General features: G+C 50.2%; 5 protein-coding genes and 2 pseudogenes across 6 annotated transcripts; 3 read left to right on the top strand and 4 right to left on the bottom strand.

The window, feature by feature from the left end:
• Positions 1-12,820: 12,820 nt before the first annotated feature.
• On the top strand, positions 12,821-13,273 carry LOC127031303 (ribonuclease-like). Its single transcript, XM_050918053.1, has one exon. The coding sequence runs from the start codon at positions 12,821-12,823 to the stop codon at positions 13,271-13,273; it is 453 nt and encodes a 150-aa protein (XP_050774010.1).
• A 4,115-nt stretch (positions 13,274-17,388) lies between these two features.
• Positions 17,389-22,436, top strand: LOC127031307 (ribonuclease-like). Its single transcript, XM_050918057.1, has 2 exons — positions 17,389-17,434; positions 21,543-22,436. Exon 2 carries the CDS (start codon positions 21,567-21,569, stop codon positions 22,002-22,004), a length of 438 nt encoding a protein of 145 aa, XP_050774014.1. The 5' UTR covers positions 17,389-17,434; positions 21,543-21,566; the 3' UTR covers positions 22,005-22,436.
• A 9,416-nt stretch (positions 22,437-31,852) lies between these two features.
• On the bottom strand, positions 31,853-116,459 carry LOC127031308 (ribonuclease-like). 2 transcript variants are annotated; one of them, XM_050918058.1, is made up of 2 exons: positions 116,438-116,459; positions 31,853-32,314 (listed from the first exon to the last, which is right to left on the bottom strand). In XM_050918058.1, exon 2 carries the CDS (start codon positions 32,288-32,290, stop codon positions 31,853-31,855), a length of 438 nt encoding a protein of 145 aa, XP_050774015.1. In that variant the 5' UTR covers positions 32,291-32,314; positions 116,438-116,459. The 2 variants fall into 2 exon arrangements, with proteins under 2 accessions (XP_050774015.1, XP_050774016.1); XM_050918059.1 differs by lacking the exon at positions 116,438-116,459 and adding an exon at positions 36,423-36,459.
• On the bottom strand, positions 40,296-40,747 carry LOC127031304 (ribonuclease-like; annotated as a pseudogene).
• On the bottom strand, positions 92,733-93,279 carry LOC127030901 (ribonuclease-like; annotated as a pseudogene).
• LOC127030900 (ribonuclease-like) lies at positions 106,451-108,014 on the bottom strand. The gene is made up of 2 exons (XM_050917595.1): positions 107,549-108,014; positions 106,451-106,533 (listed from the first exon to the last, which is right to left on the bottom strand). Exons 1-2 carry the CDS (start codon positions 107,994-107,996, stop codon positions 106,451-106,453), a joined length of 531 nt encoding a protein of 176 aa, XP_050773552.1. The 5' UTR covers positions 107,997-108,014.
• A 3,285-nt stretch (positions 116,460-119,744) lies between the features above and the next one.
• LOC127031121 (uncharacterized) lies at positions 119,745-129,866 on the top strand. Its single transcript, XM_050917888.1, has 2 exons — positions 119,745-119,822; positions 126,747-129,866. Exon 2 carries the CDS (start codon positions 126,758-126,760, stop codon positions 127,787-127,789), a length of 1,032 nt encoding a protein of 343 aa, XP_050773845.1. The 5' UTR covers positions 119,745-119,822; positions 126,747-126,757; the 3' UTR covers positions 127,790-129,866.
• The last annotated feature ends 12,852 nt before the right edge of the window (positions 129,867-142,718 follow it).

The raw sequence follows: 142,718 nt of genomic DNA, 5'->3' as shown, positions 1-142,718 counted from the left end.
AGGCCTCTCAAACATCCCGAGATCAGCTTACAAATCATGAGGTTTTTGCAATAATTCCTGCCGGGTCATTTTATTTACCTCCTGAAGTTAGAGCCATCACGGCATCAATGTGTCCTCCACCACCTCAAACCAGTGCTGGGGGACTGGAGGGGAGAAAAAGTGACTGTCTGTGGAAAAAATGATTCCCCTGCCCCAGCTTTTCAGCAACTGGAAATGGGGAAGAGTTTGTCCAAAAGGCTAAAGTTTGGGGGTTCTGATGAAAAATCATCACTCTGCCTGGAAGGCCCATTTTCCTGTCAGAAAAAAAATATTCCACCTACAACCACACCCTGCAGCCTGGAATAGCACAAAACAGCGCTGGGCCTCAGCGCAGGCAGCTTATTACCAGTGCTGTGTGGTTGTAGTTAAGAGTTAGCATCTATGTAGGTATCCTGCAGAGAGTAGCTGTGTGGCTAAAAGTGTGGTCTGGGCTATGGGACAGCCAGGTTCAGTCCCCAGAATTGACTCCTTAAGCACATCACTTGAGCTGGGATGTTCCTTTTGACAGTACAGATACAAGAGGCTATTCAGTAATCCACTTTGACTTCCTATACAGCAAAAGCCAGAGAATTTCATCCAGTTACTTTTCTGTTGAGCAATAATTGTGGTAAGCTAAAGCATTTTCCACAAAGGTCTCCAATCTTGATAAGAGATTGCAAATCTACCATTATTAACTTCTCTGTGAAAAACGCATGTCTCATTTCTAACTTGAATGTGTCTAGCTCTAATGTCCAATCACTGCTTCTTGTTGTGGCTTTCTCTGTTACATTAAAGTGCCCTTTACTACCTGGTGTTTTTCCCCCCGTGAAGGTACTAACAAGGATTGGGTTAAACCCCACTGAAAGTCGTGGGTGAAACAGCCATCCTTCATTACTGGTAAATGTAACAATTAAGCTCATTTATAGAACCAGATAGCTAGCAGCCTCCACCCAAAACACAGGTATATATAAGACACATGTGAGTAGAGGGGTTTCCCTGAAGGTTGTCCGAAGGACGGGTGTGCGCGTGTCTCAGAGAGATACACATGAGGAACAGCAATGAAGCTGAGCGAGAAGCTACAGAAAGCCAAAAATGAAGCTGAAACGAATACTGGGAATGTGGCCCTAACAAAAGCCTAGAGAGAGAGAGCTTTGGGGCAGAGTGCTGGCTAGAAAGGGGCATGGAACTATGAGCAAAGAAACTGCCTCCTGCTGTTTGATTCCTCCTCTGTTCAGGGGAACAAGCCCTTATACATGAACAGGATTGCACGAGAGAAACACCAGAATCCAACATCAGTTTCTCTTCCTGATGGAAACAACCTGCTAGACCCTGAATTTTGGCTAACCACTTGGGTCAAAAGGGGGTGAACACTGCTGTCAGGAGTGGGATCCAGTGTCCAAGGAGAGAGACTGTGAGCTGCTACTCCTACTGAAGCCAGATGGAACCAGTAATGGAGGTGCTCGCAGATGCCCAAAAGGAGGTAAAACAATCTCTTTAAACAAGATCTAGAGGCTCCCGAATGGGAATTAAAACAGCAGCTGGAGCTTTTGCAGAAAGGGCTGAAGTTTAACATCGTGGCCCAATGAATGACTCGGAAGCGGGACAGAAAAAGGGGGCTTTCATATCAGCCAATGTAAGTGGCCCAGCTCTGGCAGTTGGGCTGAACTTACCCACAGAAAAGAGACTGACTTTATCTACATCTGGCAGAAACTCTTGATATGTGGTTTGGAGCCAGCCATCAATCTGAGCTGGCCAATGCAGAACGAAGAGCTAGAAGGAGAGCGGAAGACGTGATTTCACTGAAATGGGCAGAGGAGGACTTCTCGGAGAAACCAGTAATGGGGCAGTTTGCAGACATTTGGCTGGACTTGCAGAGGAGTGAAAGTCAGCCCAGGACACCCAGAGAGGCTATACAACTTGCCACAGAATTTGAATCTTGCCTTTTAGCCGTGAATGAGAAGAGGAAGTATCTGCTGGCGAGCAAGATGGATGCTGATCACCATGAGGCCTGCAAGTGTGGATCTGTGTCTACAGCGTATGATGGAGAAGGGGATTCTAGTCAGGTTCATGGCATTTGTGCACTATTAGGAAAAAGGATACATTTGGTTTGTTAAAAAAAGGGGAAATTGGCAATAATGCAAGAATGAAGGGAAGGGGTTCTGTTAAATGCTGGCACTGTGACAAAACTGGCCACAAAAAAAACTGTTGGCATCAAAAATTTCTCGTGAAATCCCCCAAAATAGGGGGCACACCAAGCTGAAGGGGCACAACTTGGGGGGACAAGGATCAGCTCCACGGCTAGACGTGAGGTGTTACACAGCGATGATAGGGGTTTTGGCTATTGAATGTGTAATAGGATCTGTGTGTAATAGGACATCTGCTCAAACGTTAATACGTTTTAGACCAGACAAAAGCGCTAACAAGGGGAGGTATTCGGGGATCCAAACCTGGCCCACCTTGCTGGGGAATGTGCCCCCATCCAAACACCGGGACAGCTGGATTTAAAAATGGCTGAATCTGAGCAAGACTGGGTAGCCAAGAATATGAGCTAGTAACTGGATGTCTCATAACTGTGCAATAAATCATTAGATCATAGAATCGCGTGCCAGGGAAGGTGTCCTACACATTTATCTGGTGGAAATTCCCTTACAAGCTGCAGCTCGGGTGAAGCAAAGAGTTTGGGGTGAACAAAGTGTCCTAAACCAGAATAGCAGCTACATGGGATGGTGGCTTGCCAGCAAAGTAAAGATGGGGGAGTGGTTGTTTTGAGACCCAAGTTCTCGGGGAATCTTAGCTCCAGCGCAGAGCTGTGCAGTTAAATAGGGAACAGCAGAACAGTCTGACAGAATTGCTGATTAGAATCAGGAGCTGGTCTTCCAGTCCAAGGAGGACAGAGGTTGCAGTGCACTGGTCCAGGCCCTCATACTGGGAGAAACTGGCCCATTGAACAACCCTTCAATGGTCACCAGTAGCTAATAGGAACGAGGCATTACAGGCCCTCGAGGGAATATATCAGGAAGGTATAAGTGAACCTGACATGCTTCTCTAAGTCGGTCTGTTATACCTAGATATCTTGGTGCATGTTAAGATCATAAGAACAGCCATACTGGGTCAGACCAAAGGTCCATCTAGCCCAGTATCCTTTCTACCAACAGTGGCCAGTGGCAGGTGCCCCAGAGGGAATGAACAGAACAGGTAATCATGAAGTGATCCATCTCCTGTCGCCCATCCCCAACTTCTGGCAAACAGAGGATAGGGACACTATCCCTGCTCATCCTGGCTAATATCCTCCATCAATTTATCTAGTTCTTTTTTGAGCCATGTTATAGCCTTGACCTTCACAACATCATCCTGAATTCCCTCAGTGTGGAGGGAATTTCCACTGACGAAAAGAAAAACTGAGGCTGGGCAGATCTAGCCAACTGGCCGCTGTGGTGAACTCTGCAGAGCTCTGCTCTGACTGCAGAAGGTTCATTTGTGGGGCAGCCAACATTGCAAACTGCTGCATCTGCTGGGAGAGAAAAGGGAACCAAGTGGTCAGCAGAGAATGAGGTAGCATTTGCAGAGCTGAACAGAGCCGTTGGGAGTTGTTCTCTTTGGGTATCCATGTTTCAAAATCCCTTTTGCATTGCACACCGAGGCTGGCACCTACAGTTTGAGGGCAGAAATGACACAACGGCACGAAGGACTAGAGAGGATGGTGGCTTATTACAGCCCAAGCCTGAGTTCTTCTGAGAGAAATTATTGCGTCACCTGAAAGGAGCTAGCAGCAACGTTTACGTTTTCATCATGATTTACATGGGAGGAAGTTGGCAGCCACGACAGACCATGATTCCCTGTAATGCCTTTTTCCAGTTCCAGACATCTGAGAGGCAGCTTGCCAGGTGGGAAGAGGAACGGCAGTGATACAAATTCACAATCCCACCCAGGCCTGGGAATGTCAACACCTTGTCCAGATGCCCTTGTTCATAGATAGGGCCCTACCAAATTCACAGCCATGAAAAATGCGTCACGGACCATGAAATCTGGTCTCCTCCCATGAAATTTGGTCTTCTGTGTGCTTTTACTCTACATTATGCAGATTTCATGGGAGACAACAGCTTTTCTCAAATTGGGGGTCCTGACTCAAAAGGGAGTTGCAGGGGGGTGCAAGGTTATTTTAGGGGGGTCACAGTATTGTCACCCTGATTTCTGCACTGCCTTCAGAACTGGGTGGCTGGAGAGCGATGGCTGTTGGCCAGGCACCCAGCTCTGAAGGGGATGCCCTGCCAGCAGCAGCGCAGAAGTCAGGGTGGCAATACCATACCAGGCCATCCTTACTTCTATGCTGCTGCCTTCAGAGCTGAGCAGCCCGAGAGCATTGGCTGCTGACTGAGGGCCCAGCTCTGTAGGAGGATCACAGAAGTAAGGGTGGCAATACCATACCAGGTCATCTTTATTTCTGCACAGCTGCTGCTGGTGGTGACAGCTCTGCCTTCAGAGCTGGGCTCCCAGACAGCAGCTGTTGCTCTACAGTTATCCAGCTCTGAAGGCAATGCCGCCGCCAGCAGCAGCGCAAAAGTAAGAGTAGAGGTACCACAACCCCCCGCTACAAGAACATTGCGACCTCACACACACACAGCCCCTTTTTGGGTCAGTGCCCCTACAATTGCAACTGCATGCAATCTCAGTTTTAAATAGCTGAAATCACGAAATACACAATTTTAAAAATTCTATGACCGTGAAATTGACCACAATGCACCATGAATTTGGTAGGGCCCTATTCATAGATTCTAAGGCCAGAAGGCACCACTGTGATCATCTGCTCTGACCTCTTGTATAGCACAGGCCAGAGTCCTGCCTCAAAAATATTCCTACAGCTGATCTTTTAGAAAAATACCCACTCCTGATTTAATTGATGATGGAGACTCCACCATGGCAAATTGTTCCAATGGTTCGTTACTCTCGCAGTTAACAAATGTTCACATTATTTCCAGTCTGAATTTGTTCATCTTCAGCTTCCAGCCATTGGATCATGTTAGACCTTTCTCTGTTGGATTGAAGAGTCCATTATTAAATATTTGTTCCCCATGGAGATACTTACAACCTGTGGTTGAGTCACCCCTTCACCTTCTCTTTGTTTGTTCTATTAGATTGGTCTCATTGAGTCTATCTCTATAAGGCAGGTTTTCTAATCCTTTATTCATTTTCGTGGCTCTTCTCTGAACCCTCTGCAACGTATCAACATCCTTCTTCAATTGTGGGCACCAGAAGTGGACACAGTATTTTAGCAGCAGTCACACCAAGGCCAAATACAGAGGTTAAATAATCTCTCTGCTCCTACTTAATATTCTCCTGTTTATGCATCCCAGGACGGCAGTAGCTCTTTTGGCCACAGAGTCACATTGGGAGCTGATGTTCGGCTGATTATCCCTCATGACTCCAAATCTATTTCAGAGTCACGGCTTCCCAGGATAGAGTCCCCCGTCCCATAAGTGCTCCCGACATTCTGTGATCCTAGATGTATCTAGTTACACTTCGCTGTATTAAAAAACACTGTTGCAGGGGCAGCTAATTGTAAACACGCTCTAGGCAAGAGAGCAAGGTGTTGGCTTCTCCAGGGGATGGGGGTACTGAGGGAGTGACGTCTGACTCCTCTCGTCCCATAATCTGCACAAGTGCGAATGTCACTGTTCATCAACTGGAACGCTGGACGTGAGTTTGCAGGAATTGTCACTGGGTAATTAAAAGCTTCCACAGGGTAGATTTGGATACAGCACAGTGCATGGCTGCAAAATCATTTGGCGAATGCCATCACTGGGGAAGCTGGTATCCCCTAAGAATCCCGCGGTCAAAGCTTTCCGGGGAAATGCAGACCTAGAAAATGGCCTATTGTCTAGGAGATGGGAGAAACCAGCAGGTGATGGTTACAGGGACCAACTGGTTGCACCAGATATATTGAAAAAGGAAGTTCTGAGGCTATGTTGTGATCTTAAAAGTGCTGGACATTTGGGGATTGCAAAAACCTTACCCAAGCTGAGAGAGAATTTGTAGCGGGTGAAATGCAGGCAGGATGTGGAAGGGTGGTATAAAAAATGGGACGCATGAATTGCAAAGATGGTTCCCCCTGAAACTGGGAGAACCGCTTTGCAGCACTGTCTCGTGGGGGCACCAATGGAGAGCACTGCCTTTGATGTTCTCAGGCCCTTGTCTAAGACAGATGCCAGCTGTCAATATCTGCTGGGAGCTATGGACTGCTTTGCAGACTGACCTGAGGTTTACACAATCAGAAATCAAAGGGCTGCGACAGGAGCCGCGATCCTAATGAATGAATTCTTCACCAGCTTTGGGGTACTTTTCGAATTACATACAGATCAAGTGAGAAACTTGGAATCCCAAGGATCACAGCTGGGGAAATGGAGGCTGGAAACATTGTGACAGAGATGAGTTTTCCCTTAGACCCCCAATAGGTGGGATCTCCCTCAGCCAGCAGATTTCACAGAAACAATAGACATTTGTTCCTCAGGGACTTGCAGAAAGAAGCCCCTGCAAGATGGACGAGAAGCTGGATATGAGACAACAGTGTGCCCTTGTTGCCAAGAAAGGCTAATGGCATTTTGGGCTGTATAAATAGGGGCATTGCCAGTAGATCGAAGGACGCGATCATTCCCCTGTATTTGACATTGGTGAGGCCTCAACTGGAATACTGTGTCCAGTTTTGGGCTCCACACTACATGAAGGATGAGGAAAAATTGGAAAGAGTCCAGCGGAGGGCAACAAAAATGATTAGGAGGCTGGAGCACATGATTTATGAGGAGAGGCTGAGGGAACTGGGATAGTCTAGACTGCAGAAGAGAAGAATGAGGGGAGATTTGATACTACCTGCTTTCAACTACCTGCAAGGGGGTTCCAATGAGAATGGATCTAGACTGTTCTCAGTGGTAGCAGATGACAGAACAAGGAGCAATAGTCTCAAGTTGCAGTACGGGAGGTTTAGGCTGGATATTAGGAAAAACATTTTCATTAGGAGGATGGTGAAGCACTGGAATAGGTTCCCTAGGGAGGTGGTGGACTCTCCTTCCTTAGAGGTTTTTAAGGTCAGGCTTGACAAAGCCCTGGCTGGGATGATTTAGTTGGAGACTGGGTGGGACCAGATGGCCTCCTGAGGTCCCTTCCAACCCTGATATTCTATGATTCTATGGATAAAAGGAAATCAGGCAGTAATTTTTTTTTTTTTGCTGGGGTAGGGGGTGAAAATATCTTGACAGAAGGATACTAGGGGGCAGGTTTTTAAAGGTATTTAGTGGCCTAGTAGGATTTTCAAAACCCTTAGGCATCTGAGTGCCTAAATACCTTTAAAAGTTTGGCCACATGTAACTATGCAAATAGTGAAGTTTGTAATTTGTTACATTATGTCTCTTCTGTCTCTGTCTGGGGTGGGTTGTTTAGGAGGTCCTCATTTTAGGCTCCACTGAGACGATGAGCAAAGCTAAGATGGGGCCGAGGGGCATTGTTGTGGATTAGGTTAAATCTTGGAAGTGATCAGTGTATCAGACATGCTTCATCATTTATTAAATGTAAGAAATAGCTAAGCTCTTATATTGAAGCAGCTAGCTGAAACAATAGCAGCCTCCACCCAAAATGCAAGCACATGTGAGGTATATGTGGGAGCAGTGGTTTTGCTGGGGATTGTTTGGTGGAGGGGAAGTACATCTGTAAAAGAAGTAGAAGAAACAGCAGAGAAGCTGACAGAGAAGCATCAGAAAGCCAAAGACACAGCTAGAATAAGCTCTGGGAACGTGGCCCAGTGAAAAACCTAGAGAGAGAGAGATTTTGAGCAGAGTGTTGTCTGGAAAGGGGCCTGGAACTGTGAGCAAAGAAACTGTCTTCTGTTCTTTGCTTCCTCCTGTATGCAGGGAAATAGGACTTTGTACAGCATTTCTAAATAAACAGGACTGAAACAAAGAAATGCATAACTCCATCCAATTCCTCCTTCCAGCAGAAACAACCCGCTAGACCCCAAATTTAGACTAACCGTTGTTGTGATAACTAGAGCTACAAATGTAACCTAATTGTGACCTCAACAGTGCAAAGTGAATGAAAAATTCATAAAGTAACACAATAAAAGGAAATGCTGTTGGGAAAGGACACAAAAGGAAGACAGAGAGTGAATTAGTTTAAACAAAAGGGTCTCCCCGTATAACTCGAGGCCTGCGTTAAGAGCCTGCCTGGTACACAGGAGAAGTGTGGGACTGGGAATCGGTGAATTGATATTTGTGTGTTGGAAATTAGGCCTAACTGGTGAATTAAATAAGGAGGGGATGGGCTGTGCCATGCATAACTCGCTTTGGGGTCCTCACAAAGAGACCCTGGCTAGCACAACACTGACTGACTGAAAGAAGGGGATGCAACAAGCTCCACCATCATGTCTGCCACCCCCAACATCTCCTGATCATCTTCACCCTCATCCTAGGAGATGTTCTGACCAAACCAGACCTGCCCGTGTGAGTCAACATCAGAGACAGAAGCTGCATTTCTCCCTTTGCTGTTCTTCTCTCTCCCCTTTTGTGTGTTTGTCTTGTTTTGTCTTAAAGGAAGTTGGATAGGACTTTAACAATAGCAGCCGCGACAGCTCCAACCAATCTCAGTTAATGGCTCTTCTCTCCAAAGAAGACACCGATTATCATCTTTAATGCCATCTCAAAGCCTGCCACATGGAGACCAGGGGTTCCTTATAAAACCTCTCTGCAGCTACAGAGAAGGGGAATAAAGGATTGTCACGGAGTGTGAGGGAGTCAGGGCCCTGCACCCCCCACTTCCTGCGCTTCACCGTGACTCTCAGCCAGCCAGTAAAACAGAAGGTTTATTAGACAGCAGGAACACAGTCCCAAGCAGGGCTTGTAGGTACAACCAGGACCCCTCAGCCAGATCCCTCTGGGGGCAAGGATGTTAGACTCCAGATTTGGGGTTCCCTGCCTCTTCCCAGTCAGCCCAAAACTGAAACCAAAGCCCCTCCAGCAGGCTCTTTCCCCCTCCCTCCCTCCCTCCCCCTCTCCCTTTGTCCAGTTTCCCGGGGAAAGGTGTCAACTCGTCCCATCCCCCTTCCTGGCTCAGGTTACAGGCTCAGGTACCATCCCTCACCTAAAGTCATCCCCTGCTCTCCCTTCCCCCATGCAGATAGTCCCAGTAAAACTAAAGGACATTCCCAGGTCAATCCACCCCACTCACTACTGTGTCACAAAGATGGTGCTTGAAATGAATGCCAGGCTTGATACTTTACATGTCGCATGCTTCAACTGTTTGTCCTCCTTTTCCTGAGCCTGAACAAAAGGTTTACAAATATCCATAGCGGTGTGTTTGCAATGGGACGGAGCAGGCCAAGAGCTCTGGGTCCCCAAACCTTCATTACAAATGTTGAACTGTTTCAGGGTCATGCTTAGGCTACTTGGGTCCATGCATTGCAGCGCTACATCCCTGTTTATCCCCTCAAGGATTGAATTCCACCTTCTAGCCACAGCAATCTGCGATGGCAGAGGTGTGACCTCACATCTGGTTGCACTGAAACACAAGCTGTTTGATGGAGCAGAGCTCACTGAACAATCCACATGGCTTTGTCTGGCAGTAATGTGGCCTCAATTGGGGTATTTTTCCTTCTGATCCACCATCTCTTCAGGGCCTTCAATGGAATCTTTTTTCCTCCTAAAGTCACACACCCCTCAACCCCGTCCATTTGCTGATTTCCCCAGCCTCAGCCCATTGCCCCAGAGTTGGGAAACTTCCCCTGTGTTTGGAGGATCTTCCCAACCATCGTGGTGACAGCAGCCTGCCACAGACCACAAGGGCGAGAGGGGATCGTATCTGACACCTGCAACATCCCAACCACCAACTGACATCCCTGGAGCCAGCGGGCTGGGCAGCACGGGACAGGCCCTGGGCCTTGCTCACTGCCTGGGATGGGCTGGGGTTGGTCCAAGTTGAGGGGGTCATGGGCAGCCCCATTAGGACCAGATCTGGGCCTGCCCTGGGACTGTGGGGGTGTCAAAGCCCCACACCCATGAGCACCGGAAAACACTACAGGGTGAAGGGCACAGAACCAGCACAGAGGAGCCTGGCAGGGCCCCCATGGCTGGTGCCAGTGGAAAGGGATGGCTGGGAACCAGTCTTGGAGACAGCCAGCCCAGCCCATCAGGATTCCCCTGGGCCCAGCCCAGTCTGCCCCAGATCTCCCTGGTCCAGACAGCCCAACCTGCCCTGGATCCCCCTTGGGACCAGACGGCCCAGCCACCCTGGAACCCCCTGGGCACAGCCACCCCGGCCTGTCCCGGATCCCCCTGGGCCCAGCCATCCCGGCCTGCCCTGGATCCCCCTGGCCCAGTCAGTCAGGCCTGCCCCGGATCCCCCTGGGACCAGCCAGCCTGTCTTCCCCTGGATCCCACTGGCCCAGCCAACCCGGCCTCCCCTGGATCCCTCTAGCCCACCCAGCCCAGCCTGTCCTGGATCCCCCTGGGCCCAGCCACCCCAGTGTGCCCCAGATCCCCCTGGCCAAGGTTAAGCCTGGCCTCCCCCGGATCCCCCTTGGAACCAGCCAGCCTGGCCTCCCCAGATCCCCCTGGCCCAGCCAGCCCGGCCTCTCCTACTTCAACAGGATATATCAGAGGATCAGATAGCGACAAAGTCAGCTGGTGAGAAAGCCTCAGATCAGCCAGACACAGGGACAAATGCGACCTGGGCCCAGAGTGACACAAACACACTGACAACACAACCACACACATACACACTTTGAACACACACACAATATATTTCAGTTCAATGACCCTGCACAGACCTGGCAGGTTGGGCAGAGGATACCCCGGCCTGGAGGAGAACCAGTCCCGAGTGGGGTGTTAGTGGCAGCCAGTGGCCATCCAGGACAGGGCTACAGACTGTGCTGGGGGGTTGTGTGTGTTCAGCTGTGTAACACTCCCCTGGCACCACAAACTCTCCAGGGCGTGTGTTACACATCCAGAGACACACACACATACTGCACAGACACAAACGCTCAGATAAATATGCACACCCGTATTCACTTCTCACACACGTACACACTCACACCCCCATTCATAGCCGTTGGTTAGACACCACCCTCACACACTGGTAGACACACACTCCTGCACACTGCTCACATGCACACTCACCTGCGCTGTTCAGATACACACACACCCACTCTCGCAGGGCTCAGACACAAACACTCTTGGACGCTGCTCTCTCTCTCACACACACACACACTGCAGGGGGAAGGGGGCAGCCCCAGGAAAGATGACACCAAGCCCCAGCCAGTCCCTCCCCCCCATGTCCCACCCAGCCCTCACCCTTCCCCCTGGCCCTGAGGCTCAGGTGCAACCGGGAGGAGGGGCAGGATTGTGATCCAAGAATCTGTTGGGTACAGGCCAGGCCTGCCCCTCCCCCGGATGGGTCACTGCTCCTCTTGATGCTCAGGGATCTGTTCAGGGACCCTGGGCAGGGTCTAGTTTGGGGTTGTTGTTATGGGGTATCCAGGGCACCCAGGTTAAATCTGTAATGGGGTGGCTTCACTGGGGCACCTGGGTTTGAACTCCTGGATTTGAACCTGGCTCTGGGAGGTGAGTGGGATCTCATGGATTAGAGCTCAGGGAGGCTGAAAGTCAGGACTCCTGGGTTCCATTTCCATTCTTGGGGAAACACTGGGTTGAGGATCACAGAGGCAGGTGCACCAAACACTGGGGCTGTGAGGTTCACATTGTCTCAGGACCCTGCCCTGTGCCCGCTTCCCCCCCAAAATCACTGTCTCATTCTGCATCTCTGGTCTCCATAGTAGGAGGGGCTGCTGCACCCCAACTGCCTGATTGGGCTGTATATAATGACACCCAAAGGGGAAGGAGACAGAGATACTCAGCTCTGCTGGCAGCTGGATCCATCTCTGACGGGAACCCCAGGACTCTGGGAAGCTGAGAACAGACCCAGCCGGAGGCAAACGCAGAGGGTGGGGCACTGCAGATTGACTCTGGGGGACTGGGAGCAGAATCCGGCCCTGACCACATTGCACTTAGGCAGTGACTCCGCAGTAGCCCTGGGGAATGAGATCAGAAATTTGGCAAGAGAGTGAGATGAACACGGGGGGACATGTGGAGTCAGGACTCCTGGGTTCCCACCCCAGCTCTGGAAGGGGAGAGGGGTCTAGTGGTCACAGGAAAGGTGGCTGGGACTGGGAGTCAGGACACTGGACACATTGTAGACAAAGCAGTAATGAGGACAGTTCACTTCCTGGCCAGCTGTTCTGCTCGCCCTGTGTCTCCACTGGGTCTAGGAGCCTGGGGTTCATTCCCTGTTTCTTAGGATGTGGATTTCCAAGGCCCCCCAGAGTCTCCAGGCCAAACCCTGGGGTGTGTCCATCGGACTTGGGCTCCCCAGAGGGAGCTGAAGACCCGAACTGGAACTTCTCCCTGCTCAGTTTCCCACCTGTAACAGGGGGGAGAAGAACCCTTTCCTTCCCTGCTCCCTGCGCAGCGTGAGCTCTGTCTGCATTTCACTCTGTGTCTGGGACTCTCTGAGCAGAAAGGGGCCCTGATCTTTGTCAGGGTCTGTCCAGCACCCCGCACAACGGGGCCCTGATCTTGGCTGAGGTCTCTGCACAGCTCAGCGCAAATAGGTCCTCATCTCGATAGGGTTATTCAGGCTTTAGAAAGAGAATCTGTTGGCAGGGGAGGGTTTGGGGTTCCATGGAGAAGGCAAATCCCCACTCCACGCTGTCTCCATCTATTTCACACCCCACACCCCACCTCAGGTTGATCTAGTGACAGACACAGCCATGGCCCCAAGGGGATCCTGCCCCTTGCTCTTCCTGACCCTCGTCCTGCTAGCCATCTGTCTAGCCCAGAACATTGTACTACCCAACAGCTATGAGCGGTTTGTGAGTGAACACGTTGATTTCCCCAAGACCAGACCCCCCCAAGGGCAGAGCTACTGCAACGTCATGATGCGTTGCCTCTGCCTGACCCACCCTGGCTGCAGACCCAGTAACACCTTCATCCATGCCCCCACCAGACAGGTCAGAGCCATTTGCAGCCGCCCACGGATATGCGTCTACCCCAGCCTCAACCAGTGCGACAGCCTCACAGCCTTCTGCCTCACCACGTGCCAGCTGGTGTTCAACCCCCGCCTCCCACCACGCTATATCTACAGGGAAATACCCCAGACCCGCAGGATCCGCGTGACCTGTAACCAGCAGCAGCGGCCCGTGCACTTCCTCAGAATCCTGTAGATCTCAGACGCCAGCAATGGGCTGGGAGCAGGGGGTTCCCTACTTCCTCTTTCACTTCTGGGTAGCCCCATCACTGGGGGCTCTCCTGTCCCATCCCTGCCCCTGCTGCACAACACCCGCCATAAGTCTCCACAGAGACATTCAGTGTCTCCCCCTTATCCTGCAGGCTGGCAGCTTTGGGACTGTGGGAGGATTTACCACACTGGGCATTCGGTTCCCATCCGCACGAGTGAAAATCTGGGTACCCAGCCCCGTACCCTCGCCCCCCAGCTGGCACTGAGACCCTCAGCCTGAGCCCAGCACCCCCTTTGCTGAGTGGCCATCATTCACTACAGCCAGACCCCCTTCCCCCATTGGATATCAGGGGCAAGTTGTGGGGAGAAGATTGTCCCAGGCCGGACCCTGGAATCTGTCACTGAGTTTTCTTTCCTTGCTGCTTCTTGCAATAAAATACTTTCCTGTCAGTGCAGAACCAGTCGGTGTGTTTGGGGGGATGGGGGCATTTTAGGGCTCTCATTGGGGCCTGTTTGCCCTGCTGAGTCTGACACTGAGCTGTGGGGTATGAAGTGAAGGAAAAGCTCCAGGAAGAAACGAAACCTGCAGAGGCAGGGATGTCCTGTTCTGGGTATGGACAAAGGGGCCAGGGGGTGACACAGAGGGACTGAGACGCACCCTGATCCTTCCCCGAGGAGACTCATAGTCTCACAGACTCATAGACTTTAAGGTCAGAAGCTCAGCTTGGTCTGCCTCCGGAAGGAGGGTCCCAGCCAGCCTGGCTGGACATCATTGCAAAGGCTGTGGGTGAGAAACTTCCTTAGCCAGGAACATATCCTCTTTACTCGCTCTCAGCTCTACCAGGTGGGCTCTGCGTCAGTGGGTATCTTGCCATGACATTTCCCATTGCCTCCCCCAGCTCTTACTACCTAAATTCCACACCCCCCAGCCTCACCGATTTCCCCAGCCTCAGCCCACGGGCCTCCGGGTTGTGAAACTTCGCCTGCGTGTGCAGCGTGTCCCCTCCCTCCGTCCCAGGGAGATCAACCTGCCCCAGACCATGGGGAGGGATCCAGTAATGGCCCAATCACCAACTGACACCCAGGGAGCTAGTGGGGTTGGGCAGTGCGGGACGGGCCTTTGGGTCTCACTCCCTTCCCAGGATGTGCTGGGGCCAGTCCAGGCTGACGGGGTCATGGGCAGCCCCAGTAGGACCAGCTCTGGGCCTTCCCCAGGACTGTGGGGGTGTCAAAGCCCCGAGTCCATGAGCACAGAGGACACTGCAGGGGAATAGGACAGGAGCCGGTGCAGAGAGGACCTGGCAGAGCTCCAAAGTTGGGGCCAGTGGAGAGGGGTGGCTGGGAACTGGCCCCTGGAGCCAGCCCCTCCCCGGTCTTTATCTGCAGAGTCCGAGCAGGTCAGGAGGCAAAGACAGAGAAGAAATCCACAATCAGACTGGACAGTGTATACAGCCACTCTAGTCTGCCCCGGATCCCCCTGGGCCAAGCCAGCCTGGCCTACCCTGGATCTCCCTGCTCCCAGCCTGGCCTCCCCTACTATAACAGGGGATCAGATGGTGACAAGATCGCTGGTGAGAAAGCCCGAGATCAGCCAGACACAGGCACAAATGCACCCCAGGTACAGAGTGACATAAACACACTGACAAAACAGCCATACACACACATGTACTTTGCACACACGCAAACATACAATTTATTTCAATTCAGTGACACTGCACAGGGTTGGCAGGTTGGGCAGAGGATATCCCGGGCTGGAGGAGAGCCAGTGTCGCAGGCAACCAGAGGCCATCCAGGATGAGATTTCACAATGTGCTGGGGTGTTGTGTCTAGTCAGCTCCGTAACACTCCCCTGGCACCACAAACTCTACCAGGATTGTGTTACACACCCAGAGACACTCTCCTGCACATCTCTCACACACACAGACACACAGACACACACACTACTAGCAGCCTTTCTCTCCAGTGGAGACAGCCACGGCCATATTTTATACCATCGCAAAGCCTGCTAAACGGAGGGCAGGGGTCTTTCTAAAATCTCTGTGAAGGGGAATAAAGGATGCCATTGAAATGAAAGCTGTGTTACATTCTTTGACTGTTTGTCCTTCTTTTTCTGAGCTTTAACAACATGTTAAACAATATCCAGAGCGGTGGTTTGCCATGAGATAGAGCAGGCTGAGATCTCTGGATACCAAACCCCGAACCCTCATTAATACTATTGACTGTTGGACTCTTTCAGGGTCATGTTAACACCTTTGGCTCTTTGGGTCCATGCATTGCAGTGCTGCACCCCTATTTCTCACCCGAAGGATTGCATTCGCCCTTCTAGCTGCAGCAATCCATGGACACAGAGGTCTGACCTCGCATCTGGCTGCCTGGGATGGAGCTAGGGCCGGTTCAGGCTTCCGGGGTCTCGGGCAGCCCCCGTCAGGGCCAGATGGGGGGATGTCAAAGCCCCGAGGCTGTGAGCACCAGGACACTGCAGGGTGAATGGGACAGGCACCGGCGCAGAGGGGCCTGGCTGCCGCACCCCGTGGCATGAATCGGTTTCCATTATACACAGGTGTGATGGAGTAGGGGCTGTCTGTGTGGGGAATGAGAGAGCAGGGGAGGACTTTAGGGGATGGACGATACCGGAGCTTGTAACCTGAGCTAGGTAAGGGAGGGGAAAGGTCAACATCTTTGCCTGGGAAGGGGGACAAAGGAAGGGAGTGGCAGAAGGGAAGCAGTTTGAGTTTGGGCTTGTGGCTGTGTGGGCGGAATTCAGGGTATCCTAGCGAGGATCCAAGCACCCTGAAAGCCCAGAAGGACTCAGTGGAGGGGTCTGCTGTAACCTGTGTTCCTGTTGTCCAATAAACCTTCTGTTTTACTGTCTGGGTAAGAGTCACTGTGGGTCCCAGGAAGAGGGGTGCAGGGCCAGACTCCGCACACTCTGTGACAGCAGGGCTTACAGTTTGAGTCAATGGTTCTCAACACCACACCGGACTCATCCATCCCAGCCCCCTGTTCCTACAGGACTTATCAGGGGATCCGATGTTGACAAGGTCCACTGGTGAGAAGCCCCGGATCAATCAGACACAGGGACAAATGTACCTCCAGGCCAAGCGTGACACAAACACACTGAGAGAGAACACACACACACACGGACACAGACACTGTATTTATTTCAGTTCAGCTCACTGCACAGGCCTGGCAGTCGGGCAGAGAATACCCTGGCCCAGAGGAGAGCCAGCCCTGGGTGGGGCGTCACAGGCAGCCAGGGGCCATCCAGTATGCGGCTACTCACTGTGCTGGGGGGGGCTGTGTCCAGTCAGCTCTGTAACACTCCCCTGGCACCACAAACTCTCCAGCGGTTGTGTTACACACCCAGAGACACTCTCAGCACAGACACACACACTCATGCACACTCTTACATACTGCCCACATACACACTGCTCACACACATACTCCTGCACGCTGTTCACTCACTCACACACAAACACACACTCTGCAGAGGGCAGGACACAGACCCAGGAGACAGGATACCAAGCCCCAGCCAGTTCTCATCCCGCCCATGTCCCCTCCAGCCCTCACCCTTCCCCCTGGCCCTGGGGTTCAGGTGCAGCTAGGATGTGGGGGGAGGACTGTGATCCAAGAATCTGCTGGGCACAGGCCAGGCCTGCCCCACCCCTGAATGGGTTGCTGCCCTTCTTTTGATGACCTGCTCAGGAAACCTGGGGAGGGTCGGGATGGGGGTTGTGGTTATGGGGTACCCATGGCACCCAGGCTATACCTGTTACAGGGTAGGTTCACTGGGGCAGCTGGGTAAGGACACCTGGGTTCCAACCAGGCTCTGGGAGGGGAGTGGGGTCTCGTGGATTAGAGCTCAGGCAGACTGGAAGCCAGAACTCCAGGGTTCCATTTCCAGGGGAAGTGCACCAGATACAGGGGATGTGAGGTTCTCAGTGTCTCAGGACCCTGCCCTGTGCCTGCTTCCCCCTGAACTCCCTGCAACACCCAGCGCTTCTGGGCCCCTCAGTGGGAGGAGCTGCCCCACTCCTTCCCAACTGGTCAGGCTTTATATAAGGGGCCTGGAGGAGGGAAGGAGAATTAGAAACTTTCAGCTCAGCCGGCAACAGGATCCATCTCTGACAGGAGCCCCAGGACTCGGGTGAGCTGAGAACAGACTCCAGCCAGAGGGGAAATGCAGAGGGAGGGTCACTGTGGATTGACCCAGGGAGCTGGGAACGGAGTCGAGCCCTGACCACATTGCACTCAGGGGTTGACTCTGCATTGACCCTGGGGACTGAGATCAGAAACTTGGCAAGAGAGTGAGATAAACACGGGGGGACATGTGGAGTCAGGACTCCTGGGTTCTCACCCTGGCTCTGGAAGGAGAGTGGTGTCTAGTGGTCACAGGAACGGTGGCTGGGACTGGAAGTCAGGGCACTGGACACATTGCAGACAAAGCAGTAACGCTGAGTTCAGTTCCTGGCCAGCTGCTCTGCTCGTCATGTGCCCCCACTGGGTCTAGGAGTCCTGGGGTTCATTCCCTGTTTCTTAGGATGCAGATTTCCAAGGATCTTCCAGATGCAGGCCAAACCCAGGGGTGTGTCCATGGGAGTTGGGCACCCAGAGGGAGCTGAAAACCCCCAGCCTTAACTTATCTCTGCTCAGTTTCCACACCTGTAATGAGTGGATAAGAACCCTTCTCTTCAACGCTCCCTGCGCAGCGTGAGCTCTGCCTGCATTTCACTCTGTGTCTGGGACACTCCGAGCAGAACGGGGCCTTGATCTCAGTAGGGGTCTCTGCAGCACCTGCCAGAATGTGGCCCATTCCCAGCTTCTGGCAAACAGAGGCTAGGGATACCACCCTGCCCATCCTGGCTAATAACCATTGATGGACGCATCCTTCATGAATTTTAGTTATTTTCCGAACTCTGTTCTAGTCTTGGGCTTCACAACATCATCTGGCAAGGAGTTCCACAGGTTGACTGTGTGGTGTGTGAAGAAATACTTCCTTTTGTTTGTTTTAAGCCTGATGCTTATTAATTTCATTTGGTGGCCCCAGTGCCTGTGTTATGAGAAGGAGTAAATAACACTTCCCTATTTACTTTCTCCACACCAGTCATGATTTTATAGACCTCTGTCATATCCCCCGTTATTCATCTCTTTTCCATGCTAAAAAGTCTCAGTCTTATTAATCAATCCTCATACAGCAGCCATTTCATACCCCTAATCGTTTTTGTTGCCTTTTTCTGAACCTTTTCCAAATACAATATATCTTTTGTGAGATAAGGTTGCCGCATCTGCACGCAGTATTTAAGATGTGGGCATACCTTGGATTTATATAGAGGCAATATGATATGTTCTGTCTTATTATCTATCCCTTTCATAATGATTTCTAACATTCTATTAGCTTTTTTGACTGCTGCTGCCCATTGAGTGGACGTTTGTAGGGAACTATCCACGATGACTCCAAGGTTCTTTCTTGAGTTATAACAGCTAATTTAGACCCCATCATTGTATATGTATAGTTAGGATATGTTTTCCAATGTGCATTACTTTGCATTTATCAGCATTGAATTTCATCTACCATTTTCATGCCTAGTCACCCAGTTTTGTGAGATCCATTTGCAATTCCTCACAGTCTGTTTTAGACTTAACTTCCCTTGTAATTTTGTATCATCTTAACACTTTGCCACCTCACTGTTTACCCCCTTTCCCAGATCATGTATGAATATGTTGAATAGGACTGGTCCCGGTACAGACCCCTGGTGGACACCACTAATTACCTCTCTCCATTCTGAGAACTAATAGTTTATTCCTACCCTTTCTTTCCTATCTTTGAACCAATTACTAATCCATGAGAGGACCTTCCCTCTTATCCCATGACTGCTTACTTTGCTTGAGAACCTTTGGTGAGGGACCTTGTCAAAGGTTTTCTGAAGTCTTAATACACTACGACCACTGGATCCTCATTGTCCACATGCTTTTTGACCCCCTCAAAGATTTCTAGGAGATTGGTGAGGAATGATTTCCCTTTACAAAAACCATGTTGACTATTCCCCCAAAATTATGTTCATCTAGGTGTCTGACACTTCTGTTCTTTACTATACTTTCAAACAGTTTGCCCAGTACGGAAGTCAGGCTTACCAGCCTGTAATTGTGGGGGGTCACCTCTGGAGTCCTTTTTAAAATTGGCATTACATTAGCTCTCCTCTAGTCATTTGGTACAGATGCTAATTTAAATGATAGGTTACAGACTACAGTTAGTAGTTCTGCAGTTTCACATTTGAGTTCCTTCAGAACTCTTGGGTGAATCCCATCTGGTCTTGGTGACTTATTACTGTTTAATTTATCAATTTGTTCCAAAACCTCCTCTAATGACATCTCAATCTGGGACAGTTCCTCAGATTTGTCACCTAAAGAGAATGGCTCAGGTTTGGGAACCTCCCTCACATCCTCAACCGTGAAGACCCATGCAAAGAATTCATTTAGTTTCTCCACAATAGCCTCATCCCCCTTGAGTGCTCCTTTATCATCTTGATCATCAAGTGACCTCTCTAGTTGTTTAGCAGGCTTCCTGCTTCTATGTACTTAAAAAAAATGTTGCTATTACTTTTTGAGTCTTTGGTTAGCTGTTCTTCAAGTTCTTTTTTGGCCTTCCTAATTATATTTTTGCACTTCATTTGCCAGAGTTTATGCTCCTTTCTATTTTCCTCACTAGCATTTAACTTCCACTTTTTAAAGGATGCCTTTCTGCCTCTCACTGCTTCTTTTACTTTGTTGTTTAGCCACGGTGGCTCATTTTTGCTTCTCTTACTATGTTGTTTAATTTGGGGTTTACATTTAAGTTGAGGCTCTATTATGGTGTCTTTAAAAAGTTTCCGTGTGGCTTGCAAGGATTTCTCTTTTGGCCCTGTACCTTTTAATTTCCGTTTAACTAACCTCCTCCTTTTTGTATAGCTCCTCTTTCTGAAATTAAATGCTACAGTGTTCGGCCACTGTGGTGTTTTCCCTGCCAAGCAAATGTTAATTTTAATTACATTATGGTCACTATTACCAAGGGATTCAGCTATATTCACCTCTTGGATCTGATGCTGTGCTCCACTTAGGACTAAATCAGGAATTGCCTCTCCTCTTATGGGTTCCAGGACAAGCTGATCCACGAAGCGGTCATTTAAGGTGTCAGGAAACTACATCTCTACATTCCATCCTGTAGCAACATGCACAGGGGAGAGATAGCTCAGTCATTAAACCCAGAATTGTGAGTTCAATTTTGGAGGGGCATTCAGAGATATGGGGCAAAAATCTGTCTGGGGATTGGTCCTGCTTTGAGCAGGGGGTTGGACTAGATGACCTCCTGAGGTCGCTTCCAACCCTCAGATTCTATGATTCTACCCAGTCAATACAGGGATATTTGAAATCTTCCTCTGTTATTGAGTTTTTTATTTTAGTAGCCTCTCTTATCTCCCTGAGCATTTCACAGTCACTATCACCAGCCTCGTCAGGTGATCAGCAATATATCTCTACTGCTGTGTTCTTATTGTTCAAGAATGGAATTACTATCCATAGAGAGTCGATGGTACAGTTTGGTTCATTTAAGATTTTTACTTCATTTGATTCTACATTTTCTTTCACATATAGTGCCACTCCCCCACCAGCACCACCTGCTCTGTCCTTCCAATATATTTTGTACCCTGGTATTACTGTGTCCCATCGATTATCCCCATTCCACCAAGTTTCTGTGATGCCTATTATATCAATCTCCTCATTTAGTACAAGGCACTCTAGTTCACCCATCTTGTTATTTAGACTTCTAGCATTTCTATAAGCACTTTAAAATCTTGTCACTAGTTAGCTGTCTGCCATTACAGGATGTAACTGAATGAGACTTTTTTTCATTTGATTGTTTCTCATCAGATCCTACCTGTATTTTATCATCTTCCATCCTCTCCTCCTTACTAGGACATAGTGAATCTCCATTAGTAGATCCTCCCCTAAGGGATGTCTCTCTGCGAATCATGTGCTCTTCCACACGTGTCAGCTTTCCCCCAACCCTTAGTTTAGAAACTGCTCTACGACCTTTTTAATGTTAAGTGCCAGAAATCTGCTTCCATCTGACACAACAAGGACCCTGATCTCGGTAGGGGCCATGAAGCTTAAGGGGTGGAATGGGCTGGCAGGGGGAGGGGTTCAGGCCCAGGAGGTTCCATGGAGAAGGCAGATTCCCACCCCACGCTGTCTTCATCCGTCACCCCCTCTCCCCACTGCAGGTTGATCCAGTGACAGACACGGCGATGGCCCCAAAGGGACCCCGCCCCTTGCTCTTCCTGACCCTGGTCCTGCTGGCCGCCTGCCTGGCCCAGCTCAGCGAAGGCGCCAGCTACCGGCAGTTCCTGAACCGACATGTTGACTTCCCCAAGAGCGGCGGTGGCAACAACCGGCTCTACTGCAACCGCATAATGCAGCGCCGAGGGCTGACCCACCCTGTCTGCAAACCCACCAACACCTTCATCCACGCCCCCACCAGCCAGGTCCAGGCCATCTGCAGGGGGGCAGGGAGATGCCACGGACGCAACTTCTGCGACAGTAACTCATCCTTCCACCTCACCACCTGCCGGGTGGCACCCGGCTCCCGCCCAGGGCGCTGTGTTTACAGGGGCAGAGTCCAGACCCGCAGGATTCGTGTGGCCTGTAACCAGAGGCTGCCCGTGCACTTCTCCAGAATCCTGTAGACTCCGGGCTCTGGCCATGGGCTGGGAGCAGGGGTGCCCCTGTTCCCCCGCTTTCGCTGCTGGGGGCTTTCCTGCCCCATCCCTGTCCCTGCGCCTCCTGGGACAATGTTTGCCACAAATACATTGAGCGTCTCCCCTTATCCCACAGGCCAGCAGCTTCAGGCCTGTGGGGGTGTTTCCCATGCTGGGTGCCCAGTTCCCATCAGCACAAGTGAAAATCTAGGTGCCCAGCCCCCACTGCAGACACTGAGATCATCAGCCTGAGCCCAGCACCTGCCTCACTGGGTGCCCATTATATAGTACAGCCACATCCTCCCACCTAGCATAAATTGGGTATTGGGGGACAGGTTGTGGGCAGAAGATTGTCCCACGCGAGGCCCTGGAAGCTGTCACTGAGTTTTGTTTCCTTGCTGCTTCTTGCAATAAAACACTTTCCTGCCAATGCAAAACGAATTGGTGTGTTTTGGGTGCTGGAGGCATTTTAGGGCTCTCAAGGGGACCCTCTATAGCCCCTCTTCTGGCCGCCCTGCCGCAGTCCCTGGGAGGCTCGGGTGGCTTCGCTCAGCCCTGGCTGAGCCTGATGCTGAGCCATGAGGTCACAAGGAAATCTCCAGGGAAAAACAAATCCCTCAGGGGATGGATGCCCTGTTTAGGGTACAGAGAATGGCATCAGGGGGTGTCACTGGGGGACTGAGACACACCCTGATCCTTCCCTGAGGAGACAAACCTCAGCATGGCCTGTCTCTGAAAGGATGGTCCCAGCCAGCCTGGCTGGACAGCTTTGCAAAGGCTGCGGGTGAGCAAACTTCATCAGCCAGGAACGTGTCCTCTTAGCTCTCTTGGCTCTTCCAGGCGGGCTCTGGGCTTAATTCCCATGTAGCCATTTGTTTCCACTACTTTTCCTTGCGACACCACCAAGCGCTGATAAATAAAATTTCCCCTGGATTTCAGTGTAGCCTATGCCGGCGCTGTGCATCCGGAGGGTGGAGGTGGCGGTGACCAGCAGACCAGCCAAAGTTGCACAGTCATGTTGTAAACCCCTACTCTGAACCTTAGCGTCCAAAAGATGGGGTACCAGCATGAATTCCTCTAAGCTTAATTACCAGTTTAGAACCTGTACTCCTGCCACCAACCAGGAATTCCAGTGCCTGGTATACTCTGGTCCCCCCAAAACCTTGCCCGGGGACCCCCAAGACCCAGACTCTATGGATCTTAACACAAGGAAAGTAAACCCTTTCCCTCACCGTTGCCTCTCCCAGCCTTCCCCTCCCTGGGTTACCCTGGAAGATCACTGTGATTCAAACTCCTTGAATCTCTAAACAGAGAAGAAAATCCACCTTCCCACTCTCCTTTTCTCTCCCCCTTCCAGACTCTCCCTGAGAGAGAAAGTAATCCTAACACAGAGAGAAATTAACCTTTTTCTCCCCCTTCCCTCCTTTCTCCCCACCAATTCCCTGGTGAATCCAGACCCGGTCCCCTGGGGTCTTACCAGAATAAAAAAGCAATCAGGTTCTTAAACAAGAAAAGCTTTTAATTAAAGAAAGAAAAAAAAACAGTAAAAATTATCTTTGTAAATTTAAGATGGAATATGTTACAGGGTCTTTCAGCTATAGACACTGGGAATACCCTCCCAGCCTAAGTATACAAGTACAAATTAAAATCCTTTCAGCAAAATACACATTTGAACTCCTCCCAGCCAAATACACATTTGCAAATAAAGAAAACAAACATTAACCTAACTCGCCTTATCTACCTGGTACTCACTATTCTGATCTTATAAGAGCCTGTATCAGAGAGATTGGAGAGAAACCTGATTGCACATTTGGTCCCTCTGAGCCTCCAGAGTGAACAACCAAAAACTAATAGCACACACACAAACCTCCCTCCCTCAAGATTTGAAAGCATCCTGTCCCCTGATTGGTCCTCTGGTCAGGTGACAGCCAGGCTCACTGATCTTGTTAACCCTTTAAGGCAAAAGAGATATGAAGTGCTTCTGTTCTATTAAACCCTACTATCTCCTTATGACAGGCACAAAGGGGGCAATTGCCCGGGCAGGCAGCAGGGCTCCTAGGTGCACGTGGAGTGGTACCAGCAGCAATGAAGGCAGCCAGGCGGGCATGTAGAAGCCCTGGTCATGCCGGAAGAGGGTACCCAACCGCACACCCTATGGCCATGATGCATCTTTGGCTATGATGTTTTCAGGCAGTTCAATATTTCACTGTCAATAGGATTGGTCTCTGGCCAAAGAGACAAAGCCCCACATTCAGCACATGTGTACAAATGATTTTTCCTCTCAATATAAGATAAAGTCCAATATTTTTCCTAGCAATGAAAATTTGTATTCTATGTTTTATTTCAACTTCCTCTTTCATAGCATATGTACTGTTTGCGACCCTTCATATCTTATAAAGAATTAATTTCATACTAGGTAGTTGAAGATTTCTATCAACTCCCCCGTCATTCTTCTCTTCTGTAGCCCAAATAATCCAGTTCCCGCAGGCCCACCTCATAAATCATGAACCCCAGTCCCCTAATAATTTTCGTTGCCCTCCACTGGACTCTCTCCAATTTCATTCCATGATATATTTCATAGAATCATAGACTATCAGGGTTGGAAGAGACGTCAGGCGATAATCTAGTCCAACCCCCTGCTCAAAGCAGGACCAATCCCCAACTAAATCATCCCAGCCAAGGTTTTGTCAAGCCTGACCTTAAAAACCTGTAAGGAAGGAGATTCCACCACCTCCCGAGGGAACCCATTCCAGTGCTTCACCACCCTCCTAGTGAAAAAGTTTTTCCTAATATCCAGCCTAAACCTCCCTCACTGCAACTTGAGACCATTACTCCTCATTCTGTCATCTGCTACCACTGAGAACAGTCTAGATCAGTGGTTCCCAAATTGGGGTTTGTGAAGGGCACACTGTTGACTCATATCCGACTTCTCGTCCACTGTAACCCCTAGGTCCTTTTCTGCAGGACTCCTGCCTAGCCACTCTGTCCCTAGTCTGTAGCAGTGCATGAGATTCTTCCGTCCTAAGTGCAGGATTCTGCACTTGTCCTTGTTGAACCTCATCAGATTTCTTTTGGCCCAGTACTCTAATTTGTCTAAGTCCCTCTGTATCCTATCCCTACCCTCCAGCATATCTACCACTCCTCCAAGTTTAGTGTCATTTGCAAACTTGCTGAGAGTGCAGTCCATGCCATCCTCCAGATCATTAATTAAGATATTGAACAAAACGGGACCCAGAACCGACCCTTGGGGCACTCTGCTTGATACCAGCTGCCAACTAGACATGGAGCCATTGATCACTATGCCTATATTAATATATATATTAATTTAAATATATAATTCAAATAACAAATTCTACATCTTATATTTAGGCTTACAATTTGTATAATACTGGTGCTGTAACTGGCAAAAAAGTTAACTACATCAAGCAATACCACAACTTACTTATAGTGGGTTCTAACTTGTTATCAATAAGATAAAAAGTAGTGTCATAAACCTCAGCCATCCCTTTCTGGGGGGAAAGGGGGCATTGAATGTTCTACCCTGGGGCTCGGAATTGCTGTTGGTGGACCTGGTGACCAGAGAGGGACCTGGGCTAGGCAACGCAGGGGGACACTCGGGGGCTGGCGTGTGTCTGTTGCTCCAGAAGAATAGCCATCCCTGGTCAGACCAACGAGCTAGCGGCCTGTCTCTGACAACGGCCAGTGCCAGATGGCTCAGGGGAAATGGACAGAGCAGGGCAATTATAGATTGAGCCATCCCCTGCCAGCCAGGCCCATCTTCTGGCTTCTGCCCACCTAGAGAGGGACAGCGTACGTCGAGAGGGGAGGGTTTGTGTCACTCTTGGCCAGCGGAATCAGGGAGCTGCCCCCAGCTGGCATAGACCCTCCTGATAAGGGTAGAGGGTAGCTCACAGCCCTGGGCACCCCGGGAAGGAGTCACCCTGTGGCGTGGGGCAAAGTGGGAACAGAGGTGCACGCAGCCCCTGGCAGGAGGAGGGAATGGGGAACCCTGGTCTGGGGAGGGCACAATGGGGGGTATATGGAGATCCTGGCCGGGAAGAGATTGGGGGGAGAGTTGCAGGGGACCCTGAAGTGGGGGGGCACCCAAGGAGTTTGGGGGTGGAAAGGGGAGATGCGAGGAGGCCCTGGCAGGTATGGGCCCTTGGGTTATGGAAGCTTCCCCTGTGTGTGCAGGGTTTTCCAAGCCGTCATGGTGGCAGCTGCCTGTCCCAGTCCACAGGGAGCAAGAGGGGATCGTGTCTGATGCCTGCGACATCCCAACCACCAACTGACACTGCCCAGGCCACATTGCTGGGCTCATGGGCAGCCCTGGTAGGGCCAGATCTAGGCCAGCCCTGGGACTGTAGGGGTATCAAAGCCCCGAGCCTGTGAGCACCGGGCGACACTGCAGGGCCCCACAGCTAGTGCCAGTGGAGAATGGTGGCTGGAAACTGGTTCTGGGGCCTGTCTCTCCTCAGTCGTTATCTGTGAGGTCTGGGCTGGACAGGGGGAAAGACAGAGAAGAAACTAAGCATCCGACTGGGCAGTGTATCCAGCCAGCCTGATCTGTCCCAGATCCCCCTGGGCCCAGCCTGGCCTCCCCTACTCCAACAGGACACATCAGGGGATCAGTTAGTGACAAGGAGACACAGAGAGTTTGGTCAGAAAGTTGGCCACCTGAACACTAAAAACACACACACCTGGACACACACACAGACAGACACACATACACGAACACAATCCGCACCCAGATGCATTCACATACACTCTGCTCACACACATACTCATACACACTGCTCAGACATACACACACATACATCCATTGCTCGTATAATCATACACACTGCACACAAACACACATACTCATACACACTATACAGACATATTCCCATGCAAACTCTGGCTCTGGCGCTCTCTCTCTCTCTCACACACACACACACACACTGCAGGGGCAGGACACACACCCAGCAGAGACGACTGCACCCCACATCCTCTCCAGCCCTTGCCCTTCCTCCAGGCCCTGGAGCTCAGGTGGTGCTGAGGGGTCAGGACCTGGCTTCCACTAGCTTTGCTGGGCACGGGTGTCTCCAGTAGCCAGGCCTGCCCCTCCCTTGACTTGGTCGCTGCCCCTCTCCATGCCCAGGGACTTGGGCAGGGAACCTGGGCAGGGACTGAATGGGGCAGGAGGTTGCGCTGGTTATGGGGACCCAGGGCACCAGTATGGGGGTAGAGTCACTCGGGCACCAGGGCCATGTGGTTAGAGGAGTGGGGAGTCAGGACTTCTGCATTCTTTCCCTGGCTCTGGAGGGGGAGTGGGGTCTGTTGGTTAGAGCAGCTGGGCTGGAAGCCAGGACTTCTGGATTCTATCCCTGGCTCTGGAAGGGGAATGGGGTCTCATGGCTTAGAGCAGGGTGGGGCTGGGAACCAGGACTCCTGGGTTCCATTTCCATTCTTGAGGAAACTGGGTTGAGGATTGCAGGTGCACAAAGCATTCCGGCTGTGGGGGTTTCACTGTTTCAGGATCCTGCCCTGGGCCTGCTTATCCCCTAGCACACCCAGAAACTCCTTGTTTTTGCTCCTGGATAGCCCTCTGTCACTGGGGACTCTCCTGCCCCATCCTTGCCCCTCCTGGGCAAAGCCGGCCATGAGTCTCCACAGGAATATTCAGCGTCTTCCCTTATCCCACAGGCCGGTAGCTTGGGGCCTGCAGGGGGATTTCCCACACTGGGTGCCCGGTTCTCATCCACATGAGTGAAAATACGGGCACCCTAGCTGGCACTGAGACCCTCAGCCTCAGCCCACCACCTGCCTCACCGGGTGCCCATTGTACAATACGGTCACTTTCTCCCATCCGGCATCCATTATGTATTGCGGGCAAGATGTGAGGAGAAGATTGTTCCAGGCAGGGCCCTGGAAACTGTCACTGAGATTGTTTACTTGCTGCTTCTTGTAATAAAACGCTTTCCTGCCAATGCAAAATGAATTGGTGTATTTGGGGGTCTAGGGGTATTTCAGGGCTCTCAAGGGGGCCTATTTGCCCTGCTGAGCCTGATGCTGAGAGCCATGGGGTCTGAAGTCACAAGGAAAGAAACAAAACCCGCAGGGAGAGGATGCCCTGTTTAGGCTATGAACCTCGGGTCAGCAATCTTTCAGAAGTGGTGTGCTGAGTCTTCATTTATTCACTCTAATTTAATGTTCCATGTGCCAGTAACACATTTTAACGTTTTTAGATGGTTTTATATTATGTCTATAATATATAACTAAACTATTGTTGTATGTAAAGTTAATAAGGTTTTTAAAATGTTTTAGAAGTTTCTTTTAAAATTAAATTAAAATGCAGAGCCCCTGGACCAGTGGCCAGGATCCAGGCCTTGTGAGTGCCACTGAAAATCAGCTTGCATGCCGCCTTCGGCACCCATGCCATAGGTTGCCTACCCCTGCTATGGACAACAGGAGGTGTCACGGCAGGACTGAGACACAGCCTGGTCCTTCTCCAAGGAAACAAACCTCAGATTGTCCTCTCTTTGAACGGAGGGTCCCAGCCAGCCTGGATGGACATTGCTGCAAAGGCTACAGGTGGGCAAACACCCCTAGCCAAGAACGTGTCCTTGTAGCTTGCTCTGGGCTCTCCCAGGTGGGCTCTGCATTTAGTTTCTGTGTAGCCACTTGCTTCCACTACTTTACTTGCAACCAAATGCTGTTAAATAAACTTCCCTTGGATTTCAGTGCATCCCACGCTGGTGTGGTGCATCCATGTGTGCCGTGGAGCTGGGGCCGGGCACCTCAGAGGGACGCTCTGGGGTTGGTGTGTGCCTGTTAATCCAGCAGAACAGCCATGCTGGGTCAGACCAACGGGCTGTGGCCTGTCGCTGACAGTGGTCAGTGCCAGATGGTTCGGGGAGAATGAACAGACCAGGGCAATTATCAGGTGATCCATCCCCTGACTGCAAGGTTCCCCTTCTGTCTTCTGCCCAGCCGCAGAGGGACAATTGCATCCATGTGGCTGAGAGGGGAGGGGTTGTGTCATCCATGGCCAGCAGAATTGGGAAGCTGTGCCTGATGGCACAGACCCTTCCACTAAGGGCAGGGGATGGCTCATGACCTTGAGCACCCTGAGGAGGTGTCATTCCCTGGACTGGGGGAAAGTGGGAACAGAGGTGCACGCAGCTGTTATACAGAAAATACTACACAGGATCTTTTCAAGGGGCAAGACAAAGATGCCACATTTATTATTATAACAATTTGATTTATGACCAATAACTAATATTTAACCCTTATACACACACATTATACCTAACCCTATATATACACACACACACACACACATCCATCAGATGTTCTGCAGCTGCTGCATAGTTACCAGTCTTGAACATAGCTTGAGTTCATGGCTTGATTTTGCAGGTTGGGTTTGTAGCTTGTGGCGGTAACTGGCCAGAAAAGCCGGGCACAGGGAGGGGCTGGTTCTCTGTTGGGCCTGCGCTGATGCCCTTCCAAGTTGGCAGCAGAATGTTACCCTCCAAAGTCTCCCATCTCACCTTTCCTTTTTGTAGGCTTTAGTTTGAATCCAGAGTCCATAGGTCTTGCTGTGTCAGGCTACCTCTGGGTTTGCTGATTAATCACCCATCAATTTCAGGCATAACTTTCAGCCTCGGACCTGGCTTTGATCTTTCTTCTATAGTATCTTTTCTTTCTAGGGTGGATGCTTCTTACTTTGCATCTTCAGCCGGTGGGTTTTGAACTCTATTTCATCAGGACAGGCTGGGGCTGGAGGTTGATTCCATCATCCATACATACCTCATTCACACATCTAAACTAAACTAATAAGATTACAGCAGGGTTTGCAAAAATGAAGGTTGGAGGAAGCTTTTACAAAATGGAGTGAGTGTTTTAAAATGGGGTTTGAATTACAATATGGCAAACAGTGAACAGAAGTTACAATGTAGGCAAGTGTAATAAATGGTGAACAGAACTTTCATTGATAAAGTGAACAATTAAAAACTATTTCATTTATCAGTTCTACACAGCACCTGCCATGAGGGGGCAATAGGGGACCCTGGTATGGAGAGAGGGCACTGGGGGCACATGGAGACCCTGGAAGGGAAGAGATTGGGGGAGTTGCAGGAGAGCCTGAAGTAGAGGGTGGTGGGGGGCACACGCGGCGCTTGAGAAGGGGAACGGGGAGATGTGAGGCGTCCCTGGCAGATGTCCTCTTCTTGCCAGGACACATTGCTCTAAACCCGGGCACTTTCTACTGTGACATTTCCCATCACCTCCCCCAGCTCTTAAGCTTCTTGGGTGGAAAATTTTCCCTCCTAAAGTCAGACTCTCAGCCCCGTCCCTTCACCCATTTCCTCAGCCTCAACCCATGGGCCCAGGGGTTGTGAAAGCTTCCCCTGTGTGTAGAAGATCTTTCCAACCATCATAGTGACAGGCTGCCCCAGAGCACAAAGAGCAAGAGGGGATCATATCCGACACCTGCGAGTCACATCCCAACCACCAACCGACATCTGGGGAGCCAGTGGGGCTGGGCAGCGTGCAGGGGCACCATTGAAGATTTTGGTTGCGGAGGGAGGGGAGTACAACGTTAACCAGGGGTGGCTCCAGGCACCAGTGCAGTAAGTGCATGACTGGGGTGGCAAGCCATGGGCGAGCGGAAGGGGGCATGCCAGTTGGTGTGAGGGCAGGAGTTAGGTAGCGTTTGGCCGCATTCCTGTGGGAGGTCTGCCGGTCCCACGGTTTCGGTGGCAATTCAGCAGCAGGTACACCGAAGGCACTGGACCAGCAGATCACCCCCAGAACCACCACCAAATCCGCATGTCCAGTGGACAGCCTGCAGGCAATGATTTCCCTACACCCCTCCCGGGAGGGTGTACACCCCTCCTGAATTTCCCCAACACCCCCCCAAGTTTTGTGAGCTAGTTACATACCAATTTAGTGACTGTTTGGAAATCTGAATTACTCACTTTAAAAGCTTATAGAGTGTATGATAAAATATGTGTATCTGAAAAAGTATAATAGATTTTAAAAGTATGAACATAGACTAGCTTCCTTGCTTCCTTATACAGCTGTTATTTTTTATGATGTCAGTGCATTTATCTCGGTGATGTTGGCCAACCTAATAATTTCAAATGATGATTTGTAAGCAAAGTCTAAATGAGCTCTCCCTGACAGCTAGTGATGATCTGGGGCTAGCGGAAAGGCTTTAGGGCCAGATTATAATCCTAAGGGATTTGTTTTTCCCTGGAGATTTCCTTGTGACTTCACACCTCATGGCTCAGCGTCAGGCTCAGCTAGGGCTGAGCGAAGCCATCTGAGCCACCTAGGGACTGCGGCAGGGCAGCCAGAAGAGGGGCTATAGAGGGCCCCCTTGAGAGCCCTAAAATGCCTCCAGCACCCAAAACACACCAATTCGTTTTGCATTGGCAGGAAAGTGTTTTATTGCAAGAAGCAGCTTCTAGGGCCCCGCCTGGGACAATCTTCTGCCCACAACCTGTCCCCCAATACCCAATTTATGCCAGGTGGGAAGGGGTGGCTGTACTATATAATGGGCATCCAGCGAGGCAGGTGCTGGGCTCAGGCTGATGATCTCAGTGTCTGCAGTGGGGGCTGGGCACCTAGATTTTCACTTGTGCTGATGGGAACTGGGCACCCAGCATGGGAAACACCCCCACAGGCCTGAAGCTGCTGGCCTGTGGGATAAGGGGAGACGCTCAATGTATTTGTGACAAACATTGTCCTAGGAGGCGCAGGGACAGGGATGGGGCAGGAAAGCCCCCAGCAGCGAAAGCGGGGGAACAGGGGCCCCCTGCTCCCAGCCCATGGCCACAGCCTGGGGTCTACAGGATTCTGACGAAGCGCACAGGCAGCCTCTGCTTACAGGCCACGCGGATCTTGCGGGTCTGGACTCTGCCCCTGTAAACACAGCGCCCTGGGCGGGAGCCGGGCGCCACCCGGCAGATGGTGAGGAAGAAGGATGAGTTACTGTCGCAGAAGTTGCGTCCGTGGCATCTCCCTGCCCCCCTGCAGATGGCCTGGACCTGGCTGGTGGGGGCGTGGATGAAGGTGTTGGTGGGTTTGCAGACAGGGCGTGTCAGCCCTCGGCGCTCCATTATGTAGTTGCAGTAGGCATGGTTGTCAAAACCAACGATCATGGGGAAGTCAACGTGTTGGTTCAGGAACTGCCGGTAGCTGGCGCCTTCGCTGAGCTGGGCCAGGCAGGCGGCCAGCAGGACCAGGGTCAGGAAGAGCAAGGGGCGGGGTCCCTTTGGGGCCATCGCCGTGTCTGTCACTGGATCAACCTGCAGTGGGGAGAAGGGGTGATGGATGAAGACAGCGTGGGGTGGCAATCTGCCTTCTCCATGGAACCTCCTGGGCCTGAACCCCTCCCCCTGCCAGCCCATTCCACCCCTTAAGCTTCATGACCCCTACCGAGATCAGGGTCCTTGTTGTGTCAGATGGAAGCAGATTTCTGGCACTTAATATTAAAAAGGTCGTAGAGCAGTTTTTAAACTAAGGGTTGGGGGAAAGCTGACACATGTGGAAGAGCACATGATTCAGAGAGAGACATCCCTTAGGGGAGGATCTACTAATGGACATTCACTATGTCCTAGTAAGGAGGAGAGGATGGAAGATGATAAAATACAGGTAGGATCTGATGAGAAACAATCAAATGAAAAAAAGTCTCATTCACTTACATCATGTAATGGCAGACAGCTAACTAGTGACAAGTTTTTAAAGTGCTTATAGAAATGCTAGAAGTCTAAATAATAAGATGGGTGAACTAGAGTGCCTTGTATTAAATGAGGAGATTGATATAATAGGCATCACAGAAACTTGGTGGAATGGGGATAATCAATGGGACACAGTAATACCAGGGTACAAAATATATTGGAAGGACAGAACAGGTGGTGCTGGTGGGGGAGTGGCACTATATGTGAAAGAAAATGTAGAATCAAATGAAGTAAAAATCTTAAATGAACCAAACAGTACCATCGAATCTCTATGGATAGTAATTCCATTCTTGAACAATAAGAACACAGCAGTAAGGATATATTGCTGAGCACCTGATCAGGATGGTGATAGTGACTGTGAAATGCTCAGGGAGATAAGAGAGACTACTATAATAAAAAACTCAATAATAGAGAAGGATTTCAAATATCCCTGTATTGACTGGGTAGAATCATAGAATCTGAGGGTTGGAAGGGACCTCAGGAGGTCTTCTAGTCCAACCCCCTGCTCAAAGCAGGACCAATCCCCAGATAGGTTTTTGCCCCAAATTCCTGAATGCCCCTCCAAATCTGAACACACAATTCTGGGTTTAACGACTGAGCTATCTCTCCCCTGTACATGTTACTACAGGATGGAATATAGAGATAAAGTTTCTTAACACCTTAAATGACCGCTTCGTGGATCAGTTTGTCCTGGAACCCACAAGAGGAGAGACAATTCCTGATTTAGTCCTAAGTGGAGCACAGCATCAGATCCAAGAGGTGAATATAGCTGGATCCTTTGGTAATAGTGACCATAATATAATTAAAATTAACATTTGTGTGGCAGGGAAAACACCACAGTGCCGAACACTGTAGCATTTAATTTCAGAAAGAGGAACTATACAAAAAGGAGGAGGTCAGCTAAACGGAAATTAAAAGGTACAGGGCCAAAAGTGAAATCCTTGCAAGCCACACGGAAATTTTTTAAAGACACCATAATAGAGCCTCAACTTAAATGTAAACCCCAAATTAAACAACATAGTAAGAGAAGCAAAAATGAGCCACCGTGGCTAAACAACAAAGTAAAAGAAGCAGTGAGAGGCAAAAAGGCATCCTTTAAAAAGTGGAAGTTAAATGCTAGTGAGGAAAATAGAAAGGAGCTTAAACTCTGGCAAATGAAATGCAAAAATGTAATTAGGAAGGCCAAAAAAGAATTTGAAGAACAGCTAGCCAAAGACTCAAAAAGTAATAGCAACATTTTTTTTAAGTACATCAGAAGCAGGAAGCCTGCTAAACAACTAGAGGGGCCACTGGATGATCAGGATGATGAAAGAGCACTCACAGGGGATAAGGCTATTGTGGAGAAACTAAATGAATTCTTTGCATGGGTCTTCACGGTTGAGGATGTGAGGGAGGTTCCCAAACCTGAACCATTCTCTTTAGGTGACAAATCTGAGGAACTGTCCCAGATTGAGATGTCATTAGAGGAGGTTTTGGAACAAATTGATAAATTAAACAGTAATAAGTCACCAAGACCAGATGGGATTCACCCAAGAGTTCTGAAGGAACTCAAATGTGAAACTGCAGAACTACTAACTGTAGTCTGTAACCTATCATTTAAATTAGCATCTGTACCAAATGACTGGAAGATAGCTAATGTAATGCCAATTTTAAAAAGGGCTCCAGAGGTGACCCCCACAATTACAGGCTGGTAAGCTTGACTTCCGTACTGGACAAACTGTTTGAAAGTATAGTAAAGAACAGAAGTGTCAGACACCTAGATGAACATAATTTTGGGGGAATAGTCAACATGGTTTTTGTAAAGGGAAATCATTCCTCACCAATCTCCTAGAAATCTTTGAGGGGGTCAAAAAGCATGTGGACAACGGGGATCCAGTGGTTATAGTGTATTAAGACTTTCAGAAAACCTTTGACAAGGTCCCTCACCAAAGGCTCTTAAGCAAAGTAAGCAGTCACGGGATAAGAGGGAAGGTCCTCTCATGGATTAGTAATTGGTTCAAAGATAGGAAAGAAAGGGTAGGAATAAACTATTAGTTCTCAGAATGGAGAGAGGTAATTAGTGGTGTCCACCAGGGGTCTGTACTGGGACCGGTCCTATTCAACATATTCATACATGATCTGGGAAAGGGGGTAAACAGTGAGGTGGCAAAGTGTTAAGATGACACAAAATTACAAGGGAAGTTAAGTCTAAAACAGACTGTGAAGAATTGCAAAGGGATCTCACAAAACTGGATGACTAAGCATGAAAATGGTAGATGAAATTCAATGTTGATAAATGCAAAGTAATGCCATTGGAAAACATATCCTAACTATACATATACAATGATGTCATCTAAATTAGCTCCTACAACTCAAGAAAGAACCTTGGAGTCATCGTGGATAGTTCCCTACAAACGTCCACTCAATGGGCAGCAGCAGTCAAAAAAGCTAATAGAATGTTAGGAATCATTATGAAAGGGATAGATAATAAGACAGAACATATCATATTGCCTCTATATAAATCCAAGGTATGCCCACGTCTTGAATACTGCATGCAGATGTGGCCACCCTATCTCACAAAAGATATATTGTACTTGGAAAAGGTTCAGAAAAAGGCAACAAAAACGATTAGGGGTATGAAATGGCTGCTGTAAGAGGATTGATTAATAAGACTGAGACTTTTTAGCATGGAAAAGAGATGAATAACGGGGGATATGACAGAGGTCTATAAAATCATGACTGGTAAGGAGAAAGTAAATAGGGAAGTGTTATTTACTCCTTTTCATAACATAGGAACTGGGGGCCACCAAATGAAATTAATAGGCAGCAGGTTTAAAACAAACAAAAGGAAGTATTTCTTCACACACCACACAGTCAACCTGTGGAACTCCTTGCCAGAGGATTTTGTGAAGCCCAAGACTAGAACAGAGTTCCGAAAATAACTAAAATTCATGGAGGATACGTCCATCAATGGTTATTAGCCAGGATGGGCAGGGTGGTGTCCCTAGCCTCTGTTTGCCAGAAGCTGGGAATGGGCCATATTCTGGAAGGCGCTGCAGAGACCCCAACTGAGATCAAGGCCCCTTTCTGCTCGGAGTGTCCCAGACACAGAGTGAAATGCAGGCAGAGCTCACGCTGTGCATGGAGCAGGGAAGAGAAAGGTTCTTCTCCCCCCATTACAGGTGTGGAAACTGAGCAGAGATAAGTTAAGGCTGGGGGTTTTCAGCTCCCTCTGGGTGCCCAACTCCCATGGACACACCCCAGGGTTTGGCCTGCATCTGGGGGGGCCTGGGAAATCTGCATCCTAAGAAACAGGGAATGAACCCCAGGGCTCCTAGACCCAGTAGGGGCACATGACGAGCAGAGCAGCTGGCCAGGAACTGAACTCAGCGTTACTGCTTTGTCTGCAATGTGTCCAGTGTTCTGGCTCCCAGTCCCAGCCACCGTTCCTGTGACCACTAGACACCACTCTCCTTCCAGAGCCAGGGTGAGAACTCAGGAGTCCTGACTCCACATGTCCCCCTGTGTTCATCTCACTCTCTTGTCAAATTTCTGATCTCAGTCCCCAGGGTCAATGCAGAGTCACCCGCTGAGTGCAATGTGGTCAGGGCTGGATTCTGCTCCCAGCCCCCCGTGTCAATCAACAGTGGCCCTCCCTCTGCATTTCCCCTCTGGCTGGAGTCTGTTCTCAGCTCACCCGAATCCTGGGGCTCCCGTCAGAGATGGATCCTGTTGCCGGCTGAGCTGAGAGTTTCTAATTCTCCTTCCCTCCTCCAGGCACCTTACATAAAGCCCGACCAGTTGGGGAGGAGTGGGGCAGCTCCTCCCACTGAGGGGCCCAGAAGCGCTGGGTGTGGCAGGGAGTTTGGGGGGAAGCAGGCACAGGGCAGGGTCCTGAGACACTGAGAACCCCTCATCCCCTGTATCTGGTGCACTTCCCCTGGAAATGGAACCCTGGAGTTCTGGCTTCCAGTCTGCCTGAGCTCTAATCCACGAGACCCCACTCCCCTCCCAGAGCCTGGTTGGAACCCAGGTGTCCTTACCCAGCTGCCCCAGTGAACCTACCCTGTAACAGGTATAATCTGGGTGCCATGGTTACCCCATAACCACAACTTCCACCCCAACCTTCCCCAGGTTTCCTGAGCAGGTCATCAAAAGAGGGGCAGCAACCTATCCAGGGGAGGGGCAGGGCTGGCCTGTGCCCAGCAGATTCTTGGATCACAGTCCTCCCTCCAACCCCTGGCTGCACCTGAACCCCAGGGCCAGGGGGAAGGGTGAGGGCTGGAGGGGACATGGGCGGGATGGGAATTGACTAGGGCTTGATGTCCTGTCTCCTGGATCTGTGTCCTGCCCTCTGCAGGGTGTGTGTTTGTGTGTGAGTGAGTGAACAGTGTGCAGGAGTATGTGTGTGAGCAGTGTCTATGTGGGCAGTATGTACAAGTGTGCATTAGTGTGTGTGTCTGTGCTGAGAGTGTCTCTGGGTGTGTAACACAACCACTGGAGAGTTTGTGGTGCCAGGGGAGTGTTACAGAGCTGACTGGACACAGCCCCCCCCCAGCACAGTGAGTAGCCGCATACTGGATGGCCCCTGGCTGCCTGCGACGCCCCACCCAGGGCTGGCTCTCCTCTGGGCCAGGGTATTCTCTGTCTGACTGCCAGGCCTGTGCAGTGTCACTGAACTGAAATAAATACCATGTCTGTCCGTGTCCGTGTCCGTGTCCGTGTGTGTGTGTGCATGTTCTCTCTCAGTGTGTTTGTGTCACGCTGGGCCTGGAGGTGCATTTGTCCCTATGTCTGATTGATCTGGGGTTTCTCACCAGTTGACCTTGTCACCATCTGATCCCTTGATATGTCCTGTAGAAACATGGGGGCTGGGATAGATGGGTCCAGTGGGGTGCTGAGAACTATTGACCCAAACTATAAGCCCTGTGTATAATGGAAACCACTTCATGTAAGGGTGTGCAGCAGTCAGGCCCCTCTGTGCCGGTGCCTGTCCCATTCACCCTGCAGTGACCTCCTGGTGCTCACGGCCTTGGGGCTTTGACACCCCCATCTGGCCCTGACGGGGGCTGCCCATGACCCCGGAAGCCTGAACCGGCCCTAACCCCATTGCAGGCAGCCAGATGCGAGGTCAGACCTCTGTGTCCATGGATTGCTGCAGCTAGAAGGGCGAATGCAATCCTTCGGGTGAGAAATAGGGGCGCAGCGCTGCAATGCATGGATCCAAGGAGCCAAGGGTGTTAATATGACCCTGAAAGAGTCCAACAGTCAATAGTATTAATGAAGGTTTAGGGTTTGGTATCCAGAGATCTCAGCCTGCTCCATCTCATGGCAAACCCACCGCTCTGGACATTGTTTAACATGTTGTTAAGGCTCAGAAAAAGAAGGACAAACAGTTAAAGCATGTAACACGGCTTTCATTTCAAGGGCATCCTTTATTCCCCTTCACAGAGGTTTTAGAAAGACCCTTGCCCTCCGTTTAGCAGGCTTTGCGATGGTATAAAATATGGCCGTGGCTGTCTCCATTAGAGATAAGAGCTGCTAGTACTGTGTGTGTGTTTGTGTCTGTGTGTGTGAGAGATGTGCAGGAGAGTGTCTCTGGGTGTGTAACACAATCCCGGTAGAGTTTGTGGTGCCAGGGGAGTGTAACGGAGCTGCCCGGACACAACACCCCAGCACAGTGTGTAATCTCATCCTGGATGGCCTCTGGTTGCCTGCGACGCTGGCTCTCCTGCAGCCCGGTGTATCCTCTGCCCAACCTGCGAACCCTGTGCAGTGTCACTGAACTGAAATAAATTGTGTGTTTGTGTGTGTGCAAAGTGCATGTGTGTGTATGGCTGTTTTGTCAGTGTGTTTATGTCACTCTGTACCTGGGGTGCATTTGTGCCTGTGTCTGGCTGATCTCGGGCTTTCTCACCAGAGATCTTGTCGCCATCCGATCCCCTGTTATAGTGGAGGAGGCCAGGCTGGGTGCAGGGTGATCCGGGGTAGGCCGGGCTGGTTGGGCCGAGGGGGATGTAGGGCAGGCTGGGCTGGCTGGGCCAAGGGGATACGGAGCAGGCCAGGCTGGCTTGGCCCAGGAGGATCCAGGGCAGACTGGGGTGGCTGGATACACTGTCCAGTTTGATTGTGGATTTCTTCTCTGTCTGTGCCTCCTGACCTGCTCGAACACCGCAGATAACGACCGAGGAGGGCCTGGCTCCAGGGGCTAGTTCCCAGCCACCCCTCTCCACTGGCCCTGACTTTGGAACCCTGCCAGGTCCTCTCTGCACCGGCTCCTGTCCCACTCCCCTGCAGTGTCCTCTGTGCTCATGAACTTGGGGCTTTGACACCCCCACAGTCCCAGGGAGGCCCAGAGCTGGTCCTACTGAGGGTGCCCATGTCCCCGTCAGCCTGGACTGGTCCCAGCGCATCCTGGGAAGGGAACGGGGCCCGAAGGCCCGTCCCGCGCTGCCCAACCCCACTAGCTCCCTGGGCGTCAGTTGGTTGTTGGGCCATTGCTGGATCCCTCCCTGTGGTCTGGGGCAGATTGCTCTCCCTGGGAAGGAGGGAGGGGAAACACTGCACACACAGGCGAAGTTTCACAACCCGGAGGCCCGTGGGCTGAGGCTGGGGAAGTCGGTGAGGCTGGGAGGTGTGGAATTTAGGCAGTAAGAGCTGGGGGAGGCAATGGGAAATGTCATGGCAGGATGCCCACTGGCGCAGAGCCCACCTGGTAGAGCTGAGAGCGAGCAAAGAGGACTTGTTCCTGGCTAAGGAAGTTTCCCACCCACAGCCTTTGCAATGATGTCCAGCCAGGCTGGCTGGAACCCTCCTTCCAGAGACAGACCAAGCTGAGCTTCTGACCTTAAAGTCTATGAGTCTACGAGACTATGAGTCTCCTCGGGGAAGGATCAGGGTGCGTCTCAGTCCCTCTGTGTCACCCCCTGGCCCCTTTGTCCATACTCAGAACAGGACACCCCTCCCCCTGCAGGTTTCGTTTCTTCCTGGAGCTTTTCCTTCATTTCACACCTCACAGCTCAGCATCAGGCTCAGCAGGGCAAACAGGCCCCAATGAGAGCACTAAAATGCCTCCATCCCCCCAAACACACCGACTGGTTCTGCACTGACAGGAAAGCGTTTTATTGCAAGAAGCAGCAAGGAAAGAAAACTCAGTGACGGATTCCAGGGCCCCGCCTGGGACAATCTTCTCCCCACAACTTGCCCCTGATATCCAATGGGGGAAGGGGGTCTGGCTGTAGTGAATGATGGCCACTCAGCAAAGGGGGTGCTGGGCTCAGGCTGAGGGTCTCAGTGCCAGCTGGGGGGCGAGGGTACGGGGCTGGGTACCCAGATTTTCACTCGTGTGGATGGTAACCGGACGCCCAGTGTGGTAAATCCTTCCACAGTCCCAAAGCTGCCAGCCTGCAGGATAAGGGGGAGACACTGAATGTCCCTGTGGAGACTTATGGCGGGTGTTGTGCAGCAGGGGCAGGGATGGGACAGGAGAGCCCCCAGTGATGGGGCTACCCAGAAGTGAAAGAGAGAGTAAGGACCTCCCTGCTCCCAGCCCATTGCTGGCATCTGAGATCTACAGGATTCTGAGGAAGTGCACGGGCCGCTGCTGCTGGTTACAGGCCACGCGGATCCTGTGGGTCTGGGGTATTTCCCTGTAGATATAGCGTGGTGGGAGGCGGGGGTTGAACACCAGCTGGCACGTGGTGAGGCAGAAGGCTGTGAGGCTGTCGCACTGGTTGAGGCTGGGGTAGACGCATATCCGTGGGCGGCTGCAAATGGCTCTGACCTGTCTGGTGGGGGCATGGATGAAGGTGTTACTGGGTCTGCAGCCAGGGTGGGTCAGGCAGAGGCAACGCATCATGATGTTGTAAGAGCTTTGCCCTTGGGGGGTCTGGTCTTGGGGAAATCAACGTGTTCGCTCACAAACCGCTCGTAGCTGTTGGGTAGTACAATGTTCTGGGCTAGACAGATGGCCAGCAGGACGAGGGTCAGGAAGAGCAAGGGGCAGGATCCCCTTGGGGCCATGGCTGTGTCTGTCACTGGCCTGTGGAGTGTGGGGCGGGAAATAGATGGAGACAGCGTGGAGTGGGGATTTGCCTTCTCCATGGAATCCCAAACCCTCCCCTGCCAACTGATTCTATTTCTAAAGCCTGAATAACCTGACCGAGATGAGGACTCCATTGCGCTGGGCGCTGCACCTACCTCAACCAAGATCAGAGCCCTGTTGTGCCGGTGCTGCTGACCATGACAAAGATCAGGGCCCCTTTCTGCTCAGAGAGTCCCAGACACAGAGTGAAATGCAGGCAGAGCTCACGCTGTGTAGAGAGCAGGGAAGGAAAAGGCTCTTCTCCCCCCTGTTACAGGTGGGAAACTGAGCAGGGAGAAGTTCCAGTTCGGGTCTTCAGCTCCCTCTGGGGAGCCCAAGTCCCATGGACACACCCCAGGGTTTGGCCTGGAGACTCTGGGGGGCCTTGGAAATCCACATCCTAAGAAACAGGGAATGAACTCTAGGCTCCTTGACCCAGTGGAGACACAGGACGAGCAAAGCAGCTGGCCAGGAACTGAACTGTCCGCTTTACTGTTTTGTCTGCTATGCGCCCAGTGTCCTGACTTCCAGTCCCAGCCACCTTTCCTGTGACCACTAGACGCCACTCCCCTTCCAGAGCCGGGGTGAGAACCCAGGAGTCCTGACTCCACATGTCCCCCCGTGTTCCTCTCACTCTCTTGCCAAGTTTCTGATCTCATTCCCCAGGGCCAATGTGGAGTCACTGCCTAAGTGCAATGTGGTCAGGGCCGGATTCTGCTCCCAGTCCCCCAGAGTCAATCCACTGTGCCCTTCCCTCTGCGTTTTCCCCCAGCTGGGTCTGTTCTCTCCTTACCAGAGTCCTGTGGCTCCCGTCAGAGATGGATCCAGCTGCCAACAGAGCTGAGTATCTCTGTCTCCTTCCCCTTTGGGTGTCATTATATAGAGCCTGATCAGGCAGTTGGGGTGCAGCAGCCCCTCCCACTGCGGGGACCAGAGATGCAGAATGAGACAGTGATTCTGGGGGGCAAGCGGGCACAGGGCAGGGTCCTGAGACAATGTGAACCTCGCAGCCCCAGTGTTTGGTGCACCTGCCTCTGTGATCCTCAACCCAGTGTTTCCCCAAGAATGGAAATGGAACCCAGGAGTCCTGACTTTCAGCCTCCCTGAGCTCTAATCCATGAGATCCCACTCACCTCCCAGAGCCAGGTTCAAATCCAGGAGTTCAAACCCAGGTGCCCCAGTGAAGCCACTCCATTACAGGTTTAACCTGGATGCCCTGGATACCCCAAAGCCACGACCCGAAGCTAATCCCTGCCCAGGGTCCCTGATCAGATTCCTGGGCATCAAGAGGGGCAGTGACCCATCCAGGGGAGCAGGGCCAACTCTACCATTTAGGCAGCCTAGGCAAGCGCCTAGGGCTCCAGAATAAATGGTGGGCGCCTCTTTGCCAGAGGGGGCAGCAGGAGGCTCCGGTGGAGCTGCCGCAGTGGTGCCTGTGGACGATCCGGTGGTCCGCGGCTTTGCTGGAGCTGCCGCAGTTGTGCCTTCGGACAGTCAGCTGCTCGCATGGCTCCGGTGGACCTCCCGCAGGCACGACTGTGGGAGCTCCAGCGGAGCCGCGGACCACCGGACCGTCCGCAGGCACCACTGCGGCAGCTCCAGCAGAGCCGTGGGACCAGCGCACGGGGCTGCGAAATTGCCGTCCGCCTAGGGGTGCTCAAACCCCTAGCGCCGGTCCTGCAGGGGAGGGGCAGGCCTGGCCTGTGCCCAGCAGATTCTTGGATCACAGTCCTGCCCCTCCTCCCGATTGCACCTGAGCCTCAGGGCCAGAGGGAAGGGCGAGGGCTGGGTGGGACATGGTGGGGGAGGGACTGGCTGGGGCTTGGCGTCATCTTTCCTGGGGCTGCCCCCTTCCCCCTGCAGTGTGTATGTGTGTGTGAGAGAGAGCAGTGTCCAAGAGTGTTTGTGTCTGAGCCGTGCGCAAGTGGGTGTGTGTGTATCTGAACAGCGCAGGTGAATGTGCATGTGAGCAGTGTGCAGGAGTGTGTGTCTACGAGTATATGAGGGTGGTGTCTAAACAACGGCTATGAATGGAGGTGTGAGTGTGTACGTGTGTGAGAAGTGAATACGGGTGTGCATGTTTATCTGAGCGTTTGTGTCTGTGCAGTATGTGTGTGTGTCTCTGGATGTGTAACACACGCCCTGGAGAGTTTGTGGTGCCAGCGGAGTGTTACACAGCTGAACACACACAACCCCCCAGCACAGTCTGTAGCCCTGTCCTGGACGGCCACTGGCTGCCACTAACACCCCACCCGGGACTGGCTCTCCTCCAGGCTGGGGTATCCTCTGCCCAACCTGCCAGGTCTGTGCAGGGTCATTGAACTGAAATACATTGTGTGTGTGTTCAAAGTGTGTATGTGTGTGGTTGTGTTGTCAGTGTGTTTGTGTCACTCTGGGCCCAGGTCGCATTTGTCCCTGTGTCTGGCTGATCTGAGGCTTTCTCACCAGCCGACTTTGTCTCTATCTGATCCTCTGATATATCCTGTTGAAGTAGGGGAGGCCGGGCTGGCTGGGCCAGGGGAATCCAGAGGAGGCCAGGCTGGCTGGTTCCAAGGGGGATCCAGGGGAAGCCAGGGTGGCTGGGCCAGGGGGATCCGGGGCAGGCTGGGGTGGCTGGGCCCAGGGGGATCCAGGACAGACCAGGCTGGCTGGGCCAGGGGGATCCAGGGGAGGCCGGGCTGGCTGGGCCAGTGGGATCCAGGGGAAGATGGGCTGGTTGGTCCCAGGGGGATCCAGGGCAGGCCAATCTGGCTGGGTCAGGGGGATCCAGGGCAGGCCGGGCTGGCTGGGCCCAAGAGGGATCCAGGACAGGCCGGGCTGTCTGGGCCCCAAGGGGAGCCAGGGCAGATTAGGCTGGCTGTGCCCAGGGGGATCCAGGGTGGCTGGGCTGTCTGGTCCCAAGGAGGATCCAGGGCAGCTTGGGCTGTCTGGACCCAAGGGGCTGGCTGGATCAGGTAGATCTGGGGCAGACTGGGCTGGGCCAAGGGGGACCTTGGTGGGCTGGACTGGCTGGCTCCAAGACTGGATCCCAGCCATCCCTTTCCACTGGCACCAGCCATGGGGGCCCTGACAGGCTCCTCTGCACCGGTCCTGTCCCCTTCACCCTGTAGTGTTCTCCAGTGCCCATGGGCGTGGGGCTTTGACACCCCCACAGTCCCTGGGCAGGCCCAGATCTGGTCCTAATTGTCAATTGAGTGACAATGCAGAATGAGTCAGTGTGTTTGGGGGTCTGGAGGCATTTTAGGACTCTCATTGGGCCCTAGTTGCCTTGCCAGATCTGGTCCTAATTGTCAATTGAGTGACAATGCAGAATGAGTCGGTGTGTTTGGGGATCTGGAGGCATTTTAGGACTCTCATTGGGGCCTATTTGCCTTGCTGAGCCTGATGCTGAGCCATGGGGTGTGAAGTCACAAGGAAAAGCTCCAAGAAGAAACAAAACTCGTAGGGGGTGGGTGTCCCTTCACCAGCTCTCGTAGTACCAGCCATGGCCCCGGGGTTGTGAAACTTCTCTGGGGTGTGCAGAGTCCCCTCCACCCCCGTTCTGGGGAGAATGACCTGCCCTAGACCACAGGCAAGGGTCCAGCAATGTCCCAACCACCAACTGACACCTGGCAAGCCAGTGAGGATGGGTTTGGGCGGATCCAGGCTGACAGGGTCATGGGCAGCCCCACCAGGGCCAGATCTGGGCCTACCCCGGAACTGTGGGGGTGTCAAAGCTCTGAACTCTTGAGCACCGGGGATACTGCAGGGGGAATGGGACAGGAACTGGTGCAGAGGGGCCTTGCAGGGCCCCATAGCCGGTGCCAGTGGAAAGGGGTGGCTAGGAACCAGCCCTAGAGCCAGCCCCTCCTCAGTCGTTATCTGTACGGTCCGGGCTGATCAGGGGGAAAGATGGGGAAGAAATCCAGGATCAGACAGGCAGTTTATCCAGCCAGCCCGGCGTGCCCCAGGTCCCCCTGGGCCCAGCAAGACCGGTCTGCCCCAGATCCCCCTGGGCCCAGCCAACCCAGCCTGCCCCGGTTCACCCCTGGGCCCAGCCAGCCTGGCCTCCCCTATTCCAACAGGACATATTAGGGAATCAGATGGTGACACGGTCAGCTGGTGACAAAGTCTCAGATCAGCCAAACACAGGGACAAATGCACCCCAGGCACAGAGTGACACATACACACTGACAACTCACAAACACATGTTGCAGACACAGCAGTGCCAGAGGCAAGCAACAGTGGTTTGTTGCCTAGAGTGCTTAAGCGCCAATAAACACACTAGGGTGGAGAAGCAAACAACCAAATTTATTTGAGCTTAAATAAGGTGCCAGGGAGAAATAACAATTTCAGATCCTGTACCCCTAAAACAAGCAGTTTTTTTCTTTTATATTCCAGTTGTTTACTACAAAACTTTTTTGCTGACTAGCTGATTTCTTACTTTTCCCCTTTTTTTTTATTCAGCTGCAGTATTTTCTCTCATTCAGTCTTTTGACTTCCCCCTTCCTCCCCCCCTCCGCTGCTGAGACACGTACACAGTATCTTAAAACGGCCTTGAGCGGGCTTTAGCCGAGCTTTAATGTATTACAGCAGAGAACTGGCTGTTACAACCAAAAACTAACTGCTAACACTACATTTTACAGCTCTTAACATATTAGGTTACACTAGGTTACACAAAGTGTTTAACATGGAGGAACATTGGTTTATTAAGGCCTACAGCAGAAGGGCTTCATTGACACTTGTGGTCTATCACCTTTCCGAGTTATTTAGGGTTATGCCAGAGTGACACCAACAACTCCCTCCTTTGAGAATACTCAACAAACTTTTGGCTGAGTGTTCTTACATTTAAAGGATAACATGTGATTAAGCTTTAGGGAGCTGGAGTGCTTTACAGCAAGCAAACAAGAGAAGAGTAATGAAACTACACCAGTGAGCAGGAGGTGAACAATACCTTTTCTTAGTTCTTTTAGGTTGAGCAACCAGCCCCAGGGGGAATTAGAAATAGTAGGGTTTTTTTTCTGGGCCTTTCACCGTTCAAAAGCCTGTTTGGCTGACAGGATGTGCTTGTTAATATTCTGTGCGCTTTTTGGGACATAAGTACAGTATTCATCCCCTATAAGGGTGCATACACCGCCCTGGGAAGCCACACTTCCACCCAGGAAGTGTCCACATATGTCTTTATGATCACAGATTAGATGGTATTTTTGATGCGTTTGTAAGGGCAGTGGGCCAAGTCTGGTACTTAAGATCACTCCGAATGGCCATTAGCTGGTTATTTAGGAAATTCCGAATTTCTAAATATATTAGATTTCACTGCAATGCCTTTTCAGCCTTAGTTATATTTAATACCATTTTTTTTTGGTGTAGTACTATAATACACCTGTTATTTAACTATTTTTAGGTACTGTTAAAAGGCATTTTTATTAAGAGCATACATTATTAGTTACTGGAATGGTTTTAATATGGGTAAAATTTTTAGTAGCAGAACAAACTTTTTGGGTACTTGTTATTTAAAATTTAATTAGAGAGAGCTATATATGCTTAAGGATTTATTCAAACACAGGGCGCAGCCTGTAGAATAAACCCCAAAATCCATTTAATACCACATTTTCAAATATGGGTTCCACAAATGTCCTTCCACCAGTGTATAATTTTTTGGTTTTTTACCAGGGTTAGTTTTTAATGTCCTTTTTAGTTAGGAATTTTTGGACTTTGGCAATTTTAGTGAAGCGAGTGTTCCTTCTTCTTTCCCAAAACAGTCGTGGTACAGCATTTTACAGGGCAGAGGTTACTAGCACATAACCCTGTAATGGTTTTGATTTTTTTAGAAAAATTTAAAGGCACAGTAGATCTGTCAGTGGATAAGGGAGAGGTTACTAACACGTTACCTTGTACTTTTTCCCTGCTGTCCAAAAGGCACAGTGGAGCTAGAAGGTGAAATAAGCTAATTATTAGTAGGAGAATTCTCCCGATGTGGAGGGGTTTTTTTGCAGTGAGAATCTTGGGTCCAAGCAGTTAGTCTTTGACATTTTACAGCAATGTTGGTAGTTACTGGGACTTAAGGGCCTTTTTAGGGTGGAGCCAAGGCAGTTTTTTGTCGGTGGACCTTTATATTAATCCCGTCTCCTGGTTTCAAGGAGTGGCAGGGCTGCTAGGGTCTTTGGGTAGCGCTTTTTTACCTGTGAGAAAAGAAACTTAACACATGTTATTAGTGCCTGGCAGTGTTTTTCAGATTTCATAGCTGTGTGGGCAAATTTAGGCCCTCCTTTTTCTGGTTGTCAGTGTCAAAGTTAGAATCAGGACTCACAATTTGTCAGACCACTCTGTTTTATTAGCACAGCGCTCTGCCAATAACATTCAGAATATGTGAGCGGCCATGCAAGGCCAAAACAGTCTTATTTATACAGATAAAAGAGCGGGAATCAGACAAAGGAACAAAGAAAGCAAAACTGTAAAATTTCACCTGGGGCACAGTATGCATATCCTACTTCCTTACTAACTCTTTATGGATCTGAGGCTAATACTTCACCAATTGCCCTTAAATGGTGCAATTGTTCTATGTGAATGTCTGTATTCCTGACACCTGGATTGCAGCATTCCAACAGTTTTTCTTAAAGGTACAGACAGCATTTCTTTAATCCTTTCTATTTTCACAATATAATTCATTCTACTTTCACAATCCCTCCTTTTGGTCAAGCGCACGCCATGACCAACAATTACTGGGTTCCACAAATTAACCGTTTCTTATCTTTTTGTTCATCAGTGATATTCAAAATCATTATATTAGCACTCTGTTTTGGGGCAGCCATCTGGGTGACACAATTCTGTATACAACAGGAGATTAACTGAAAGCATACAAAAATCACTAAGATTTCAAACAGGATAGTTAGGGCTCCCTGAAACAACCAGTTTCCTATGCCAGAGAAATTGAACAGGTTACTTAGCCACTTCCATAAAGAACTCAGCTCTTCATGAGGAAGATATGCGATTTGTTCTAAGTGGCTATAGCGATCTATTACCTTATTGGTATTGTATAAACATACAACATTGTTTTCCAGTGAGAGCACAGGTCCCTCCTTTGGCCGCGAGCACTATGTCCAATGCCTGACGGTTCTGGAGGGCCACCTGTCCAATCGCCTCTGTTTCCTTGGCCAGGGCTCTTAAACTTTCTCTGGTTTTATTTGCCATTATTTAACTACTTAGGAGCCTTTTTGCCTGGTGTATTGCTCCCCCAAGTGGGGTAAAGGAACTGCCAATAGCCTCTTCCCAGGTGTCATTACTGTTCCATATTGTGTTAAACAGACAAGGTCCTCCAGTGAGGTCTGGGGAATTGAGTGGGATAGCCAGGACAGGAACACCAGTTTGAGAGTGGGCTGGGATGTGGCTGCAGACCCAGCATTTAGAAATAATAAGGGTCTGAGCTATCCACACTTGCTGCTGGATAAAAGAATTGTCATTGTGTGCACCCCAGACCTTAAGATACCAGCAGCCGAGGAACAGGCGCTACCAGAGCTGCATGTTGGAGGCAAGGCCCTTCTGGTTCTGACAACCTCAACTGAGGGAACTGCACTCACAGTTTTATGTCCACCAGGCAGCAGGCGCTCGGCTCACTACTGCTTCTTCTTGGGCCTTGCTTTATGTAGTCATCTGCTTCTGGCAACCCTTACGAGAGCGTAGATTGTAAGGTATTGCAGGCTGTTCCTCTACGTCTTCTTCTGGAGTCAAAAAAATTGACTCTGCGTGGTCCTGAGGTGGTGTTTGGTTCACTGGGGGTGGTGCATTCTTACACTGCGAAGCATGTATCCACTCTGAGATGCCAGACAGTTTAACAGCCGTCCCTTGACTCTGGCTATAACAATGGCCTTCACACCTTATCTTGTCCTGATGCATATATTTCTCATTCACACAAATAGATTTGAGAATACAAACAGTAGTATTTTATATTGAACAAAAAAAACATTGCAAATTAAACCTTGCTAAGTTTTACAATTGATAACTAAGACAATTTACATTGAGACCCAGGCCTTCAATGTTTCTCTAATTTACTTAACACAGACACAATAGAGAATCCTGTCTCTTACTACCTAAATCTTAAAACAAAGAGTTAGAGAGGGCCCAATTTGTAATGCATATGGGAAAACAGAATCCTATAGTCCCAGGGGGTCATTTCTTTCTGCTATTTAAAAATAGTGACTAGCAGGATGAAATCAAATTATACTTTAATTCTTATGGGATATTATAAAATCCTGCTCCTACATATCCCCCTTTTGACACTAAGATTATTAATCGCCAGTGTCACTTCTTATTTAGTCCACGTAATAGAAAATACTGGGAGGTGATTTGGGCCTGTGGCTTTAGCTTTACATACATTTGTTTTATCCACCAGCACATTTTAAACATTTCAATTAAACACATACAATGTAAAACCAAAAACAATTAGGGTAGTAATATTAGTATGCCAGTAGTTGTGGGAGACCATCCAGAAAATGTTATACCAATGGTAAGCTGTTATGCTTTTATGCAGTGGCAATTTTTAACATGTCCCCATTTGCGTGTATAATATGAATAGTTCAGTTTTCCACATTTTTGTTTTTATTTTTTTTTAGGAGCCATGTTACCTTTTTACCTTTTAACAGATGATTGGTAACTGTTTGCCATTTAATGCCAAGGTTGATAGAGAACTCAGCTAAATCAGTGCTTACAGTAAGCGGAGACTCTTTTGTTGTTGTTGTTGTGGCAAATAGTAAATGTGATTATTGGTAAACACAGTACTTACATTACATTTACATTTGTCTTCTGGTGGGTTGCTAGCACTTTTTAAACACTTTTCCCCAAGAATTAACACATACACATAGTCCATTATACAGTACTTTGGATTATCTGAAAGACAAAAAGAACAGTTTTCTACCCCTTTTGGGGTGGCATTGATTATTGCTTAAAGATTTCATTCTTTTACAAATACCCTTCCTGACTGCAGGCAAAACAGAGGAATTACCCCCATATTTTCCTGTGTGTGTTTTTTTTTTTTTTTTAAATAGGCAGGCCAGGTTTTAATGGCTTTGTTGGGTCTAAACTTTTGGTGAACTTTGGGGAGCCAAAACACACCCAGACTGACTGTCTCTGCATAATCCTTCCTGAACCCTTTTGAACAAAGCACTGACCTGCAAACTACTCATGACACCCCCTTTCCCTAGTAGCCATTAGCCTTTATCTCTATGCATTTACTTGTTAACTTGCTTTTCCTGTAAAATCTTGATTAATTATGCATGACCATTATCTTTTGTTAATCACTTTGTTTACTTCTGTGTATAAATATTGATGCTCACCCCTAATAAAGGGGCCACACTTAATCTAAAGCTTTTTAGAGCTAAGGATAGTGTGAGCCCGTTGATCAACGCATTGGTGTCTGGTCTCTGACAGAATTGTGTGCCCCATACCAACTCCGCACGAACTCGGGTGCTGGAGAGGTGAGTGAGGACTTGCTTTATTACCTAACAATTTGGGGGCTCGTCCGGGATTCCTTCTGGTGCGGTACCTCTGTCCAGTGGTCAGACCACTCATATATGAATTGGCAAGGCGCCACAGGAGATTTCTCCCAGCCAATTCAATATTGAGGGGTCGTGTATTGGACAGCAGGGTAAACGCCAGTTGGAGGGCTCCTGTCAGACACCATGGGTCAAGGGACTAGCGTGCCTCTTGAGAGTCCGTTGGGGATTGTAAATAAGTTATGGAATGAAGGGAAACTCCCAGTACAGACAGGAATGTCTAGGAAGAAGTTGTACACACTATGTGTAAGGAATTGGACTGGGTATACCGCGGTATTGGCCGACCCGGAGATGAGGTGGCCTTCGTATGGCTCTTTCGAACAGGCTGCCTTAAGAGGAGTAAAGAGCCAGATCGAAAAAGACCATCCGGGACAGTTATGTTACTGGCTTTGTTGGAACACAGCAGCAGAGCTGTGGAAATCTTTAAAAATTATGGCAGTCAGGTACTCTCCCGAGAGTGAACCCCCTCCAGGTTATTTCGATGAAGGGTGTAGACCACGGCGTGTTTTGACTCGTCAGCTGGTCCCCTCTGCACCTGCCCCTATTCCTCCGCAGGGGGACTCTCTCCATGTAGCAGAGGGGAATCTGCAGAATCCCAAATTGGAATTTCTGCAGAAGGATGAGGAGGAAATGGAGGGGCAAACCTCGGGAGGAGTAGTTACTAGGCTAATGTCCAAACAGATACAGCAGGGTGCATGCCCCCCCCTGAGGATAGCCCAGAGGATGTCCCCGTCAAATCTCTTGCGAGTAATAAAAGTATAGTTAGAGAGATGCCTTTACAGGTGCACCACCAGCTCAGCCCATTCCCCAGGCCTGGATCAACTACGGGAAACAGCAGCAGCCGCAGCAAACTCAGCCTCCTCAATGACGGTACCCCGGGGGCGAAGACAAACAATGTGATGGTCTTATTTCCTTAATGTCTTTAGCCGGCTCCTTTCTCACTTTCTCCCCTCCCAGCAAAGAGCCTCGTTTAACCCTTTCAGTCCAGGGACTGCCTGTCTCTTTCCTCATTGATACTGGGGCTACTTTCTCTCTTTTAAATCATGCCCCCTCTCCCTGGCTATCCTCTGAGGTTAAAACTGCGACTGGGGTGGAGGGCAACCCACAGTCTCTGGGACTCACTTTGCCTTTGAATGTTATTTATGCTGATAAATGTTTTCCTCACCGTTTTCTTTTTTCCCCAGCTTGTCCGATCCCTTTGATGGGCCGGGATTTACTCTGTAAGCTTGAGGCTACTTTAACCTGCACTCCTGAAGGGATAGGATTATTGATGACAGTGTTAGGAGATTCGGCCCCTACTCAGGGTAATTGGGAAACACCCCCCTCTCTCTCCCCTGACCTCACTGACTTGCCTTCAACCCTCTGGGGAATTTCTGACACTGATGTTGGCCTGCTCCTTTCGGCAGAGCCCGTAAGGATTCAAGTGAAGCCTTCCTTAACCCCCCCGTCAGTCCCTCAATACCCCCTGTCGCTGGAAGCCCGGGAGGGCATCCGCCCCATTATCGAGGGATTCATTGCACAAAAGCTAGTCCGCCCTCAGCGCACTCCCTGTAACACCCCTATACTGCCTGTCAAAAAGCCTCCTAAAAAGGACGGAGACCCTGTTCGTTGGCGCTTTGTACAGGATCTACAAGTTGTTAATCAGTATGTGGTCCCTCTTCATGCAGTAGTTCCTGACCCAGCTATTATCATCAGCCAAATCCCCTGGGATGCTGAGTGGTTCACTGTTATTGACTTAAAATCAGCTTTTTTCAGCATTCCTGTGCACCCAGACTCTCAGTATCTCTTTGGTTTCACCTGGGAGGGACAAAGTTATGTCTGGCAACGACTTCCTCAAGGCTACAGAGACAGCCCCACGATTTTCAGCCAGTGCCTCCACCACGACTTGGAAGGTTTCACCAGTCCGCAGGGATCCACATTGGTCCTATACGTAGATGACATCCTATTAGGTAATCGCGAAAAAGCTGCCCTCCGCATCGATGGTAAGGCACTTTTATTATACCTACACACCAGAGGCCACAAGGTAGACCCTAAAAAGATTCAGTGGGTCTCACAAAAATTCCGATATCTGGGCTTCCTGTTAACCCCAGAGGGAAGACCAGATGAACCCAGCCCGCATAAAGACTATTCAAAACTGCCCTCTACCGAACACCAAGAAACAACTTCGAGGTTTCTTAAAATTAATTGGCTTCTGTCGCCCCTGGTTGCCGTCCTGCGGGGAGTTAAGCAAACCGCTCCACCGACTCACTGCTAACCTTGCTCCTGACCCTTTGCAGTGGTCCCCGGACACTATTCAAGCCTTTCAGTTACTCAAGGACAGTGTGGCCTCCTCCATGTCTCTCCGCCCCCCCAATTACAGCAAACCCTTTCACCTTTTTGTCCACGAGAGGGGCGGAATTGCTAGTGGTGTCCTTACCCAGCTGAGCGGGCCCCACCATTTCCCGCTTGCTTTTTACTCTCAGCAAATCGACCCTGTCGCTCAGGGAACCCCATCCTGCACCCGAACTCTGGCAGCAGCTGCCCTGCTGATCACAAAGGCAAAGAGCCTAACCCTGGGTCATTTTACCACGGTTTGGACCTCTCATGCCTTGTCAGCCCTTCTGCGTAGGGGCACAACCCAAGTCTTTTCGGCCCATCGTCAGCAACAGCTAGAGGCCGAACTCTTAGAAGACACTAACCTAATTTTTGAAAGGTGTGGACCCCTTAATCCAGCTACCTTGCTTCCTGACCTGCCAGTCCTCCAGGATCAGCACGACTGTGTGGAAGTAGTTTACAGCATCTTACAGATAAGAGACAACCTGTTTGACGTGCCACTGGACAACCTCGATTGCATCCTCTTCTCGGACGGAAGCTCCTTCTATGTTGATGGCAAGCGTTTCACTGGTTATGCTGTCACCTCTGAATGGGACATTCAAGAGGCCGCCTCACTGCCAGGCAACTGGGGAGCCCAAGCCGCTGAACTCTATGCCCTGGCCCGAGCTTGCCAGTTGGCCGCTGGTAAGACCGTTACCATTTTTACTGATAGCAAATATGCTTTTGGAGTTGTGCATTGTCATATCCACCTCTGGAAGTTTCGAGGTTTCCAGACAGCTGCCGGTAAACCCATTCAGCACCTCCCCCTCATCCACAAGCTTTTGGACGCCCTCCAAAAACCCTCTGTCCTGGCTGTAGTTCACTGCCGGGCCCATACTAAAGATAGTAGCCCCGTTACCCGTGGGAATGCCCTGGCTGACGCCTCCGCTAAGAAGGCTGCCACCTTACCTTTAGCCATGCCCACATTGGCTATTGCAGCCTCCTCCTTTACTCCACCGCACCCCGTACCAGTACCCGCTGCTGAACTACAATCGTGGGAGAGCCTCGGGGCCACTCCGGTCAAAGGGACCTGGCTTATGCCAGATGGCCGAGCCTGCCTCCCTCGCTCCACATACCCCGTGGCTGTTCGCTGGCACCATGATAAAGGGGGTCACTACGGCACGCACACCCTCGTGAACACCATCGCTCGCTTTTGGTATGCTCCAGGCATTCAACCCTATTGCCTATCAATAGTGAAAGCATGCAGCACATGTCAGCGTAATGGACCTGCTCCACCTCTTAACAAAATTAAGGGTGGAAAACCTCCGCCTGCTGCTCCATTTCAACATCTTCAAATTGACTTTGCAGATATGCCAAAGGCTTTTGGAAAAAAGCACCTCCTTGTTTTGGTTTGCCCTCTGACTTCCTGGGTCGAAGCTTTTCCTACTGCTAATTGTACTGCTGCCACAGTGGCGAAAATTCTCCTTAGAAACATTGTACCCCGTTTTGGCATCCCTCTTGTGCTCGACTCAGACCGCGGACCTCACTTTACTGGTCATGTCCTTGGCCGTTTAAAACAAGGACTGGGCATTTCACACTCCTTTCATACACCCTACCACCCCCAGTCTAGCGGGAAAGTTAAGCGTATAAAAAGGGAACTTAAGTTTACATTGGCTAAATACTGTCAGGAAACAGGATTAAAGTGGCCTCAGGTACTTCCCTTGGTCCTGTTTCACCTTCGTACTCGCCCAACCCGCGCATTGGGATTATCCCCCTTTGAACTGCTCTATGAACACCCCCCCTTTCAAAGGCGGGGCGCTACCACGTGCTGATGTTTCACTATTGGGAGGGGATCATTTAACCGCGTGTCAGTTTCTCTCCCTACAGGCTCGCCTCCGTACCCTTTGGAAAGCCTCGCAGTTTTCCCAGACCGTGCCGCTGGAGGAACAGATCCACCCGTTCCAACCAGGGGACTTCGTCTGGGCCAAAAAGTTCGTTCGTGACGACACCCTCCAGCCAAGGTTTACTGGACCCCACCAGGTTCTTTTAACAACCCAGACTGCAGTGTTCCTGGAAGGACGCAAATCTTGGATCCACCACTCCCACGTCAAGCCAGCCGTAGTGGACCACAGTGACGGACCAGCAGCTCTTGTCACCACTGAGGACACTGCCTTCGACCAGTGGACCAGCTTACCTCTCTCAGACATTAGACTTAAATTGACTCGAAAAAAATGAGAGGACCCTTTATTCTGACAACTGTATGTTTTTTTTATGCTTTTTTAGTTTATTTTCTGCTTATGAAGAATGCTGTGTTTTTGTAAATGACACCTACTCTAACACTTTTCAACGTACCAAACACCTAAGGGAAATGGCTAAAAACTACTCCTCTGGCCAGCCACCTTATGATTGGTGGGGAGCCTTATGAAATTGGCTGCCCGGATTTGGGTGGGTTAAAAAAAAACTCTTGGTGGGTGTTGTTGGGGCCATAGTAGTCCTTATAATACTGTGTTGCTGTATTCAGTGTGTCCCCTCCCTCATAAACTCATGTAAGTCAGTTTATTCTTTTCCCACTTCAGCTAAAAGCCTTACTCTCTTCAAATTGGCCCAGGCTAAAATTGCCAAGCGGCCCTTGAGATCTTAAAATAGGGTGTAGCTTTTTGATTAATAGTTATCTCAAAGCTACAAATGGAGGAATGTTGGGTCTAAACTTTTGGTGAACTTTGGGGAGCCAAAACACACCCAGACTGACTGTCTCTGCATAATCCTTCCTGAACCCTTTTGAACAAAGCACTGACCTGCAAACTACTCATGACACCCCCTTTCCCTAGTAGCCATTAGCCTTTATCTCTATGCATTTACTTGTTAACTTGCTTTTCCTGTAAAATCTTGATTAATTATGCATGACCATTATCTTTTGTTAATCACTTTGTTTACTTCTGTGTATAAATATTGATGCTCACCCCTAATAAAGGGGCCACACTTAATCTAAAGCTTTTTAGAGCTAAGGATAGTGTGAGCCCGTTGATCAACGCATTGGTGTCTGGTCTCTGACAGAATTGTGTGCCCCATACCAACTCCGCACGAACTCGGGTGCTGGAGAGGTGAGTGAGGACTTGCTTTATTACCTAACAGCTTCTACATTTTAAGGGTTATGCAAAAATTATTTCACTGTTTAGTTATTAAATTCATGAGGTGGTGTACCTCAAGTTTTGCCTCTTATATAGCAGACCAAGTTTGTAATGTTTTCCCTGCTGTGTTAAGCTTTAAGTTTATTCACAGGTAATAGCTGAGAAGCATCATTACCATATTACTTTAAAGGATTTTTCCAAAAATCATAGACACTACAAGTTATTACAGGGGTACTCACTAACATTAAAGTTATTTTAATGTTTAATATTAACAGTAACATTAGCATCAAATTTATTAAAGGTATCTTGTTATACCATGCCTTTTATGTAGGCAGTTTGTTTGCTGACCAGGTATGTTCTTTATTTGCAGCTTCGTTTGTGCTGGCAGTTTTCACCTTTCTTTATCAGTTAGGTAATTTGCATCAACACAGGCTAGGCTTTTGGATTCAAAGCCATTAGCAGAGCTCAGAGACTCTGTTTTAACACACAGGGATCTGAAAAAGAAAACACAGCCTATTGCGGCTCTTTTTGGAGCCCTAATAGGATTTTAATTCAGCAGCATGTTTCATTTGCATTATTTTTTTTTTACATCCCTTTCTACAATATACGCTGCACATGTCCTACGGAAAATGCACATTCTTTCTATACTATAACTTTTCAAAAACATTAGCCATATTAATTTTTACATAAGGTATAACTTTGTTTTGTTTTTACAGAGTTTTCATGTACTTTTATTAAAGTGACAGTCTGATTACACATAGTCATTTTAAGGCTCAGTGTTTTTAACATTGCTTCTTTTTGTTTTGTGCACCTCACCTCTGCTGTTGCTTCAGAGGGTCACTGTTAACTTCTTATTCTGTCATTACAGCTCTTATCTGCTATTGTTACAAAAAAAACAAACCAAACAAACAAAAAGACTCCAGAATCTCTACCTATTCTCCTGATTCTGACTGCCCTATTGCAGCCATGACTTGGTCTTTATTTAAAAACATTTTAATTTTTGTAAAGAATCAAGTTACCCCTTAAGGGTTAAATGCTAAATCCCAAAGCCAAACAACACTAATTACCTGTGTCTTGCAAAAAGGTCTGTCAGTTTTGCAACTTTGAATCAAAGAGTCAAATGAATTTTTAGTGGCATTAAAAACAAAAACAAAATCAATTTATCTTACACCTACAAAACAGTAGTTTTACAAACCAGATGTGTTGGTTTAGATTCTTAGAACTTTACATACACAGACAAATAGATACATACACATTTTCTTTTCCTTAACATTTTTTTTTACACTGCTTTGTTTTTGCATAGCTGTATATATATAAGGATTATTTACAGGCACTCTTCTGGAAAAGGGCCCATTTTCCCTTCAGAATGTCTGCAAAGAAACCAAGAATTCTCTCTCTTTAACATGGTCCTTTTTAACATTTTCCACAAAGTTTAACTGCTTAATTCTCTCCAGCCTCTATAGTTAACTTTTCACTCTCTTTTCTTAAATCACTTGTTTATGTTCCAAAATGACACCTTTATCACCTTAGATTTCACCCTTTTAAGTATTGTTCCAGGGGTTCATGCCTGCACTTACTACTTTTTTTTACTCCTGACACTATTCCCTTAGGGCTTTCAACCTGTTTCTTTTCTGTTGCTTGCCTGCTTGTCTGGGCCCGATCCTGCTTTTTTCAATGAACCATTTGTGAATGATATTGTGGTCATTTCACAATTTTGAAAGAAATGTTCAAGGAAAGGGACCAACCTTTCCCCCGCCCCCAACCTTGCTGAATTGGTAGTGGGACACTATAAAGAATCAGTTTCTGAGGCAGACAACAAAGGGGAACAGAACAAGGGACTTTTTGTCCTTTTTACAATGAGATGGGAGTATGAAGGGGTCTGGATCGATCCGGGGTTTGGAGAACGGGGTAAAGGGGAGCGCTCGGTCTAGTGGTGGGAGAGGAGGCTTTTAATAAAGCTTTTAACTTATTATTTGAATAAGTGAGAGAGGCCAGTTTTGATTTTGTCCACCTATGATTTGCCTCTTCCCACCACTGCATGAAACAATTAACCTCTCCTTTAGCCAATTTAGTTTTAGGTTGGCCGAGTTTGTCCTTTAAGACGTCCACTCAGTCTTTGTTCCAAGATTTTAACAGTGGCCACTGAGTTTTGGGATCCCCCTGAGTTAGCCTAGATCATTTTCCCAGAAATTTACAGGAGTCTTGACCCTTTTTACAGGAGTCTGGACCCATCCTAAATACATAAAATGAGCCGGCATTCATTTAGGGAACTGTCCCGACTTAGACGTCTGGTTACCAGTACAGGAGGACTTTCACACACCAATCACACAAGAAGGAAATTCAGGTTCGTCAGAGCGATGCCTGCTGCAACACATAAAAGGAGCCCACAGGCTACTGCCTCAATTGCCCTTGCTTTCACACTAAGGGTTTTACCCAAGGTGTGGTGCGGCTGCAATTGTGCAGATTTCACTCACTCAGACTGCGGGGACAGGAACCTCTTGGTCGGCCGATCCCCAGACAGAGACGGCACCCAGACTCAAACACTCCACAAGAGGACAGATAGACACAGAGACAGGACAGTCCTCAGTCCGGACAAAACACAGAAATAATTACCTGACCAGATTCCTGATGTCAGATCCCGGGATCCCTACCAGAACAGAGTGGGAACCAACAGGTTCGATGGCGTAGACCTCACTGTGGCTGTGCGCCTTTCTGCTCTAGTGGGGGACCGCTTGGGCCAAATGCCCAGGTGCCGGCTGCCACGGTCATCCCACAAAAACAGTCAGGAATCACACAGCCCCAGTGAAGACGGTTGCCATCTCGGTGGAACCTCCAAATTGTCAAAGTTAGAATCAGGACTCACAATTTGTCAGACCACTCTGTTTTATTAGCACAGCGCTCTGCCAATAACATTCAGAATATGTGAGCGGCCATGCAAGACCAAAACAGTCTTATTTATACAGATAAAAGAGCGGGAATCAGACAAAGGAACAAAGAAAGCAAAACTGTAAAATTTCACCTGGGGCACAGCATGCATATCCTACTTCCTTACTAACTCTTTATGGATCTGAGGCTAATACTTCACCAATTGCCCTTAAATGGTGCAATTGTTCTATGTGAATGTCTGTATTCCTGACACCTGGATTGCAGCATTCCAACAGTTTTTCTTAAAGGTACAGACAGCATTTCTTTAATCCTTTCTATTTTCACAATATAATTCATTCTACTTTCACATCAGCCAAGTCTTAACTGTGAGCAGTGTCCTTGAATGGAGTCAGTGTCTTATCTATAGCCTGAGCTTGCTAGCTAATTTTTTTTTTCAGTTAACTTATTTTGTTTTTTTTTTTCTTTCTTGTCTTTTTTTAACCTGCAAAGGAAACTTTTACTTTTTACTTATACACCTTTTTGCCAACAAAGAAGACATAAACATTGTTATTATACAGTACATTAGTTTTATTATTTAATATATGCCACACACACCCTTTTACTAAAATAACCTTATTACAGAGCTTTGGAGCAACAAGCCAGGACAAGTACATCCACTTTGAGGAGTTTATTTAATTTAACCTCTAGTTCAATAGCTTTTTACCATTTCCAGCCATTTGGCTAGAAATTTGAGGTAGCCAGAAAGATTCCATGTACAATATGGGGAGTGGGTTAACTTTTCATGTCCTTGCTTTCAAAGACTGTTGGTATGCAAATTTTAACAACAATTTTTGCAATTAACAGTTTGACCAATGAAGTTTTTTTTCCTTACTTAAGGAAATGCATTAGACTTTAGTATATTACATTTTTTTGATTTACCCAAATACTTTGTATTTCAGGTTGAACAAAACAAGTATCTGCATTTTAATTTAACCTTTTTGTTTGATTTTAAACTAGACTATTTTATAAAAATATTAAACACAAAAATTCCGGCCACAAGACAAACACCACAAGACAGAACATAGAACACAAAACATAATTTCTATTGTGCCAGTAAATGTATGGTATGTTGAATGCTGTTCAGCTGGCATTAGTTTTCTCTGATTATTTGAAAGACAAAAAAAACAGAGGTCTACCCACCCCTTCTGGGCAGACAATTATTGCTTGAAATATACAAATACCTTTGTTGACTTCAGGCAAAAACAGAGGAATTACCCCATATTTTTTTGTATTTGTTTTATAGGCAGCCCAGGTTTTTAATTACATAACACTGTATACATTTTTTAGCTAATTTAACTATATTGTTTATAGCCAAACCAAATGATTGCAATCCAATAATTTTTTTGCCTGGATTTATTTACAAACATTTTACAGACACCAAAAACCATTTTTTTCTTTAGCTTTTTTACAAAGTTTAACTGCTGTTTCCTTTAGCAACTACAGAGTTAACTTTTTACTTTTCCTTAAATTACTTGCATGTCTTTCAACAGCCACTTTTATTAACTCAAATTACCATTTTAAGTAAGTCCTGGGTATTTGAAATTCCCATGCTTACACTTACTGAATCCTTCCTTCCACTACACCCTTAAAGTTTTCCAACCTGTTTTCCAATCTCTCTGTCTGTTGCCTGCCCGCCTGGGCCTGATCCTGCCTTTCTCACTAAACCGTCCCTTCCATGGGCATCAACTTGTTTCACTACCAGTTTAGCTAGGAGGGTGGGCTTTTCAACTAGCCCCCACCCTTCCTGGTTTTTTTTCTTAAACATTTTTACTTACAAGACTACCCAAGTCCTCCTTTATGAGGCTTGCCACCTGGACAAAAACACATGGCCCATTGGGCAAAGGCCATTTACTTAACATATAATTTAAAGGACTATTCTTAGAGGGTTTACCCAGAGACTTATTTATCTGTTTGACACTTAAACAGAAAAGAGAATTACACAGAGCACAGAGGGAATTACAGTTTAAGCCAGGCTTTCCCACTTCTATACACTGACCACTACAAGGGACGGGACAGAAGGATCTCAATTCAACCTCAGAGCTTTCTCGCACACATGGCTTCCACTCGGAGGAATTACGAACGAGAGGTTCAGTTCCGCCCACACTCCTAACGTTCAAATGAACAGAGCAGAAAAACAACAGTAACTGGTTAAACAGAACAGAACCAGAACCAGATAGTGTTTTCTTATTCTATTAGGGCTCACTTTTACTCATGCAATTTTTAACATATAACACCAACAGTACCAAGCAAAGCAAACATAAAATAACAAGGGTAAAACAAATAGATGGTGTAAGTTTTGCAGGGCTCCCCCCTTTTTAATTGCTCACCAAACTGTGACAAATTTCTGTTACCAATCTATCCCTCGTGTCAAGTGATCAGGCTGACACTACAGGATCGTTGGGCGAACATAAAGAAAACACACCATATAACTGAATTTTAAAGCTTCATTAATAAAATAATGAAACAACAGAGAGTGTTGGGAATGCTCCCTCATCACTCAGGAAAACATTAATGCCCCAAGCCCCTTTCATACCCACACACGTACGTCCAGACTGGCCACTTCTGTGTATAATGTTCAGAGGAGGGGGAGAGGTGGACAGGAGATTATTCTGTATACAGCTTGTCCAGAATTTTCAACATGCTTTTGCTCTTGGGAGGGCTGTTCTCTTACACCCTGGAATCTCCTGCGGTGTTTTTTTCAGAGATTCCAGTCCAGGTCGGCTGCCTGTGGCTTTTTCGGTGTTACCAAGCCACACCGACTCCAGGGTTACAAAGGCACACTTACTGGACAGTTAAGCTTTGCAAATGTAATTTTAGTTCTGTAACTTGTATTGCCTTTGGTTCGCCTCTGTCTATATTTTTTTTACAGCCAGCTGGGACTGAAAGCAGCCCCTCCCTGCACCAAGCACAGTCCGTGCTGATTCCTGACCCTGAATGCAGAGCACCCCCACCCCTTCCATCCCTGGGCCAAGATGATTTTTAAATTAACCCGTTCCTTTCCTCAATAGACAAATTTGCTCATGCTGTGTCAGGGCTTTTTGGTGATTAAACACTCCTCTTAGATGTATGATTTTATTTAGATTGAAGTACCTTCTAGTGGGCATTGTTTAGGTGGATTTTCACGCATGTAAATATTCCAATTCTCTAAATACCTGCAAGTTGATGAACCATAATGTACGTACATGTAATATGCTGGGGTACTTTTAGGGGGTGAGGTGGAATGTTTAGACTGTCCCCCACCCATTTTCCACTTACACACACAGGGAGGGTGCCCTGTCCGCACTAGCGGCTCATAAACTAAGGATTTTTCCCTACAGGGTACTTACACAGGAGAGGCTAACGAGGATGGCCACGACCCTCCTACACCTCCCTTCAGCAAAGAGCGTCAGCTAGTCTCTGAGAGACGGCGCCGCTTACTCTGATTGCATCCAGCGAGATGATTAGACTGTCAGTAGCCCACACGGAAAGGAAAGGGGGAGGGAAGATGGGTGCACACACTCCTAGACCCAGGCAGCTTTCTTACCGGACGATGCCAGGCCGAGTCAGCCCACCATGGGTCGGACCTCCTAAAGATCCACTAGTTACCGGGCTTGCGTTAGAGTAGTCCTGGTCACGAGCTTTTGCTTCACAGGGTACTTTGGGCGTCTTCCGGTAACAGTTACTCATACTGGACCCCCCTCCTTTTTTTTTTTTTTGTTTTTTTTTTGTTTTTTTTGCAGCCACAACAGGGAGCGAGTGCACTAGGACATAGGGTCTCCCATTCCTAGACAGGTCCCTCCTTTGTCCCTGCACTATCCCTAACCTGCTTTTGGATCCTTGCACTCCGCCAGACAGGGGGAAGAACAGGAGTTACGGTTTGTTTTTTGTTTTGTTTTGTTTTTTCTTTTTCTTTTTTTTTTCTTTCTTTTTTTTTTTAACCAGAGCTTTTTATACAAACAGTTTTAGAACCTACCTGTTCACTGACAGAACAGGAGTAATTGTACTGTAATTTACTGATCTTTCAGGTGGCCACCTTTTTTGACCCTTTAATTTGTACTGAGGCCAGTCCACTGTACAAAACCTTTGTAACCTAGTTTTGGATAACGGATCCGATCCAAACACCTTCCAAGTCTCCAGAATGCATTCTAGGGGGGAGCACCTTGCCTTCCCCACCTTGCTCTGCCCCTGCCCCATGTCGCAGGTAGATGCTGGGCGTCCCCAGATCCTAACAGAGAAAGTCCAGACAACCGGACTGTTCCTACCTTATCCAAGGGACCGGTTCCTCACCGTCGCCCGGGACCGGTTTCACACCGTCACCCACAACTGCTTCTTCACTATTTGAGCGCGTTGCACCGTTGTGCCCTCTGAGGTCGCTCACACCGCGTCTCCGCCGAAGCCCCCGGTGAAGTCACTGGTGTGCACTGGGCGTCGGTCATCACCGCGATCCGTTGACCTTCAGAAGGGATCCAGGCAAGGCTAATTTTCGCCTCATGCCCACCCAGGGACGCCAAAAACTGTTGCAGACACAGCAGTGCCAGAGGCAAGCAACAATGGTTTGTTGCCTAGAGTGCTTAAGCGCCAATAAACACACTAGGGTGGAGAAGCAAACAACCAAATTTATTTGAGCTTAAATAAGGTGCCAGGGAGAAATAACAATTTCAGATCCTGCACCCCTAAAACAAGCAGTTTTTTTCTTTTATATTCCAGTTGTTTACTACAAAACTTTTTTGCTGACTAGCTAATTTCTTACTTTTCCCCTTTTTTTTAATTCAGCTGCAGTATTTTCTCTCATTCAGTCTTTTAACTTCCCCCTTCCTCCCCCCTCTCCGCTGCTAAGACACGTACACAGTATCTTAAAACGGCCTTAAGCGGGCTTTAGCCGAGCTTTAATGTATTACAGCAAAAAACTGGCTGTTACAACCAAAAACTAACTGCTAACACTACATTTTACAGCTCTTAACATATTAGGTTACACTAGGTTACACAAAGTGTTTAACATAAAAAAACATTGGTTTATTAAGGCCTACAGCAAAAGGGCTTCATTAACACTTGTGGTCTATCACCTTTCCAAGTTATTTAGGGTTATGCCAGAGTAACACCAACACACACATGGACACAGACACACAATTTATTTCAGTTCAGTGACACTGCGTAGGCTTGGCAGTTGGGTAGTGGATACACTGGCCCGGAGGAGAGACATTGCAGGCAGCCAGGGGCTGTCCAGGATACGACTACACACCGTGCTCAGGGCTGTGTGCGTTCAGCTCCGTAACACTCCCCTGGCACCACAGTCTCTACAGGGGTAGTGTTACATGCCCAGAGACAATCTCCTACACATCGATCACACACACAGGCACACTGCACAGACACAAAAAGTCATGCACACCTGTACACACTGCTCACACGCCCCCGCCCATACCCATTGGTCAGAAACTGCCCAGATACACACAAACACCTGACCCTCCCCCATCTATCAATACCAGAATGACATGAAGAGCTACACACAGAGATGGTTCCTAGGGACCCCAAGAGGAGGGACTGACTGAGGCAGGGGATTATGGGGTATCCAGGGCACCAGTAAAGAGGTAGATTCACTGGGGCACCAGGGCCCTGCAGTTAGAGGGTCTGGGAGTCAAGACCCATGCGTTCTATCCCTGGCTCTTGGAGGGGAGGGGTCAGAGCAGGGGGGCTGGAAGCCAGGACTCCTGGGTTCCATTTCCATTCTGAGGATCACAGGGGCAGGTGCATCAGGCACTGGGGCTGTGGGGTTCTTAGTGTCTCAGGACCCTGCCCTGTGCCCACTTCCCCCCTAACTCCCTGCCCCACCCACCAACTCTGGGGCCCTCAGTGGGAGGAGCTGCCCCACTCCAACCCTAGCTGCCTGGTAGGGCTCTGTATAAGGACATCTGAAGGGGAAGGAGACTCAGGGATGCTCAGCTCAGCCACCAACTGGTTCCATCTCTGATGGGAGCCCCAGGGCTTGGGTGAGCTGAGAACAGACACAGCCAGGGGGGAAGTGCACAGGGAGGGTGACTGCGGATTGACCCCAGGAGGGCTGGGAGCAGAATCTGGCCATGACCCCATTGCACTCAGAGGGTGACTGTGGATTGACCCTGGGGACTGAGATCAGAATCTTGGCAAGAGAGTGATTGAAACATGGAGGGACATCTGGAGTCAGGACGAGGGTGGGGTGCTGGGAGTCAGGGCAATGGACACATTACAGACAAAGCAGTAACACTGACAGTCCAGTTCCTGGCTGGCTGCTTTGCTCATTGTAGTTCTCCATGGGGCCTTTGAGCCCTGGGTTTCATTCCCTGTCTTTTAGCATGCAGAAATCAAAGCCTCCCTGCCTCCCTCCCAGAATCTGCAGGTCAAACCCTGGGGTGTGTCCGTGGGAGTTGGGCATGCCCGAGGGAGCTGGAAACCCCAACTGGAACTTCTCCCTGCTCAGTTTCCCCACCTGTAATGGGGGGGAGAAGAACCCTTTCCTTCCCTGCTTCCTTCGCAGCGTGAGCTCTGCCTGCACTTCACTCTGTGTCTGGGACACTCCAAGCAGAAGGGGGCCCTGATTTCGGTGGGAGTCTGGGTAATGCCCAGCACAATGGGGCCCTGATCTTGGTGGGGTCTGTGCAGCACCTGGCACAAAGGAGCCCTGATCTTGATCAGGGTAATAAGGTTTTATTGGTAGAATGGGCTGGCAGTGGGAGGGGTTTGGTCCCAGGAGGAGGAAGATCCCTGGACCATGCTGTCTCCCCCAACTCCCCTCTCCAGGTCGACCCAGAAACAGACATGGCCATGGCTCTGAGGGACCCTGCCCTTTGCTCTTCCTGACCCTCATCCTCCTGGCTGCCAGCCTGGCCCAGATCATCAGACCACCCAACAACTCCCAAAATTTTGTGAGCGAACATGTTGATTTCCCCAAGACCAGACCCCACAGTGGCCAGACTTACTGCAACTACATGATGTGGTGCCTGAGCCAGAAGATCCATATGTGCAAACTCACTCACACCTTCATCCACACCCCCACCAGGCGCCTCTGGGCCATCTGCACCAGCGGAGGAGGGAGATACGACCAATATAACGAATGCGACAGTTTCGCAGCCTACCCCCTCACCACCTGCCGGGTGCACAGCCCCCCGCCCACCGAGCTGTGTCTGCAGGGGAATACCCCAGTCCCACAGGATCCCTGTGGCCTGTAACCAGGGTCCGCCTGTTCGCTTCATCAGAGTCCTGTAGAGCCCAGGTGCTGGCCATGGGCTGGGAGCAGAGGGGCCCTTGCTCCACCCTTTCGCTCCTGGGCAACCCTCTGTTGCTGGGGTTCTCCTGTCCTGCCGTGTCCCTGCCCCTCCCGGGCAGCCCCTGCCATGAGTCTCCACAGGGACATTCAGCGTCTCCCCTTATCCTAAAGGTTGGGGACTTTGGGCCTGTGGGGCAATTTTCCATGCTGGGTGCCCAGTTCCCATCCACAGGAGTGAAAATCTGGGTGCCCAGTCCCCCCGGCTGGCACAGAGACCCTCAGCCTGAGCCCAGTGCCCACCTGGCTGGGTGTCTGTAGTGAGGCGGACTGGCTCCCAGCCGTGCCTGAGAGGGCCAAGCCAGAACAGACGCCGAAGTGGGCGGAGCCACCACTGCCTGTTCCCGCCCCCCGGAATCAAGAGGCGGGACAGGAAGTATAAAGGCCTGGCCCCAGCGCTCAGTTGGCTGCTGGCCGCCGGAGAGGACAGATGCTGGTGCCCTAGCTCCTGCTGAGTCGAGCCTGCCCCATGCTCACTATCCTGAGGAGCACTGGCCGAGCCTGCCCTGTGCTCACTACCCTGAGGAGCTCTGGCCGAGCCGGCCCCGTGCTCACTACCCTGAGGAGCTCTGGCCGAGCCTGCCCCGTGCTCACTACCCTGAGGAGCTCTGGCCGAGCCTGCCCCATGCTTACTATCCTGAGGAGCTCTGGCCGAGCCTGCCCCATGCTCACTACCCGGAGGAGGACTGGCCGAGCCTGCCCCGTGCTCACTACCCGGAGGAGGTCCAGCCAGGCCTTCCCCTCGCTCGCTACCCTGAGGAGCAGACTGAACCACCCCGCATCCAATATCCCGAGGACCAGCCCCGTTTACCCAACACTCAGTATCCTGAGGAGCCCATGGTTTGGGACATTGTGGAAGACACGAGTGATCCACAGGTCCCAACACGGGGGGAGATTGGAAGTGGCCCGGGGGCAGCCGACCCTAGTCTGGCTCCAGGAAACCCCGAACCAATGTCAGTGTGTTGCGGCCAGGATCCCCACTGACACAGCAGCAGACTTCCTGCCGCTGTTAGGGCCCCGGGCTGGTACGCAGTGGAGTGGGAGGGCCTGCGTTCAGTGTCCATAACACTGTACAGCCGCCTCCTCCCACCCCTCACCCATTGGGTATTCGGGACAGGTTGTGGAGAGAAGATTGTCTCAGGCGGGGCCCTGGAAGCTGTCACTGAGTTTTGTTTCCTTGCTACTGCTTGTAATAAAACGCTTTCCTGCCAATGCAGAACCAGTTGGTGTGATTGGGGGGCTGAGGGTGCTTTACAGTTCTCAGTGGGGCCTATTAGCCCTGCTGAGTCTGACACAGAGATGTGGGGTGTGAAATCACAAGCAAAAGCTCCAGGAAGAAACAAAACCCACAGGGGAAGGGGTGTCGTGTGTAGGGAACGGACAATGGGGTAGGGGTGTAATGGGGGGTATTGAGAAACACCCTGATCCTTCCCCGAGGAGACAAAGCTCAGCTTGGCCTGTCTTGGGAAGGATGCTCCCCACCAGCCTGGCTGGACAGCACTGCAAAGGCCACAGGTGGGAAACTTCTCTAGCCAGGAACGTGTCTCTGGGCTCTCCCAAGTGGGCTGTGGGCTTAGTTCCCATGGAGCCATTTGCTTCCAGTACTTTTCCTTGCGACTTCTCCAAGCGCTGATAAATAACCTTCCCCTTGATTTCAGTGTAGCCCACGCCAGCGCTGTGCGTCCGGGGGTGGGGGTGGGGGTGACCAAAGAGAGACCTGGGGAGCTGGGGCCCTGTCCCTTTGCCGGCAGTGGGTCTGTGAATGCCATGTGTGCCATGGAGCCGGGGCTGGGCACTGCAGGGGGACGCTTGGGGGCTGGTGTGTGCCTGGTGCTGCAGAAAAACAGTCATCCCAGGTCAGCCCAACAGCACAGGTCTCTGACAGCGGTCGGTACCAGATAGTTCAGGGGTAACGAACAGTCGGGAGTTGCAGGGGATCCTGAAGTAGAGGGCGGCAGGGGGCACCCACAGAGCTTGGAGCAGGGGTGGTGAGATGCAAGGACACATTGCTCTGCACCTGGGCCCTTTCAATCGGGACATTTCCCATTGCATCCCCCAGCTCCTAAATGCCTTGGGTAGAAAATATTCCTGCCTACAGTCAGACAGCCCCATCCTCGTCCCTTCATCTACTTCCCCAGCCTCAGCCCACAGGAACCAGGGTTGTGAAAGCTTCTACTGTGTGTACAGGTTCTTCCCCCCCCCACCCCCCGCCAGTCCTGGGGAGAGCAGCCTTCCCCAGATCACAGGGAGGGATCCCAATCACCAACCGACACCCAGCGAGCCAGCGTGGAATGGGCCCTCACGCCTCACTCCCTGCCCAGGATAGGGCTGGTCCAGGCTGATGGGGTCTTGAGCAGCCCCACCAGGGCCATATCTGGGACTGCCCCAGGCCCATGGGGCTATCAAAGCCCCAAGCCTCTGAGCACCAGGGAACACTGCAGGGGGAATGGGGCAGGAGCCAGGGCAGAAGGGTCCTGGCAGGGCCTCTGTCATAAACAGATAGCTAAGGGTTAATGTCTCTTTCACCTGAAGCACCTGACCAGAGGACCAATCAGGAAACCGGATTTTTTCAACTTTGGGTGGAGGGAATTGAGTGTCTGAGTCTTTTGTCTGTCTGAATGCTTTCCGCTGCCACCATATCATAACCTTAGTCCCAGATTTGGACCTTAGCGTCCAAAATATGGGGGTTAGCATGAAAACCTCCAAGCTTAGTTACCAGCTTGGACCTGGTACCTGCTGCCACCACGCAAAAAATTAGAGTGTTTTGGGGCACTCTGGTCCCCCTGAAAAACCTTCCCTGGGGACCCCAAGACCCAAATCCCTTGAGTCTCACAACAAAGGGAAATAATCCTTTTTCCCTTCCCCCCTCCAGGTGCTCCTGGAGAGATACACAGACACAAGCTCTGTGAATCCAAACAGAGTGAATCTCCCTCTCTGTTCCCAATCCTGGAAACAAAAAGTACTTTCCTATTCCCCCAGAGGGAATGCAAAATCAGGCTAGCAATCCAACACACAGATCTCCCCTGATTTCTTCCTCCCACCAATTCCCTGGTGAGTACAGACTCAATTTCCCTGAAGTAAAGAAAAACTTCAACCGGTCTTAAAAGAAAGCTTTATATAAAAGAAAGAAAAATACATACAAATGGGCTCTCTGTATTAAGATGATACAATACAGGGTCAATTGCTTAAAAGAATATTGAATAAACAGCCTTATTCAAAAAGAATACAAATCAAAGCACTCCAGCACTTATATTCATGCAAATACCAAAGAAAAGAAACCATAGAACTTACTATCTGATCTCTTTGTCCTTACACTTAGAAACAGAAGACTAGAAAGTAGAAACTGCTTCTCCAAAGCTCAGAGAAAGCAGGCAGACAGACAAAAGACTCAGACACTCAATTCCCTCCACCCAAAGTTGAAAAAATCCGGTTTCCTGATTGGTCCTCTGGTCTGGTGCTTCAGGTGAAAGAGACATTAACCCTTAGCTATCTGTTTATGACAGCCTTCATAGTGAGTGCCAGTGGAGAGGGGTGGCTGGGAACTGGCCCTGGAGCCAGCCCCTCTCCAGTCATTATTTGTGGGGTCCGGGCTGGTCGGGGGAAAAGACAGAGAAGAAACAGCGTCAGACTAGACAGAGTATCCAGGCATCCTGACCTGTCCCTGATCTCCGTGGGCCTAGCCAGACCGGCCTGCCCCAGATCCCCCTGGGCCCAGCCAGCCTGGCCTGACCCACAAGCCCCCCCCTCAGCCCTGCCAGCCAGCGTGGAATGCGAGTTCATCAGAGGAGAGGTGCTGGTTCCCATTTTACTTATGTGATTCCATCACCTTAGAATCTGAGCACCTCATAAAGTCTGACATTTCTTCTCACAGCCTCTCTGTGTGATAGAGCAGTGCTGTTATCCCCATCGTATGCATGGGGCACTGAGGCAAAGAGAGACTAATGCCAGATTTTTGAAGGTATTAAGGTACCTACTGGGATTTTCAAAAGTGCCCAGAAGGTTAGATGCTTTGTAATCCCCACTGGTTGAATTTTTGGGTGCCTACAAACCTTTGAAGCTCTGTCCCAAAGGCATAGGCCTGAGGTCATACAGGAAGTCCATGGGCGGGTAGAACCCAGCTCTTTCAGGGTTTGCTCCTTACCCACTGTACTAGCCTAGCTCTCTGCTGCATGGTGTAGAAAAAGAGACCCTGATAGCTGGGAGCAAAACCAAGCTGGCCAGTTCTCTGAGACTCCAGCTATTAGTCCCAGGAGGTTGGGGTGGGTGTCATGGCTGAAGAGTGAAAAGCACCACAGAGGTCAGGAAGGATGGGGAATAAGCATTAGGTGAACAGAGATCACTGAACTCTCAAGTAGTGGCAGGTTCTGCCCCAGGCTGGGTTGTAGAGCAACACCTGCTGTAAAATTTTATCTTTTAACTGAAAACCACTTTGTTTTGTCATTTTTTGTTCTGAGTTTGAAAAAAGGAAGGCATGAGAAAGTGTTGTATGAGTATCAGAGGTGTTTATGCCTCAAATTTTTGGGTTTCAGCTGGATCCAGGACAATTCCAGAGCAAAGACCAGAAACTGCATCCACAGAGTCCATAAAGTCAACAACTATTGTCATGGTTTGTATTATTCATGATATTGTATTATTGTGTCCCCAGCCTCTGTTTGCCAAAAGCTGGGAATGGGTGACAGGAGATGGATCACTTGATGATTCCCTGTTCTATTCACTCCCTCTGGGGCACCTGGCATTGGTCACTGTCAGAGAGAGGACACTGGGCTAGATGGACCATTGGTCTGACCCAGTATGGCCATTCTTATGTGCTTATTCACTGACACCATCTGTGTGCTCAGCATTGTTCAGAATATGCCAGAAAATGCAGTCCCTGAGCCAATGTGTATAAAATGTGTAGCCCTGGATAAGATGGCTCAGCTATTTAACTCTGAAGTGTGTCATTACTGAGCACCTGTTAATATCTATGAGTGGAGGCGCTGACAGCAATAGATGTTTTACCTGGTTAAAGACTGCAAGATTTGACCCTCCAACTTTTTTTTCAAGAGGAAGAGTTGCCCAGAGCTCCTGTGCCTGTTCATTTCCCTTCCCTGCCTTCAGTAGCCCTGATATACCTGAGAAGAGTCCATTTTTTCTCAACTTTAAAACGTGGACTTTTCTTCATGCTTGGTTTTAAATATTCTCCTGTGAGAGCTGCAACTCAGTCACCGGAGTATTTTTCTTAAGAGCCTTCTGGAAAGCAACTAGTCTTTAAACACAAGTGAAAGCAGTGTTGCCAACTCTCATGGTTTTTTCACGAGTCTCTTGATAATTATTGTTTTCCTTAAAGCCCCACTCCTGGAGTCCAGTAGATATATGATGATTTCACCCTTCACTCTTAACAAAAAATGAAGTTCCTAGCCCTCGTGGCTGTAGAGAAAGCTTCAAAATGGGACCCCAGTACACTCTAAAGGCTCAAAAAGCAGAAGGCAAATCCAAAGAGCCCCAAAGCTATTATATTTACATAATCGCATGATTTTTGGTGGTTTTTGAACATTTGCAGTTGGCAATACTGAGAAAGTGACTAGCAAATGTCAGTTTCACTCCTATATCAAGTCAGTTTCTAGCCTATTATTTGTAGTGGGGTAACACCCCTACAGCCCCAGGCAGGTGCAGTATAAACTCATGGGGCCTGGCCCTGGTAGGATGGTTCTAGAAGCTACATGATCTGTTCCAAGCTTGGTGAACTGCAAAAAGAAAGTAGCCTAAATGATAGAAAATAATTGTAGATTTTCCTACAATAGTTTCAATTGTTGTTTTCAAGAGTAAGAATATACTTTCCATTTTTAAATCTAACCAGTGTCCCTTAAGTGATATAACGCAAGATGTTAGAACATGTTAGTGTTAGAGCTGAGTATTTGAGATTCTTTATATATATATATATATATATATAGTCAGTTAATTTCCAAGGTACTGTCTGCAAAATAACTAGAGTTTTCAGGTGCCTAAGTAGCCTCTGGAATCATGGTTAAAGTCAGGGGCGGCTCTATGTTTTTTGCTGCCCCAAGCATGGCAATGCAATGAGGCAGGCTGCGGTGGCATGCCTGCAGGCAGTGGTTTCCCCAGGAATTGAAATTGGGGTGTTCGCATTTACAGGGGTGGTGTCAGGACCAATGAGATAAATAAAAGAGATATGAATAAAGTAAATGTTTTGCTAGGATTATGCAAATTTAACATAAGAATAATGCAAGTTACACCAAACAAATAACACGTCTAGATTTCTAAAAAATATACATTTAAAAAAAGAGTATTTAATTTAAATTGACTTTTAAAAAGTAAGCCATCATGGAGTAAGAGGAAAGTCCTCTCATGGATCAGTAACTGGTTAAAAGATGGGAAACAAAGGGTAGGAATAAATGATCAGTTGTCAGAATGGAGAGAGATAAATAGTGGTATCCCTGAGGGGTCGGTACTGGGACTATTACTCTTCAACATATTCATAAATGATCTGGAAAAATGAGTAAACAGTGAGGTGTCAGAATTTGCAGATGATACAAAACTATTCAAGATAGTTAAGTCCCAGGCAGACTGCGAAGAATTACAAAGGGATCTCATAAAACTGGGTGACTGGGCAACAAAAATGGCAGATGAAATTTAATGTTGATAAATGCAAAGTAATGCACATTGGAAAGCAATTTCAACTATACATGCAAAATGATGGCATCTGAATTAGCTGTTAACACTCATGAAAGATCTTGGAGTCATTGTGGATTGTTCTGTGAAAACATCCACTCAATGTGCAGCAGCAGTCACAAAAGCAAACAATGTTGGGAATCATTAAGGGATAAATAAGACAGAAAATATCACATTGCCTCTATATAAATCCATGGTACGTGCACACCTTGAATAGTGTGTGCAGATCTGGTCACCTATTCTAAAAACCATATATTGGAATTGGAAAAGGTATAGAGAACGGGGAGATGGTTGGGAGATGCCCAGGTAATCTCCACGCCGGAATTTAACCTTGAGAGGAAAGAAAACAAAGTAAGAGGGGATACAGCCATGGACAGAAGAATTGACATAAGGAGGAAGGGTAGTGTAGATACCAGTCTTACAGGTGATGCTGGTGATAGAATGTCTGTACCTAACCGTGTAAAGAATGTCAGTGAAGCCAAACGGCAAAAATTAAGATGTCTGTACACTAATGCGAGGAGCCTAGGTAACAAAATGGAGGAACTAGAGCTACTGGTGCAGGAAATGAAACCGGATATTATAGGGATAACAGAAACATGGTGGAATAGTAGTCATGACTGGAGTACAGGTATTGAAGGCTATGTGCTGTTTAGGAAAGACAGAAATAAAGGCAAAGGTGGTGGAGTAGCATTGTATATCAATGATGAGGTTAACTGTAAAGAAATAAGAAGTGATGGAATGGATAAGACAGAATCTGTCTGGGCAAAAATCACACTGGGAAAGAAAGCTGCTAAAGCCTCCTCTGAGATAGTGCTTGGGGTGTGCTACAGACCGCCGGGATCTGATTTTGAAAAGGATAGAGACCTCTTTAATGTTTTTCATGAAGTAAACACTAATGGGAATTGTGTGATCATGGGAGACTTTAACTTCCCAGATATAGACTAGAGGACAAGTGCTAGTAAGAATAATAGGGCTCAGATTTTTCTGGATGTGATAGCTGATGGATTTCTTCACCAAGTAGTTGAAGAACCAACAAGAGAGGATGCCATTTTAGATTTGGTATTTGGTGAGTAGTGAGGACCTCATAGAAGAAATGGTTGTAGGGGACAACCTTGGTTTGAGTGATCATGAGCTAATTCAGTTCAAACTAGATGGAAGGATAAACAAAAATAGATCTGGGACTAGGGTTTTTTACTTCAAAAGGGCTAACTTTAAAGAATTAAGGAAATTACTTAGGGAAGTGGATTGGACTGAAGAACTTGTGGATCTAAATGTGGAGGAGGCCTGGAATTACTTTAAGTCGAAGCTGCAGAAACTATCAGAAGCCTGCATCCCAAGAAAGGGGGCAAAAACCATAGGCAGGAGTTGTAGACCAAGCTGGATGAGCAAGCATCTCAGAGAGGTGATTAAGAAAAAGCAGAAAGCCTACAAGGAGTGGAAGAAGGGTGGGATTAGCAAGGAAAGCTACCTTAGTGAGGTCAGAACATGTAAGGATAAAGTGAGAAAGGCCAAAAGCCATGTAGAGTTGGACCTTGCATAGGGAATTAAAACCAATAGTAAAAGGTTCTATAGCCATATAAATAAGAAGAAAACAAAGAAAGAAGAAGTGGGACCACTAAACACTAAGGATGGAGTAGAGGTTAAGGATAACCTAGGCATGGCCCAATATCTAAATAAATACTTTGCCTCGGTCTTTAATAAGGCTAATGAGGATCTTAGGGATAATGGAAGGATGACAAATGGGAATGAGGATATGGAGGTAGATATTACCACATCTGAGGTAGAAGCCAAACTTGAACAGCTTAATGGGACAAAATCAGAGGTCCCAGATAATCTTCATCCAAGAATATTAAAGGAACTGGCACATGAAATTGCAAGCCCATTAGCAACAATTTTTAATGAATCTGTAAACTCAGGGGTTGTACCGTACGACTGGAGAATTGCTAACATAGTTCCTATCTTTAAGAAAGGGAAAAAAAGTGATCCGAGTAACTATAGGCCTGTTAGTTTGACATCTGTAGTATGCAAGGTCTTGGAAAAAATTTTGAAGGAGAAAGTAGTTAAGGACATTGAGGTCAATGGTAATTGGGACAAATTACAACATGGTTTTACAAAAGGTAGATCGTGCCAAACCAACCTGATCTCCTTCTTTGAGAAGGTGACAGATTATTTAGACAAAGGAAATGCAGTAGATCTAATTTACCTCGATTTCAGTAAGGCATTTGTCATGGTTCCACATGGGGAATTATTAGTTAAACTGGAAAAGATGGGGATCTATATGAAAATTGAAAGGTGGATAAGGAACTGGTTAAAGGGGAGATTACAACGGGTCGTACTGAAGGGTGAACTGTCAGGCTGGAAGGAGGTTACTAATGGAGTTCCTCAAGGATCAGTTTTGGGACCAATCTTATTTAACCTTTTTATTACTGACCTTGGCACAAAAAGCGGGAATGTGCTAATAAAGTTTGCGGATGACACAAAGCTGGGAGGTATTGCTAACACAGAGAAGGACCGGGATATCATACAGGAAGATCTGGATGACCTTGTAAACTGGATGAAATTTAATAGTGAAAAGTGCAAGGTCATGCATTTAGGGATTAATAAAAAGAATTTTAGTTATAAATTGGGGACACATCAGTTGGAAGCAACAGAGGAGGAGAAGGACCTTGGAGTATTGGTTGATCACAGTATGACTATGAGCCGCCAATGTGATATGGCCGTTAAAAAAGCTAATGCAGTTTTAGGATGCATCAGGTGAGGTATTTCCAGCAAAGATAAGGAGATGTTAGTACTGTTATATAAGGCACTGGTGAGACCTCATCTGGAATACTGTGTGCAGTTCTGGTCTCCCATGTTTAAGAAGGATGAATTCAAACTGGAACAGGTTCAGAGACGGGCTACTAGGATGATCCGAGGAATGGAAAACCTGTCTTATGAAAGGAGACTCAAAGAGCTTGGCTTGTTTAGCCTAACCAAAAGAATATATCAGAGGGATTAATATTAGGGAGGGAGAGGAATTATTTAAGCTTAGTATCAATGTAGACACAAGAACAAATGGGTATGAACTGGACACTAGGAAGTTTAGACTTGAAAGTAGATGAAGGTTTCTAACCATTAGAGGAGTGAAGTTCTGGAACAGCCTTCCAAGGGGAGTAGTGGGGGCAAAAGACATATCTAGCTTTAAGACTAAGCTTGATAAGTTTATGGAAGGGATGGTATGATGGGATTGCTTAATTTTGGCAATTGATCTTTGATATCAGTAGGTAAGTATGCCCAGTGGTCTGTGATGGGATGTTAGATGGGATGGGATCTGACTTACTGCAGAGAATTCTTTCCTGAGTGCTAGCTGGTGAGTCTTGCCCACATGCTCAGGGTTTAGCTGATCGCCATATTTGGGGTCAGGAAGGAATTTTCCTCCAGGACAGATTGGCAGAAGCCCTGGAGGTTTTTCACCTTCCTCTGCAGCGTGGGGCCTGGGTCACTTGCTGGTGGATTCTCTGCAGCTTGAGATCTTCAAACCACAATTTGAAGACTTCAGTTACTCAGACATAGGTTAGAGGTTTATTATAGAAGTGGATGGGTAGGATTCTGTGGCCTGCTTTGTGCAGGAGGTCAGACTAGATGATCATATTGGTCCCTTCTGACCCTAAAGTCTATGAGTCTATGGGCAACTAAAATAATCAGGGGTATGAAACAGGAGGAGAGATTAAAATGACTGGGAATTTTCAGCTTAGAAAAGAGATGACTAATGGGGATATGATAGAGGTCTACAGAATCTTGACTGGTGCAAAGAAAGTGAATGAGGAAATTTTATTTAATCCTTCACATAACACAAGAACTAGCAGTCACCCAATGAAATTAATAGGCAGCAGGTTTTAAAAAAACAAAAGGAAGTACTTCTTTGCACAATATAAAGTCAACCCAGGGAACTCTTTGCCAGTGGATGCTGTGAAGACCAAAACTATAACAGGATTATAAAAAGAACTAGATAAATTCCTGGAGAACAGGTCCATCTGTGGCTATTAGCCAGGATGGGGAGGGATGCAATACCATGCTCTGAGTGTCCCTAGCCTGTTTGCCAGAAGCTGGGAATGGGCAACAGGGGATGGTCACTTGATGATTACTTGTTCTGTTCATTCCCTCTGGGGCACCTGGCCTTGACCACTGTTGTAAGACAGGGTACTGGGCTATATGGACCATTGGTCTGACCCACTATGACCATTCTTATGTAAAAATTAATTATAATAATAAAAATGTTTAGTACAGAAACTCCCCAACATAATGACCTCCCAAGATAACAACAATGTGAGATAACAACCTTGGCAAATAATGCATTTTAAAAATCTTGGCCTACTAGGAAACATTTATTTAAGTTTCCATTCCCAGTCACAAATCTAGCATTCTGGAGCAAAGTGACTAAAATATAGTCCAACAAACAAATGTTTATTTAACATGCCCCTCACTTTTCCCTCCACTGCACTCCACTCACCGGTGTTGTCCTTGGTCAGTGGAGATTCAGAGTTCAGAGGTGCTTTCATGTGAGTACACCTGCCAGGTGGGGGACAAGAAGGCACCTTGCTTGTTCCTCCAGCTGCTCACTGTTCACTCTGGCCACGGCTGTTCATTGTGCCACCGTTCGCTCCACCACTCTGTTGTCAATGGCCCTGCGCAGTCACCTTCTGCTGCCACCTGCCACTGTGACCTCTGCGAGTTGGTCTCTTGAGGTTCCACCAGCTCTCAGTGATTTCAGCTGTGCTCTCAGTGGGGGAACCTCGCTGCTAGTGCAGTCTGGGCTGTCTCTTACACAAAAACACTGTAGCCACAGGAACACTGTCCCCACAACAGGACTAAGCACTGAGGCCTTGGCTACATTGGCGCTTTACAGCGCTGCAACTTTCTCACTCAGAGGTGTGAAAAAAACACCCCCCTGAGAGCTGCAAGATACAGCGCTGTAAAGCGTCAGTGTAAACAGTGCCCCAGCGCTGGGAGCGCTGCTCCCAGCACTGCAAGCTAAACCCAATGAGGAGGTGGTTTACGTGCAGCGCTGGGAGCGCTCTCTCTCAGCGCTGGCGCTGCGACCACACTCGCACTTCAAAGAGCTGCTGCGGCAGCGCTTTGAAGTTTCATGTGTAGCCATAGCCTTGGACCTGATTGTCAGTGATTTCAGCTGCAGTGGTCACTTAATAGAACAAAAGATTCTCTATGGAGCCTAATCAGCTCTGTCTTTAAACAGTGGAGAGGGGCAGGTCCCCACCCTCTCTCTTGATACCTTCAAATCATCACAGGTGAAGTACAGTTCTACTGCCCTTTGCTCATACAATAAGAAGAACATTTCATCCCCTATTCCCCCCACATTCAAGTGGTTTGTAACCCAACCCCAGCCAAAATCTATCACTTGAACAACACAGCTCTGTGTGCTGGATATCTAGGTAGACTAGGTTTGAATCCTGAGGGATGCTCTGATTAGGGTACAGAGAATGGCATCAGAGGGTGTCACTGGGGGACTGAGACACACCCTGATCCTTCCCCAAGGAGACAGAGCTCAGCTTGGCCTGTCTCTGAAAGGAGGGTCCCAGCCAGCCTGGCTGGACAACGCTGCAAAGGCTGCGGGTGAGCAAACTTCATCAGCCAGGAACGGGTCCTCTTAGCTCTCTCGGCTCTCCCAGGTGGGCTCTGGGCTTAGTTCCCACGTAGCCATTTGTTTCCACTACTTTTCCTTGCGACTCCACCAAGCGCTGATAAACAAACTTCCCCTGGATTTCAGTGTAGCGCACGCCAGCGCTGTGCATCTGGGGGGGAGGGGTGGTGACCAGCAAGCCAGCCAAAGGGGCACTAAGGGAGCAATTGCCCGGGTAGGCAGCAGGGCTCCTAGGTGCACGTGGAGTGGTACCAGCAGCAATGAAGGCAGCCAGGCGGACATGTAGAAGCCCTGGCCATGCCGGAAGAGGGTACCCAACCGCACACCCTATGGCAATGATGCATCTTTGGCTATGATGTTTTCAGGCAGTTCAGTATTTCACTATCAGTAGGATTGGTCTCTGGCCAAAGAGACAAAGCCCCACATTCAGCACATGTGTACAAATGATTTTTCCTCTCAATATAAAATAAAGTCCAATATTTTTCCTAGCAATGAAAATTTGTATCGTATGTTTTATTTCAACTTCCTCTTTCATAGCATATGTACTGTTTGCAACCCTTCATATCTTATAAAGAATTAATTTCATACTACGTAGTTGAAGATTTCTATCAACTCCCCCGTCATTCTTCTCTTCTGCAGACCAAATAATCCCAGTTCCCTCAGCCTCTCCTCATAAATCATGTGCCCCAGTCCCCTAATAATTTTCGTTGCCCTCCATTGGACTCTCTCCAACTTCATTCCATGATATATTTCATAGAATCATAGAATATCAGCATTGGAAGGGACATCAGGAGATCATCTAGTCCAACCTCCTGCTCAAAGCAGAACCAATCCCCAACTAAATCATCTCAGCCAGGGCTTTGTCAAGCCTGACCTTAAAAACCTCTAAGGAAGGAGATTCCACCACCTCCCGAGGGAACCCATTCCAGTATTTCACCACCCTCCTAGTGAAAAAGTGTTTCCTAATATCCAGCTTAAACCTCCCTCACTGCAACTTGACACCATTACTCCTCATTCTGTCATCTGGTACCACTGAGAACAGCCTAGATCAGTGGTTCCCAAACTGGGGTTCTTGAAGGGCACACTGTTGACTCACATCCAACTTCTCGTCCACTGTAACCCCTAGGTCCTTTTCTGCAGAACTGCTGCCTAGCCACTCGGTCCCTAGTCTGTAGTAGTGCATGGGATTCTTCCTTCCTAAGTGCAGGACTCTGCACTTGTCCTTGTTGAACCTCATCAGATTTCTTTTGGCCCAGTACTCTAATTTGTCTAAGTCCCTCTGTATCCTATCCCTATCCTCCAGCGTATCTACAACTCTTCCCAGTTTAGTGTCATCTGCAAACTTGCTGAGAGTGCAGTCCATGCCATCCTCCAGATCATTAATTAAGATATTGAACAAAACCGGACCCAGAACCGACCCTTGGGGAACTCTGCTTGATACCAGCTGCAAACTAGACATGGAGCCATTGATCACTATGCATATATATATATATATTATATATATATATATAATATGCATATTATATATATATATATATATATATAATTCAAATAACAAATTCTACATCTTATATTTAGGCTCACAATTTGTATAATACTGGTGCTGTAACTGGCAAAAAAGTTAACGACATCAAGCAACTCCACAACTTACTTATAGTGGGTTCTAAATTGTTCTCAATAGGATAAAAAGTAGTGTCATAAACCTCAGCCATCCCTTTCTGGGGGGGAAAGGGGGCACTGAATGTTCTACCCTGGAGCTCAGAATTGCTGGTAGCGGGCCTGGGGACCAGAGAGTGACCTGGGCTAGGCAAAGCAGGGGGACACTTGGGGGTTGGCGTGTGTCTGTTGCTCCAGAAGAACGGACATCCCTGGTCAGACCAATGAGCCAGTGGCCAATGAGACCAATGAGCCAGTGGCCTGTCTCTGACAGCGACAAGTGCCAAATGGTTCAGTGGAAATGGACAGAGCAGGGCAATTATAGATTGATCCATTCCCTGCCAGCCAGGCCCATCTTCTGGCTTCTGCCCACCCGGAGAGGGACAGCGTACGTCGAGAGGGGAGGGTTTGTGTCACCCTTGGCCAGTGGAATCAAGGAGCTGCCCCCAGCTGGCATAGACCCTCCTGATAAGGGTAGAGGGTGGCTCACAGCCCTGGGCACCCCAGGAAGGAGTCACCCTGTGGCATGGTGCAAAGTGGGAACAGAGGTGCATGCAGCCCCTGGCAGGAGAAGGGAATGGGGAACCCTGGTCTGGGGAGGGCACAATGGGGGGTATATGGGGATCCTGGCAGGGAAGAGATTGGGGGGAAGTTGCAGGGGACCCTGAAGTGGGGGGGCACCCATGGAGCTTGGGGGTGGAAAGGGGAGATGCGAGGAGGCCCTGGCGGGTATGGGCCCCGGGGTTGTGAAAGCTTCCCCTGGGTGTGCAGGGTTTTCTGAGCCGTCATGGTGACAGTTGCCTGCCCCAGTCCACAGGGAGCAAGAGGGGATCGTGTCTGATGCCTGCAACATCCCAACCACCAACTGACACTGCCCAGGCCACAGTGCTGGGCTCATGGGCAGCCCTGGTAGGGCCAGATCTAGGCCAGCCCTGGGACTGTGGGGGTATCAAAGCCCCGAGCCTGTGAGCACCAGGAGACACTGCAGGGGAATAGGACAGGATCCCCCGCAGAGGGGGCCTGGCAGGGCCCCATAGCTAGTGCCAGTGGAGAGGGGTGGCTGTAAACCGGTTCTGGGGCCTGCCCCTCCTCGGTCGTTATCTGTGAAGTCTGGGCTGGTTGGGGGAAAGACAGAAAAGAAATTGAGCATCAGACTGGACAGTGTATCCAGCCATCCTGATCTGTCCCAGATCCCCCTGGGCCCAGCCAGCCTGACCTCTCCCAGATCCCCCTGGGCCCAGCCTGGCCTCCCCTACTCCAACAGGACACATCAGGGGATCAGTTAGTGACAAGGAGACACAGAGAGTTTGGTCAGAAAGTTGGCCACCCGAACACTAAAAACACACACACCTGGACACACACACAGACAGACACACATACACGAACACAATCCGCACCCAGATGCATTCACATACACTCTGCTCACACACATACTCATACACACTGCTCAGACATACACACACATACATCCATTGCTCATCTACTCGTACACACTGCACACAAACACACATACTCATACACACTGTACAGACATATTCTCATGCAAACTCTGGCTCTGGAGCTCTCTCTCTCTCTCTCTCACACACACACATACACACTGCAGGGGCAGGACACACACCCAGCAGAAACTACCGCACCCCACGTCCTCTGCAGCCCTTGCCCTTCCTCCAGGCCCTGGAGCTCAGGTGGTGCTGAGGGGGCAGGAACTGACTTCCACTAGCTTTGCTGGGCACGGGTGTCTCCAGCAACCAGGCCTGCCTCTCCCTTGGTTGGGTTGCTGCCCCTCTCCATGCCCAGGGACCTAGGCAGGGAACCTGGGCAGGGACTGAATGGGGCAGGGGGTTGTGGTGGTTATGGGGACCCAGGGCACCAGTATGGGGGTAGAGTCACTGGGGCACCAGGGCAATGTGGGTAGAGGAGCGGGGAGTCAGGACTTCTGCATTCTTTCCCTGGCTCTGGAGGGGGAGTGGGGTCTGTTGGTTAGAGCAGCTGGGCTGGAAGCTAGGACTCCTGGGTTCTATCCTTGGCTCTGGAAGGGGAATGGGGTCTCATGGCTTAGAGCAGGGTGGGGCTGGGAACCAGGACTCCTGGGTTCCATTTCCATTCTTGAGGAAACTGGGTTGAGGATTGCAGGTGCACAAAGCATTCCGGCTGTGGGGTTTTCACTGTTTCAGGATCCTGCCCTGGGCCTGCTTATCCCCTAGCACACCCAGAAACTCCCTGTTTTTGCTCCTGGACAGCCCTCTGTCACTGGGGACTCTCCTGCCCCATCCTTGCCCCTCCTGGGCAAAGCCGGCCATGAGTCTCCACAGGAACATTCAGCGTCTCCCTTTATCCCACAGGCCGGCAGCTTGGGGCCTGTGGGGGGATTTCCCACACCGGGTGCCCGGTTCCCATCCACACAAGTGAAATATGGGCACCCTAGCTGGCACTGAGACTCTCAGCCTCAGCCCACCACCTGCCTCACCGGGTGCCCATTGTACCGTACGGTCACTTTCTCCCATCCAGCATCCATTAGGTATTGAGGGCAAGATGTGAGGAGAAGATTGTCCCAGGCAGGGCCCTGGAAGCTGTCACTGAGTTTGTTTCCTTGCTGCTTCTTGCAATAAAACACTTTCCTGCCAATGCAAAATGAGTTGGTGGATTTGGGGGTCTGAGGGCATTTTAGGGCTCTCAAGGGGGCCTATTTGCCCTGCTGAGCCTGATACTGAGAGCCAAGTCACAAGGAAAGAAACAAAACCCGCAGGGAGAGGATGCCCTGTTTAGGCTATGGATCTGGGGTCAGCAACCTTTCAGAAGTGGTGTGCTGAGTCTTCATTTATTCACTCTAATTTAATGTTCCACGTGCCAGTAAAACATTGTGACGTTTTTAGATGGTCTCTTTCTATAAGTCTATAATATATAACTAAACTATTGTTATATGTAAAGTTAATAAGGTTTTTAAAATGTTTTAGAAGTTTCTTTTAAAATTAAATTAAAATGCAGAGGCCCTGGACTGGTGGCCAGGACCCAGACCATGTGAGTGCCACTGAAAATCAGCTTGCGTGCCACCTTCGGCACCCGTGCCATAGGTTGCCTACCCCTGCTATGGACAACAGAGGGTGTCACGGGGGGACTGAGACACCCTGATCCTTCTCCAAGGAAACAAACCTCAGATTGTCCTCTCTTTGAACGGAGGGTCCCAGCCAGCCTGGATGGACATTGCTGCAAAGGTTGCAGGTGGGCAAACGCCCCTAGCCAAGAACGTGTCCTTGTAGCTTGCTCTGGGCTCTCCCAGGTGGGCTCTGGGTTTAGTTCCCATGTAGCCACTTGCTTCCACTACTTTTACTTGAAACCAAATGCTGTTAAATAAACTTCCCTTGGATTTCAGTGTAGCCCATGCTGATGCGGTGCATCCATGTGTGCCGTGGAGCTGGGGCCGGACACCTCAGGGGGACGCTCGGGGGTTGGTGTGTACCTGTTGCTCCAGCAGAATGGCCATGCTGGGTCAGACCAACGGGCTGTGGCCTGTCGCTGACAGTGGCCAGTGCCAGATGGTTCGGGGAGAATGAACAGACCAGGGCAATTATCAGGTGATCCATCCCCTGACTGTAAGGTTCCACTTCAGTCTTCTGCCCAGCAGCAGAGGGACAATTGCATCCATGTGGCTGAGAGGGGAGGGGTTGTATCACCCATGGCCGACAGAGTTGGGAAGCTGTGCCAGATGGCACAGACCCTTCCACTAAGGGCAGGGGATGGCTCATGATCCTGAGCACCCCGAGGAGGCGTCATTCCCTGGACTGGGGGAAAGTGGGAACAGAGGTGCATGCAGCTATTATACAGAAAATACTACACAGGATCTTTTCAGGGGGCAAGACAAAGATGCCACATTTATTATGATAATAATTTGATTTATGACCAATAACTAATATTTTAATCCTTATACACACACATTATACCTAAAACCTATATATACACACACACACACACATCCATCAGATGTTCTGCAGCTGCTGCATAGTTAGCAGTCTTGAACATAACTTGAATTCATGGCTTGATTTTGCAGCTTGGGTTTATAGCTTGTGGTGGTAACTGGCCAGGAAAGCCGGGCACAAGGAGGGGCTGGGTCTCTGTTGGGAAAGTGCCGATGCCCTTCCATGTTGGCAGCAGAATGTTACCCTCCAAAGTCTCCCATCTCACCCATCCTTTTTGTAGGCTTTAGCTTGAATCCAGAATCCATAGGTCTTGCTGTGTCAGGCTGCCTCTAGGTTTGCTGATTGATCACCCATCAATTTCAGGCATGACTTTCAGCCTCGGACCTGGCTTTGATCTTCCTTCTATTGTACTTTTTCTTTTTAGGGTGGACACTTCTTACTTTGTTAGGGCTCTTGTCTGCATCTTCAGCCGGATGGGTTTGAACTCTATTTCATCAGGACAGGCTGGGGCTTGAGGTTGATTCCATCATTCATACATGCCTCATTCACACATCTAAACTAAACTAATAAGATTACAGCAGGGTTTGCAAAAATGAAGGTTGGAGGAAGCTTTTACAAAATAGAGTGAGTGTTTTAAAATGGGGTTTGAATTACAATATGGCAAACAGTGAACAGAAGTTACAATGTAGGCAAGTGTAATAAATGGTGAACAGAACTTCCATTGATAAAGTGAACAATTAAAAACTATTTCATTTATCAGTTCTACACAGCACCTGTCATGAGGGGGCAATGGAGGAGCCTGGTATGGAGAGAGGGCACTGGGGGCACATGGAGACCCTGGAAGGGAAGAGATTGGGAGAGCTGCAAGAAAGCCTGAAGTAGAGGGCGGTGGGGGGCACACGCGGTGCTTGAGAAGGGAACGGGGAGATGTGAGGCGTCACTGGCAGATGTCCTCTTCTTGCCAGAACACATTGCTCTAAACCCGGGCACTTTCTGCTGTGACATTTCCCATCACCTGCCCCAGCTCTTAAGCTCCTTGGGTGGAAAATTTTCCCTCCTAAAGTCAGACACCCTCAGCCCCGTCCCTTCACCCATTTCCTCAGCCTCAACCCATGGGCCCAGGGGTTGTGAAAGCTTCCCCTGTGTGTAGAGCATCTTTCCAACTGTCACAGTGACAGGCTGCCCCAGACCACAAAGAGCAAGAGGGGATCATATCCGACGCCTGCGAGTCACATCCCAACCACCAACTGACATCTGGGGAGCCAGTGGGGCTGGGCAGAGAGCAGGGGCACCATTGAAGATTTTGGTTGCGGAGGGAGGGGAGTACAACTTTAACCAGGGGTGGCTCCAGGCACCATTGCAGCAAGCCCATGACTGGGGCGGCAAGCCACGGGCGGGCAGAAGGGGTCATGCCAGTTGGTGTGAGGGCAGGAGTTAGGCAGCGTTTGGCTGCATTCCTGTGGGAGGTCCGCCGGTCCCGCGGCTTCGGTGGCAATTCAGCAGCAGGTACACCGAAGGCACTGGACCAGCAGATCACCCCCAGAACCACCACCAAATCCGCATGACCAGTGGACTGCCTGCAGGCATGTCACCGCAGCCCGCCTCATTGCATTGCCGTGCTTGGGGCAGCAAAAAACATAGAGCCGCCCCTGACTTTAACCGTGATTCCAGGGGCTACTTAGGCACCTGAAAACTCTAGTTATTTTGCAGACAGTAACTTGGAAATTAACTGACTAGAGATATATATATATATAAAGAATCTCCAATACTCAGCTCTAACACTAACATGTTCTGACATCTTGCGTCATATTACTTAAGGGACACTGGTTAGGTTTAAAAATGGAAAGTATATTCTTACTCTTGAAAACAACAATTGAAACAATTGTAGGAAAATCTACAATTACTTTCTATCATTTAGGCTACTTTCTTTTTGCAGTTCACCAAGCTTGGAACAGATCATGTAACTTCTAGAACCATCCTACCAGGGCCAGGCCCCATGAGTTTATACTGTACCTACCTGGGGCTGTAGGGGTGTTACCCCACTACAAATAATAGGCTAGAAACTGACTTGATATAGGAGTGAAACTGACACTTGCTAGTCACTTTCTCAGTATTGCCAACTGCAAATGTTCAAAAACCACCAAAAATCATGCGATTATGTAAATATAATAGCTTTGGGGCTCTTTGGATTTGCCTTCTGCTTTTTGAGCCTTTAGAGTGTACTGGGGTCCCATTTTGAAGCTTTCTCTACAGCCACGAGGGCTAGGAACTTCATTTTTTGTTAAGAGTGAAGGGTGAAATCATCATATATCTACTGGACTCCAGGAATGGGGCTTTAAGGAAAACAATAATTATCAAGAGACTCGTGAAAAAACCATGAGAGTTGGCAACACTGCTTTCACTTGTGTTTAAAGACTAGTTGCTTTCCAGAAGGCTCTGATAGGGAACCCCCCCCCCCCGACCCCACCTTACCCAAGGCCACAGGCTTTTTTCTAAAAATAAAGTAAAAGTAGGCCCTTAGCTAAAAGCAAAAGTTTTAACTCCTGCTAAACTTGTTTTTCTGTACAAAGGGCACGCTAAGGCAAAAAAATGTGGTCAGGGCCCCAAAAAAAGGAACTAAAATTGAATAAAGGGAAACCAAAAAATCTGTTAAGTTATAACAGCTTTTAGTTTATTATGGTTTATTAAGTTGCTTGTGTGGGCGTAAAATATAACTCATAATCATTTAACCAAAGGTACACCAATAGGTATTTTTAAACCCAAGTTCCTCAAAAAGGCCTAAGCTACGTGCAATAGCGTAACCACAAGTAGGTGGAAAACCAGGTGTCAATGTCGTGACAATCGCAAAACCTGTAAAATGGGGAAGTAACAAAGAAGCAGGCTTGCAAATTAGCTCATAACCAGTATATTAATAGCAATTGTTTTTAGCAAATGGTTAAAAAATGTTATTGTATTAACCAAATAAGGTATCATCGGATGTATAAGTTCATATAATAATTTGTGGTTTTCGGCTTTATAAACCCAGGTATCACTGCTGTAAGGTAAAGCGACTTACCCCTTGCTAGAGGATTTGGCGTCTCTCCGTGTGTACACATGTATCTCTAATTAATCAATAAAGGAGACTCAGGCTGTCTGATCAACTCAACACAGTGGTGGTCACTTTCCACGACAGCTCTTAAGAAAAATACTCCGGTGACTGAGTTGCAGCTCTCACAGGAGAATATTTAAAACCAAGCATGAAGAAAAGTCCACGTTTTAAAGTTGAGAAAAAATGGACTCTTCTCAGGTATATCAGGGCTACTGAAGGCAGGGAAGGGAAATGAACAGGCACAGGAGCTCTGGGCAGCTCTTCCTCTTGAAAAAAAAGTTGGAGGGTCAAATCTTGCAGTCTTTAACCAGGTAAAACATCTATTGCTGTCAGTGCCTCCACTCATAGATATTAACAGGTGCTCAGTAATGACACACTTCAGAGTTAAATAGCTGAGCCATCTTATCCAGGGCTACACATTTTATACACATTGACTCAGGGACTGCATTTTCTGGCATATTCTGAACAATGCTGAGCACACAGATGGTGTCGGTGAATAAGCACATAAGAACAGCCATACTGGGTCAGACCAATGGTCCATCTAGCCCAGTGTCTTCTCTCTGACAGTGACCAATGCCAGGTGCCCCAGAGGGAGTGAACAGAACAGGGAATCATCAAGTGATCCATCTCCTGTCATCCATTCCCAGCTTTTGGCAAACAGAGGCTAGGGACACAATTATACAATATCATGAATAATACAAACCATGACAATAGTTGTTGACTTTATGGACTCTGTGGATGCAGTTTCTGGTCTTTGCTCTGGAATTGGCCTGGATCCAGCTGAAACCCAAAAATTTGAGGCATAAACACCTCTGATACTCATACAACACTTTCTCATGTCTTCTCTTTTTCAGACTCAGGCCATGGCTACACTGGCGCTTTACAACGCTGCAACTTTCTAGCTCAGGGGTATGAAAAAAAAACCACCCCTGAGCGCTACAAGATACAGCGCTGTAAAGCCTCAGTGTAAACAGTACCGCAGAGCTGGGAGCGCGGCTCCCAGCGCTGCAAGCTACACCAGTAGAGGATGTGGAGTACATGCAGCGCTGGGAGAGCTCTCTCCCAATGCCAGCGCTGCGACCACACTCGAAACTTCAAAGCGCTGCCGCGGCAGCACTCTGCAGTGCAAGTGTAGCCATACCCTCAGAACAAAAAATGACAAAACAAAGTGGTTTTCAGTTAAAAGATAAAATTTCACAGCAAGTGTTGCTCTACAACCCAGCCTGGGGCAGGACCTGCCACTACTTGAGAGTTAAGTGTTCTCTGTTCACCTAATGCTTATTCCCCATCCTTCCTGATCTCTGTGGTGCTTTTTGCTCTTCAGCCATGACACCCACCCCAACCTCCTGGGACTAATCGCTGGAGTCTCAGAGAACTGGCCAGTTTGGTTTTGCTCCCAGCTATCAGAGTCTCTTTTTCTACATCATGCAGCAGAGAGCTAGGCTAGTACAGTGGGTAAGGAGCAAGCCCTGATAGACCTGGGTTCTACCCGCCCATGGACTTCCTGTATGACCTCAGGCCTATGCCTTAGGGACAGAGCTTCAAAGGTTTGTAGGCATCCAAAGATTCAACCAGTGGGGATTACAAAGCGTCTAACCTTCTGGGCACTTTTGAAAATCCCAGTAGGTACCTTAATACCTTCAAAAATCTGGCCTTAATCTCTCTTTGCCTCAGTGCCCCATGCATACGATGGGGATAACAGCACTGCTCTATCACACAGAGAGGCCGTGAGAAGAAATGTCAGACTTTATGAGGTGCTCAGATACTAAGGTGATGGGGCCACATAAATAAAATGGGAACCAGCACCTCTCCTCTGATGAACTCATATTCCACACTCGGGTGCCAGGGCAGTTAAGAGTTGGCCAGGCCCAGGGCTGGCAGGGCTGAGGTAGGGGCTTGTGGGTCAGGCCAGGCTGGCTGGGCCCAGGGGGATCTGGGGCAGGCCGGTCTGGCTAGGCCCACGGGGATCAGGGACAGGTCAGGATGCCTGGATACTCTGTCTAGTCTGACGCTCTGTTTCTTCTCTTTTTTTCCCCCCTGACCAGCCCGGACCCCACAGATGACTGGAGAGGGGCTGGCTCCAGGGCCAGTTCCCAGCCACCCCTCTCCACTGGCACCCGCTATGGGGGTCCTGCCAGCACCCTTCTGCCCTGGTTCCTGCCCCATTCCCCCTGCAGTGTTCCCTGGTGCTCAGAGGGCCTGGGGCAGGCCCAGATATGGCCCTGGTGGAGTTGCCCATGACCCCGTCAGCCTGGACCAGCCCTATCCTGGGCAGGGAGTGAGGCATGAGGGCCCATTCCACACTGGCTTGCTGGGTGTCGGTTGGTGATTGGGATCCCTCCCTGTGATCTGGGGCAGGCTGCTCTCCCCAGGACTGGCGGAGGGAGGGAAGAGAACCTGCACACACAGGAGAAACTTTCACAGCCCCGGGGCCTGTGGGCTGAGGCTGGGGAAGTGGATGAAGGGACAAGGATGGGGCTGTCTGACTGTAGGCAGGAAAATTTTCTACCCAAGGGATTTATGAGCTGGGGGATGCAATGGGAAATGTTCCGATGGAAAGGGCCCAGGTGCAGAGCAATGTGTCCTCACATCTCACCACCCCTGCTCCAAGCTTTGTGGGTGCTCCCTGCCGCCCTCTACTTCAGGATCCCCTGCAACTCCCGACTGTTCGTTACCCCTGAACTATCTGGTACCGACCGCTGTCAGAGACCTGTGCTGTTGGGCTGACCTGGCATGACTGTTTTTCTGCAGCACCAGGCACACGCCAACCCCCAAGCGTCCCTCTGCAGTGCCCAGCCCCGGCTCCATGGCACACACGGCATTCACAGACCCACTGCTGGCAAAGGGACAGGGCCCCAGCTCCCCAGGTCCCTCTTCGGTCACCCCCACCCCCACCCCCGGACGCACAGCGCTGGCGTGGGCTACACTGAAATCCAGGGGAAGGTTATTTATCAGTGCTTGGAGAAGTTGCAAGGAAAAGTACTGGAAGCAAATGGCTCCATGGGAACTAAGTCCACAGCCCACTTGGGAGAGCCCAGAGACACGTTCCTGGCTAGAGAAGTTTCCCACCTGCAGCCTTTGCAGCGCTGTCCAACCAGGCTGGCAGGGAGCCTCCTTCCCAAGACAGGCCAAGCTGAGCTTTGTCTCCTCGGGGAAGGATCAGGGTGTTTCTCAATACCCCCCATTACACCCCTACCCCATTGTCCGTTCCCTACACACGACACCCCTTCCCCTGTGGGTTTTGTTTCTTCCTGGAGCTTTTGCTTGTGATTTCACACCCCACAGCTCAGTGTCAGCCTCAGCAGGGCCAATAGGCCCCACTGAGAACTGTAAAGCATCCTCAGCCCCCCAATCACACAAACTGGTTCTGCATTGGCAGGAAAACGTTTTATTACAAGCAGCAGCAAGGAAACAAAACTCAGTGACAGCTTCCAGGGCCCCACCTGAGACAATCTTCTCCTCACAACCTGCCCCGAATACCCAAAGGTGAGAGGTGGGAGGGAGCGGCTGTACAGTGTTATGGACACTGTAATGGTCCGGTGTGGGGCTCGACCCTCTCAGGCGCGGCTGGGAGCCAGTTCGCCTCGCTCCACGAGTTGGGTGAGTTGTCGCCTTAGCCTGGTGAAGCAGGAAACAGTCAGGAGCTCAGGCCCTCAGGCCGGGGCTGAGCAAACAAACAGTGTATAAGCCCAGGCCCTTGGGCAGGGCGAGGCAGCAAGCAGTTCAAAGTCTAGAAAAAAGGCCTCCTCAGGCCAGCGAGAGGGGGAGTCTGCCACCCCTGGAAGGGTGGCGGGGGGGACGCAGGCCCTCCCACTCCACTGCGTCCCAGCCCGGGGCCCTAACAGCAGCAGGCAGTCTGCTGCTGTGTCAGTGGGGATCCTGGCCGCAACACACTGACACCTATCCAGATAGGCCGCAGCATAATCCCGGTGGGGTTGGAGGAGGCGGTCCATTAGGCGCTGAAAAGTGGTGGGGGCCCCGTGGAGGCCAAAAGGCATCCGGGTAAACTGGTATAGGCCCATAGGAGTGGCAAACGCAGTCTTCTCCCTGGAGGCTGGTTCGAGGGGGATCTGCCAGTACCCCTTGCTTAGGTCCAGGGTGGTAATATACCTGGCCTCCCCTAATCGGACCAACAGCTCATCTATTCGGGGCATGGGATACGCGTCCAACTTGGAGACGGCATTAACGCGTCTGAAGTCGATGCAAAACCGTTGTGAGCCATCGAGCTTCGGTACCAAGACTACTGGGCTATGCCACTTGCTCTGCGAGGGTTCAACCAACCCCAAGTCTAGCATAGCCCGTACCTCCTCGTCCATGACCTGTCTCCTGTGGTACGGCAAGGGCCTGGTCACGGCCCGAATCACCACCCCAGGCTCAGTCTGAATCCTATGATGTAGCAGGGAGGTGTATCCTGGTTGCGCCGTAAACATGTGGGAGAATGTTTGAAGGAGACACTGGGTCTGTTTGAGTTGTTCCTCCGTCAGCGTCTCCCCAAGCTGGGGTCCCCCAGGGTCCTCGGTAGGGTTTATCTGGGGTCCGAGCTCGGGTTCCGGTGGGTAGAGGTTGATCAAAAGCCCCTCTCGTTCCCGCTAGGGTTTGAGAAGGTTGACGTGGTACCGCTGTACCTTCTTTTGCCGGTCAGGCTGATTGATCTCATATGTAACTGGGCCGACCTTTCGAACCACCTCATAAGGCCCTTGCCACCGAGCCAGGATTTTAGATTCGCTGGAGGGAAGAAGGAGTAAGACCTGATCTCTGGGTTGAAAGTCGCGAGTCTGTGTGACTCAGTTGTAGGTCTGGGCCTGCGTTTCTTGGGCGGCTCTCAAGTTCTCTCGCGCCAGGGCCCCAGCCTGTTTAAGACACTCCTGGAGCTGGAGCACATATTTTAAGAGGCCCTGGGTGGGTGATGGGGTTTGCTCGAAGGCTTCTCTCATCAGGTCCAATAGGCCCCAGGGCCAGCGGCCGTACAGCAGTTCAAATGGCGAGAACTTGATCAACGACTGAGGGACTTCCCGTACCACTAGGAGCAAGGTACCTCAGGGTACCAGGCGAGGGGAAGGCCCAGCCGGTCCTCCTCAGGGTAGTGAGCATGGGGCAGGCTCAGCCAGTCCTCCTCTGGGTAGTGAGCACGGGGCAGGCTCGGCCAGTGCTCCTCAGGGTAGTGAGCACGGGGCAGGCTCGGCCAGTCCTCCTCAGGGTAGTGAGCAGGGGGCAGGCTCGGCCAGTCCTTCTCCGGGTAGTGAGCATGGGGCAGGCTCGGCCAGTGCTCCTCAGGATAGTAAGCATGGGGCAGGCTCGACTCAGCAGGAGCTAGGGCACCAGCATCTGTCCTCTCCGGCGGCCAGCAGCCAACTGAGCGCTGGGACCAGGCCTTTATACTTCCTGTCCTGCCTTTTGACTTCCGGGGGGCGGGAACAGGCAGTGGTGGCTCCGCCCACTTCAGCGTCTGTTCTGGCTTGGCCCTCTCAGGCACGGCTGGGAGCCAGTCTGCCTCACTACAGACACCCAGCCAGGTGGGCACTGGGCTCAGGCTGAGGGTCTATGTGCCAGCCAGGGGGACTGGGCACCCAGATTTTCACTCCTGTGGATGGGAACTGGGCACCCAGCATGGAAAATTCCCCCACAGGTCCAAAGCCCCTGGCCTTTGGGATAAGAGGAGACACTGAATGTCCCTGTGGAGACTCATGGCAGGGGCTGCCCGGGAGGGGCAGGGACACGGCAGGACAGGAGAACCCCAGCAACAGAGGGTTGCCCAGGAGCGAAAGGGTGGAGCAAGGGCCCAGCTGCTCCCAGCCCATGGCCAGCACCTGGGCTCTACAGGACTCTGATGAAGCGAACAGGCCGACCCTGGTAACAGGCCATGCGGATCCTGCGGGTCTGGAGTATTCCCCTGCAGACACAGCTCGGTGGGTGGGGGGCTGTGCACCCGGCAGGTGGTGAGGGGGTAGGCTGCGAAACTGTCGCATTCGTTATATTGGTTGTATCTCCCTCCTCTGCTGGTGCAGATGGCCCAGAGCCGGCTGGTGGGGGCGTGGATGAAGGTGTGGGTGAGTTTGCACATATGGATCTTCTGGCTCAGGCACCACATCATGTAGTTGCAGTAGGTCTGGCCACTGTGGGGTCTGGTCTTGGGGAAATCAACATGTTCGCTCACAAAGTTTTGGGAGCTGTTGGGTGGTCTGATGATCTGGGCCAGGCCGGCAGCCAGCGGGATGAGGGTCAGGAAGAGCAAAGGGCAGGGTCCCTCAGAGCCATGGCCATGTCTGTTTCTGGGTCGACCTGGAGAGGGGAGTCGGGGGAGACAGCATGGTCCGGGGATCTTCCTCCTCCTGGGACCAAACCCCTCCCACTGCCAGCCCATTCTACCAATAAAGCCTTATTACCCTGATCAAGATCAGGGCCCTGTTGTGCCAGGTGCTGCACAGACCCCACCAAGATCAGGGCCCCATTGTGCTGGGCATTACCCGGACTCCAACCGAGATCAGGGCCCCCTTCTGCTTGGAGTGTCCCAGACACAGAGTGAAATGCAGACAGAGCTCACGCTGCGAAGGAAGCAGGGAAGGAAAGGGTTCTTCTCCCCCCCATTACAGGTGGGGAAACTGAGCAGAGAGAAGTTCCAGTTGGGGTTTTCAGCTCCCTCGGGAGTGCCCAACTCCCACGGACACACCCCAGGGTTTGACCTGCAGACTCTGGGAGGGAGGTGGGGAGGCTTTGATTTCTGCATGCTAAAAGACAGGGTATGAGACCCAGGTCTCAAAGGCCCCATGGAGAACTACGATGAGCAAAGCAGCCAGCCAGGAACTGGACTGTCAGTGTTACTGCTTTGTCTGTAATGTGTCCATTGCCCTGACTCCCAGCACTCCACCCTCGTTCTGACTCCAGATGTCCCTCTATGTTTCATTCACTCTCTTGCCAAGATTCTGATCTCAGTCCCCAGGGTCAATCCAGAGTCACCCTCTGAGTGCAATGGGGTCATGGCCGGATTCTACTCCCAGCCCTCCTGAGGTCAATCCGCAGTCACCCTCTCTCTGCACTTCCCTACTGGCTGTGTCTGTTCTCAGCTCACCCGAGCCCTGGGGCTCCCATCAGAGATGGATCCAGCTGGTGGCTGAGCTGATCATCCCTGAGCCTCCTTCCCCTTCAGGTGTGTTGTAAACAAGACACAAGAAGTCATTCTTCCGCTTTACTCTGCGCTGGTTAGGCCTCAACTGGAGTATTGTGTCCAGTTCTGGGCACCGCATTTCAAGAAAGATGTGGAGAAACTGGAGAGGGTCCAGAGAAGAGCAACGAGAATGATTAAAGGTCTTGAGAACATGACCTATGAAGGAAGGCTGAAGGAATTGGGTTTGTTTAGTTTGGAAAAGAGAAGACTGAGAGGGGACATGATAGCAGTTTTCAGGTATCTAAAAGGGTGTCATCAGGAGGAGGGAGAAAACTTGTTCACCTTAGCCTCCAATGATAGAACAAGAAGCAATGGGCTTAAACTGCAGCAAGGGAGATTTAGGTTGGACATTAGGAAAAAGTTCCTGACTGTCAGGGTAGTTAAACACTGGAATAGATTGCCTAGGGAAGTTGTGGAATCTCCATCTCTGGAGATATTTAAGAGTAGGTTAGATAAATGTCTATTAGGGATGGTCTAGACAGTATTTGGTCCTGCCATGAGGGCAGGGGACTGGACTCGATGATCTCTCGAGGTCCCTTCCAGTCCTAGAGTCTATGAGTCCTTATACAGAGCCCTACCAGGCAGCTAGGGTTGGGGTGGGGTAGCTCCTCCCACTGAGGGCCCCAGAGTTGGTGGGTGGGGCAGGGAGTTAGGGAGGAAGTGGGCACAGGACAGGGTCCTGAGACACTAAGAACCCCACAGCCCCAGTGCCTGGTGCACCTGCCCCTGTGATCCTCAGAATGGAAATGGAACCCAGGAGTCCTGGCTCCCAGTCCCCCTGCTCTAGGCCCTCTCCTCTGAGAGCCAGGGATAGAAAGCAGCTTTTCCTTGTGACTTCGCACCCCACGGCTCAGCATCAGGCTCAGCAAGGCAAATAGGCCCCAATGAGAGTCCTAAAATGCCTCCAGACCCCCAAACACACCGACTCATTCTGCAATGTCATGAAATTGTTTTATTTCATGAAGCAACAAGGAAACAAAGTTTCCAGGGCCCTGCTTCCCTGCTTCCAGGGCCCGGCTGTACCGATGCTGCCTCTGGTGGGACACAACTGATGCCTAGTCTACACTACGCATTTATACAATTTTAGCAGTATTAAACTGATTTAACGCTGCACCCGTCCACACAACGAGGCCCTTTATATCGATATAAAGGGCTCTTTAAAGCGGTTTCTGTACTCTTCCCTGACGAGAGGAGTAGCGCTGAAATCTGTATTACCATATCAGATTAGGGTTAGTGTGGCCACAAATCAATGGTATTGGCCTCCGGGCGGTATCCCACAGTGCACCACTGTGACCACTCTGGAAAGCAATCTGAACTCGGATGCACTGGCCAGGTAGACAGGAAAAGTCCTGCGAACTTTTGAATTGCATTTCCTGTTTGCCCAGTGTGGAGCTCTGATCAGTCCGGGTGGCGATGCAGTCCCAAATCCAAAAAGAGGCTCCAGCGCGGATCGTACGGGAGATACTGGATCTGATCTGTATGGGAAGACAAATCTGTTCTCTCAGAGCTCTGTTACAGAAGACGAAATGCCAAAGCATTTGAAAAAAATCTCCAGGCTATGATACAGAGTCCACAGCACAGTGCTGTGTGACAAGCATAACGGAAAGCCAAATAATCAAATGGACGCGTTTTCTTGGGTTGGGGTGCCCTCCGGTGTTTATCTTCTGAACTGCAGGTTCTGTTGCCTCCTGAAGTCTGCCTAGCAACAGTGCTTTTTGTCCTTTTCTCTCTCTAGCTAATGTTCAATGAAGGGAAACCAGAAAAACCACTTTATTTGCATGCCTATAAGTGCTGGTACTTGCCTCCTAATGGGAGGGCTATTGCATGACAAAAGACCCTTAACATGCAAGCCACAAACTGCCAGAGAGAGCAGAAAAAAAATTCTCTCTGGTTCCCTTTTAAAACCAACTGTTTCTCTCTGCTAAAAAGCCCTTAGCAGAGAAAAGAAAAATATAATATTCCTACTGGCTTCTGGATTCTGTCTAGATCCCACCCACTGCCACCATGTAATAACCTTAGTCCCAGATTTGGACCTTAGCGTCCAAAATATGGGGGTTAGCATGAAAACCTTCAAGCTTAGTTACCAACTTGGACCTGGTACCTGCTGCCACCACCCAAAAAATTAGAGTGTTTTGGGGCACTCCGGTCCCCCTGTAAAACCTTCCCTGGGGACCCCAAGACCCAAATCCCTTGAGTCTCACAACAAAGGGAAATAATCCTTTTTCCCTTCCCCCCTCCAGGTGCTCCTGGAGAGATACATAGACACAAGCTCTGTGAAACTACACAGAGTGACCCCCCCCTCTCTGTTCCCAGTCCTGGAAACAAAAAGTACTTTCCTCTTCCCCCAGAGGGAATGCGAAATCAAGCTAGTAATCCAACACACAGATCTCCCCTTGACTTCTTCCTCCCACCAATTCCCTGGTGAGTACAGACTCAATTTCCCTGAAGTAAAGAAAACTCCAACAGGTCTTAAAAGAAAGCTTTATATAAAAAGAAAGAAAAATACATATAAATGTTCTTTCTGTATTAGATGATACAACACAGGGTCAATTGCTTAAAAGAATATTGAATAAACAGCCTTATTCAAAAAGAATACAAATCAAAGCACTCCAGCACTTATATTCATGCAAATACCAAAGAAAAGAAAACTATAGAACTTACTATCTGATCTCTTTGTCCTTACACTTAGAAACAGAAGACTAGAAGGTAGAAAGTACTTCTCCAAAGCTCAGAGAAAGCAGGCAGGCAGACAAAGACAAAAGACAAAAGACAAAAGACAAAAGACCTCAGACACAAAATTCCCTCCACCCAAAGTTGAAAAAATCTGGTTTCCTGATTGGTCCTCTGGTCAGGTGCTTCAGGTGAAAGAGACATTAACCCTTAGCTATCTTTTTATGACAGACGCTCATGGAGGAAGGGAGGGGGGACTGAGGACTCCAGCTATCCCACAGTCCCCGCAGTCTCCGAAAAGCATTTGCATTCTTGGCTGAGCTCCCAATGCCTGCAGGGTCAAACACATTGTCCGGAGTGGTTCAGGGTATATCTCATCAATTTACTCCCCCTCCCCCGCCGTGAAAGAAAAGGGAAAAAAATCATTTCTTGACTTTTTTCAATGTCACCGTATGTCTACTGCATGCTGCTGGTAGACACGGTGCTGGGGCAATGAACAGCACCATCCTTTCCCCTCCCTTCCCCTGTGGCAGGTGGTACAGTGCAGTAGGACTGGTAGCTGTCCTCGTCATCAGCCTGTGAGTGCTTCTGGCTGGCCTCAGGTGAAGTTGGCTAGGGGTGCCTGGGTAAAAATAGGAATGACTTCTGGTTATTGTTGGCAGATGGTACAGAACAGCTGGTAACCATCCTCATCATAGCAACTGGGGGCTGAACTCCATCAGCCCACCCACTTTCATGTCTAAAGAAAAGATTCTGTACTGCCTAGACTATCATAGCAGTGGGATGCTGCGCTCCTCTCCTCTCCACCATTTAATGTCCTGCCTGGACTATCATAGCAGCTGGAGGTTGCCTCCCTCTCATTTTATCTCACTAAAAAGTCAGTGTTTCTTATTCCTGCATTCTTTATTACTTCATCACACAAATGGGGGGACCCTGCAACGGTAGCCCAGAAGGGTTGGGGGAGGAGGGAAGCAACGGGTGGGGTTGTTGCAAGGACACCCCCTAGAATGTCATGCAGCTCATCATTTCTGTGGTATCTGACATGGAGTAGCTGTGCTCTCTGGTTCTCCAGTACACTTGCCCCATATTCTAGGCAGGACTGACTCTATTTTTAGATACAACATAAAGGAGGGAATGACCCAGGGGGGTCATTCTCATTTTTGTCTTTGCACCCCGAGCCAATCTCAGTGAAGGTCAGCCAGGAGCACCCATGACAGCAGCAGACAGTACAGAACGACTGATAACTATCATCTCATTGCCAATTTACAATGGCACAGCAAACGGTACAAAACAACTGACAACCATCTCTGCTACCTTGCAAAGGTAAATGAATGCTGCTGTGTAGCGCTGCAGTACCGCCTTTGCCAGCGGCATCCAATACACATACAGTGACAGTGACAAAAGGCAAAATGGGCTCCATGATTGCCATGCTATGGCATCTGCCAGGGCAATCCAGGGAAAAGGGCACAAAATGATTGTCTGTCGTTGCTTTCACGGAGGAAGGAATGAGTGATGACATTTACCCAGAATCACCCGCGACACTGTTTTTGCACCATCATGCATTGGGATCTCAACCCAGAATTCCAATGGGCGGGGGCGACTGCAGGAACTATGGGATAGCTATGAGATAGCTACCCACAGTTCAATGCTCCAGAAATCGACGCTAACCTCAGTACATGGACGCACACCACCGAATTATTGTGCTTTGTGTGGCCGCATGCACTTGACTTTATACAATCTGTTTTACAAAACCGGTTTATGTAATATCGAAATAATCCTGTAGTGTAGACATACCCTGAGAGTATCAATTCAGGATAAATTGCTTAGAGCAGGGCAGTGACAGCCCAAGGCTGGGTGTCCTTTATTATTGAGGCAAACCAAACCAGCCAAACAGAAAAGACTTCGGTCTCACCCCACAGGCTAACCATAAATCATACAAGCAATTCTCGTAGACACTCCAGTTTCCCAGTAGCACCACCAGCACTGCTCCTTATGGGGATGAATGGCTATTAAAATCAATTCCCCAGTAAAACAAAAAAGCTTCTCCTGATCCCAAAGAACCAAGCCCCAGACCCAGGTCAATACACAAGTTAGATCTTACCCACAAATCACACTGTTGCCAATCCTTTAGAATCTAAAACCTAAAAGTTTATTTATAAAAAGAAAGAAATATAGATGAGAGCTAAAACTGGTTAAATGGAATCAATTACATACAGTAATAGAAAAGTTTTTGGTTCAGGCTTGTAGCAGTGATGGAATAAACTGCAGGCACAAATCAAGTCTCTGGAGTACATCCCCTGCTGGGATGGGTCATTCAGTCCTTTGTTCAGAGCTTCAGTTTGTAGCAAAGTTCCTCCAGAGGTAAGAAGCAGGATTGAAGACCAGGACCTTTTATATTCTTTGCCATGTGGAAGGACACCCCTTTGTTCTTACTGTGGAAAATCACAGCATGTCATAACTTTCCTACTCAGATCTGAACCTTAGAGTTCAGAATGTGAGAAGTTAGCAGGAAACCTCCAAACTTAATTACCAGCTTGGATCTGATATCACTGCCACCAGCCAGAAAATTCCAGGGTCTGGCTCCCTCTGGTCTCCCCAAAACCTTCCCTGGGGGACCCCAGGACTCAGATGCCCTGAGTCTCACCACAAAGGGAAATAATCCACTTCCCTTTCCCCCTCTTTACCTCCTCCCAGATTTCCCCGCCCTGGGTACTCTAGGAGATTCCCTGCTTCAAGTTCTTGAAACATAAGTACCGAGAGATCAAATCTCTCTCTCCCCTCACCCAGAGGGTATGCAAAGTCAGGCTGAGTAAATCTAACACAAAGAGATTTTCCCCCTCCCTTCGTTCCTTAGCCTTAACCAGTGAAAAAACTCAAACAGGTCTTAAAAAGAAAGCTTTATATAAAAAGAAAGAAAAAGACATAAAAATGGTCTCTGTATTAAGGTGACAATATACAGGGTCAATGGCTTAAAAGAAAAATGAATAAACAGCCTTATTCAAAAAGAAATACAATTTAAAACATTCCAGCAAACTACACACATGTAAATACAAAAAAACAATATAAACCTATTGTCTTACTATCCTTGTACTTACAACTTGGAAACAGAAGATTAGAAAGCCTGGAGATAGAGAAATCCCTCTCAGAGCCGAGAGGGCCACCGAACCAAGACAAAGAACACACACAAAAGCTTCCCTCCCACCCAAATTTAAAAGTATCTTCTCTTCTGGTCAGATGTCCAGTTCCCTGCTTGTAACCCTATACAGGTAGCAGAGATATTAACCCTTAACAATCTGTTTATGACACAGCAGCAAGATGGAGTCATATGGGCAAGCCACACATCTATGCATGACTCAGTTCTTTTATAGAGAGAGCAGCCATTGCTTACGTGCTACCTTAAATGTTCCCAGGAAGACTTCTCATGTGGATTGGAGTCTCCTAAGGTCCCTTGTCATAGAATATCAGGGGCTGAAAGGGACCTCAAGAGATCATCTAGTCCACCCTCCTGCTTGAAGCAGGACAAATCCCAAACTTTTTTTTTTTTTTTTACTCCACTTCCCTAAATGGCCCCCTCAAGGACTGAGCCTCCAACCCTGGGTTTAGCAGGCCAATGCTCAAACCACTGAGCTATTCCTCCTCACTTATGTGTTTGAAGTCTCCCAAGGTCCATTGTCAGTTAAATGTTTCTTGATTGGGCACTTAATCTGCAAATTCCTTTCTCAAGAAGCTGACCAAATGTTTCACTAATGCTACTTAGAATTAAACACATTGAGATACAAGTACATAGCCAGTGTTCATAACCTCAGCTACAAAAACAATACACTCATACAGCTAGCATAATCATAACCAGCAAATCATAACCTTTTCATAGACACCTCACAGGACAACCTTTGTACAATATTTGCTGCAAATATATAACAGTGGTTGCAACAATGATCTACACAGTTACAGTTCATGAGTTGTTAATTTGCTCTTTTTTGATATTTTAATAGAGGCATGTCTGTAATTTTTTGGCACCTTTGCATCTGTCCTCAGTTCCTTGCTAGAACATTTGGTTTGGTGATGGCTTTTACACTTATTTTTTAATACATATATTGCTGATTTACACACAAAACAGAATTGATTTACACAGACATTTGAACAGGAACATTAAATTGCAATGCAAGAGAAAAGCAAGTATTGCATTTTTTGTACTTATTTGAAAATGCACAACAAAGTGGTGACCCTAAAAGGTCTGTCACTGCCTTGAAATTAGCTCAGACACAGATTCCGGCTGATGTATTTTTACCAAACAGTCCATTAGGCCATTATTATTATTTTAATTATATAAAATACAGACATAAAATTCTACTACTATATGTCCCCCTTATTTTTAGAGTTGTTAATTTGCCCTTTTTAGATATTTTAATAGGGGCATGTCTGTAATTTTTTGGCACCTTTGCATCTGTCCTCAGTTCCTTGCTAGAACATTTACATTTGGTTGTAAAAACTGAGTTATTTTGGTTTTTTATAATAAGTGATTAGTTAGACTGTGTTAATTTAGGTCAACAGTAACAGAGAAATTAACCAGGGTAGCAGATATAGTACTTTGTGCTTTTTTTATTTTGGGTAAATAGTACGTGTGATTGCTAGTCTATAATACACTGGCATTATACTTGCATTTATTTACTGGGGGTTGGCTGATATTTGCATTTTTTTTAAATATTGGTGTTTAGGATATAACATACACATTGTTGTACAAAACGTGTTACATCTTTTACTTTGTTTTATATGTATCTTTTTAACGATGTGTTTTTGCTACTTGTGGTGTTTGTGGTAACAGGCAGGGACAAGCACAGTTATTTTTGAGGGCTTTATTTTGTGTATTTTAGGGTATTTAATCATTTTTTTAGCTTAATGTTTTATAATCTGGGATAGCTAAAAGGATTGTATGGCCAATTTTGGGAGCAGGCAATATATACTGCACACGTTCCGGGAAAAATTCACATTTTTTAAATAGTTTAACTTGTATGGCATTATATTAGCCATATTAATGTTTACATACAGTGTAAATATATTTTTTTGTGCTCACAGAGTTTTCATATACCCTTATTAAAGTGACAATTTGATTACACGGAGCCACCTTAAGGCTCAGTGTTTTTAACATTGCTTGGTTTTTTTGCACCTCATCCCTGCTGTTGCTTTAGAAGGGCACAGTTTTTTTAATTTCTTATTTTTTTTAATTACAGCTTTTATTTGCTATTTTGTTACCAAAAAGCAAATCCAGAATTTTTTCCCATTCTTTCGGGTTTGACTGCCCTGCTGCAGCCACGACTTTGGTCTTTTTTTAAAAAGATATTGAACTTTATAAAGCATTGAGGTACCTTATGGGTTAAGTGCTAAATACCAAAGCCAAACAACACTAATTACCTGTGTTTGGCAAAAAGTCTGTCAGTTTTGCCACTTTGAATGAACGATCCAAATGGATTTTTAGTGGTATTATTTAAAAACAAAACAAAACCAATATATTTTAAACCTACAAATCAAGAGTTTTACAAACCAGGAGTGTTGATTTAGGTCTTTAAAACCTTACATATTTACACAATATTTTTTACCACACACACAGATGTGTATATATACACATACTTTTTTGCTTAATAGTTTTACACTGCTTTATTTTTTACACAGCTTTACATAGATTATATTTGTATATACTGAGGGCAGTTAAATTCCAGTCAGATGATTTAAATCAGATTGTCTCTTTGCCTGGATTATTTACAGACATTCCTTTGAGAAAAGGCCCATTTTCCCTTCAGAATGGCTGCAAAGAAACCGAGAATTTTCTTTCTATTACACTTTTTTCTTAACATTTTTACAATGTTTAACTACTTAATTCCCTTTAGCCTTTGCAGAGTTAATTTCTTATCTTTTTTTAATTACATGCTTATTTTTTAAAATGACACCTTTATTAACTTAGATTTTACCATTTTAAATATTGTTTAAGGGATCTGAATTCCCTATGCCTGTACTTACTGCCGGACAGTCTCTACGCAAAAGAATAAATGGACACAAATCTGACATCAGGAATCATAACTTTCAAAAACCAGTGGGAGAACACTTCAACCTCTCTAACCACTCAGTGACAGACTTGAAGGTGGCAATTTTGCAACAAAAAAACTTCAAAAACAGACTCCAAAGAGAGACTGATGAACTCGAATTAATATGCAAATTAGATACAATTAACTTAAGTTTAAACAGAGACTGGGAATGGTTGGGTCATTACGCTAATTGAATCTATTTCCCTATGTTAAGTTCTCCTCACACCTTCTATGGGTCATCTCAATTGATTGGACTCTTCCAGTTGGTATGCATACTTCCACCTTTTCATGTTCTCTGTATGTATAAATATCTCCTGTCTGTGTGTTCCGTTCTATGCATCTGAAGAAGTGAGCTGTAGCCCACGAACGCTTATGCTGAAATAAATATGTTAGTCTCTAAGGTGCCACAAGTCCTCCTGTTCTTTTTGCGGATACAGACTAACACGGCTGCTACTCTGAAACCTTACTGCTTCCCTTACTCTTGCCACTATGCCCTCAGGGTTCCCAATCTGTTTTCCAATCTCTTTATCTGTTGCCTGCCTGCTTGTCTGGGCCTGATTCTGCTTTCCTCACGGAGCCATTCCTTCCGTGGACACAAGCTTTGTTCCACTACCAATTTAGCAAGGAGGACGAGCTCCTCAACTAACCCCCATCCCTCCTGGTTCCATTTTTTAAACATATATTTTTTAATTGTTATATTACCACAATATTACTCAAAAAAAATGTACACTGCCCAAACTTCTATATCCTTCAGAGTTTGGTTTAACAGAGCAAGATCTATTTAAAAGGAGTAATTTCCTGTATTAATGGCAATTTTTTTTTCTTTTTGAGCTTTGTTTTTAGGGGACTTTTTTTGCCTGAACATTTTTTTTTTTGTCAATTGTTTTAATTTGTATAACTTCTTTTGTGCCCACACTTGTGCTGGGACTTACAAAACACAAAAAGCTTATACCCACTAAAAACTTCCTGACAGAGCAGGAGCGGGGAATGCTAAGCCCCCTACCTTTTGGGCTCGATCCTGCTATGAATGAAGGTATATTCACCTATGCAAATTTTCCCCGACAGATGGGTAGGAGCGAGGACTCTAACCCTCCCCCTGATGGCCCAGCACTTCTACAACCGGGGGTGTATATACCTAGACAGTTTGTACAAACAGTTTATATATATATATATTCGTATAGTTTTTCTCGAGAGATGGGTTGGAGCGAGGACTCTAATTCTCCCCGTATTGCCTAGCGCTTCTACACTGGGGGTGTGCACACCAGAATGATGGATCACTTGATACATCTGGAATACCTTTTAGCAATATTTTGCACTGTGTTCAACAATTACAGTGCATGTCTTCCCCCTTTTGCAATTCTCCACAAAAAATGTTATGCTTATAAGAAGCAAACGGGATCTTTTTTTAGAGGAAAAAGGCAATACATCACATTTATTGAACAATTAACATATGCATTCAATCACGCACACATACACACTGTCCCACCAGTCAATGTTATAGTTACCAGTTCAGAGTCCGGATCAGTCTAGTGGCCAGCTAGGTTGTTCATGGGTAGGGAGGAGCTCGGTTCTGTTGATCGTGACACAATGCTCCGGAGAAGTCTTGGCAGGACGAACCTAAAGGTTCATGGCAAGGCATCCGAATTCTACAGTGATTTTTCTTCACTGGGACCAATGAGTTTTGCACCGTTATGCTGTAATTAATTGTTGTTTGACGAGTGCTTGGGGTTTTTTAATTGTTTTTTATACTCTTTATTTTGTTTTTTCATTCTCTCTCTCAGGGAGTTATTTCATGCTGGTTTTGGTTACAGCTATTTTGTCCCCATTGATAGGTGCCTGTCTCACTTTTAGAGTCATCAATTTGCCCCCTTCTGACATTTCAATAGGACCGTGTTGTAATCTTCTGGCGCCCTTTGTCTGTCCTCAGTTCCTCCCTAGAACATGTGGTCCGGTTTGGTGATGGCCTCTACACTTATCTTCTAACACACACCGTCCATATTCATACACAAAACAGAATTGATTTGCACAGAACATTTGAACAGGCACAGAAGGAAATGCAGGCAGAGCTCACACTGGAAAGGATTCTTCTCCTCATTACAGTTAGGGAAATTTAGCAGAGAAAAGCTCCAGTTGGGGTCTTTGGCTCCATCTGGGGTGCCCGACTCTCATGGACACACCCCAGGGTTTGACCTGCAGAATCCTGGATTGGGGGGGGGGGGGCAGGGAAATCTGCATCCTAAGAAACAGGGAAGGAACCCAGGGCTCCTAGATCCCATGGAGACCTCTCACAGGAAACACCTAGCACAGCAGCTGGCCAGGAACTGGACTGCCAGTGTTACTGCTATGTCTATAACGTGTCCATTGTCCTGACTCCCAGTCCTGCACTAATCCCTTGACCACACTCCTCTGCCAGAGCCTTGGAGGGAACCCAGGAGTCCTGACTCCAGATGTGTTCCTCCCCCATGTTCCTTTCACTCTCCTACCAAGATTATGATCTCAGCTTCCCCGGGGTCAATCTGGAGTCACCCCTGAGTGCAATGGGGTCAGGATCGGATTCTGCTCCCAGCCCCTCTACATCTTCCCCCTGCCTGGGTCTGTTCTCAGCTTACCCAAGTCCTGGGGCTCCCGTCAGATACGGATCCAGCTGCCAGCAGAGCTTAAGGTCACTGAGTCTCTTTCCCCTTCGGATGTCCTTAAACAGAGCTTCACATTATGCCTGAAGGTGCATTTGTCCTTGTGTCTGGCTGATCTGGGGCTTTCTCACCAGCGGACATTATCACCATCTGATCCCCTGATGTGTCCCATGGCAGTAGGTGAGGCCAGGCTGGCTGGGCCCAGTGGGATCTGGGGCTGGCTGGGCCCAGGATGATCCAGTGCAGGCCAGACTGGCTGGGCTCAGGGGAATCCGGTAGAGGATGGGCTGGCTGGGCCCAGGGGATATGGGGGCAGGCTGGGCTGGCTGGGCCCAGGGGGATCCAGTAGAGGACGGGCTGGCTGGGCCGAGGGGGATCCGAGACAGGTTGGGCTGCCTGGGCCAAGGGGGGATCTGGAGCTGGCTAGGTCCAGAGGGATCCAGGGGAGGCTGGGGATCCGGGGCAAGCTGGCTTCACTGGGCCAAGAGGATCTGGGATCCAGAGCAGGATCCAGAGCAGGCTGGGTCCAGGACGATCCGGGACAGGCTGGACTGGCTGGGTCTAGGGGGCGGGGGGAGTGCCAGGCACAGGGGGATCTGGTGCTGGCTGAGTCCAGGGGTATCTGGGACAGGTTGGGCTGGCTGGATACACTGTCCAGTCTGATGCTCTGTTTCTTCTCTGTCTTTTCCCCCTGACCAGCCCAGACCCAGCAGATAATGACAGGGGAGAGGCTGGCTCCAGGTCTAGTTGCCAGCCACCCCTCTCCACTGGCACTGGCTATGGGGCCCTGCCAGGCCCCTCTGTGCTGGCTCCTGTTCCATCCCCCTGTAGTGTCTCCCAGTGCTCATGGACTCGGGGCTTTGACACCCCCTCAGTCCCGAGGCAGGCCCAGATCTGGCTCTAATGGGGCTGCCCATGACCCTGTCAGCCTAGACTGGCCCCAGCCCATCCCAGGCAGGGAGCAAGGCCCAAGGGCCCATCCTGCGCTGCTCAGCCCCGCTGGCTCTCCAGGTGTCGGTTGGTGGTTGGGATGTCACAGGCATCGGACACAATCCCCTCTGGCCCCATGTGGTCTGGGGCAGATGCCTGTTACCGTGACGGTTGGGAAGATCCTCCACACACACACAGGAGAAGCTTTCACAGCCCTGGGGTTCAGGGGCTAAGGCTGGGGAAGTTGGGCTGGGGGGGTGTCTGACTTTAGGCAGGAAAATTTTCCACCCAAGGCACAGAAGAGTTGGGGGATGCCATAGGAAATGTCATGGCAGGATGCCCACTGGTGCAGAGCCCACCTGGTAGAGCTGAGAGCGAGCAAAGAGGACACATTCCTGGGTAAGGAAGTTTTCTACCTGCAGCCTTTGCAGTGATGTCAAGCCAGGCTGGTTGGGACCCTCCTTCCAGAGACAGGCCAAGCTGAGCTTTGTCTCATCAGGGAAGGATCAGGGTGTATCTCAGTCCCCCTGTGACACCCCGATCCGCATTGTCCGTACAGTAAACAGGGCACCCCTCCCCCTGCGGGTTTTGTTTGTTTCTGGAGCTTTTCCTTCACTTCACACCCCACAGCTCAGCATGAGGCTCACCAAGGCGAATTGGCCCCATTAAGAGCCCTAAAATGCCCCAGCCCCCCAAACACACCGACTGGCTCTGCATTGGCAGGAAAGTGTTTTATTGCAAGAAGCAGCAAGGAAACAAACTCAGTGACGGATTCCAGGTCCCCGCCTGGGACAATCGTCTCCTCACAACATGCCCCCAATACCGAATGGATGCAGGGTAGGAGGGGGCAGCTGTATTGTGTAATGAGCATCCAGCGAGGAGGGCACTGGGCTCAGGCTGAGGGTTTCAGTGCCAGCCAGGGGGTCTGGGTGCCCAGATTTTCAATCAAGCGGATGGGCACCCAGTGTGGGAACCCCCCACCCCACCCCTGAAGGCCTCAAGTTGTCAGCCTGTGGGATAAAGGGAGACGCTGAATGTCCTTGTGGAGACGCATGGCAGGCGCTGTCAAGGAGGGGCAGGGATGGGGCAGGAGAGCCCCAAATGACAGGAGAAAAAGGGGGAGGAGGGGACCCCCACTGCCCAGCCCATGGCCAGCACCTGGGTTCTCCACGACTCTGAGGAAGCGCACGGGCAGCCCCCAGATACAGACCACGCGGATCCTGCGGATCTGGGGTATTCCCCTGTAGACACAGCTTGGTGGACGGGGGGGTCTGTTCAGCCAGCAGATGGTTACAGGGTAGGCTGCATTGCTGTCACATTCATTGTATAGGTTGCATCTCCCTCTGCTAGTGCAGATGGTCCGGAGCCGGCTGGCGGGGGCGTGGATGAAGGTGTGGGTGAGTTTGCAGGCAGCCATGTTCTGGTGCATGCGCTGCATGATGTGGTCGCAGTAGCTCTGGCCCTTGGGGGGTCTGGTCTTGGGGAAATCAACGTGTTCGCTCACAAAGTTTTGGTAGCTGTCGGGTGGGCTGATGATCTGGGCCAGGCCGGTGACCAGCAGGACCAGGTTCAGGAAGAGCAAAGGGCAAGGTCCTCTCAGGGCCATGGCCGTGTCTGTCACTGGATCCACCTGCAGTGGGGAGTCAGGGAGATGGATGGAGACTGTGTGGGGTGGGGATCTGCCTCCTCCATGGAACCTCCTGATCCCAAACCACTCCCCCTGCCAGGCCATTCTACCCCTAAATGCTCATTACCCAGTCTGAGATCAGACCCCTATACTACTCTGACTGACATCAGGGCCCCCATTGTGCCAGGCGCAGCCCAGACCCCAACCGATATCAGAGCCCAATTGTGCTGGGCGCTGCCCAGACCCTGACTGAGATCAGGGCCCCCATTGTGCCAGGCGCAGCCCAGACCCCAACCGATATCAGAGCCCAATTGTGCTGGGTGCTGCCCAGACCCTGACTGAGATCACTGCCCCATTGTGCCAGGTGCTGCACAGACCCTGACTGAGATCACAGCCCCATTGTTCCGGGCACTGCACAGAGCCCAATTGAGATCAGGGCCCCGTTGTGCCAGGCGCTGCACAGACCACGAAAGAGATCAGGGCCCCTTTCTGCTTGCAGTGTCGCAGACACAGAGTGAAATGCAGGCAGAGCTCACACTGTGCAGGAAGCAGGGAAGGAAAAGGTTCTTCTCCCCCCGTTACAGGCGGGGAAGCTGAGCAGAGCAAAGTTTACATTGGAGATTTTAACTCCATCAGGGGTGCCCAACTCCCATGGTCATACCCCAGGGTTTGGTCTGGAGACTCCGGGGGGGGCCTTGGAAATCTGCATCCTAAGAAACAGGAAATGAACCCAGAACTCCTAAACCCTGTGGAGATAAACACCTAGAAGAGCAGTTGGCCAGGAACTGAACCGTCAGTGTTACCACTATGTCTGTAATGTGTGCATTGCCCTGACTCCCTGCCCCCCCAGTACCCTGTTTAAACCACTAGACCCCACTCCCCTCCCAGAGCTGGGGCAAGAACCCAGGAGTCTTGCCTCCCAGAGTCCCCTCATGTTCCTTTCACTGTCTTGCCAGGTTTCTGAACTCAGTCCCCAGGATCAATCCAGAGTCATCCTCTGAATGTGATGGGGCCCAAGCCAGATTTTGCTCCCAGCCCGCCAGGGTCAATCTGCAGTGACCCTGTGACATCCTATACCTTGGGGGAGCGTACTGTAACCACCATATTCCTCATTTTCAGATAAACATGATCTCCCATATAAAGCAGGCCTTGTAAGGTATCAGGGGAAATGTTGTGATCTGCTGAAAGTTATTTCTATATCCATATACGTGTACCATTAATACAAATGAAGTTATGAGAATTGTGTTGTGTGATGGTCACTAAAACATGCTGTAAGGTGGGGAATCAGCCAGACGTCAGCTCCCCAGAGACAACGGCAAGGAAAGCAATCAATGCCTGGGTGGGGTGTCAAACAACCCATCGACAGCCATTGTCCAAAAAGGGGGCTACAATGCAATGACTCTCCTGCATGAGACCCCACCAGGGGAATTGCTTAAGCTTGCTTGGAGAGACTCAGCAATGCCCCCAGACATGCCTGGACCTGTGCTGCCCAAGCACATGGACTGGGGGTATAAAACAGATGGAGTGGACACATACTGGGCCCTTCTCCTGCCTCCACTTATGCTGCAAGCAACCAAGACACTGAGAAGAAGACAAGATTCTGACACGGGAGATTGGCCCAGGTTTAAGGAACAAACCTATATATGAAGGACGGCAATATCCAGTGGGGTAAGAAAAACTGCTTAATCTAGTTGCTGCCCAGTCTAGTAGGGTTGAGAGTTTACAGTGTGTGCTTATATTGTATTTCTTTTGGTAACTAATTCTGACTTTTGGCCTGTCACTTAATATCACTTAAAATCCACCTTTTGTAGTCAATACATTTGTTTAATTGTTTATCTTTACCAGTGAGCTTGTATGAAGTGTGGGGCAAATCTTCTTAGGTTTGGTGTATGTCCACTTTCCATTGTTGAAGTGGTGAACCAATTAATAAATTTGCACTGCCCATCTTGAGCAGTGCAAGACGCAGGGCCGCCCAGAGGATTCAGGGGCCCTGAGGTCTTCAACGGCAGGCCCCGGCCACCGAATTACCGCTGAAGATCCAGAGCGGAAAAAGCTCCGGGGGCCCGGGCCCTGCAAGAGTTTTCTGGGGCCCCCAGAGTGAGTGAAGGACCTTGCTCCAGGGGCCCCAAAAAACTCTCTTGGGGGCCCCTGCGGGGCCTGGGGCAAATTGCCCCACTTGCTCCCCCCCGCCCCGGGCGGCTCTGGCAAGACTGTATATTCCTGGGGTATAGTGCTGGGAGCTGGGGGGATTTGGCTGGTGCCTTTCTCTGTGTGATTCATGAGTGGCTCTGTGAGCATTCATGCAATCTAGCTGGGTGTGGGGTTCCACATGCAGTTGTGCTGAGTGATCACAGCGCCTGGAGGGGCTTGCTGCTGGTCACTAGCAAAGCATTGTGAGACACAGCCCAGGCTGGGGAGAGTTTGGGGGCACAGTTCCAGGTTGCATCTCAGTCCCAGGCTGCACCCCAGGGGGATCCCATCATACCCTCACTCTGCATTTCCCCCCGGGAAGGGTCGGTTCTCAGCTCACCCGAGTCCTGGGGCCCCTATCAGAGATGGATCCAGCTGCTGGCAGAGCTGAGAGTCCCTGAGTCTCCTTCCCCTTCGGGTGTCCTTATATAGAGCCTGACTGGACAGTTGGGGTGGGGCAGCTCCTCCCACTGAAGGGCCCAGAGATGCTCAGTGGGGCAGGGAGTTAGCGGGGAAGTGGCACAGGGCAGGGTCCTCTGACACTCAGAACCCACCAGCCCCAGTAGCTGGAACTCCTGCCCCTGTGATCCTCAACCCAAGATTTCTCCAAGAATGGAAATGGAACCGAGAAGTCCTGGCTCCCAGTCCCCCTGCTCTTACCACTAGACCCCACTCCCCTCCCAGAGCCAGGGATAGAACACATAAGTCCTGGCTCCCAGACCCTCTAACCACATGGCCCTGGTGCCCCAGTGAATCTACTCCCTTACTGATGCCCTGGGTACCGCATAACCACAATCTTCTGCCCCAGTCAGTCCCTGCCCAGGTTCCCAGCCAAGAGAAGGGCAGGCATGGCTGCTAGAGACGCCCAGGCCCAGCAGAGCCAGTAGGAGCCAGTCCTGCCCTCCTGGTGCCACCCAAGCCCAGGGCCTGGTGGAAGGGGGAGGGCTGGAGGGGTGCGGTTGTCTCTCATGGGTGTGTGTCCCAGCCCTGCAATGTGTATGTGAAAGAGAGAGCAACAGAGCGAGACGGAGCCAGAGTGTATATGACCAGGAGTGTGTGTGTGTGTGTGCGTGTGCGTGTGTGTGTGTGTATTAGGGTGACCAGATGTCCGCTGACTGGGCTGTTGACTGTCTGGTTGGTGGCACCGCGCAGCAGGGCTGGCAGTCTCCCTGCTAGCCTCCCCACCACGCGGCTTCCTGGAAGCAGCCAGCATGTCCCCCCTCCGGCTCTTACACTTAGTGGCAGTCAGGGGGCTCCGCATGCTGTCCCTGCCCCAAGCACCGCCCCCTCAGTTTACATTGACCAGGAACCGTGGCCAATGGGAGATGTGGGGGTGGCGCCTGCAGACTGGACAGCACACAGAGCCACCTGACTATGACTCCAAATAGGAGCTGAAGTGAAGACATGCTGCTGCTTCCAGGAGCTCCTTGAGATAAGCACCACCCAAAGCCTGCACCCCTGACGCCCTCCTGCACCCCAGCCACCTGTCCCAGCCCTGATCCCCCTTGAACCCCTCAGTCCCAGCCTGGAGCACTCTCCTGCACCCCAAGCCCCTCAACCCCAGCCCCACCCCCAGAGCCCTCACCCTCCCCACCCCCCAACCTCCTGCCCCAGCCCTGATCCTCCTCTTGCCCTCTGAACCACTGAGTCCCAGCCCAGAGCACCCTCCTACACCCCAAAACCCTCATTCCCAGCCCCACCTCAGAGTCTGCACCCCCCAGTCCTCACACACCCCCACATCCCAAACCCTGCCCAATCCCTAATCCCCAGCCCCACATCAGATACCATACCCCCAGCTAGATCCCTCACCCCCCCGCACCTCAACCCCCTGCCCCCGCCTGGAGCCCCCTCCTGCACCCTGAACCCCTCATTTCTGGCCCCACTCCAGAGCCTGCACCCCAGCCTCACCCACTCCCGCACCCCAGCTCCCTGAGCCAGCCCAGTGAAAATGAGTGAGTGAGGGTGGGGACAGCGAGACAATGGGGGGGGTGATGGAGTGAGCAGGGGCAGGGCAGGGAGCAAGGAAAGGGTGTTCAATTTTGTGCGAGTAGAAATTTCGCAACCCCAGTATGCACGTGTGCTCATGCGTCTCTGTGTCCAAGTCAGTGTGTTGTCAGTGTTTGTGTGTCACTCTGGGCCCGGGGTGCATTTGTCCCTGTGTCTGGCTGATCTGGGCCTTTCTCACCAGCTGAACGTGTCGCCATCTGATCCCCTGATGTGTCCTGTTGGAGTAGAGGAGGGCAGGCAGGCTGGGCCCAGGGTATTCAGGGCAGGTCAGCTCAGCCCAGGGGGATTCGGGGCAGGCCAGGCTGGCTGGGCCCAAAGGTATCTGGGACAGGCCAGGATGGCTGGATACACTGTCCAGTCTGACACTGTTTCTTCTCTGTCTTTTCCCCCCAAATAACCCAGACACCAGAGTTAGCGGCCAGGGAGGGGCTGGCTCCAGGACCAGTTCCCAGCCCCCCATCTCCACTGGCACCAGCTGTGGGGGCCCTGCCAGGCCAACTCTGTGCCGGCTCCTGTCTCATTCCCCCTGCAGTGTCCTCTGGTGCTCACACGCTCAGGGCTTTGACACCCCCCACAGCCCCAGGGCTGGCTCAGATCTGGCCCTACCAGGGCTGCCCATGACCCAGTCAGCCTGGACTGGCCCCAGCGCATCCTGGGCAGGAAGCGAAGCCCGAGTGCCTGTCCCACACTGCCAAAGCCCCTCTGGCTTGCCGGGTGTCGGTTGGCAGTTGGGATGTCGCAGGTGTCAAACAAGATCCCCTCTTGCTCCTGTGGTCTGGGGCAGGCAGCTGTCATGTGACAGCTGGGAAAACCCTGTACACGCAGGGGAAACTTTCATAACCCTGGAGCCCTTACCCGCCAGAGGTCCTTGCATCTCCCCATAATCTCTTCCCTGCCAGGGCCTCCATGTGCCCCCCAGTGCCCTCTCTCCATACCAGGGTCCCCCATTCCCTACTTATGCCAGATGCTGTGTGCACCTCTGTTCTCACTTTGCCCCACACCAGGGTGCTCAGGGCCGTGAGCCACCCTCTAACCTAGGCAGGAGGGTCTATGCCAGCTGGGGGCAACTCCCTAACTCCACTGGCCACGGGCGACACAAACCCGCCCCTCTCAGTGTACACGGGTGCCGCTGTCCATACATGGGTGAGCAGAAGCCAGAAGAAAGGCCTAGCTGGCAGGGGTGGATCACTCGGTAATTGTCCTGGTCTGTTCATTCCCCCTGAACTATCTGGCACCGGCCGCTGTCAGAGACAGGCCACTGGCCCGTTAGTCTCACCCGGGATGGCCGTTCTTCTGGAGCACCAGGCACACGCCAACCCCTGAGAGTCCCCCTGCGGTGCCCACCCCCGGCTCCACGCCACACACGGCATTCACAGACCCACTGCTGGCAGAGGGACAGGGCCCCAGCTCCTCAGGCCCCTCTCCGTTCACGCCCCCTGGACGCACAGCGCCGGCATAGGCTACTCTGAAATCCGGGGGAAGTTTATTTATCAGCGCTTGGTGGAGTCGCAAGGAAAAGTAGTGGAAACAAATGGCTACATGGGAACTAAGCCCAGAGCCCGCCTGGGAGAGCCGAGAGAGCTAAGAGGACACGTTCCTGGCTGATGAAGTTTGCTCATCCACAGCCTTTGCAGCGCTGTCCAGCCAGGCTGGCTGGGACCCTCCTTTCAGAGACAAGCCAAGCTGAGGTTTGTCTCCTCGGGGAAGGATCAGGGAGTGTCTCAGTCCCCCCATGACACCTCCTGACCCCATTGTCTGTGCTCTAAACAGGGCACCTCTCCCCCTGCGGGTTTTGTTTCTTCTTGGAGTTTTTCCTTGTCACTCCTGACCTCACGGTTCAGCGTCAGGCTCAGTAAGGCAAACAGGCCCCACTGAGAGCCCTAAAATGCCCCCAGCCCCCCAAACACACCGACTGGTTCTGCACTGGCAGGAAAGCGTTTTATTGCAAGAAACAGCAAGGAAACAAAACTCAGTGACAGCTTCCAGGGCCCTGCCTGGGACAATCTTCTCCCCACAACCTGCTCCCGATACCCAATGGACGTAGGATGGGAAGGGGTGGCTGTACTGTATAATGGGCACCCAGTTGGCTCAAGCTGAGAGTCTCAGTGCCAGTCATGGGGGCTGGGTGCCCAGATTTTCACTCATGCGGATGGGAACTGGGCACCCAGTGCGGGAAACCCTTCCGCAGGCCCCAAGCTGCCGGCCTGTGGGATAAGGGGAGATGCTGAATGTTCCTGTGGAGACTTATCATGGGTGCTGTCCAGGAGGAGCAGGGATGGGGCAGGAGAGCCCCCAGCAACAGAGGGCTGTCCAGAAGCGAAAGGGGCAGCGGGGGAACCCCTGCCCATGGCCAGCACCTGGGCCCTACAGGACTCTGTCAAGGCGCATGTGCATTCCCTGGCTGCCGGTCAGGCGGATCCTGTTGGTGTGGGCTCTGCCTCGGTACATACAGCGCCCCGGGTGGGAGCCAGGCACCACCCGGCAGGTGGTGAAGCGGAAGCCTGCCTTACTGTCACAGTGGTAGCATCTGTCAGATGTCCCACCATGGCCGTAGATGGCCTGGGGCTGGCTGGCGGGGGCATGGGTGAAGCTGTGGGTGGGTTTGCCGAAAGGGGTGGTCAAGTTCCAGGGGTGGCATCATGACATTGCAGTAGCGATGGTCATTGGTGGCGCTGGTCTTGGGGAAATCAACATGTTCTCTCACGAACCACTGGAAGCTGTCGGGCGGTCTGAACTGGGCCAGGCCAGTGGTCAGCAGGATGAGGGGCAAGAAGAGCAAGGGGCAGGATCCCCTCGAAGCCATGGCGGTGTCTGTCACTAGATCCACCTGCACTGGGGAGAGGGGGGAGATGGATGGAGACAGCGCAGGGTTGGGATCTGCCTCCTCCATGGAACCTCCTTGGCCTGAACCCCTCCCCCTGCCAGCCCATTCTACACCTAAGGCCTCATTACCCTGACTGAGATCAGGGCCCTTATTGTGCCAGGTGCTACACAGACCATGACCGAGATCAGAGCCCTCATTGTGCCAGGTGCTGCACAGACCATGACCGAGATCAGAGCCCTTGTTGTGCCAGATGCTGCACAGACCATGACCGAGATCAGGGCCCTCATTGTGCTAGGTGCTACACAGACCATGACCGAGATCAGAGCCCTCGTTGTGCCAGGTGTTACACAGACCATGACCGAGATCAGGGCCCCCGTTGTGCCAGGTGCTACACAGACCATGACCAAGATCAAAGCCCTTGTTGTGCCAGGTGCTACACAGACCATGATGAGATCAGAGCCCTTGTTGTGCCAGGTGTTACACAGACCATGACCAAGATCAGGGCTCCCGTTGTGCCAGGTGCTACACAGACCATGACCAAGATCAGAGCCCTTGTTGTGCCAGGTGCTACACAGACCATGACCGAGATCAGAGCCCTTGTTGTGCCAGGTGTTACACAGACCATGACCGAGATCAGGGCCCCCATTGTGCCAGGTGTTACACAGACCATGACCGAGATCAGGGCCCCCGTTGTGCCAGGTGTTACACAGACCATGACCGAGATCAGGGCCCCCGTTGTGCCAGGTGTTACACAGACCATGACCGAAATCAAGGCCTCTTTTAGCTTTGAGTGTCTCAGACACAGAGTGAAATACAGACAAAGCTTGCACTATGCAGGAAGCAGAGAAGGAAAGGGTTCTTCTCCCCCCGTTACAGGTGGGGAAACTGAACAGATAGAAGTTCCAGTTGGGGTCTTCAGCTCTCTCTGGGGGACCAACTCCCATGGACACACCCCAGGGTTTGACCTGCAGACTCTGGGGGGCCCTTGGAAACCCTCATCCTAAGAAACATGGAATGAACCCCAGGGCTCCTAAACCCTCGTGGAGAACCACGACCAGCAGAGCATCCAGCCACAAACTGAACCCTCAGCATTACTGCTTTGTCTGTAATATGTCCATTGTCCTAACTCCCAGCCCCCTGCCACCCTGCTCAAACCATTAGACCCCACTCCTCTGCCAGAACCTGGGATAGAACCCAGGAGTCCGAGTTCCAGCTGTTCTCCAATCTGCCTTTCACCCTCTTGCCAAGAATGTGGTCTCAGCTGCCCTGGGGATCAATCCAGAGTCACCCCCTGAGTGCAGTGAGTCAGGGTCTGCTTCTGCTCCCAGCCCCCCAAGGTCAATCCGCAGTGACCCTTCCTCTGCATTTCCCCCCTGGATGGGCTCTGTTCTCAGCTTACCCGAGTCCTGGGGCTCCCGTCAGAGATGAGTGTTCCTGAGTCTCCTTCTCCAGGTGGGGCAGGGAGTTATGGGGGAAGTGGACACAGAGCAGGATGCTGAGACACTGAGAACCCCACAGCCCCAGTGCCTGTTGCACCTGCCCCTGTGATCCTCAGCCCAGTGTTTCCTCAAGGATGGGAATGAAACCCAGGAGTCCTGACTCCTAGCCCCCACTCCTCTAACCCACTAGACCCCACTCCCTTCTCAGACTGGGAATGGAACCAGGAATTCTGACCCAGGTGCGCCAGTGAATCCACCCTGCTACAGTTTTATCCCCTTATTGGGTGCCCTGGTTACCCCATAACCACAATCCCCTGCCCCAGTCAATCCCTGACCAGGTTCCCTGCGCCAGTCCCTGGGCATGGCAAGGGACAGCGACCCAACCAGGGGATTGGCAATCCTGGCTGCTGGAGACATCCATGCCCATCGGAGCCAGTGGGAGATGGGTCCTGCCCCCCAAGTACCCCCTAAGTCCCAGGGCCTGGGGTTAGGGCTAGGGCTTGAGGGACTGCCTGGGACTTGTTGGCATCTCCCCTGGGTTTTTGTCCTACTCCCTGCAGTGTGTGTGTGCAATGTGTAGGAGTGCTTTTGACAAGTCTGTGCATTGTGTGTATATCTGTGAGCAGTGTGTATATCTGTGCAGGGTATGTGTGTGTGTGTGTGAGTGTGCATATTTGCAAAGCATGTGTGTATGCATGTGTGAATGCATGTGTCGGGGGGGTGCTCTCAGTGTGTGCTCTCTATGGCTGATCTGGGCCTTTCTCACCAGCTGACCTTGTCACCATCTGATCCCCTGATGTGTCCTGTTGGAGTAGGGGAATTGGGCTGGCTGGCCCAGGGGGATCTGGGACAGGCCGGGCTGGCTGGGTCCAGGGGTGGGAACTGGGTGGGACGGGCTGGCTTAGCCCAGGGGGCTCTGGGGTAGACCAAGCTGGCTGGATACACTGTCCAGTCTGACGCTGTTTCTTCTATTTTTCCCCCCTGACCAGCCCGGACCCCACAAATAACGACCAGGGAGGGACTGACTCCAGGAGCTCATTCCCAGCCACCCCTCTCCACTAGCACCAGCTATGGGGGCTCTGCTGAGCCCCTCTGCGGCAGCTTCTGTCCCATTCACCATGCAGTGTCCCCTGGTGCTTACAGGGCTGGGGTTTTGACACCATCCAGTCCCAGGGCAGGCCCAGATCTGGCCCTAAAGGGGCTGCCCCAAACTCCATCAGCCTGGACCAGCCCCAGCCCATCCTGGGCAGGGAGCGAGGCCTGAGGACCTATTCTTTGCTGCTCAGTCCCACTGGCTTGCCGGGGGTCGGTTGGTGGTTGGGACATTGCTGGATCGCTGCCTGTGGTCTGGGGCAGGCTGCTGTCCCTGGGATGAGGGAGGAAACACTGCACACACAGGGGAAGTTTCCCAACCTGGGATGGTGCAATGGGCTAACAGTTGGTGACTCCACCGGGCAACAGGATATGCCAAAGGCTGCTCGTTCCCCGCTGTTACTCAAAGAGCCCTGCTCCCGCGTGGGGTGTCGTTATGGTGTGCGGAGAAAGGAATGATGCCAGGTTAACACACACACACCCATCTAGACACACACCCAGACATCCCCATCCACAGATGCCACACACCAGTACCCACACACCCATCTACACGCCACGCTCGGCCCCACCCAAACACAAACACACACACACACACACACACACACACACACACACACATCCAGCGAGAGAGGCAGAGACCCTAGTCATAGAGCGGGGCAGCAGCCCTCAGTCCAGCCAGCCTGGCCTATCCCTTCCCCTTGGCCCAGGTCGGCCCACTGGCCCAGTTTGTCCATCCTCTCCCCGCCTGGTTTATGAACTGTAAGCTGGTAACACAAGGACACAGTGTCCCTAACACTGCTTGGGCTCTTTACTCAGGGAACTAGCTGTGCTGGACCGGCAGCTGGGCATTCCAGCCCTGTGCACACAGACTGACTGCCAGGGTCCTCCTTCCAACTCCTCCCTCCTGCAGCCTAGCTCGTCCAGCCCATTGCCATGTGGGTCGCTGCCTCCCACGGCCCAGCCAGACTCATCTCCCTGCCCCCTCCCACCCAAATTGGCCCCTCATCCCAGCCAGCCTGATCTACCCCTGCTCCCCCATGGATTGCCCCTCAGCCCAGCCACCCCAGTTTCCCCCTATCCAATAGGACACATCAGAGGAGTACTTAATTTGTAATGAAAGAGGTGTCTGGGCTCGAGCAATTATTTTACATTCTTAATTGACACAGCAAGTCCAGAAATGCTGGGGCTCAGCCCAGCCAGGCCCAGATGTGCCAGGGGCTCTGAACTGCCAGACTCAGAGGTACCGGGACTATGAACTACCAGGCCTGGAGGTGCCAGCGCCAGGAACTGCCAAGGGCCAGAGGCAAGGGCAGCTCCAGGCACCAGTGCTGCGAGCATGTGCCTGGGGCAGTAAGCTGGGGAGTGGGGCATGCCGGTCGTCGTGAGGGTGGTAGTCAAGGAGCCTTCGGCGGCGTTTCTGCGGAACGTCCGCTGGTCCCACGGCTTCGGTGGCAATTCGGTGGCGGGTACACTGAAGTCATGGGACCGGCAGATCACCCGCAGAACCACCACCGAATCCACGGGACTGGCAGGCTCCCTGACTGCCGTGCTTGGGGTGGCCAAAAACATAGAGCCACCCCTGGCCAGAGGTACCAGAGCTCTGAACTGCCAGGCCCAGAGGTGCCGGGGCTCTGAACTGCCAGGGCCATGAACTGCCAAGGGCCAGAGGTGCCAGGGCTTGAACTACCAGGGTCAGATGTGCTGAGCTCTTGTCTGGCACACTGCACCCCCATGCCCCCTTGCTGAGCCCAGTGCCTTCAGTTCAGCTACAGCATTGCAGCCTAAAGACTCAGTTGTGAGCCAGAGGCAGAGCTCGAGGTGCCCCCAGTGCTGAGGCCCTGCCCTGGCAGGTGACATAGGCCCAGGTGATCCCAGCATGCGCCCTGCACCCCATACTGCAGAGGGAGGTAGAAACCTCCAAGGGTCCTGCCAGTCTGAGTGGGGGAGGGAGTGTCTCTCCCCAGTCCCCACCCCAGATCTGGCCATCAGTTGGCCACCATGAGCCTGTGAACCAGGCACCCCAGCCAGGCATGTGGAGAGAGGACTGCCCCACAGCACCCGGCCTGGTGCCTGCTTCCCGCACTACTCTCCCTCCCCCACCAGTGTCTCTGGGGCCCTCAGTGGGAGCAACTTCCCCTTCCAACCGCACCACGACCGGCTGCCCTGCCAGGCTGTATAGAGGGGAAGGAGAGCCGAGGACTCTTAGTTCTGCTGGCAGCTGGATCCATCTCTGACAGGAGCCCCAGGAATTGGGTGAGCTGAGAACAGACTCCAGCCAGGGGGGAAATGCAGAGGGAGGGCCACTATGGATTGACCCAGGGGGCTGGGAGCAGAATCCAGCCCTGACCCCACTGCATTCAGGGGTAACTCTAGATTGATGCTGGGACTGCTGAGATAGAATCTTAGCAAGAGAATGAAAGGAACATTGGGGGACATCTGGAGTCAGGACTCCTGGGTTCTAGCCCTGGTTCTGGGAGAGGAGTGGGGTCTAGTTGTCTGGTGGGGTGGGGCTGGGAGACAGGACCAATGACACAACTGACAAACAAGTGACAGTGGCAGGCTGGGGCTGTGGTTCAGGTTCTACACTGGGATTTAGGAGACCTGGGTTTCATTCCCTTTTAGGATGGGACTTTTAAATGCCCTTCGGGAGTCTGCAAGCTAAATCCCAGTGTATTCCAATGAGACTTGGGCATCTTACTGGGAGCACCAAAGCCAGCCTTAGCTACTCCGTGCCTCAGTTTCCCCCGTGCAATGGGGGCTAATTACCCTTTCTCTATCTGCTTGGTCCCTTTACCCTGTAAGGGCTAGATTCACAGAGGCACTTTGGCACTGGGATGCTGACATTCATGTCTCCTGACTTTCAGTGCTTAGAAACCCCCTGGGATCCACCAAGGCTACGTTTGTCGCCCAGGCTCCCTTTATGATGGGTGGGGGAGGTAGCGGCTCAGAGTGGGATTTCCCAAAGCCAGTGAACTAAGTGGGGAACTGCTGGGGGCAGCTAGTGGGAGAGGCTGAGGAGAGGAGCGTGAGCCAAGCCTCTCGGAGTCTGGCACCTAAGTCTGAGCCTGTGGGGAGGCGCCCATACGGGGCTAGAGGAGCTCTGTGCCCTTGAGTTGACCTAAACTCCAGAATCCTTTGCAAAGCTGACATCAGCTTTGACGCTAGCAAGCACAAAACCTGTCAAAGAGAAGACAGATCAGTGCTAAGTCTCGATATGGGTAGGGAGCGTTTTCACATCCTGACCGGTACGGAGTGGGGCTACCACACCGCATACAGGAACGGCACAGAACAAGCAGAGACAGGTGCACGACAGATCACGCACCCTCAAGCCTGTGAACAGATCTGCTCCCAACACACAGAGTCTCCGATGCATGTATGTGACATGCACCTTCCGCACAAAGCAAATGTGCCACAAGAGGGTGCAGAGGAGAGCCAAGAGAATAATTAGAGGGTTAGAAAACCTGCCCTCTAGCAGTACAGTCATGGAACTTAATCTATTTAGCTTAACAAGGAATATGTTAAGGTGTGACTTGATCCCAGTCTACAAGTACCTACGTGCGGAACAAATATTTGATAACAGGCTCTTGAATCCAGCAGAGAAAGGTCCAACATGATCCAACAGCTGGAAATCGAAGCTAGACAAACTCAGCCTGGAAATAAGGGGTAATTTTTTAGCAGTGAGAGACACTAACCATCGGAACCATTTACCCAGGGTCATGGTGGAGTCTCCATTGCTGGCCATTTTTAAATCAAGACTTTCCGACCGCTCTGCGCTAGAAGTTATTGTGGGGAAGGTCTCTGGCCTGCGCTCTATGCAGGTCACAAATCCCGAATCTGAGGAGATTTTAAATTGACATTGATGAACTAGAGTGAAAATGGGGCAAAATCTGAGGTGGAGACTAAAGAAAGGGTCAATAATGTGAGAGAAAAGGGGAGAAACCTGCCTGGATTTTATACGCATCAGTGATAAGCAGGAGAAATGGGGGAGAATTTTCTCACTATTGGAGAGACAAGTGGCCAAATCTGAGGGAATTTCATTAGCTCCCCCTCCCCCTAGCACCAGCTCGGCTGCCCCTGGGGGTCGCTGGCTGCACAGAGATAATTCAACCCCCCTCATCACCATTTCACATCGTCTTTCCCCTCCCCCCATCTCTGGCTGATTTTCCAGCCCGGCCCTGCCTGACCCATTCCCTGCTGCCAGACACACAGAGGGAAATCCCTCCATGTCCCGCCTGCTCTGTCCCAGCCCGAGCCCCCAGCACTGCCCCATCTGGGGGCAGCATGAGGGCTGCGGCTCCATCACTGTCCAGGTCCTGCCCAGGCACATTCTCCACCTGGGAGCAGATCCCCAGGGCCTGCGAGACCTGCGGCTACTGGGGCCTTTGAGCAGCGTCTCCTTCCTGCCCGCCCCAGCGCTGGCCCCAGCTCTCTCCCGCACGGGTGCCTACGGCTCTAGGTCAGGGGCGGCAGAGCCCAGGGCTGAGTCCAGTTGGAGAAAGTCCCCTCGGGCTGGGCACACAAAGACTTTCAGTGAAAGTCTGTCCCTGGGACAGGCTCAACTGGGGAAGGAGCTGCTACTGAGCCCGGGCTCCCAGCTCCCCCTGGAGGCTACAGTGCTGCATCCCATGTCTGTGTTCATTGTTTTTTCTGCTTTCTTCCTTCCTGCCAGTAGTTCCCCCCCACCCCAATCCCCTTCCTGGCTCCTTCCGCACCGACCTGAGCCAGGTGGGAGATCCCTTTTAAATTGCCTGAGCCCCTGGGCAATTTTCCTCTTTGCCCCGCCCTGTTGGCGGGACCTGGTTAAGGGGCTGATATGTTTACTAAAGACTGGGACAGACTCTCCCAGCTTCTCCTGGGATCTGGTTTCCAGTCCATTATAGAGTCATTGTCAAAGATTGGGACTGGGTTATTACCCGGTGTGTCCCCAGGCGGTAGAACAAAGAGTCAACGTCACATGTGCGGCTCCCAAGTGCATAGATGTTGTGACTAGAAACAATGAGGTACTGCCCCTGCGTTATAGGTTACCCTCGCCACTGGTTGGCTCTGTTTTGTTAACCCAACGGGCATGAGGCAGCGGCCTCCTTCGCCTCAGCTAACTCCGGGGGTCCATGCCATGGAGTTGCAATCTCAAAGTCTTTGCATTTGCACACGAATCAAAATCCCCTTATGGAAGAGGGAGAATTCTGAATTCTGTGCCCTTTGGGGAGGTGGGTTAATGTCAGTGATGGGAGCACCCCAATGGAGAATTGCATAGCCGCAGGTTGTGGGAGTGGCAGCCCATAGGGCTTTTATAAAAAGGATATTGCCCACACTTAGTGGAATATAAGGCTGCTAATGCCACTGTGTCCTTTACTTAACAGGAATCCTGTGGGTGAATGGGTTTGTACATGGAGGTGAACCAGTTTGGCAGAATAAACATTTGTGGAGTGTATTAGGTATTGCCAGAAGAGGACAGAGTTAAGGCTGTGCTGGCATCTTAATTTTTCATTGCCTGCTTTTCAGAAGATTTAATTTTGCCCAGCAAAATGTTTTGTGAGAGGACGACATAGCACCAAGGAACCTTAATGCAGTGCTAACCTCATTGTTTTGGTCTGCTTTTCCCCACCGTGCTGTTCTCTCACATTGAGTTATTTCACAAGGCAGGAGGAAACAAAGATAAAGATACACTGGGGTTGTGTCCTGCTACAGGCAGGGAGTGCTGTCACGTCCAGACTGGTATGGAATATGGTTACCATATCAGAGCCAGAAAAGGCACGCAACAAGTAACGGCTGGTGGGGGATGTATGCTATCCCCTCCAGCTAGTGGATATAAATACAAGCCCTCCTAGATTAATGTGCGTGCAGCACATTTTTTGTGTACGGTGCACACGCCACCAGATTAATTGCTTCCCTAGAGGAGGGGTGTAGTAAGGTGAGGCCTTGAAAAATAAACCCTTATATCAGAGGCCCAGTATGAGGCCTAAGGCCTGAACTAAAGTAATGGTCAAGATGTTGCTAATGTAAGCAGGGAAATGGTCTCGCTATTGGGGGAACTTTCCTGGCTTATACACGACCCCGGTGAAATGGGCTAGTGACAGGATTTGAGTCCTCGCTCCCACTCCCTTTACCCAGAACCCTGCCTGACCTAGAGAGCTCCCCTTCCACTCTCCTATCTGGATGAGTCCTCATAACCCCAGCAAGGCTGGGCCCAGGATTCCTGGGGGGCTCAACTCCCAACCTTGTTGGGGTCCCTTAGGGCAGGGGCTAGGGTGTTGCCACTCTGGGTGCGCTCTCTGCACTGGATGCTTCCCTGACCCACTGATCATCACATACAATTCAAGGCAAATACAATTTATTAAACAAAAAGCAATTTTTTAAAAATAAGTTAAAAATGGGACAGGTTACAGGAAAACAATTCACCCTGCTCTGTGGCACAGGGCATCACAAACAGCAGCTCTGGAACATAAGGGAAGTGTGTTCCTCACACATCCTAGGCCTCCTTCTCAGGCCCTGGCTGCGCTGCAGGGATGCTGCGGGTTGGACACTTCCTCCGGCAGTGGCCACATGCCCTCAGGCTCTAGGTGGCAGGACCCTTCTTCCCAGTATCACCCTGTCCCATCGGGGTTACGATCCCCTTCAAGTCTGGCCTGCAAGGCATCTCAGCAGGAGGTGTCTCCCTGCGCTGGGCCCGCTGCCCAGGGTCCCCTTCACTCTCCCCAGCTTCTCACACATCTGGTTCCGGACTGCTCCAGCCTCAGCTCCACCACTCTGCCTCAGCTCCAGCTCCACTCTGCTTAGCACAACTACTGCTGCTGCTCTGCCTCCAGCTCCTTGGGCTGCTTCTCTGGCCCCCCTGGCTCTGGTTGCCGCTGCTCTGCTCCCAGCACAGGTCAGCTCTTTGGGCTGCTTCTGTGACTCTGCTCTCAGCACTGACCTGCCTCCTGGGCTGCTTTTCTGGCCCCTCTGGCAGGCACAGCTCTGCTCCCCAGCTCAGCTTGGGCCTCTGTTCTCTCCTTAGCTCAGCCCCACTCTGTTCCAGGCAATTCCAACTCACTTGCAGGATGGGAACCTCCAGGGCTCCTGACTCCCTGATTAGCCTGCCTGCCCTGTCAATCAGGCTGACCTAGAGCACTGGTCTCTCCCCATTGTTCCTGGGGACTGTCAGTCTCAGGGTCCTGATTTCCCATCGACCTTTCCCCTTCCTTCTAGGACTGGGAGCTAGCCAGCCGAAATACCCCCGCTGAGTTTTGGTAAAGGGACCCCTTACGCTAACATAAAGCAAAGTTAAGCTGTGAGCCAGAGGCTCACAGAAGCTGGCAAGAAAAGGGCTGATGTTGCAAAAATGTACATACCTAAAAGGTACTGAACACTAGAGATATAAACATATGCTAGAATGGTACCAGAACACTCCGATTCTTGCACATTCCACACAGCTAACAAGGCACAGGCTGACCCATCCTAAAGACAAGGGCAAAAGGGTAATATGATGGATAGAGTTGCTTTGTTCGAATCAACATGTACAATGTGAGAAGCGGCACCTTACTGCCTAGGGGGGTTGCACCTTAATACATCAGGAGTGATGTGTAACGTGTTTGCACCCGTGTATAAGAATTTACCCTGAGGAGTTGTCTCTGTCTGGCTTAGGGGGCAGTGGTAAATCCTGCCACTGATTGAGCCGGTCCATTGTCAGGGAGCACGTATGTACTAGCAGAACTGTAGATATCTGATCCGGGGAGCTAGAGACTTTGTTTTGTTTGACAGTGAACCTGGCCGAGTGCCTTCATACCTTGTCGGAGTCTGTGGTCATTGGGGATTCTCTCGGGGTGAGCTGTGCCAGCGATTTGTGCAGAGCCGGGGCAGCACACAGAGGGAACACACACAACCAACTGTTATCCACACTGAACAGAGCAGAGCACCACACCGGTGACATCTGACAGCAAGGGATATGTATGGCTCTGTCCTTCCCTGTGCTACTTTACTTCAATTCATCTGATTAGCTACACCCAGCCGTTTGGGCACGTAAACCTTTTTAATATTGATCCACAAGAGCAATTGGCTATATTTCTGTCAGTCATCCTGAGGGGACTGGGGGGAAGGGGGTCCCAGGGCAGAGGGGATCCTGAGGGGATGAGGAGTCCCAGGGCAGAGGGGATCCTGAGGGGATTGAGGAAAGGGGGGCCCCTGGAAAGGGGGAATTCTGAAGGGCAGGGGGGTTCCTTGGAAGGGGGAACCCTGAGGGGATGAGGGGAAGGGGGGTCTGTCAAGGTCCCTTCCAGTTCTATGAGATAGGATAAGGAGTCCTTGAGAAGGGGGATTCTGAGGGGATTGGGGAAAGGGGGGTCCCTGGGAAGGGGGATCCTGAGGGGATGCAGGAAAGGGGGATCCTGAGAGGATGGGGGAAGGGTGGTCCCCAGGAAGGAGGAACCTGAGGGGATGGGAAAGGGGAGTCCCAAGCAACGGGGGAACAAAGGTTAAGCCATAGCCCATGCTGTCAATATCCCCTTGTACCATGGGAACAATGCTCCTTTATCTTGTCGGGAACATGTGCCAGCCTGGCCCCTGATTAAGTAACCTCGGCTTGCTTTCCAGAGCGCCGATCCCCCCATTCTCCAGCTAGCGTCGGAGAGTCATGAGTGCAAATATCCCCCCAAAATCAAGCTCTGAGCTAGGACCCCAAACCCAGACAAACCACTACCAAGGCCTATGTCAAGTGTAAAGAAATCAAAGGGGTTTTATTAAGCTGTCAGCCCCTTTGGGCAGGGCACCACAACCTCAGACAAGTCACCAGCACCCAATCAAAAGAACGATAGCACCGCATGGGGCATATCTTCCCTCAGGGAGGGCCTGGCCGGTGGCAGCTGCTCAAGTGGTCCCTGACCCCAGGGAGAACTGGAAATCTGTTCTCCTTCCCAGGCAGCCCCTAGCTGAGCCGGGTTCTGCTCTTGTTACCCCTCGCACCAAGCCTGACACCTGTTGCAGAAGTAGCTGGAGCCCACAGCAGCTCATTTACCCTTCACACTGTGGGTTTGTGGGCCCCACCATGCTGGTTTAAGGAGCTTGTAATCTCTTCTGGCTGGATCCTCACTTACTATTTGTATGGACAATGCCTAGCAGAATAGGGCCCTGATCTCAGCTTGGGGCTCCAGGTACTACTGCAACGCAAAATAACTAATGGGAAGAAACTATTTTATCTTCTAGTGCCGAACACCATGCCTGCGATAGTCCCCAAGAGCAAAGCCCCGGGGGCTGATTTCTGTGGAGTGAACAAATATTACTACGTCGTCCGCTCAGACCTGGGCTGCTACATGAGGTCGACCAGTTTCAAAGAAGGAAAAGATCTGAACGTGTATAGTCTGCACCCCTCCTGCCAGGGTGGGGAGCACTATCTCGCCCACCAGGATGACCTCTTCTACATCATCAAAGGAGGGGCTTATCGCCGTGTGTCCAACATGAACATGGACGCGGAAGCCATAGTCTACAATCTCCACCCCAGTTGCCAGGGAGGAGACCATTATCTCTCAGCCTTTGGGTACTTCTACATCATCTTCCAGAGCAAGGGCGTCTACCGCAGGGTCACTAACATGAACACCAATTCTGATGCTGTCGAATACAGCCTTCACCCATCCTGCAGAGATGGCCTCTATTACTGGGGCATCAAGGACTATTATTATTTCGTCAAGCCCCATGACAAATGGGGGATCCAGTATTACCGAACCACCAATTTCCACGAGAACACAGATGCCGTAACCTATTCCTTCCACCCTGATGTGATCAACTTCCTCCCTGGTGGGCTGGCTATCACCCAGGGTTCAGCTTTTGGCACCTGGGAAGCCATCAAGACCATCTCCAATGATTCCAACACGCCCATCACCTGGAACAAGAAGATCACTAGGAAGGTGGGCTATGCCAAGGAGAAGATGAGCAGCATAGAGCACAACTGGAGTGTGAGCATCTCAGCATCATACCAGTCAGGAGCCCTCACCGAAGCCATTGCCAAGTACCAGTTCTCCCTCACAGCTCAATATGGTGGGAAAAGCGTCAACACGGAGCAGGAAAACTGGAGCGAGGCCACTGATGTGGAAGAGTCTGTCAGTCTGACCCTGCAGCCGAAAGAGAAGATCTACATATGGCAGTACCAGCTGGGCCTGGGCAACAAAAGCATCTTGTTCTGCCGTGACATGAGATTCAACGACAATCCAAAGCCACCTACTGAAGTCCCCCTGCCACCTTCTAACCAGTGATCTGAAATGGGGAGCCCCCAGGAATAAGGGCCCGCTCGTTGCCTTGCGGTGTTGCTAAGTATTGGGGTTGTGGGGGTATATTTAGGGTTAGTATTTTACACAGTCATACGGGCTTTGCAGTGCAGGGCAGTTAGTGAGGTCCAGTCTGCCCTTAGGAATAGCAGCTAGGATTAAGATACAGAGACACAACTCTATGATCTACCATAATGATTGTACCGTGGGCTTCCAGAAAACCGGTTGCCAAGGGGTTTGCAGCTAACATGGCTGGAAAAGCATTTCCTGAGCCAGTATAGACAAAGCATTATTTCACTCTTTGACTAGTAGGATCAATGTTGCAGCGTTCCCACCCAGCTGAGCCATGCTGAGCACATACTATTACTCCTAGGGGGATTCTGCACCAATGTCAGGGTTCCTTCCCCACTCTGAACTCTGGGGTACAGATGTGGGGACCCGCATGAAAGCCCCCTAAGCTTATTTCTACCCGCTTAGGTTAAAACCTGGTACGCTGCCACCACCAAGTGATTTAACAAGAAACAGAGGAAGGACCACTTGGAGTTCCTCTTCCCCCAAAAGATCCCCCCAAGCCCTTACACCCCCTTTCCTGGGGAGGCTTGAGAATAATATCCTAACCAATTGGTTACAAAGTGATCAAGTTTTAACCTAAGCTGGTAGAAATAAGCTTAGGGGGCTTTCATGAGGGTCCCCACATCTGTACCCTGGAGTTCAGAGTGGGGAAGGAACCCTGACATGGTGGCAGAGCGGTCAGATCAGTTTTGAACAAAAAGCACAGCAGGATTTTAAAAGGACAAAATTTTCTTGTTAGAGGGTTTTTTTCTCTGCCTGAAGGCAGAGGGGTCAAGTTACAGTAGCAAAGGAATTCACAAGCTGGGTTGGTTTTTTTCCTTCTAACTCTCAGGTATAGCCAGGTTAAACACAGAAAGGCTAGGATGACAGGCAGCGATGTCCAGAAAAAACATGGATTTAGCCAGACTGGAAGCACAAGAGAAAGAAAAGGAACATAATAGACTGATTGGATTAAAACAACTTCAGAAAGAAGCTGCTGAAAGAGAAGAAAAAGCCAAAGAGGCTGCCCACAGGAGAGCTATGGAGGCAAAAGAAAAAGAAATGAAGGCAAGAAAGCATGCACTGGAGACAGAGATGGCAAGGGCTAAGCAGAATATACCAGGCAACCCTGGCAATCCTCCTCCATTTACTGCTTCCCATACCAGTAAGTTTCCCACCTCCAAGGCAAGCAGCGATACCGAGGCCGCCTTGGGTACAGCATCTCTACCGACCAGTACATGGTAGACCTGAGGCCGCAGCTCAGTGGACTCTTAGCAGAGGTGATGGCCGAAATGCCTAGGGGACACATGAACAGTTGTGAACTTCTTAAAAACAAGGCCAGAATCAGAATGGGACTAACACCCGAGCATGCCCGTCGGTGGTTCAGAGCCCTAAGGTGGAAACCAAACGTGTCATTTACCCGACATGCCTTCTACATTGTGAAAAATTGGGATGCCTGGTGTCATAGTATAATTCCCCACTCTGAACCTTAGCGTCCAAAAGATGGGGTACCAGCATGAATTCCTCTAAGCTCAGTTACCAGCTTAGAACCTGTAGTGCTGCCACCAACCAGGAATTCCAGTGCCAGGTACACTCTGGTCCCCCCAAAACCTTGCCCGGGGACCCCCAAGACCCAGACCCTCTGGATCTTAACACAAGGAAAGTAAACCCTTTCCCTCACCGTTGCCTCTCCCAGGCTTCCCCTCCCTGGGTTACCCTGGAAGATCACTGTGATTCAAACTCCTTGAATCTTAAAACAGAGAGGAAAATGCACCTTCCCCCCTCCTTCTCTCTTCCCCTCCCAGATTCTCCCTGAGAGAGACAGTAATCCTAACACAGAGAGAAATTAGCCTCTCTCTCCCCCTTCCCTCCTTTCTCCCCACCAATTCCCTGGTGAATCCAGACCCCGTCCCCTGGGGTCTCACACCAGAATAAGAAAACCAATCAGGTTCTTAAACAAGAAACTTTTAATTAAAGAGAGAAAAACAGTAAAAATTATCTTTGTAAATTTAAAATGGAATAGGTGCAGGGTCTTTCAGCTATAGACACTGGGAATACCCTCCCAGCCTAAGTATACAAGTACAAATTAAAATCCTTCCAGCCAAATACACATTTGAACTCCTCCCAGCCAAATACACATTTGCAAATAAAGAAATCAAACATAACCTAACTTGCCTTATCTACCTAGTACTCATTATTCTGGATTTATAAGAACTTGCATCAGGGAGATTGGAGAGAAACCTGGTTGCACGTCTGGTTCCTCTGAGCCCCCAGAGTGAACAACAACCAAACACTAACAGCACACACACAAACTTCCCTCCTTCAAGATTTGAAAGTATCCTGTCCCCTGATTGGTCCTCTGGTCAGGTGACAGCCAGGGTCACTGTTCTTGTTAACCCTTTCCAGGCAAAAGAGATATGAAGCACTTTTGTTCTATTAACTCTTACTTATCTGTTTATGACACCTGGATATCAGGAGCAAGTATTAAATCTCCAGAAGAGCTGCCCTTCCTAATGAAAATGGAGCCTTTCTTAGAGGGTGTTCCTGAGGAAATAGAAAGGTATATCCTAGATGGGAAGCCCAAAACTATAATCAAGCAGGAGAAGATCGGAGCCAAATGGGTGGAGGTGGCAGAAAAGAAAAAAACTAGTAGCAGTTGGAGCAAATATCAGAAGGGGCAACCCGAAACAAAACCCTAACACAGGGGCAACCCAAGGCCCCACCTACATCCCAAGGAAAACCCCAGACACCTTATTGTCCCACCACATCAGTCCCCAGCAACCCACCTCGCCCCAGTGAGCAGTCAGCTGTGTGGTTTTAAATGTAATGATCTGGGGCATGTGAAGGCCAACTGCCCCAAGAACCCCAACAGATTGCAGTTCATTACACCAGAGTCATACCCAAAGTCCTCAGGCCTAGATGCTTCCCAGGTACCCTCAGAGTGAAGGGAAACTGTGAGTGTGCACAGGAAGAAGGTTACAGCTGGGAGGGACACTGGAGCACAGGTCTCAGCTATCCACCAATCTTTAGTGGACCCCAAATTCATCAACCCAGAGGCCCAAGTGACAATTCATGTCAAAATCTTTAAACTTGCCTACAGCCAAGTTGCTTGTCCAGTACAAGGGCAGGTCAGGAATGTGGACTTTTGCAATCTATGATGATTATCCCATTCCCATGCTGCTGGGGGAAGATTTGGCCAGCCATGTGAAGCTAGCCAAGAGGGTGGGAATGGTCACCCGCAGCCAGGCTAAGCAAGCTTCCACACCCATCCCTGTTCCTGAGCCATCCACCAGGGCCCCGTCTGTGCTACCAGAGACCCAGACAGAGGTGGTGGAACCAGATTCCCTGCCAACGACTGCAACAGCCATAGTGGATTCAGTCCCAGAGACCAGACAAAGCCAGTCCCAGAACTGGAACTGGCAAAGCAACCAGCACCAGAACCATTGCCAGCACTGAATCCAGCACTTGCAAACCCATCTACAACTCCAACACCAGAGAGCACCAGTGGGCCTGAACTGGCAGCAGCAGCAGATAACCCTACACAAAAGGCTCAGCCAGAACCTGAAATATCACATCGTGCACCAGCGGAGAGCGGTTCACAGTCAACGGAAACAGCCTCGTCACCCGCATCGCTTCCAGAGGGACCAAGCCCAGGTCCACAATCCAGTGAGGAACTAATGTCTTCAACATCAAGGGAACAGTTCCAGGCCGAGCAGGAAGCAGATGACAGCCTTCAGAAAGTTTGGGTGGCGGCATGGAGCACCCCACCGCCTCTCAGCTCTTCTAACCGATCCCAGTTTGTTGTAGAATAAGGACTTTTATACAAGGAGACCCCTTCTGGTGGACACCAGGAAGACTGGCGTCCTCAAAGACAGTTGGTAGTTCCAACTAAGTACTGGGTAAAGCTCCTGAGCTTAGCCCATGATCATCCCAGTGGCCATTCTAGGGTGAACAGGACCAAAGACTGTTTGAGGAAGTCATTCCACTGGGAGGGAATGGGCAAAGATATTTCTACTTATGTCTGGTCTTATGAGGTGTTCCAAAGAGTGGGAAAACCCCCAAGACCAGGTCAAAGCCCCTCTCCAGCCACTCCCCATAACTGAGGTCCCATTTCAGCAAGTAGCTGTGGATATTCTGGGTCCTTTCCCAAAGAAGACACCCAGAGGAAAGCAGTACATACTAACTTTCATGGATTTTGCTACCCGATGGCCGGAAGCAGTAGCTCTAAGCAACACCAGGGCTAAAAGTCCTACTTGGTTCTGCTAGTGAAGGCAGGGGGCTGGACTCGATGACCTTTCAAGTTCCCTTCCAGTTCTAGGAGATAGGTATATCTCCAATAATTTTTTTTAAAGTGTGTGCCAGTCACTAACAGACATTTTTGCCAGCGTACGTTGGCCCTCCAACATCCTTACCGATTCGAGAACTAATTTCCTGGCTGGGACCATGAAAAGCCTGTGGAAAGCTCATGGGGTGAACCACTTGGTGGCCATCCCTTACCACCATCAAACGAATGGCCTGGTGAAGAGGTTTGATGGAACTTTGGGGGCCATGATACGTACATTTGTAAATGAACACTCCAACAACTGGGACCTAGTGTTGCAGCAGTTGCTTTTTGCCTACAGGGCTGTACCACATCCCAGTTTAGGGTTTTCAGCATTTGAACTTGTGTATGGCCGCTAGGTTAAGGGATCATTACAATTGGTGAAGCAGCAATGGGAGGGGTTTACGCCTTCTCCAGGAACTAACATTCTGGACTTTGTAAGCAACCTACAAAACACCCTCCGAGACTCTTTAGCCCTTGCTAGAGAAAACCTAAAAGAGGCTCAGGAAGAGCAAAAAGCCTGGCAGGATAAACATGCCAGAGAGCGTTCCTTCAAAGTAGGGGACCAGGTTATGGTCCTGAAGGTGCCTCAGGCCCATAAGATGGAAATGTCATGGGAAGGTCCAAGAGAGTCTGGGAGCTGTTAACTATCTCATAGCATCCCCCACCTGAAACCTAAAGCCTAAGGTGTACCATGTTAATTCTCTAAAGCCCTTTTATTCCAGAGAATTAAAGGTTTTCCAGTTTACAGCCCAGGGAAGAGATGACTGAGTGGCCCGAAGGTGTCTACTACGAAGGAAAAAGTGACAGTGATGTGGAAGAGGTGAACTTCTCCATGATCTTTGGACGTATACAGTGACAGCAGATCAAGGAGCTGTGCACTAGCTTCACACCGATGTTCTCAGCCACCCCAGGATGGACTGAAGGGGCATACCACTCCATTGACACAGGTAGTGCTCACCCAGTTAGAGCCCAACCTTACCGGGTGTCTCCTCAAACTAAAACTGCTATAGAACCAGAGATCCAGGATATGCTACAGATGGGTATAATCTGTCCCTCTGACAGTGCATGGGCATCTCCAGTGGTTCTAGTTCCCAAACCAGATGGGGAGATACACTTTTGCATGGACTACTGTAAGCTAAATGCTGTAACTCGTCCCGACAACTATCCAAAGCCACACACAAATGAACTATTGAAGAAACTGGGATGTGCCCAGTTCATCTCTACCTTAGCTTGACCAAGGGGAACTGGCAGGTACTGCTAGATGAATCCGCCAGGGAAAAGTCAGCCTTTGTCACCCATGTCGGGCTGTATGAATTTAATGTGCTCCCTTTTGGGCTGCGAAATGCACCCGTCACCTTCCAAAAACTTGTATATAGTCTCCTAGCTGGATTGGGAGAATCTGCTGTCACCTACCTTGACGATGTGGCCATCTTTTCTGATTCATGGGTAGAACACTTGGAGCATTTGCAAAAAGTCTTTGAGCGCATAAGGGAGGCAGGACTAACTGTTAAGGCTAAAAAGTGTCAAATAGGCCTAAACAGAGTGACAATCTTTGACACCAGGTGGGTCAAGGAACTATCAACCCCCTACAGGCCAAAGTGGATGCTATCCAAAAGTGGCCTGTCCCAAAGTCAAAGAAACAGGTCCAATCCTTCTTAGGCTTGTCCGGATATTACAGGCGATTTGTACCACACTACAGCCAAATCGCTGCCCCACTAACAGACCTGACCAAAAAGACCCAGCCAAATGCAGTTAAGTGAACTGATGAGTGTCAGAAGGCCTTTAACCAGCTTAACGCGACACTCATGTCTGACCCTGTGCTAAGGGCCCCAGACTTTGACAAACCATTTCTAGTGACCACAGATGCACCCAAGCATGGTGTGGGAGCAGTTTTAATGCAGGAGGGACCAGATCAAGAATTCCATCCTGTCGTGTTTCTCAGCAAGAAACTGTCTGAGAGGGAAAGCCACTGTTCAATCAGCGAAAAGAAATGCTACGCCATTGTGTACGCACGGGAAAATCTATGCCCATACATTTGGGGGTGGCGTTTCCAACTACAAACTGACCAAGCTGCACTAAAGTGGCTTCACATCGCCAAGGGAAATAACAAAAAACTTCTTCGATAGAGTTTAGCTCTCCAAGATTTTGATTTTGAAATACAACGCATTTCAGGAGCTTCTAAAAAAGTGGCTGATGCACTCTCCCATGAAAATTTCCCAGAATCAACTGGTTAAAAAGTGTTCTTGAAATGTGAGACATATTGTTAGTTTTTATATAATCAGTAGTATGTCTAAAGGTACATGTGTCTTATTAACTCTGTTTTCTCTTAGAGCTCCAGGAAGAAATCACAGCCAGTGTGGAATCAGCTGTCCAACATTATCTGTGATTTGGGAGGCATGTCATAACTATAAAGGGACAAGTAACAACCCTCCTGTTTACAATACTATAAAATCCCTTCTGGTCAGAGGCACCAAAATCCTTTTACCTGTAAAGGGTTAAGAAGCTCAGGTAACCTGCCTGACACCTGACCCAAAGGACCAATAAAGGGACAAGATATTTTCAAATCTTCAGGTGGGGGGAAGGATTTTTTTTTGTGTGCTCTTTGTTTTGGGGGTTATTCACTCTTGGGACTAAGAGGCACCAGACATCAATCCAGGCTCTCCAAATCTTTCTGACAAGTCTCTCATATTTCAAACTTGTAAGTAACAGCCAGGCAAGGAGTGTTAGTTTTATTTTTGTTTTCTCAACTTGTGAATCTTACCTTTGCTAGAGGGAGGTTTATCCCTGTTTTGTTGTAACTTTGAACCTAAGGCTAGAGAGGGTTCCTCTGGGCTCTTTGAATCTGATTACCCTGTAAAGTTATTTTCCATCCTGATTTTACAGAGATGATTTTTACCTTTTCCTTTTAATAAAATCCTTCTTTTAAGACCCGGACTGATTTTTCCATTGTCCAAAGACTCAGGGGTTTGGGTCTTTGATCACTTTGTAACCAATTGGCTAGGATATTATTCTCGTCTCCCCAGGAAAGAGGGTGTAAGAGCTTGGGGGGATATTTTGGAGAAAGAGGAACTCCAAGTGGTCCTTTCCCTGTTTCTTGTTAAATCACTTGGTGGTGGCAGTGTACCAGGTTTTAACCTAAGGGGTAGAAATAAGCTTAGGGGGCATTCATGCAGGTCCCCACATCTGTACCCTAGAGTTCAGAGTGGGGAAGGAACTCTGACAACCAAAAAATTAAAAATTCTGGGCACTATATTTTAAAATTCTGCAAAATATTGCATATTTTATATATCAAAATAACACTATATAATCACACCAGTTTCAATTATTTTCGTAATTTATTTCAAAATACCTGTAACAATAAAGACAACAAAATTCCCTGTTTCTCTGCCCCCTCCCAAGCAGAACCCAGCAGAGGGGCCAGACACCTGCACCCCCTATGCCCCAGAGCCCAGCTGCAGAGAGTCTCCACCCAGACACTCGCACTCCCTCCTCCCCAGAGCCCAGGAATCCAGAGGGAGAAACAGCCTTGTGCTGGGTCCCGAGCTTGTGGGGCATTTCCTGTACGCTTCCTCACATGGGGTGCGGGGAATTGCAGCTGCTGGGAACCCTCCAGCTCCTCCCCTGCCCTCTTACTAGCAATGTTCTCCATGTGCGAGCTGGGCTCTGTCAGGACCAGTGCCCCCTAGTGGTGGCCAGCAGCTCTGCAGCCCATTTCTGGTAGAGAGGAGGAAAGGAAATTCCTGTGCACACAACATTAATTTTTGTGCAAATTCTGCATTGTGCAGTGGTGCAGAATTCCCCCAGGAGGAACATACACACCATTTTCAGATGTGTTTGTACTTAACATGGCTCCGCCATGCCTCCGCTGCTACTCCTCGTGCTAACGCAGATGCATTGCTATTTGCACTCGCACAAGTATGTGTGCATGAGCAAATCACACACCTTAGGGTGAAATTATCCAAGGCTTAAAATAAAGTGACTCCTGCTGTGTTTCTTCCTTTTGTTCGTGTGAATGTTACTTAACGGGAGGTGTGCTGGAGGGGAGGGAATTGGTACTCATTGTTCAGCTGGCTTCATAAATTCTGTTCCTAAAAACTTGACAATGCGTGCAGCATGTGGGGCAAATCTGTCAGCTAACCAAGAGAAATGAGGTCAGATGAAAGACAAGTTCTTTCCAATGAGCTTCAGCGCTAAGGGCATCCGGGGAATGGAATATGGAGCCTTTCACCTCTAGGTCCCCAACCTAGCTCCAGATCAGGGTGAAAGGCTCCTCCAGAGAGATTGGGTAACAGACCATGGAGCCTTTCACTTCTAGGTTGCCAAGTGAAATCCAGCCCGGCTGAGGATGTGCTGGCTCAGGGGTGCGTATGTGTCAAGAAATGGGATACAGACTCTTCCCTCTTACAGGCACCACTTCCAATTTGGCTATGTGTTAGTGGCATTGGCTAGCTCAGAGGGGACTGAGGAATAGCATGTGCAGCTGTGGCTTCTTTTGCCCTGAGCACTTAGATAATATTGCAGTTGTGGCCCATTAAAATAAATGGGGAGTTCCCATGTAAAGCGATCTTTTCAGGCTCTTTATAGAATACCAAGGTTGGAAGGGTCCTCAGGAGGTCATCTAGTCCAACCCCCTCCTCAAAGCAGGACCAATCCACAGGCAGTTTTTTGTCCCAGATCCCTTGCTTTCTGCAAACTCAAACAGACTTGGCAGTCTCAGGCCAAGTCCACACTACAGAGTAAAATCGAAATTAATAAAATAGATTTTATAAAACAGGTTTTATAAAATCGATTTTACGTGTCCACACTAGGGCACATTACTTCGGTGGTGTGCGTCCATGGTCCCAGGCTACCATCGATTTCCGGAGCGGTGTACTCTGGGTAGCTCAGTAAAAGAATGGGACCAATAACTTCGATTTCCATCCACACTAACCCTAAATTGATATAGTAATATCGATTTTAGGGTTACTCCTCTCGTTGAGCAGGAGTACAGAAATCGATTTTAAGACCCCTTAAAATCGATTTTAAGTGCCTTGTAGTGTGGATGGGTACAGCGTTAAATCGATTTAACGCTGTTTAATCGATTTAACGCTGTAGTGTGGACCAGGCCTCAGTTGCTCTCAGGTCACATTTGGAAGGTTTCCTTCTGAACCATAACAACCACAGACATAATTACACAAATACAGCCCTACCACATAATTAACAAACAAATGGAGGAATGCTAGCTCCAGCCCCATTGCCTTTCTGTACACACATAAAAATGTAGCATGCATGACAAAGCATTAGCAAATCACATTGTACTCATTTTTAAAAGCAACGCTACCCAAACTATTTCATAATACTCTTCTTCCCCCTCATTCCCTAGATCATAGAATCATAGAAGATTAGAGTTGGAAGGGACCTCAGGAGGTCATCTAGTCCAACCCCCAGCTCAAAGCAGGACCAACCTCAACTAAATCATCCCAGCCAGGGCTTTGTCAAGCTGGGCCTTAAAAACCTCTAAGGATGGAGATTCCACCATCTCCCTAGGTAACCCATTCCAGTGCTTCACCATCCTCCTAGTGAAATAGTGTTTCCGAATATCCAACCTAGACCTCCCCCACTGCAATTTGAGACCATTGTTCTGTCATTTGCCCCCATTGAGAACAGTCTAGATCCATCCTCTTTGGAACCCCCTTGGGTAGTTGAAGGCTGTTATCAAATCCCCCCTCACTCTTCTCTCCTTCAGACTAAATAAGCCCAGTTCCCTCAGCCTCTCCTTGTAAGCCATGTGCCCCAGCTCCCTAATTATTTTCGTTGCCCTCCACTGGACTGTCTCCAATGTATCCACATCCTTTCTGGATGCAGTACTCCAGGTGCAGCCTCACCAGTGTCGAATAGAGGGGAATAATCACTTCCCTTGATCTGCTGGCAACTAATGCAATTCTGACCCACAGGTACCTGCAAACGACCCCTTTTTTCTCCACACTGTACCCCACTGTACTCAGCCACTCATCCCCTCCCCCCTCTAATCCTCCACCCCTCTCCTGGCTCCCCAGAAACAATGTTTTCATGGCATGACCAGCATCCTTCTCTCGCGCCTTGGTGCCTGAAGCATCCATCTTCCCTCCTTACCCAAGACATCAGCTCACCATAACTTTTCTTCCTCCTCCCATTTACAGGCTGTGATTTTCAAAAGGGTTTGAAAAAAATATTCTCACTTCTCATTGGGCCTTCGAATTCCTTCAGCAGCTTTGCAAGTGGCAGGATTCACCATGGAGGCCAAGGAATAAATTTAGAAAACCACGGAAGAGGGGATGGGACGTAAATTGTGACACCCACACAATTTTACCACTGCCCCCCTGGAATCAGCAAGCACCACAGGGAGTTAGCTGTGTGCATGGCAGCTGCAGTCTCTGGATTAGGTGTAGCGGAACGGCAGGGAGATAAGACAGATGGGCTTGGCAGAGCTGTGGTTGTGATATATGGAGATCAGGAGATCAGTTTGAGGAGTGGGGCAGAGCTCAGTGATGGAGAAAATATGTGGGAGCCCTGCCCATCTTACCTGGCCTGAGGTCCCTCACCCTGTGCATAATCAAAGGACAGAGGCATGTGTAGCACCGCCAGGGACCCAGAATCCCTTGTTCCAGCACGGTGTTGTCAGCAGGGGAGTACAGGGGTCTCCTTGCCAGGGGACTCACCAGGAGAAGGCCGGACATGCATGGGGCAGCAGAGGGAAGGGCAGCTATACTGTACAATGGGAACTAGGGGGCAGCAGAGGGTGGGGGTCGGGAAGGGGGGGTTATACTGTATCATGGGCACTAGAGGCAGCAGAGGATGGGGGTGGGGAAGGGGGGCTATACTGTATAATGGGCACTAGGGGGCAGCAGAGGGTGGGATGGGGAAGGGGTGGCTATACTGTATAATGGGCACTAGGGGGCAGCAGAGGGTGGAGGTCGGGAAGGGGGGGTTATACTGTATCATGGGCACTAGAGGCAGCAGAGGGTGGGGGTGGGGAAGGGGCGGCTGTACTGTATAATGCGCACTAGGGGGCAGCAGAGGGTGGGGGTGGGGAAGGGGTGGCTGTACTGTATAATGGGCACTAGGGGGCAGCAGAGGGTGGGATGGGGAAGGGGTGGCTATACGGTATAATGGACACTAGGGGCAGCAGAGGGTGGGGCCAGGGAAGGGGCGGCTATACTGTATAATGGGCACTAGGGGCAGCAGAGGGTGGGGGTGGGGAAGGGGCGGCTGTACTGTATAATGGGCACTAGGGGCAGCAGAGGGTGGGTGCAGGGAAGGGGCTGCTATATTGTATAATGGGGAATGGGGCAGTAGGGGCAGCACAGAGTGACGACACCCCATGTCAATAATTGGGCCTGGAGCAATAGCTCTGAGATATGCGAATATCTCCACTCTGCTCAGTGGTTGTTCCCATTCCCCACCCCCAGGGGCAGTGCTGCAGTGCCTGTTCCATGCACCGATGATGCCTGGTCTCAGCTCCTTCCCCCGCTGTGCCTGGTGCTGCTCCCGGATGCCCTTTCTTAGTGCACATCAGAGCACCAGAGCGGGATAGATAATAAGACAGAAAATATCATATTGCCGCTTTCAAAATCCATGGCACGCCCACATCTTGAATACTGTGTGCAGATGTGGTCGCTCTCATCTCAAAAAAGATATATTGGAATTGGAAAACGTTCAGAAAAGGGCAAGAAAAATGATTAGGGGTATGGAACAGCTTCCATATGAGGGGAAATTAATAAGACTGGGACTTTTCAGCTTGGAAAAGAGACAACTAAGGGGGGATATGATAGAGGCCTCTAAAATCATGACTGGTGTAGAGAAAGTGAATAAGGAAATATTATTTACTCCTTCACACAGTGCAAGAACCAGGGGTCACCTGAGGAAATTAATAGGCAGCAGGTTTAAAACAATCATAAGGAAATACTTCTTCACACAACTCACTGTCAACCTGTGGAATTCACTGCCAAAGGATGCTGTGAAGGCCAAAAGAGCTAGATACATTCACGGAGGATAGGGATGTTGTGAAGGCCAAAAGAACTAGACAAGTTCATGGAGGATAGGTCCATCAGTGGCTATTAGCCAGGATGGACAGGGATGGCGTCCCTAGCCTTTGTTTGCCACAAGCTGGGAATGGGTGGCAGGGAATGGATCACTTGATGATTACCTCTCCTGTTCATTCCCTCTGAAGCACTTGACAGTGGCCGTTGTCATTAGACAGGATACTGGGCTAGATGGACCATTGTTCTGATCCAGTATGGCCGTTCTTATGTTCACCAGGTGGCACACTAAATTCAGGCTGATTAAAGTGTTGGCAGAAGTGTCTGTATTGGGTGGATCCCTTAATGTTGAACTGAGGGAAAGTGTCCTTAGGAAAGCTTGGGACATGAAGGGCCTGCTGAAGGACAGTACTTTAGAACTGGAATCATAGAATCACAGAAATGTCCTTCAGGAAGGAACCTGGAGAAGACATCAAGTCCAGCCCCCTGCACTTGGAGTAGCTCCAAATGGCTGTGGATCTGGGAGCATGAGTCATTCTCATGAGTGTTGGAACAAATCACTCAGGCACTAATGTGGGGGAAGCTATAACCCTTAGGGCAAACACAGCTAATGTCACCAGCTCCGTCCAGGACAGAGCACATCCCATGGGAGCATGTGGCACAAAGCTGAGCTCGGAGGGCATGAGTGTAGCACGCCCGCTTTATGTACGGGGCTGTGTGCAAGTGTGGTAATGCCATACCAGCCCGCTTCATCGATTGCAGAAAGAAAGGCAGTGCAGATAGCCTGGTGCATCACTCCCCGGCCCATGGTGCTAATGGCACTGACTGGACCCCTGGGGGAACCCAAATGCAAGGAGTAGCCCGTGGGGCAGTCCCAGGCAGCAGAGGTTGAAAAGACAGATTCCTCATGCAGCCAGGCCATGAGAAGAACCTGTAACAAGTCAGGGAACCTGTGCTTTGACTGTCCAGGTGAGCAGTCGGCAAGTGTTACAGCACCACCGCTCTGGGGTTGGACCCGGTGGAGCAGATGTTCCCGTCCGCCTAGGAGCACCAGGGCCGGCTTTAGGCCGATTCGGCTGATTCCGGGGAATCGGGCCCCGCGCCTAAGAGGGCCCCGCGCCTTAGGCACCTTTTTAATTTTTTTTTCACTTACCCCGGTCCCTGGCTGCGGTCTGCTCCGGGGTCTTCCATGGTCCCGCTCCTTTGAGCGAAGCACCGGCGGGAGCGCGGCGCGGCCTCGCTCTCCCAGCTAGAGCTCCAGCCGGGGCGGCGGGGCTTGCTGCGCTCCGGCCGGAGCTCCAGCCGGGAGAGCGGGGCGGAGGGGCTTTGCCGCTCTCCGGCTGGGAGAGCGAGGTCGCGGGGCTTTCCGCGCTCCGGCCGGGAGAGCGAGGTCATGGGGCTTGCCGCTCTCCGGTTGGGAGAGCGAGGTCACGGGGCTTGCCGCTCTCAGGTCGGGAGAGCGAGGTCGCGGGGCTTGTCGCTCTCCGGCCGGGAGAGCGAGGCCGCGGGGCTTGCCGCGCTCCGGCCGGGAGAGCGAGGCTGCGGGGCTTTGCCGCTCTCAGGTCGGGAGAGCGAGGTCGCGGGGCTTGCCGCTCTCCAGCCGGGAGAGCGAGGCCGCGGGGCTTGCCGCGCTCCGGCCGGGAGAGCGAGGCTGCGGGGCTTTGCCGCTCTCCGGCCGGGAGAGCGAGGTCGCGGGGCTTTGCCGCTCTCCGGCTGGGAGAGCGAGGTCGCGGGGCTTGCCGCACTCTGGCCGGAGTGCGGCAAGCCCGGCGGCTCCGGCTGGAGCACGGCAAGCCCTGCTCTCCTGTCTGGAGCTCCAGCCAGAGCGTGGCAAGCCCCATGACCACGGCTGGAGCTCTGGGCCCTTTAAATAGCCCCCAGAGCCCTGGGGCAGTGAGGGGTTCCGGGGGCTATTTAAAGGGCCCTGGGCTCCAGCTGCCTCTGCCAACTCGGTCCTTTAAATAGCCACTGGAGCCCCGCCTCCCCCATGCATTCCCCAGCACTCCCGCGGCTATTTAAAAGGTCCAGGGCGGGGTAAAAGGGGGTTTGGGGGCTACTTAAAGGGCTGGGGTTCCAGCTGCCTCTGCTGCACCCCTTGACCTGCCCACCCCAGTCCAGCCCCCCTGCCTGCAGCCAGCTCTGCACCCCGTGCCCACAGCCAGCCCCTGCCAAACCCCCTGTCCTGTCTCCAGCCAACCCCTGCCACACACCCCTGTAGCCCTGCCCAAAGCCAGCCAGCCCCACACACACTGCTGCCCGCACCAGCCCTGCACACCCTGCCCAGCCCGCACACCCTGCCCTGTCTCCAGTCAACCCCTGCTGCACCCCACTGCCTGAAGCTAGCCAGTCCCGCACTCCTCTGTCTTCAGCCCTGCAAACCCCTGCAAACCCCCCTGCAGCCCTGCCTGAAGCTAGCCCGCCCCACACCCCCTGTCTCCAACCAGCCCCACACCCCTTGCCCTGCCTGCAGTCAGACCCTACCTCCAGTCAGCCCCTGCCCTGCCTCCAGCCAGCCCCATGTCCACTGCTGCCCTGCAGTTTCCAG

The sequence above is a fragment of the Gopherus flavomarginatus genome, chromosome 11 (assembly GCF_025201925.1).
Source record: "Gopherus flavomarginatus isolate rGopFla2 chromosome 11, rGopFla2.mat.asm, whole genome shotgun sequence".
In the NCBI taxonomy this organism is placed as follows: Eukaryota; Metazoa; Chordata; order Testudines; family Testudinidae; genus Gopherus; species Gopherus flavomarginatus.
The sequence above is the reverse complement of the archived record's forward strand: the minus strand, read 5'-3'. Positions and strand labels throughout refer to the sequence as shown.

What these genes read in the sequence shown, in the direction of transcription:
- LOC127030900 (XM_050917595.1), bottom strand. Translation starts at nt 107,996, where the DNA reads ATGGCCCTGAGAGGACCTTGCCCTTTGCTCTTCCTGAACCTGGTCCTG. An exon ending in CAGAGTCGTGGAGAACCCAG is followed by an intron (nt 106,534 to 107,548) that starts GTGCTGGCCATG and finishes CATCTGCCCCAG; the next exon opens with ACCACATGGGGCCAGAGGGG.
- LOC127031121 (XM_050917888.1), top strand. Translation starts at nt 126,758, where the DNA reads ATGCCTGCGATAGTCCCCAAGAGCAAAGCCCCGGGGGCTGATTTCTGT.
- LOC127031303 (XM_050918053.1), top strand. Translation starts at nt 12,821, where the DNA reads ATGGCCCCAAGGGGATCCTGCCCCTTGCTCTTCCTGACCCTCGTCCTG.
- LOC127031307 (XM_050918057.1), top strand. Translation starts at nt 21,567, where the DNA reads ATGGCCCCAAAGGGACCCCGCCCCTTGCTCTTCCTGACCCTGGTCCTG.
- LOC127031308 (XM_050918058.1), bottom strand. Translation starts at nt 32,290, where the DNA reads ATGGCCCCAAAGGGACCCCGCCCCTTGCTCTTCCTGACCCTGGTCCTG.